Below are 144179 nucleotides of genomic sequence, written 5' to 3'. Positions count from 1 at the left end.
GGGCCTCAGACTGCCACTGTAAGAGAAGGCCCTTACACAGATTCTTTCTTGTATACCTCTATTACTGGCTAAATGATAAACACAAACCTACATTCTTAGAGTATAGGCCTCTGCAGACAGGCCTGACTATCTCTATCCTAACACTTAATATTTAAAAAGCAGGAGACGGGCCCTCAAAACTTGACATTGTCTTAAAAGTCAGGAGACTAAAATGTTGGGTTCTTTGAACTTACCTTCTGGTTTCTGAGATTAATTCTATACCAATAATTATCATCACGAATATGACAAAGAACATACTTCTCCAGTTTCCCCCCATTTTCTTCAAAGGCTGCCTTGGTTAACTTGGAATGGCTATAGACTTCAGATTAAATTCCTCTCTTACGGCTTTCTGAAGAAAAGGACAGTGTACTAGACCAGTGTTTTCAAACTGTGGGTCGCGACCCAATACTGTAAAGCACTGGGTCATCTTGCTCTAGTCAGCACCGCTGACTGGGACGTTAAAAGTCCCGTTGGCGGTGCTGCCCAGCTAAGGCAGGCTAGTACCTACCTTTTCTGACATTTCACTGCGCCCTGGAAGCAGCCAGCAGTGGGTCTGGGTTCAAGGCAGGGGAGTCATGGGGTCTGTGGGCATGAGTCACACAAAGCCGCATTTGTGCCTCCACCTAGGAGCCGGACCTGCTGATGGCCGCTTCCGGGGCACAGTGCAGTCCGTGGTGCCAGGACAGGCGGGAAGCCTGCCTCTGCACCCAGGCTGCACCGCTGACCGGGAGCCGCCGGAGGTAAGTCTGCGCCCCAAGCCTCTGCCCCAACCCTGAGCCCCACCCCAAAACCTGGAACCCCTTCCTGTACCCCAAACCCCTCATCCCTGGCCCCACCCCAGAGCCTGCATCCTTAGCCCAGATCCCTGACCCCCTCCCGCACCCCAGCCCCTCATCCCCAGCTCCGTTGGGTCGCGGGCATCAACAATTTTCTTCAACTGGATCCCCAGAAAAAAAGTTTGAAAACCACTCTACTAGTCAAGTCTTTTGCATTTTTAATGCACCCATCACCATACTATCTAGGCAATATAAGAAAATCACACCCTTAGAATCTTACCCATGGAAAGAGCAGATAATGGTCTTTTAACATATGCCATACAGTAGCCTCACATATGCTTCTTATTTGTATTATGGTAGTACCTATGTGCCCTAGTCATGACCAGGGCCCCATTGGCAAGGCACTATACAAACACAGATTTGAGACAGTCCCTGACCCCAAAGAGCTTACAATCAAAGTGTAAGATGACAGATGGATACAGACAGACCAACAGGAGGGCAAACGGAAACAATGAGACAGAATTGGTCAGCATGCCAGACAGTGGTCTCAGAACCTTCTGCCCCTTTCTCTACCTGCTAATATATATATGCAGTTTAATATTCATCCCCTGGTTTCTTCATTTCCTCCAACTGTTTGTTATAAAGTTGTACTATGGATTTGGGAAAATATTACATACACCTCTAAAAAGTACAACTATACAATATGCACTTAAAGAGAAAATGAATATTACTGAATAGAAACACCAAGGTGAAAATTGATATTAATGATATAATTGATTATATAAAGGAGTTATGTTTTCCATATATTCAATATGTAGATATCAGTTTTCAAGATATTTATCAGATTCATATCTAATACGAGCAGTTTCTCAATAGACAGGCTCTTCCATGATTTAGTAAACCCTTTATTAATAGGAATGTTTTTCAGAGATTTCCCTTTAGTAGCTATAATCATTCTGGCAGCTAATAATAAATCTTGTAAAAGGAAGCAGAGGATCCATTAGCAGAATCTTCTTAACCTAAAAATGCTAAGCCTGGTATTAATTAATTAGGGTCATAGAATATTGAACAAATGAAATGATCTGGTTTCTCACACATGAATAGTTTGGTATTAGCTGACAAGATACTTGAGAGATCATAAAAAGATATATTTTGTTCTTGTTCTAATTAATAAAAAGAATCCATTTGCTCTTACAATTGGAGAGTTTGAATGCAATTTACCTGGAAAGTTGACATTTTGGAAACATTTTTATCATTGAGATTTACTAAAATACATACACCCACCACATAAATGTTTTGCATATATCCAGTAGTCCCTGGATTTCATTTATTTTAGAATATGGGGAAGATTCTGATCTCAGTTACATTGGCATAAGTAGGAATCCAGAGTAACTTCATATATCAGAACCTGGTTTAGCGTTCTGTGATGGATTGGTGTTGGACTTAACCAGTTTCCATTTAAACATGTTGTGAACATGTCACAATATTAAGTTTCTTTGTGAAAAGGTTATATCTATTGTACAGTACACGAGATCTAGTGAGATTCCAGCTCACCTACCACTTGTTTGTTAGACTAGACGTGGGACTACAGGATGGTCAGTTATAAAAAATAAAATTGTCTTCTACTGGGACTCCTCACCCTTGTTTGCTCTGATATTGACATCAATGCATAAACAACAAATAATGGGCTAATGTACATGATAATATGGGAAGTAAATACTGGACAGAAGCTGCAGAAAAATCACTCATCACCTGGGAACCTACTAACCAAGCCATGATGTATATAAATTTCAAAACCAGATTCCTAGAATGTAAATCATACAGTGCTATGCTCCAACAGAGGAACATAGTGACAAGGATAAAGATGAATTCTATAATTGCCTCCAAAATGTCACTGACAGAATACAAAACATGATTTACTCCTTGTGATGGGCAATTTTAGCTCTAAAGTCGGATGTGACAACCAAGAAATGGAAAGAGAAATAGGGAAACATGGGTTGAGAATCATCAACCAAAATGGTAAGACATTCGTCAAATGGTCCTTGATATCTAGGTCTTGCAAGCACCTTGTCCCCCAAAACATGGAATTTGCCAAATGGCAAAATGAAAAAACAGACTGACCACATCTACATTACCTCAAGATTCTGTCCAAGATGCAAGGGCACATCAAGCAGCAGATGTCAGCAGCGACCATAATATTTGCATTGCTAAACTGAAATTAAAATTAAGAAAGATCATCTTTAAATAGAAATCAGTAAAGAAAATCAACAAGTGCAAAACTAAAAACAAGAGAGCATTGTGAGAAATTCCAACTCAAACTAAAGAACATATCTGAAGTACTGCCAGAAGCACAGGAAGGTGAGAGAGAGAAGAAAAAATAAGTAGTGCTCAGAAACAAAGTGATTGTATCTTTAGCAGCCCTAGTTGGATATCAAGAAAGAGAGCAATAATTGGATAAACCAAGAGTCTTGAGGAAGGAAAGTACTAAAAGGAAACTCCTGAATGCAAAGACCAATGAAATATTGGAAAAAGCAAAGGAGTACAAGAAAGCAGCTAAAGCAGTAAAAAGTAACACAGAAAAGATAAATGGAGATATGCTGAAGACCTAGCACATGAAGCTGCTGCTATGATAGACAATCACAGATCCATTTACCAAATAACTAAACCCCGAGTGGAAATTTCAGAATAGGAAATGAGTCAGTAAAAAGCAAAGATGGAAATATGCTTACAAATGAGGTAGACCACAAAAATGGATGGGCTTCGCATGGGGGTGGGGAACCTTTTTTGTATCAGGGGCCATTGACCCACCAAAAAAAATCAGTGGCAAGCCACGCACATTCAACTCACCTGCCCGGGCAAGTGCAGAGGTTCGGGCTTCCTGCCCACAGTGGGGCGAGCCGGCGCTCATAGCTCTAGCTCTATGGGGGCAGCTGAGATTCGGGGTTTCCCCCCACAGGGCTGGATCTACGAGCGCCGGCTTGCCCCACCGTGGGGAGGAAGACCCAAGTCTCTGTGCCGCCCCCCCGGTGGGTGAGTTGAATGTGTGTGGCCCGCAGGCTGGATGAAAATGAGCAAGGGGCCAGATCTGGCCCAAGGGGCATCGGTTCCCCACCCCCAGCTTAGCGTTTCATAGACATCCTCAATAGACCAATTCAGCACCAGACTTAATGAAGTAGGTGAACCTGATCAACATTCGTCTAAAAGAGATGTCAAAAGTACAGGCCGTAATCAAGAAGCTGAAAAATAACAAAGCTGCAGGAGATGATCATATAACAGCAGAAATGCTAAAAGCATTTGATACCGTCATCCTAACGAAACTGACAGAACTGTTTGATAATGTTTGGGGAAAGAGACCCCTCAGGACCAGTGGAAACATGGAATCATTGTCAGAATACCCAAAAAGGGTGAGCTTACTGACTAAGTAGTAGTGAGGAGTTACACTACTCTCTGTTGATGATGACAGAAGGCTTTCCCTACATCATCAAGGCCACATACAGTGATCTGTAACAGTGAACAACCAGACAAAGTGGTACAGTGTGCACATTGGCATAAAACAGGACTGCATTTTATCTCTGTTGTTTGACATTTCCATAGGCTGGATAATAGAGAATTGTATTAGTGGTATAGCATGCTTAGATGACGAATGCCTTGAAGAGCCAGACTTTGCTGATGAGATTGTGCGACTGTGCTGTGCAACACCTCAAAAAGTTACAAAGACAGATAACCTGGCAGCATCATACTGGCCAACAGAGACCTCAAAAAATAAGTGCAACAATAGGAAAGACATCCGCAGCATGTACTAAACTTAGTAAATGTATAGAAATCAAAGATACATTGCATCCTAACAAAACTGAGAATTTTCAATTCAAACAATTTTCTGTGCAAACAAATCTGCAAAGCTGGACAGAAAACTAGATGCCTTCAAAAGTAAGTGCTACTTAAGATTCTGGAAAGTGGCTGGAAAGACTTCACTACCAACAAAGAGCTCTAAGAAATCACCAACCAGCAGCTTGTTTCCGTCAGAATCAGAAGGAAATGCTGGATACATTTGGGGCATGTACTCCATGTGCCAACACATAGACTCCCACATGATGCTGTCGGGGGAAACCAACTGGTGTGAGGAAACAAAGGCACTCAAGAGAAACCTTAAGAAGAGCCCTTATCGGGGAGGGCAGAACAATCAATCTCAACACCATACAGCAGATGGAAGCAGCAGCTAATGACAGAGAGGAATGGAAATAGGATAGTTTGCATCCTGTGCACAAACATTGGCTCAGAACGTAATAATGAAAATACTGTGAAATATTCCACAGGTATTGATTACCATTTCTGAATGAATAGTCATTGTGTTTGATTTTGCTTTCTGCAAATATTTCTGAGATTGAATTTTACCGATATGAATGTTCATGGCAAGTGGATTTTCAACTTTTCACATTAAAACACTCAGTAAAAGCGAGCTGCAAATATTCTTTCCATGAACTTCTCCTCCAGAAACTCGATTGTAAGAAGGTTATATCCACTCAGAGAAAACAATACTATGTGATTCATGTGATTGCAGAGCCATTGGCCATTATCTCAGAAAACTCATGGCGATTGGGGAGGTCCCGGATGATTGGAAAAATGCAAATATAGTGCCCATATTTAAAAAAGAGAAGAAGAAGAATCCAGGGAACTACAGACCAGTCAGCCTCAACTCAGTCCCTGGAAAAATCATGGACCAGATCCTCAAGGTATCCATTTTGAAGCACTTGGATTCATCAAGGGCAAGTCACGCCTGACCAACCTGATTGCTTTCTATGATGTGATAACTGGCCCTGTGGATATAGGGAAGCGGTAGACATGATATGTCTTGACTTTAGCAAAGCTTTTGATATGGTCTCCCACAGTATTCTTGCCAGCAAGTTAAAGTAGTATGGATTGAATGAATGGACTATAAGGTGGCTAGAAAGCTGGCTAGATCGTCGGGCTCAATGGGTAGTAATCAATGGCTCAATGTCTAGTTGGCAGCCAGGATCAAGCGGAATGCCCCAGGGTCAGTTTTGTTCAAGATCTTCATTAATGATCTGGATGATGGGATGGATGGCACTCTCATCAAGTTCGCAGATAACACCAAGCTGGGGGGGAAAGGCAGATAAGCTGGAGGATAGGGATAGGGTCTAGAGTGATCTAGTCAAATTGGAGGATTGGGTCAAAAGAAATCTGATGAGGTTCAACAAGGACAAGTGCAGAGTCCTGCACTTAGGACAAAAGAATCTACAGGTTGGGGACCGACTGGCTAAGCAGCAGTTCTGCAGAAAAGGACCTGGGGATTACAGTGGACGAGAAACTGGATGTGGACGAGAAACAGTGTGCAAGGGGTTGGACTAGATGACCACCTGAGGTCTGTTCCAACCCAACCTTCTATTATTCTATGTGACCAAGCATAACTAAGTAACAGCTTGAATTTGGATTTTGAAGAGCAAGTGAATAAAATGTGTAATAAATGTCATTGAATTTCAAATAAAATATAGATAAGAAAATCATGATCTGTGCATGGACATTTTGGGCCTAATTCCAAAATGTTTTTCTACGCAAGGCATTCTTATGAGAAAGATAACCCATGTAAAGGAAATGCATTACAAATATTTGTCTGCCTTAAATAAATATACCTTTTAAGATTGTGATGATAGGATGATATACATGAAGAGATTCATGGTCCCAATTCAGAAATTATGGCTAACATACCTTGTTAGGCCTCCTTGAACTTATTTAGACCCCCTAGCACTAGAATTATTAGAATTAGAACTTATTTAGACCCCCTAGATGTGTTTACACCTGTTCTAGCCATGTGTATGGGAGGATAATTTGATCCAACTTCCGGCTCTTTGGCATCCAAGTTACTCCGTCTGTGACTCCTTTAGACATGCATGGTGGTGGAAGGTGTGTTAAATATCCCAATATGCTTTATTACTGCATTTGGTCTATTATGCTATATGGGAAACGAAACCTCCAAGTTCCTGGAGTTGGGCAGGCCATGCAGCCTTCATGGCTCCATGAAGTTCAGAACTTGCTGTTGCATTATAGTTTTAAATGTTTTACAAACAATCTAGAAATGAAAGTTAAATATTTGTTATGGTGGCACTTTCAAAAGTAATGATCAAAATCACTGTCACACCCAGGGCAGTACAGAAATTTTCCATTTAAACAGTTTTGTTTTGTTTTTTTAAAAATATGGAAAATTTGTTTTTTCCAACTCAAGAAGTTTTTTCATGAAACATGTCAGCTTTCCAGGGAGAAATTTCCATTTGGATAAAAAATGGAATGTCCTCAATTCAAAATATTTCATCCAAAACCTGAAATATTTCAATTCTCAAATGTTGCCATGGTGCCTCCTGGGAGTTGTAGTTCAAGTGCCTCATGCTCCCACTCTCCTCTGTGGGTCAGGTTTCCCAATGGACTTCATCTCCCATGACAACTGCATGGCTGCAGTGCGTCATGATGTACTGCCACACATCACCAAGAGGTTGTGGTGTGTGATGGGAGATGTACACTCACCATGATGAGCCCATGAGGCACCCCAGCCACATTTCAGAAGAGAAGTATTTCATTTTGGGGCTGAAATATTTTGAGGTTCCATTTTTCTCCAAAAACTCAATTTTCCAAAGGAAAAAAACCCTATTATCTTACCATAGATATATCACAGGGTTTGTTCTGGATCAGATCTTCCCCAGAATTTAAGAAGCAAGTTTGGATGCAGGTTCAGGACTTTTGGTTCAGGACTGTCTCTATATTTAATACGTATCATGCAAAATACAAAGCAAGTAACAATAATAGTGGGGCAGATTGCACACATTTAAAATGGTGTTCAAAATGCCAGAATTTTACATGGTATGGAGGGTTCCATTGCAGCTTCCATTTAGTTTCACTGTCTTCCTTTGCACTCCATTGGTTTTATTAAAAATACCTTTAAAAGATGTTTAACCAAAATCCCCTCTGGCACCCCATACTATTAGAGGGTTCATATATCTCCTACTACCTACCCACCTCCATTGTGGATTTAGAATTGCCTGTGAGCTAGTTGACACATTTTTCTATTCCTCAGATGAATCATCTGGGATTTTTTTACAGGTCTAAGATAGACTTTAGCTTCTGCTCTGTAATTACCAGAGTCTTTTATGATCTTTTTGTTCAGAGTTGAGTATTCAAAGTAGTAAGACTAAGTAATTATTCATTGTGAAAAGTATTCCTTGCAAGTTCATCTATTTTTTCTGATTTCTGCACATGTATTTGTTCATCACAACTATTTGCTGGGTAGTTGGCATCACAGTTACAAGCTGAGCTGCACTTTAGACCCTATTTAGTCTCTCAAGGGAGGACAGGTTTCACTACCTTCACCAACACTGCGTGGAGCCATATGGCCCTATCACTTTTAGAAAGGAGGGCTACAGCCTAGAAATATGGTTTCTCAACCATGTTAACATAGCAGGCCCAACTACATTTGGTACCTGTTAAGCCCTGTCTTTCCAGAGACTCATGACAGCAGCTGATAAAAGCAACTCAAAAACAGAATCTTCAAAACAAATAATTACTTATTCACCACCATCACCCCCAAAGGCACAAAGCAAAGAGCAAAAACCATAAGAGGCCTATACAGATGGGTTTTACTATTACCTTAATCTTTCTTTCTTAATCAGCTTTCGTAAATTCCCCTAAGCCCAGCTAACCCCTGTCTCTGGCTGGGTGAAAAAGAATGTCCTGCTTGCAGCATGCACCTCCTATTTCTGTGACTCAGTCAGTCTGGATGTCAGCTTCAGTCTACTACAAGTCTCTCACCTCTCCTGCTTCCCCAAGCCAGTGTTTTTAAGGTTTAGAATCCCCTTTGATCCTAGGCTGTCAGCCCTGGGTACAGTAACCTATGCCAGCCTGCATAGAGCCATTGCCAATGGATGGTTCAGCCATTGTTATCTTAACTCCTTCAAAGCTAAAACGAGGAGTCCTTGTGGCACCTTAGAGACTAACAAATTTATTTGGTCATAAGCTTTCGTGGGCTAGAACCCACTTCATCAGATGCATGAACACGGCTACCACTCTGAATCCTTCAAAGCTGTTTACCCCAGGTGTCTTGTCTTTGTCACTGTTTCATTTCCTGTTGGTTTCTCCCTTAACAGCCTCTTTGATTTTATTCCTGGCAGTCAGGCATGTTAATATCAAACAGATATGCCCCTCAGGTTACAATACTGATTTAAAAAAAAAACTGACCCACAACTCCCTCATACTCCACAGTTGGGACGAACGGTGTTCAGACTATGGACCATTCACACAGAATTTCATTCAATTATTGGAGAATTCTCTCTCTGAAAAAGATACATGGTATAACAAGTTCAGGCAATAGACAGTTGTGTGAGTGTGGCGGAGTGGGGCACGGTCGGGGGGTGGGGTGAGGGGGGAAGGAGTGGACAAAGATGGTTTCCAGGAAAGAAGAAGCTTTTAAGGAGGGATTTAAAGGAAGAACTCTGCACTTGTATTTATGTCTCTGAAGAATACCAGTTTATGGTCCCAAGACTCACTAGGACTACATTTCACTGTACAAATAAGTCATTGAAATATCTTCAAAAGTAGGTTTCCTTTTTTAATATTCCTAGACATGAATATGATGCTACAAACCTTGTATAACTGGACATGATTTAAGCCTCAGGCTCCTGCTACTGTATTCTCAGAATAGACAAAAATGTTACAGACTAGAATCATAGCATATTACAGTTGCACATTATTTTCAAGCCATGCTCAAGAAAAGGTAAAGAATTGCCAAAATACTGCACATGGTATTTCAAAGATTGCTGTATATCGCAGCATGGAAAATTATAGCAATTTATTACATCCCATATTGTACTGCCCTTAAAACATTTGCAATGCTATCATATGATGCACTGTTGTGTGACTGTTTACACAGACATTCCTCAGTATCTCAGAAGCAGTACCATACACTTTAATTGAAGTGGAGGCTGATTATTGATTGTTTACCAACTAACAGATGAAGAGGACAGAAAACCAACATTCAATCAGACAAACTCATGCTGCTGCCTAGTGTGGTACACTCTGCTTTTTTTAGGTTCTCCTTAATATTGCTTTAACTGAATATCTGTCTGACTTTGCCCCCTTGTGGCAGTGTGTACTCTTCACCTTGGATTTGTTGTTCTGAGAAGGATATGCGGGGGGGGAGGAAATACAGTCAGGAACAACCTCATACACATATAAAATTAGCTCAGGGAGGGGTTAGTGAAATAATAGAGGAAAGGCAATTATGCAGTATTATGCAATATGCAGATTTATGTTGGCTGAGTTACAGTTTAATAGAACACATGCATGTAAAAAGCTCTTTCAATCTTTTAAAAAAACAGCAGCAATGTAGCAATAAATATCCTTTTGTCTTGTGATGCTTCTGTGTAATCTATACAAAGCTGTAAGTATCAAGCAGAAATGGAATAGGAATGGGTAAAATAAACAGAATTATATCTATGATTGTTTAAAAAGGATGTAGGTTTTTGCACAAAATCTGTATTTTTCTACAGTTGAGAGAATGAGTTTATTCTCCTTTATGTCTAAAATAATCTGTTTCTGTAAAGATGAGAACATGTGCTACACCTTAGTAATTTATAGGGTAGTTTATACCTGAAGGATTGGGTCAGACGCCTTCCAAATATCTTCTAGGCAAGCTAATTTGTGTCATCCATTTGATTGCTGCTTCCTACAAAATGATTTCTTGTGCATCACCAAACCATCCAGGCCCTGAGTTTCATTAGTCTGCCTCTATCTTTTAGAATCGTCCTTTGACATAGCTCTAGCATGAGCTCTTACTCTCTCTTCAGTCTTTAAATCATTCAGGCCCCACCCAGCATCCCTGTGAACTCAACATTACTCCCAACACAGCCACCAGAAATGGATCACGTTCCTTTATATTAAGCCCAAGCTGCTGCAAATTTGAGTATCATTCTCTGGAGCATGCAATACACTCTGCTCTTGTCTACACCAGTGACTTCCAGCAAAAAAGTCTGCCCTCCTTCCCTCCCTCCCAGTGCTGCCACTGGCTAGAGCCCCCAAATCCTCTGGATGCTGCTAGAGACTTGGTTGCAAGAGAGCTCACACCAGTGCAGCTGAACTGATGGTAGAATCAAGGGGGATTTTTTTCCTGCATGGCCTAGGTGCAGTCCAAATGTATAAAATATTGGAATTAAGATGCATTGGAGCCTAGGAGAAAGACTGAAGGGAGTGGGACCTGTCACTGTTGGGAGGATTCATGCTGCACGTAATCTAGTACCTTTGTTGATTGCAGCTGCTGCAATTTGGTGCAAGGAAAGAAGCAAACTCTCAATCTGGACCCAAACCAACACCTTCAATTCTACTGGAAATTCACTAGAAGCCAGTGCAGTTTCCAGAGCACTGGTATTAGGTACTGTCAGCATAAGACGCTGCTCAGCCAGTAACTGAAGTTCCTGAAGAATGTGACAGCCTTTCAAGCAGTCTCAAGATGTAGCCTCAGCCACCTATTATCAAAATGACAATGGCACATGTAAGAGTAGCAAGGCCAGCATAACAGGATGTCTTTGCTGGGCTGGAGATCCTGGGGCCAAGCCAACCCTGATTACAGCATGAGCCCACCTAAGAGGAATCAGGCAATTTCCTATAAGGGGCAGCAGGTGGCCACAGTAAGGGGAAAGTTCAGGAGGCTGTAGTGAGATGGAAGAGAATGAGAGGGACTCCTGCAGGGAGGGCCCTGAGACTAGGGGAACTGCCCCAGCAAGGAAGGGCTGGGAGTAGCGTACTAAAACAGGAAGGACTCTGCCCAAACCAGGGGAGCTTGGGTGTACCCAGCTGAAGGATGGAGGGAAGGCTTTTGAACTTTAATTAATAAATCAGACCCACGCTAAGGAGCACAGTTGGGGTTGAAGTGGAAAAACCCTGTATGGGGATCCAAGTGGGTAAGGGGCTGCCTGCAGGGCTGTCCTGAGGCAGCAACTCTTCTATAGTCAACGTAAGAAATAAAAGGTTTCTCACCAAGCACTGATGCAAAAAGAGTTCTTTTGATCCCAGCTACCACCTGAAAGCTAGCTACAGCCTCAGCTCCATCCTGACCCACAAATTATGTGTCTGTTACCATTGACAGCCGCCCTGCCTTCTATCTGTGGTGCCATTATTATCTCTACCAGTTCTTCTGGTTGCTTTGTCTAACCTATCAGCTTATGCCACATTGAACTCTATCCACCTAGCTCTCTTCTAGTCCCTACTTTACACTGGATCATCCCCTCTTGGTGCCATGAATGATCTTTGCATTAAGTCAAATAGATGTTCATAAATCCTCCTACCCTTCATTTATTACAGCAGATAAAAAGAATTGCTTTTGAATTAGTATGTAAAAAAATGAATAGCACTAACTAAACAGAGTGCCCAATTCTGATCTCACTTAACTGTATAAATCAGGAGTAATGTCATAGAAGTAAATTACATAGTTGCGAAATGGTAAAACGGATATCAGAATCAGACCCAGAGCATTTATGGTGCCTATACCCTGTGGCCCAGACCATCAGCTGCTGTAATTCAACATAACTCCATCCACTTCAATTAAGCTGTGCCAATATACACCAGCTGGAGGATCTACCCATGTGCGATTGCTCTGGGCATAGAAATAGAAGAAGGCATTACCCATCTTATTACAATTGTGTAACAACTCACCACACTGTGAATTTACAAGTAACAGAGATGGAATGGCCCAGCAAGTGTGTGTGTGTGTTTTGTAAAATGTTGTAAAACACACAAATGTTGTAAAAACTCCTTTGGATAAACAGTACATAGTGAAGAAATGTCTAATTTTAAATGATAATGAACACCATAAGAGAAGTAGTTTGCACCAGAAATTGATGGTTTCTAGTAGCTGCCAATTAAAAAACACAAACAAAGAAAAGTTAGAGAGCAGCTTTAAGTCTCCATCTGAATCTGAAGAGGAACCAACCAACCTATTCCCCACATGTCAAAGCAATGACTGGCAATCAAGACTGATTCTTTCACAGGCATGTGAGAACTGGATAGATCTATAGACTGCTGAGTGGGGGATTAAAAAAAAACTTGTGTGTGATAAAATCTTAATCCTATACAATCTAAATAAAGAAATAAGAGCCTGATTCTATCACTGTCATTGAGAGATTCTGGTGTACCGCCACTGACTTCATTGGAGTATCCCCCAATTTATCTCAGGGTAAATGAAGTGAGAATCAGTCCCTAAATAATTAAAATGAGGACCTGATTCTGAAGCCTTTATTCACGCTGAGTAGTATCAGATGAATTAACTTTTAAAAAAATGGGTAGAAGGAGCGGTATAAATCATTCCTACATTGTTGTGGATTATCAGAAACTCCCAGAGATCTCTTGGGGCCTGAACCAACACTCATGGACGTTAGTGAGTGTTCCCATGTCCCTGACACAGATAGCTCAGAACACTTCATACACCCAGTGTGGGATTTATGTTAAGACAGAGGGAGGAAGAGAAAGGAAATGTGAGAAAGTACACACATATTGGAGTACCAAGAGATTGGCAACAGGACAGATCTGGAGACTTGCCTTTGGCATAGGTATGTCACTAGTTTACATCCATGTCAGGTCAGTAAATCAATAGAAGTAAGGAGCCTAAATACCTTTGTGGATCTTGGTCTAGTTATCTAAAGTTTCCATCATCTAATAGCTGTTGACAGTCTAAGCCTAGCTCCTTGTGGGCAGCTCTGCACATCACATAAGCCGTCATTGTCACATTTGGCCCCAACGAGCACCTTTTCGGATGTCTCAGCAAATACACAAACGATTGGCCACAGATATTAAATTACCTCTCATCCTTAAAGATACTGGGTAAGGTTCTGTGTTAGCACAGCACTCAGAGCCCGGGATAAGGGGAATACTGTGGCTTTATCCACCTTTGAATCTTCCAGATCCTGGATTGGTCAGGGAGCTGGAGCAGTCCCCATGCACACTCTGTGCAGCTCTGAGGGCCTGTCTGAGTTATGGCAACCTTCATGGAACTGCACTATAGACCACAGCAGTGCTATAGTCCTACACCAGCCAACCCCCAGACACCAGAACTTATAAAGGGGTCCTCAGAGGACAGCCTAATCACTAAGAGCCAGAGGAATCCTTCCCTAGTGACACCTGGGGCTTTTACAGCCTCTTTACACCACTCTGCCCCTTCCACCCAGTACAAAGAATTTGGAATGAGGGCAGGGATCTCACCTGGTCTTGTTCCTATCAGCTCCCAGGCACAGCAGTGGGATGGTGTGAGGAAAGTTGCACAGCCACCACCAATTCTGTAGTAAAATAGAGGACTGCAGTTTCCAGAATTCTCAGTCCAGCTTCATTCTTAAAAAAACAAACAAAAAACCCCTCTCATAGAAAGTAAGCACAACATCTGTTTAATGCTAAGGTGGGAGTGATGATCACACTGTTTCTTGGTGCTCGTGTTACTAATATGGAATGTTGACACACCCACATTTAAATTATGCCACTGGCTAAGAGCTAAATTTCAGTGTGTTCCATTTCATGCCACTCCCTTTACATGGCATATCCCAGGGCTGGCCCCATAGACATCCAGCTTAAAGATGTGCTTTAATGAAAGCAGTGCTGAAGGAAGGTGGTGTTTCATACATCTTCTAACAGTGATACGCAGACCCATGGCTCTTTAATGTGTCTCCTGCGGCTCTTTGCAGTACATGATGGTAAAACACTGTGATTTAATTATTAACCAATCAGGGTGCTTTTAATATGTTATTAACCAATTGTAGTTGATAAAATAATAATATTTGGTTAGCCATTTTGCTGTGAAAATAATAATATATATAAACTAAATTTTTCCCCTAAATATTTCCCCCTAGTTAAATATGAATAGGAAATGAAACAATGAGTTTACACTACTGTGGCTCTTAGGTATTTTTAATCACTAATTTGCCTCCTGAACCACTGAGGTCTGAGTATCACTGTTCTAGAAGGTGGGAAGGCTCCTGTATAAGGTATAGGTCTCTATATAGCCTTGGACAGCCTGACATACCCACAGAGAAATGTACAAGTTGGCATTCCCCATGGTCAATCATAAGCACAGGGAGCTGGTATTTAGGAGTGTTTGGGATACATATCCCATTATAACACCACTAGGGTGTTTCTGTTCTTATACTTGTCTTGAACACAGTCAGTACCAGTTATTGGAACCCCAAAAAAAGATTTGAATGATGTTTACACTGAAGAAACAAAGAATGTATGCCATAAGCCTGAAGGACATATTGCTTTTCATAGTAGTATTACATGCAGCAGAGCAGGAAATAAGCATAAATAATCAGTGTTATACAGATAGTATAGTAAACATGAAAAAAATCCCCATATTTGTAACAACTTTCAGCCAAAATATTTTAAAAATTCATGGGCACTCACATTCTGGAAAGCTATATCATGCATGACACAGTAAGAAAAACTCACTTTGTGCTGCACAATCCAGATTTAAAATATTTGTTTTCTCCATTAATAGAAGCACACTTGAAGTGAGCTGTAGCTCACAAAAGCTTATGCTCAAATAAATTGGTTAGTCCCTAAAGTGCCACAAGTACTCCTTTTCTTTTTGCAGATACAGACTAACACAGCTGCTACTCTGGAACACTAACTAACTGAGTATCACATTGCCTTTGAAAAAGGAAACAATGAGAATGGAGCCTAAGAGGGCTGTTTGAGCTCAGCTCACTGACCAGAAATTAATAATTAAAGAACCTGCCTCAATTGCAGCATGTGACATTTGTCTGTTTATTATGTGTTTAGTAGTTTGGATTTTCCTCCCCTAGACATTCCTCTCATTCCATTTCCCCAGCCTACTGCCATGAACTAGTGGTCTCTGGCAGGGATTGTGTGCATTTATTGTTCCCCAAGGCCTAAGTAACCATGTTTGCTTCCTTTTTGTTTTCCAACGATCTAAAATGTAAACCTATGTCATAAAAAAGGCAAAAGAAAAATATCAGTTATTACTAATCACAGAATGACAGATTCTAGCCCACTTTCCCCCACTGCCGCCTGCCGAGTTTTTCGCTACTGCTGCTTCCTTTTAGAAGCTAGAAAGAGCTTTGTGTTGCTCTGTCAGAGGGTTAAAAAAGAACCAGCTGATCAGTGTTGTGAGGTTCTCCATCCCAGTTATCTTATGGTTTGTTTGTTTTTGAGGGTGTGGGAGTTGTTTCCCCCAGCTGTTTGGAGAGGGTGGAAAGCAAGGCTCTTCAGCCTCATGATCCAAGTTCCCTGGGCTCTACAAGTGCTTGGGCTACTTCCTATTCGGGCGGGAAGGGTGTAAATAAGGGCAGGGAAGAATAAATGGATCATGAGACTGAAGAGCCTTGCTTTCCACCCTCTCCAAACATTTACAATAGATACACTGAGGCCAAGTACTAGGATAGTATTTGCTTTGAAAAAAACAGTGGGGGGGGGGAAGGCATAGTACTCAAAATTAGCCCAGTCAATAGCACACCCGCAAGATCACCAGATATAAGCAAATCTTATCAGACAAAAAATGACTATAATTAGGGTGTCTAAAGGAAAAATAACTAGCAAATACCTAGCAATGCAGAACTTCACTCCTCATATACTATATATGTGCTAGATGCATAGCTGGAGGATACAGAGTATTCAGTCTAGTTGTGCAGGGTTCACCACAGACTGCACCATGCTGCTAACTGTAAAGTGTCTATTCCATTAGTAGATAAAAGAGGTGCAACACTCTGCACGCTGATATGAAGCTGATCTGACAAGATTTTCACAGATTTGGAATCTGTATCACTGGCTTGTAAACACTTCTTTTTATACATTTTACAGGGTATGCTATGTAGTTATTGCACAACTGCTTTAACATATCCCCTTCTGCAGTTTTTGGCCACTTATTAAAAAAACAAAAAACACTGAAGGGCATCATGGTCTCTATGAGAGAGTGAGATAAGCAGGACTTTAGAAATGAGAGTCTAAGAGACAGGAAGCTGAGAGAGAGAGAGAAAGCGAAAGTTTAAAAAGAAATCTCAGGACAAAGGGCATTATCAAGGGATCCAACTAAGTGAAATTCATCCAGATGAGAGCTCTCTAAGCATGATGGCTGTATTGATTATTTTGTTGTTGTTGGATGATTCCAGACAGTTCTTGTTAGAATGTGCTGAATTCCCTCCCCCCATAACTCCCCCCCCACACACACACACACTTTCCTCTTTTTCCAAGATAGCTTCATTTTAGTAATAGGTGAAATAATCTATGATTCCCCACAGTCAAGAAAGCATCCCATCCAATCAGCAAAGAAAAATATAAAAAAAGATGAAGAAACACCATAGATTATTTCACCTATTACTAAAATGAAGCTACCTTGGAAAAAGAGGAAAGTGTGTGTGTGTGTTGTTCATCTGTTATTCCAACAGATACTTACAGTACAACAAAATGAAGCTTGTTATATAATAAACCCCTTATTCTGAAAGATCTGTGCGTAAGAAACAAGCCCACTTATCTTCCATTAGTTGTTCAGGGCAATCTGGGTTCAGGTTGGGGAAGACAGCCAGAAACTCAGACTTCTGGAAAATGTTCATGTAAGGATAAAGTCTTTGTCTTACACATCTGGGCCCTGATCTGCAAATATTTTCATAGATTTGAAGGCCACAAAACAGGACATAGAATTTCATCCAGTTAATCAGTACGAAGCCAAATAACTTGTGTTTGTCTAAAGCATATCTTCTAGGTAGGCCTCCAGTCTTGATCTGAAGACTTCAAAAGATGGAGAGTCCACCACTTTTCATTGATAGTTTGTTCCAATGGTTGAACACTCTCATTGTTAAGAGCATGCCTTAAACACTTAGAACATGCATAGCTTTACCCATATGAGTAGTCCCCTAGACCACAATGGATTACGTATAAGTAAACCTACACACGTTTTAAGTATTTGCTGGACCAAGACTCAGATTTTTACAGTCTGAGGTTAAAGAAAGAAGGTGGTACTGAATGGGCAGAGAGTCCAGAATCCATCCTGCCCCTTCAGCACTGTGAAACATCGGTGAGCTTGTTTTTCCAGGTCTGATTGTTTTCCCATCTGATGAGCACTGCAAATATTCTCCTGCCCCTGCTGCTGAGTGGGTGCATTAGGAGAGAAGGCTGTCTGTGCCTCCTCTCTTCATTAGATTCACCCAATTTACACCATCTGGGGATGTGGCCCTTCATTCTTTCCCTTGGAGTAGACTCAGGGATGGTGTGGGGAAGAAATCATCATGAGTTATAAACTACTGGCTAGAAAAAGATTTAGAAGTCACCCTGTTATTATTAGTTACCTTTTACACTGCAGTAGCAGTCAGAGGCCCTGCATTAGGAATATGAGCTCCATTGTACTAGACTGTCTACACATGAAATATAAAAGCATGTTACTGGGCAAACAAGTTTACAATCCAAGTGTGTGTTAAGAGACAACAGATGGAGAAAACCCTAGAGTATTAAAACCACACACCAGAAGGGATCCTTTTTCCACAAATGAATTATATTGTACACTGTTGCTACTTGTACTGAATGTCCTTGGACTAATACCACTTTATGCAGGAATGGAGGTGGAATTAGATTTTCTTTCAAACTCTCCAGATTGAGCGCTGCCTCCCATGCATTTTGTTATCCTGCTGTCAAAGGTCATTCCGACTTGCATTGTCATTTTTATTTTGAAGATGTTTTCAGATGGCAGGGGCTGCAATGGAAAGAAACACCGACACAAATTTTGCACGTTTTTCTGTAAGCAATAGAGAAGGAAAGGGGTTTCTTTCCATCACAATCAGTGCATCCAGCTGGTCAGAACGTTGTGCAGTTCTGATATGAACGCAGCATTGAACATAGCTGCAGTGAAAGCTGTCATTTATCTTTGTCTGCACCCCTTTTTGTGGCCAGATACTGGGGATAAAATTAACTATTTAGTGAATTCTCCTATGTAGAGGTAGAGTTTGTGAGTTCAGCACATTGCTAAAGCCAGCCAGTTATTGAACCAAGTCCCAAGTGGTTTGTTAACAGTACCTCTAACAACTTGCTTTCCCTCTGACCAAGCCAATTTAAGCTCTAAGCTTGTTTCTACTGTCTCTTGCATATCTTAATTCAAACACTATATTTTTCATTTTTGAGTGACTTTGTTTCTTTCTGGTGTCTAACATATTTGAACTGCCTTAGAAGTACCAATCAAATAAAAAACTCTTCCTTACATACCAAAGATAGATGAACATCCACTAGTAAATCTTTATTTTTATAAAATATAGGACATGACACTTGTGGACCCAGCTGTGCTTCCATTGACATTACTAGGAGTTTTCCCCATGGATTTTAATGGAAACAGGAACAGGCCATATGGTACTAATGCTAACATATACAGCACCATTGATCCCCAAATATCACAAAGCACTTTGCAAATATATCCTGTACAGAAAGAAAGAATTTCACTGAGCACTGAAATGCAAACACCTTACGGGTGAAAAATGGCAGCTGTTTAACAGCACACAACAATATTACCAAAATGACTTAGAACCAGCAGTGAAGAATACCATCAATCAGACAAAGTGCACTTGGAATCTAGGTTGACACAATATAGTTACCAAAAACTGAGGTTATCTTGCACAATTTGACACTCTGTGAAGCAACAATTCTTTAGGGCTAAATTCTGCTTATAAATGCATACACACAGCTCCTACTAAGTGACAGGTGGGGAGGGGTTACCCACAATGACAGAATGTGACTATTAGTAGTGCAGATTTATTAACATATTGTGACCTTTTATGTATCAACTTATTGGGCTTGTTTCTTCAAAACAGTGCCTTCTTAGGTTAGCTTCTCATTGCTTTTTGAATGACCCAACTTCTTTTTTCCCCCACCTCTGAACCTGTTTTGAGATGCCTCATGTGGATGTATTTATATTATGATTTATGTATACCACGAAGTCCAATCCAAATACTGCTCAGCAAATTAAATTAATCTTTAAGCTGACAAAATGTAATTGAATTTATACTTTTGTATTTGTAGAGTACACAATTTTCCAGGAAACTATTAATAGAACTTAAAAGGAAAGAACAAAAGGTTAATCATCCCCATGATACTGTACATTCATATCAATGGATTTGGGATGGGATTTTCAAAGGAGCACTGAATTGGAGTTGGTCACCTAACACCTTTGGCTCCTTTGAAAATGCCAGCTGGTGGCCCACCATTTTGTCTGTCTTTTTCTAACAGCGGGGACCCTCCAGTGCCAGGCACCATAGCTTGTGTGTACTACATCACACTATTGACCATATTGATCTTAGCAGCATTTCTTAAACCTAGCTTTTGGTGGTCTCCTTCTTCACAGAAAAGTGGACTATGTAGCCTCCTCTAATAACTCTAATCACTGTTACTGACACTCACTTTTCTGATGCCTTATTAACTGACCAGTAGGTCCTGCCCTCACTGGAGATCACTGGAGATCAAGTGCAGCGATTTACAACTGACACGTTACACCCCATATTCTTCACAGAAATATATGAATATGGCATAACTAAGATATACTTTATGCAAGATGGCTCATGTAAGATATCATTGGAAAGGTTATGATTTACTGAATGTGATTATCCAATTTATATGCATGTATCATTTCTGTATCTAAAGTTAGGAATATGGACTATGTAACAATTACAACTGTGTGTGTACTTGGGGGGAACGCCCACAAGACAGTAGGCAATCCTCCTGAATGACCCATTTAAGAAGGACAATAGAACTCTGAAGATGCTAATCTCCCACCTTCCTGGGGTGCTTCCTGGGATGCTGCATTGACACTATAAAGTCAGGTGATAATGTCACCTGATGAAAATACCCCCTTGGACACTGCTGGTACTTTTCCTCTGTAGGGGGATGGGGATCAAACAAAGGATTCCTGCCTTAGGTAAATCCTTTTTAAGGGCCGGGGAGGGGATTGATAGGGATCTCCTCCATCGCCTACCCAAGAAGACTGCTGAAAGTACCTGAGGGGAAAGGCAGGGGTCCAGTCTGTAAGAAGAGATAACTAGAACTCTAAGCCACAGAAATTCTTTATCCTGCCAAATTCAACATTTAGGGTGAGAAATTACATTTTGCAACCTGTTTCTTTAGTGAATCAAGCTTAGTTTGTATGTTTTGTTTTATTTGCTTAGTAATCTGCTTTGTTCTGTTTGCTATCCCTTATAATCACTTAAAATCTGTCTTTTGTAGTTAATAAACTTATTTCTTGTTTATAACATAACCCAGTTTGTGCAATCCATATTTGGGGGGCAAGAAGCTGTGCATATCTCTCTTCACATTGAGGGAAACGGCGAATTTTTATGAGCTTGCACTGTGCAGATTTTTCTATACAGAGCAAGACAATATACCTTTGGGTCTGCACTGCAAGGGAGATGGGCACCTGAGTGCTGGGGCAAGTCCCTTGAGCAGACGCTTCCCAGAGATGATCTCTGTGTCTGTGACTTTCTGCAGCTGGGTGTGGCCCTGCCTCTGTGTGTGCGTGCTAGAGGAGGCTTAAGAGCCTGTCTCAGCAAGACAGAGTAAAGGGGCCTAGGCTGGTGGAACAGACAGGGTCAGTGTCATCCCACTACATCAGGTGGCACCTTAAAGTGGGACAACCTGTCACAACAACATGCCTGATCTTTGGGAGCCTGGAGTGCAGCCTTATCATCCTGGCAGCTCTACTGTTATTAACCCCTGTATGGGTAAATACTTCATGGCCTTTCCCCCTTGAAATCAGTTACTGATTAGGAATAAATGTTTTTTTAAAGCTATTCAAATGCTTAAAAACTAATAGCAAAAAGAAACAGTATAATATTTCTGTCCGCTCCAAAGCAGTAACTGCAAAGTCTGCACAGTATGAATACTGCTGCTTTCCTGGCTTGAAAATTATAGGGTAGAAAAAGAGGTACAGATAACATGAATAGAAATTAATATTTCTGGGGAAAGCAGCAAATAAACATGCTGAGCCACCATGTCATGTGCCTAATTAGTATTCTAAGAGAGATCCTTCATCTGTTTATAACACCATTTCTCCACAATTATGAGGCCCTTTGTCATGGACATGTTTTGTTCACATGCCTGATTGTAGTGCTTGTAATCAGGGATGCAGGCTATCATGAATGCAGTATACTCAGCCTCAGGAGCGATTTTGTTCTTTATTTCTTTTTAATAAGAATCATACACTCTAAAAGGATGTGAAAGGACTATTATTAAAATACCTTTAAATATGCTTAATGGTGCCACCTGCTGACTCAAAAATCCCTTTCCTCCAAGCCTGTACAAAGGATTTTGGCTAATTGTAAGTGCCCTCCTCACTGTGCCTATAAATGTACCACGTCAGTCATTCTTTTCAGAAAGAGTGGATAAAGACTCATTTCTAATAAGAAGCCTTAAGACAAAACTCAAATATTTCTTCTCAGAAGAGCAAGCTTAATATCTAATAATAATAGCACGAACTGTATTTTAGATCTTCAAAGTGCTAAAAAGATATTAATTAATCTGTGCCTCCATTGGAAAGGTCTGAATTTAACTTTGTGTTGGATGATGGGAAATGAATATCAATAGATAGCCGGTTTCCCTCTTTCAGTTAAAGTATTTTCCTCCCTACCTTATCATGTATAACACAAATTAAATTGTGGCAAAACCTCTCTGTTTCTTTGGAAATTCCAAAGGGCTATATGGAATTCCATATGACTGTCTTTTTGTAGTGTGTGAGATACAGTAACAAGGGGCTGGTGAATTTTCAGTTTTTCTGGTCTTTTTTCCTCTCATCCCCTATCAGTTTTCCTCTCTAGAGGTTGCCAGCCTAAAATCTATTCTCCCATCAAAGCAGAGAGGAGTTCATCAGATAACAGTCATCAATGCTTACTTATTTAAGGTAAATTATAACACTATCTTGAATAGGGGGTAGGGCAGAAATATGGTGCCCCAGATGGAGCTCAGGGATGGTTCAACACACGTCATTCCTCCCCCTCCCTGCCAGTACTTCCAGCCCACTCCATGGGCTGGTGTGTAGGGGGTGGAGCCATTAGCCCTGACTCCTCTGCACTTGACAACCAGGCACACATAGAGGGAGCAGTCCATGCATTCTCCTAAGTGACTCGTCCCTTGTGTACCCAGCACAAGGGGGTGCAGGTCCCTCTAACACCTCCTCATGCCTCTCACACTTCCTCCCAGCACACCTATGGAAAGGCCAAGGAAAATCCAGCCCAAAATTTGTATCCAGCACAATTACAACAACATAGCCCCCTCTATTTTATTTTATTTCTCCAGCTTTCCTTCAGAGATCATCAGCTAGAGCTAAAGTTAGTTTTAAATTAGCAGGTACAAATAACTCGCATCCAAGAGTTTTAAAAAGCTGGCTGAAGAGTTCACTGAATCCTTAATGTTGATTTTCAATAAGTCTTGGAGTACATGGGACGTTCCGGAAGACTGGAAGAAAGCTAATGTGTCAATTGTTAAACTGATTAAATTTGCAGATGACACAAAAATTGGGGGAGTGGTAAACAAGAGGACAGGTCACTGATTCAGAGTGATCTGGATCACTCGGTGAACAAGACACATGTAAACAGTATAGTTTTTAATAAGGCAAAATGTAAATGTACATATCTAGGAACAAAAAATCTAGACCATACTTACGCAATAGGGGATTCTATCCTGGGGAGCTGTGACACTTCTTCAGAGTTCAAGATTGTGGGGTGGACAATATCAGGGTTGGAAGGGAGCTCAGGAGGTCATCTAGTCCAACCCCCTGCTCAAAGCAGGACCAATCCCCAACTAAATCATCCTAGCCAGGGCTTTGTCAAGCCTGACCTTAAAAACCTCTAAGGATGTAGATTCCACCACCTTCCAGTGCTTCACCACCCTCCTTGTGAAAAAGTTTTTCCTAACATCCAACCTAAACCTCCCCCACTGCAACTTGAGACCATTACTCCTTGTTCTGTCACCTGGGACCACTGAGAACAGTCTATATCCATCCTCTTTGGAACCCCTCTTCAGGTACTTGAAAGGAACTATCAAATCCCCCCTCATTCTTCTCTTCTGCAGACTAAACAATCCCAGTTCCCTCAGCCTCTCCTCATAAATCATGTGCTCCAGCCCCCTAATCATTTTTGTTGCCCTCTGCCAGACTCCTTCCATTTTTTCCACATCCTTCTTGTAGTGTGGGGCCCAAAACTGGACACAGTACTCCAGATGAGGCCTCACCAATGTCGAATAGAGGGGAATGATTACATCTCTCGATCTGCTGGCAATGCCCCTACTTATACAGCGCAAATGCTGTTAGCCTTCTTGGCAACAAGGGCACACTGTTGACTCATATCCAGCTTCTCGTCCACTGTAACCCCTAGGTCCTTTTCTGCAGAACTGCTGCTGAGCCATTTGGTCCCTAGTCTGTAGTAGTACATGGGATTCTTCCGTCCTAAGTGCAGGACTCTGCACTTGTCCTTGTTGAACCTCATCAGATTTATTTTCCCCAATTCTCTAATTTGTCTAGGTCCCTCTGTATCCTATCCCTACCTCCCCAGCGTATCTACCACTCCTCCCAGTTTAGTGTCATCTACAAACTTGCTGAGGGTGCAATCCACACCATCCTCCAGATCATTAATGAAGATATTGAACAAAACTGGCCCAAGGACCAACCCTTGGGGCACTGCGCTTGATACCAGCTGCCAACTAGACATGGAGCCATTGATCACTACCCTTTGAGCCCAATGATCTAGCCAGCTTTCTGTCCACCTTATAGTCCATTCATCCAGCCCATACTTCTTTAACTTGGTGGTAAGAATACTGTGGGAGACCATATCAAAAACTTTGCTAAAGTCCAGGAATAACACATCCATTGCTTTCCCTTCATCCACAGAGCCAGTTATCTCATCACAGAAGGCAATTAGGTTCGTCAGGCATGGCTTGCCCTTAGTGAACCCATGCTGACTGTTCCTGATCACTTTCCTCTCCTCTAAGTGCTTCAGAATTGATTCCTTGAGGACCTGCTCCATGATTTTTCCAGGGACTGAGGTGAGGCTGACTGGTCTGTAGTTCCCCGGATCCTCCTCCTTTTTTAAAGACAGGCACTACATTAGCCTTTTTCCAGTCTTCCGGGACCTCCCCCGGCTGCCATGAGTTTTCAGAAATAATGGCCAATGGCTCTGCAGTCACATCCACCAACTCCTTTAGCACTCTCGGATGCAGCGCATCCGGCCCCCTGGACTTGTGTTCGTCCATCTTTTCTAAATAGTCCCGAACCACTTTTTTCTCCACAGAGGGCTGGTCACCTCCTCCTCATGCTGTGCTGCCCAGTGCAGCAGTCTGGGACAGTCTTGTTCGTGAAGACAGAGGCAAAAAAAACATTGAGTACGTTACCTTTTTTCCACATCCTCTGTCACTAGGTTGCCTCCCTCATTCAGTAAGGGGCCCACACTTCCCTTGGCTTTCTTCTTGTTGCTAACATACCTGAAGAAACCCTTCTTGTTACTCTTAACATCTCTTGCTAGCTGCAACTCCAAGTGTGATTTGGCCTTCCTGATTTCACTCCTGCATGCCTGAGCAATATTTTTATACTCCTCCCTGGTCATTTGTCCAGTCTTCCACTTCCTGTAAGCTTCTTTTTTGTGTTTAAGATCAGCAAGGATTTCTACTGTTAAGCCAAGCTGGTCGCCTCCCATATTTACTATTCTTTCTACAAATCGGGATGGTTGTTCCTGCAACCTCAATAAGGATTCTTTAAAATAGAGCCAGCTCTCCTGGACTCCTTTCCCACTCATGTTATTCTCCCAGGGGATCCTGACCATCAGTTACCTGAGGGCATCAAAATCTGCTTTTCTGAAGTCCAGGGTCCATATTTTGCTGCTCTCCTTTCTTCCTTGTGTCAGTATCTTGAACTCAACCATCTCATGGTCACTGCCTCCCAGGTTCCTATCCACTTTTGCTTCCCCTACTAATTCTTCTAGGTCTATGAGAAGACGGTCAAGAAGAGCTCTGCCCCTAGTTGGTTCCTCCAGCACTTGCACCAGGAAATTGTCCCCTACACTTTCCAAAAACTTCCTGGATTGTCTGTGCACTGCTCTATTGCTCTCCCAGCAGATACCGGGGTGACTGAAGTCTCCCATGAGAACCAGGGCCTGTGATCTAATAATTTCTGATAGTTGCCGGAAGAAAGCCTTGTCCACTTTATCCCCCTGGTCTGGTGGTCTATAGCAGACTCCCACCATGACATCACCCTTGTTGTTCACACTTCTAAACTTAATCCAGAGACTCTCAGGTTTTTCTGCAGTTTCATACCAGAGCTCTGAGCAGCCATACTGCTCTCTTGCATACAATGCAACTCCCCCATCTTTTCTGCCCTGCCTGTCCTTCCTGAACAGTTTATATCCATTCATGACAGTACTCCAGTGTTGTGAGTTATCCCACCAAGTCTCTGTTATTCCAATCACATCATAATTCCTTGACTGTGCCAGGACTTCCCGTTCTCCCTGCTTGTTTCCCAGGCTTCTTGCATTTGTGTATAGGCACTTAAGATAACTCACTGATCTTCCTGCTTTCTCAGTATGAGGCAAGAGTCCTCCCCTCTTGCACTCTCCTGCTTGTGCTTCCTCCCGGTATCCCACTTCCCCACTTACCTCAGGGCTTTGGTCTCCTTCCCCAGTGAACCTAGTTTAAAACCCTCCTCACTAGGTTTGTCAGCCTGCTTGCAAAGATGCTCTTCCCTCTCTTCGTTAGGTAGAGCCCGTCTCTGTCTAGCACTCCTCCTTCTTGGAACACCATCCCACGGTCAAAGAATCCAAAGCCTTCTCTCCGACACCACCTGCGTAGCCATTCGTTGACTTCCATGATTCGACGGTCTCTACCCAGGCCTTTTCCTTCCACAGGGAGGATGGATGAAAACACCACTTGCACCTCAAACTTCTTTATCCTTCTCCCCAGAGCCACATAGTCTGCAGTGATCCGCTCAAGGTCATTCTTGGCAGTATCATTGGTGCCCACGTGGAGAAGCAGGAAGGGGTAGTGATCCAAGGGCTTGATGAGTCTCTGCAGTCTCTCCTGAGTCTGTCAAAATCTGAATTCTAACCCTATCCTCCAAAGTACTTTCAACCTCTCCCCGCTTGGTATTGTCTGCAATTGTCTCTGTGCCATTATCCAAATCATTTATAAAGATATTGAATATAACTGGATCCATTACACATCCCTGCAAGACCCCACTCAATTCTCCCTTCCAGCTTGACTGTGAACCATTGATAACTGCTCTCAGAGTATGGTTTTCCAACCAGCTGTGCTCCCACCTTAAGTAAGTTCATCTAGGCTATGTTTCCCTAGTTTGCTTATGAGAAAGCCATATGAGACAGTATCAGAAGCCTCCCTAAAGTAGAGAGATATCACATCTAGTTCTTCTTCCCATCCACAAGGCTTGTTACCCTGTCAAAGAAAGATTAGGTTGATTTGACATGATTTGTTCTTGACATGTCCAAGTCAAGTGTTACATATCACCTTATCTTCTAGGTGCTTACAATATTATTATTTGCTCCATTATCTTTCAGGGCACTGAAGATAAGATAACAGGTCTATAATACCCTGCATTGTCCTTATTCCCATATTTATAGATAGGTACTACATTTGCCCTTTCCCAATCCTCTAGGATCTCTCCCATCCTCCACGAGTTCTCAAAGATAATCACTAATGGCTCAGAGAGCTTGTCAGCCAATTCCTTAAGTATTCTAGGATGTATTTTGTCAGGTCCTGCTGACTTGAAGACATCTAACTTGTCTAAGTAATTCGTTACTTATTCTCGCTCTATTTTAGCCTCAGATCTTACCCCATTTTCACTGACAGTCACTATGTTTGTCATCTAATTGGTTGGTGAAAACTGAAACAAAAAAGGCATTTAACACTTTAGTCATTGCTGCATTTTCTGTTATTTGTCTTTCCTGCCTTATTAATGGGCCTTCTTGTCCTTTGTCTTTCTATTGTTTCTAATGTGTTTGTAAAGGGTAACAAGCAAACATTTTATGTCCCAAGATAATTTAATCTCATTTTTTGCCTAGGCCTTTCTAATTTTGTCCCTACATTTTTGTTTCTTTTTAAATTTTCATCCTTCATAATTTCACCTAGTTTCCACTTTTTATGACACTTTTTTTTGAGTTTCAGGTTCTTGATCTCCTAGTTAAGCGACAGTGGTCTCTACCATACTTTCTCTCTCTCCTACGCATTAGGATAGTTTGCTCTTGTGCCCTTAAATAATGTCTCTGAACAACTGCCAATTCTTGGAGACCACCATTTTTCTCCATCACCCGCATACCCCTTGTAGATGGCCAGGAACAGAGTTGAGGCAAACTGCTTTATCCAAGGCAAATGTCATTTCTGCTCCAGAGATTGGGTGGCAGCTGGAGCTTGTGTAGCAAGAGTCTGTCACTACAGCAATGTGCTTGAATTATGATGGCTAGAATAATTTGACATTCCCTGGGGCACTTGAACTTGGGTCTCCTGCACCACCACCACTGCTCTGAAGCCACTATGTTGGCATATTGAAATATTCCTTTCAATTCACAGTAGCTTTAGTTTTTGGAAGTTTACAGCTGCCTAAACTATTCTTTTTCCTGTGGTTTCTAATTATGTCAAGGAGGATGGGGATTTTGCTAAGCTAGACAGTGTTAATTTAGCAGTCTCCATTGGCAGGAAAATATTAAATGTTTAAGTGTATGATAGAAATTATTTCCTGGATAGTCTGAGGATAAATGACCATGAGCTTACAGGGGGAAATTATGCAAATGGATATTAAATACAATCATTGGAACAGCTTGACTTTTAGAATTTATCCAGAAGTTGAAAATTAAGAAGCAGGAGTAGAATATTGCTGTGTGTATCACATCACCTGCTCCCACAGAGAAACTACAGAAGAGGACTTGAGAGGAAGAAAAAGTCCATTATGTTTATCAGATGGAGATCCTTGGGAATTATGCTCTTTAAGGAAGTCTTGGGGTGGAGCACAGAGTTTGCAGGGCTGCTTCCAAACAAACGCAATAGATCCTGGGAATCCACAGGCAAGGGGGTGTCCTCATTAGCAGATATGAGCAATCCTGTGCTGACAACCGGCCATCCAGATGGTCTCCCTGCCTACATTCCCTGCCCCTAGCAGCATGGGTCTGGCAAAAGCCCCACTGCTCTTGGTTAAGTCCCCTGTGTCTGCTTGGGTACAGTAGCAAGGTGACTTAACAGGAGTTAACACAGCACCAAACCGTGTTACCTCCCAACTGTATTTGCACATAGAATCTAGTGGGTCTAGAGAGACTGGTGCTAGTACAGTGGCCATCTGCCTTCAGCATCCACCCCAGGTGAGCAGCACCCCCTAGGGCTCAAGTAAAAGGACACAAGCAGTGGCATTGCAACCGCAGTGGCACTTCCTCCCTGTCACATGATCAAAGGGAGTGCTCAGCTTCTTAAGCACACAGTTATCTAAAAAACAGCTATTCCTTCCGTTATGCTCTTTCCTTAACGGGCTAGCACCGGTGTGGGGTTTGTAAGCCCCATCACATTTGGTATCATCTTCTGGGTTCTGCTCCTGTGGCCACCAGGTTTATAATAGAAGTAACGATAAAGGTTTCAGCAGAACTGCTTCCATTGACATCACATAGGAAAGATTTTTCAGTGGTTGCTGCTTCTGAGCTAATAGATTGTGTAGGCCATTAAAGGTCTCTTTATGTGTAAGGAAAAAAATCATTGCTTTCCTTTCTCCTCCCAAGGGTCACAAGTGATTGCTACAAGAGCAGCTTCCAGGAGCAGGTGGTGAGGTGGGAGGGTCCAAACTTGTCCCATAGCAGAGGTGAGGGCTGAACCCCTGGTTCTTTTATTTGCTATTTAACGTGGAGATTTACATAGGTTTCTAACACATTCTATGCTGCCACCATCTGGCCCTTGGTATAATCTTAAATTTTCTAGTTTTCAATTACCTACAGCCCTATCAGTTTTTTCCATGGGCTGGAAAATAGCAATACTTTTCCTGAGGTGATTTTAGAAGACTTTAAAGCCTTGCCCTTGACCAAGAAGCCCAGGAGCATTTACACTAATATTTGTATCACAGATATGTACCTCAAAATCTGTCAGCATAGGAGAGGCTGGCACCCATCAACATGAATAACTCTATCTGTGGCACTCACTGCAAAAGTGCAGACATTCTGACATGCTGTCCCTCACTTCTTTTCCTGAGTGAGGTGCTTAAATGTCCCTTACCACCAGGATATAGGCCAGGTCTACACTACACACTTACTTCGGTATAACTACATTGCTTGGGGTGTCACCCAAAATAATATAGTTATAACAATCTTAAACGCCCCCCGTAGATAGCACTATGTCGGTGGGAGAACTTCTTCTGCCAGCATAGCTACCACCTCTCATGGAGGTGGAGTTAAGCCGACAGGAGAGCCATCTTCACCAAACGCACTACAGCTGCGCAATGCAAGTTTGTAGTGTAGCCCTGCCCATAGTAAGCTAGATCTATTTTCTGCAGCCAATGCCTTGGAAATTCTGCAACAGCTTTATTTGAATTAAATACTAGAAATAAGACAATGACTAGAACAGTCAGTGCAATAATCAGCATGCTGTTTACTTGGATATTAAATTCAAATTACAGTGTCCCTACATTTTCAGTTTTCAAGGTGGGCAGGGGGTTTTCAGCACTGAGGGAAATGATTTGACACTCTGCAATAACATAAATGTTTCTGCCAATATGATCAGCAATGAAATAGTTAATCGTATTGATATTTAAATTATTACACTTCCAAGTTAACATCCCTTTGCGTGAAGGGCAGCAGCTCAGAGCACTCCGAGCTATTGTTTCAAGCTGTCTGCAGCCTCGGGGAGACATTGCTACATCAAGTTACACTCTTGTAATATTTTCAGTGTTTTCTTCACGGCTAAAAAGACCAGAAACATTTTAAAATGAAAGCTTGGATCTGGAGCAGTATTCTGCAGCTACATAATGAAACAAATTTCCCTAGATATGCTCTGTGCTACCCAACATCCTGACTGTGGGGTGTCTACACAAACTGGGAGAGAGGTTGTGAGGGACCAGGGGTGACTATACTATGGTCACATGCATGTGTACACACATATAGTTAGCCTGTCGTGATCCCTCCATCTCCGTATGCATCTACTCCATGGGAATTATTTACATCTTCTTAATAGAGAGAGAAAGGGAGCAGACTTTGTAGAAGGCCACTTGAGTTCATGTACGAGAGACACATGGTACCTCACACATCCCTTTCAGTTCCAGTGACAGATGAAATGTCAGATCCCTCTGTGCTCCTTCCACATCCAGTATATTCTTAGAACTGGTCACGCTAGTGACTGATCTAGAAAATAAGATATGTATTCAGTGTACTAATTAGAGGAGCAGATGTTTTCAATATCCCTGGGTTGAAAACAACTGCTTCTCCAGTTAGTATAGTGGATGCTTATTTTCTTGTTGAAAGTGTCAAACTGTCATTACAACACATACAGAAGACACTTTCAACAAGAAAGAAAGGAGGTATTTCAATCTATACTAAATAGCAGCTTCCCTTTAATTGTTTTTAAAATATAGACTATTTTGATTATTTCAGTAATAGTACATATTATGATGCTATTACTCACTACTTCTGCTGATATGCCAAATTATGTAAAAATAATTTGAAAGTTAAAAAAAATGAAATTTTTCAAGATGAAGTGTTTCCATTTATTTTATTAATTGAAATAATATAATTTCATGATAAAATATTCAATTCCAATTAAACAGCTTTTTCCGACAAACAGTTTTGATGAAAAATTTCCTACCAACTCTACTTAGGGGTTCAAAATCTGGATCTGAATTTTGCAATCTGTGACCACCTGCATTTTAAAAACATTTGTCAGTGTCAGTTTTGTTATTTCTATGTTATGGTTATTTTGCACACACAGAGAATAGTCAAGTACTTTCTGTAAAGATAACCTTTGATATTAGTATAAAGAAGAGAACAAAAAGAAGAAATGTCTCCATGTCCATGAGACAACACACAGTGTATGTCCATCCGTTTTCTGAAAAGATCATTGAACTGAATACAAAATGGCTGCCTTCCTCTAGTCCACAGCGATTTAGAATGAGATTTTCAAAACTGCCTAAAGGAGTTGGACTCCCCAGTTCCCATTAAAGTTAATAGAAATCCCACAGCCAAAATGCCTCAGTTTTAGAGATACTATACAAAGAAAGCAAATGCTTGACAATTATATAACTAAATTCACTAGAAAACAAAGTTTTCGCTTCTAAAATGGGATCATTACAGAATGGTTTTGTATCTGAGATATAAGACCAAGAACTGTTGGATTTTTCAGTTAGTTGGCAATTTTTAAAGAAAAAAATCATTCCGGATTGAACGAAATGTTTTGTTCAACCCACAAAGTGTTTCATTTTGGTTTTGAGCATTTAATATTTAATTTTAAAAAATTAAGGGACGTTTCTAAATGCAGCCATTTCAAAAATTTTAAAAATGAAACATTTCATTTTGAAAATATCAAAATGAAATCTCTTTAAAAAATTTTTGGTTTTTTATTTTCACCAAATTATGTCAGCAAAAATTAACACAATTTTATGAAATGTTTCGGTGTCACCAAATCTGTATTCTTCCACCAAAAAAAGTTTAGTTCAAAAAATATCACCCAGCTCTAGTTGTAAACCTTTGAAAATAGGTGTTTGCATCAAAAATATGGACAAACCTCAGAATTATAAGTACTAGTTTAGTATAGTTGATGCTTGCTCATATATCCAGTTTCTCTGGCCCCAGATTTTCCTTAACCATATTTTGGTGGGAGGGGTGAGGAGAAGATGTGACACTATAGGAACTGGAGGGCCAGATGTTTCCTCACTTATGGGGATGAACAAAATAAAGAACGCTTCATTTCATTTTTAAAGCAGGCTCTGAGTGATTTTGGGAGTACACTGATGCCCTGTGATATCTGCAGAACAGAGCACTGGGACTGTAAACTCTGTATTCCTCCTTACTTTTGTAATAAAAGAATAATGAGCTCAGTGGTGCAGAAGCAACACACCACACTCAGAAAGATACCTCAAAGCCCATTCTGCCGCTTCATTGGTGTGTATTAAAATTAATGAGTTTCTGCTAGAGAAGGAAGGAGGTGTCCCTACATGCAAATGAAATCTCTAATTTTTACATTGTAGCACTACTGCGGAGCAAAGCAGCAATCTGCGCAGCTTAGTCTCAAAAGAGTTGACTGCTTTTTTTCAGGGGCAAAGTGGGGACACAGCGAAGATGCTGCAGGAGGAAACAAAGCTTTTCATTTGCATGTTAACATTAGTGAAATCTGGATTGCCAGGAACCGTTGTGTTTTCCTAATTTCATTTATATAACAGAGTAAAAAAAACTGACCATGCTGAAAGCCAGCCAACACCTGAGGCTGCTAGCTCAGCCAATATAACCCTAACAGGTAATGGATCTCAATTATCGATTCTTTATTTTTGTTCACAAGAACAGATATCTGGAAATGAATGCATTTGAGTTACACATTTTGATTAACATGTCTTTCACAGTGGTTTTGAGCCATTAATGAAGCATAACTGTGAAGCACCTATTGCATTGTTACTTTATCCAATTATAAAAAGGTGGTTTCATTAAAACTCTTCAGTTTCATCCCAAATTCTTCAAGTTTCCATGTCATTTCAAAGATGAATCAGTAAGACATTGCTGCATCAACATCTTTTTCAAGTTTTTTTCCTGCTTCTGAGGTCCAGTGGTGGATCTGAAAAGCTATTCACCATCCTGAGGAAGAAGTCAGGAAAGTTTGACAGATGGAAAATCATTAATTTCACCAGCAGTTTCAGGACTGATGTCTGGTGGTGGGCTATGTTACCTGGAGATCTGTGCAGCATCAGTGTGCTTTCTGCATATTTTCTTGAGGTTCAAGCCATGTCAGTTAGTACCCACCGGCCTCAGTTTTCAAAAGGGGCTGATAAGTTTGGGTATCTAACTTGACAAACTTTGGAGGATTTGGATTCTCAGCAAGTGGAGACTAGCACTTCTTTGAAAGCTGGGTCCCTTCCAAGGTTCTTCAAGTTGAGAAACTGAGCCACCCCAAATCACCAGTAATTTTTGAAAATGTAAGCCCTAAAGTTGAATGGTGGGCCTAATCCTGTGAGCTGTGCCATACCGGCCTCATGGGATGCAGAGAGAGGCCAGCTTAGTGTATAAAGGAGAAAAAAAATACCATCACATGGGACAAGGGCAAAACAGTGCCACTCCCTGGAGCTGCACAGCCTGCAGAAACTGTTCCAAGCCCAGTGCTGTAAAAAACCCTGCAGGGATCAGGGAAATGGATGGGTCCCAGAGAGTGTGTTAACAGAAAATACACATGTGCTTAGTGGGATGGAGGCCTCTCCTTCCCATGAGCTCTGCATAGGAGCCGATAATGGTAGAGTAACCTGCTCCATCATTACTGAAGAAGGGGTTCTGCACTATGATTTTTTGGTGCACCTTTCCTGGAGGTACTACAATACCAAGTCGATGTGTGGAATGGATGGAGCAAGCTCCTATTCCATCTCCCTGTTCTAAAAATCCATTTAATATATAGTCCTCAGATAGAAGACGTATCAGATATTAAACAGATAAGAACAGATACTACAGATCTTAGCTGCAGGGTCCTCCCCCCTCCAAATGGAGATTGGTGGAGAGCTCAAGGCAGTCTCCCTGGCTGTGCTCCCTACCAGGGTTGTTCACTCAGGAAGGATTCAGGCTATTAGTCTTCGTATAGACAGATTTTAGGCCAGTAGTTGTCCAAGCACCTTCCACTAGGGATCAAAACTCACAGAAGCATTAGAGTGATTTTTTCAAAGCATGAACAGAACCTCTGGCTAGACAGCACCATCACACGAGAACTCTGATGCATACCTCGCTTCCCAAAGCCCTCTACCCTGGGATGGGAGGAAGCACAACTTAAAGAAGATCAGTCTTTTTTTATAGATATCTAGTGGGCTGAAAACAAGACTTATAATGGAAAGCTAGCTTCAGTCTTAACTATGGAGTTACCAATGCTGAACTGTAATAAAAATCAGTGCCCAAAGACCACCTAAAACTAACCTAGATCCTCCTATAGACACCAAGTCTGTCTGTTTAATTGAGCTTACAGCCATTTGATCCCAAATTCAATTTGAATTTCATGTGCTCTGGGGATTTCACAGAGAAACCTATTCAAGCTTTTATGGGCAAAACTCTGGAGAAGCATCACCAGCTCAGTCCACGAACGTGGGCAGCTTCCCAAATTTGTTTAGTACTTTGTGGCTCTAATTTATAGCTGAAAATCTTTCCCATGCCATTGATCTAGGTCTCCATGCTTCCACAATATAGCCGCAATCTGCTTCCTGTTCTAATTTCATCAGGTTCTGCCTTTTAATAGAATTCTATAAAGGGCAACTATTCTATTTATCTCATGAAAATCTAACATTGTGCTACACTGCTGCAGAATTAAATGCCAGGCCATTTAGGGGCACTCCATTATGGCTGCATTAGTTCATCATTACTGCAATTTATTTTTTCAGTTTAATCTCAGAGTAAAAGTCTTCCCCAAAAGTGGTAGGAGTGCAAAAATGGGACATAAGAGAATTACCCACCTCCCCCTGCCTCCCTCAAGGTAGCAGAGAGGGAAGAGAGGATAGGGAAATGGGTTCTTGAAGCCAGCACAGAGAAGAATGTAGGTGGTACAGCAAAGCTGCGGTCCGGTCTGTCATTTCCTTGCTACTGGCTGGCAAATCTCCCTGTAGTTCTTTCTCCTCTCTTCTACTCTTTCTAGTAGAGCTGGGCCTGCAGCCAAATTCCAGATCAGAACATCTCCACGGAAGCCTGAGAAAGTTCAGATCCAGAAGTAGCAGCTCACTCATCTTCTCTAGATTAAGCCAAAGCAGAACCCCAGCTCTGAACATCCTCCCACACCTTTAGGCAACATTCAGCTTGGACTCAGCTCTGTTCTCTAACCCACCACCCTTCCCCACAGAGTGGAAGGCACAGCTGGAAGTGTTACAACAATGTAACTGTGAAGAAATGCTAGTGCTTTAATAATGGGCCTCTCAATTTGGAAGGGACAGGTCTCTCCTCTGCTAAGAGGACTGCACTGGTAAGATCCTTGCATTATGTGGAGATGCCCAAACTACTCTAGTAGGGAGCATGAGAGAGAAAATATTTCTATGGGCAGCAGATTAACCAGGGTTTCATGTTCACAGTCTGAGTCAGGGCATGCCTTATAAGGAGAACTGGTCACAGTTGCGAAAAATGTGGAACAAAACCAAATTTCAAAACCTTGACATCAGAATAAAAATGAGACTGAGTTTTTTGAAAGAAAAAAGAGAGAGACCCTGCCCTGACCCCACAATAGCCAGCTGCAATGTAGGGACCCCAGGTTCAATTCCCTGCTAGGCCTGATATGGAGTAGGGACTTGAGCATCACCTTCCCACATCCCAAGGGAGTGCCCTGATAACTGGGCTATTGCAGGGTGAGTCAGTCTTTCCTGTAGGAGCTGTTCCACTTTGTTTATATAATGAAATATTAATTGGACGAGAGAGAGAGGAGTGACTCTATAGGAACAACTGAATAGGGCACAGCAGGAATTTGAACCTCAGTCTCCTATGTCCCAGGCGAGTGCCCTAACCAGCAGGCTACTAGCTATGCTGGTATACAGACTCATGTTCTCTCACTGAGAGAATCCCATCGCTGACCTGAGCAACAGTTGCAACAAGTTGGCTTTTTCTGACAAAAAGACACATTCAATCACAAAGTCCCCAACCAGCTCTATAAACTTAGGTTCATTGAACTACAGGAAGGAGGTGGGGTTCTTTAACCTGGAGAATATTTAATGGGAAGAGATCATCTAAGAGAGAAATCTATTTAAGAGTGGAGATTAATTGAAAGCAGGCGGTTTAGTATCAACTCCTGATTCACACAATGGTAGGTGCCTGGAGTTGTGGTTTGGTACACGTGTATAGCAGTCTAGCTTTCCTTCACCTACGCTGAGGGCCTGACACTCATCTCACTTTTTAAGTGAAATCAGATCATTTTCTTGGGTTAAGTGTCTGAATACTCAGCATGCCAATGTCTGAGTCCTTAACCTGCCTGGGTTAGAAATACATCCACCTGGGCTTGTCTACATTAGCTAGATTGATGGGCAGCGATTGATCCAGCAGGGGGTCGATTTATCGTGTCCAGTCTAGACGCGATAAATGACCGCTGAGCACTCTCCCGTCGACTCCACCACGGCGAGAGGCGCAGGTGGAGTTGACGGGAGAGCATCAGCCGTCGACTTACTGCAGTGAAGACACCACGGTAAGTATATCTAAGTACATCGACTTCAGCTACGTTATTCACATAGCTGAAGTTGCATAACTTAGATTGATCCCTCCCCCCAACCCCAGTGTTAGAAACACAAACATTTAAGTCAACAACAGAGAAATGAGGCACAATCACAAACACACAACAATCATCTGTTTTCAGTACTCCTAAGGAAACCACCAGATATTAAGAGTTTTTTATTTGGAAATCTTATCTCCACACATACTTTAAAAATAGATGTCTAACATAACATAACATAGGTACCTAAATCTCACACACTCAATCAAAGCAGCACTCATGTTTCAGTTGGGTATTTGACTGTGTTTCTCATCACACTGTCCACTTATTGGAGGAGATCTGTATAACAGGACCGACACATGAAGTTGGTTCAGATTTGAACAACATAATCTATAGTATGAAACAATGTGCTGTATTATAATAAATTATAGAAAATTGTATTTAATTAGTATATTAATTTTAGAAAAGATCTAGTACTATGTCAAATATGATAATTAATGAGTGAAGTTGGACCAGTTCTTAGTTATTACAGACAAAGTTATCAAACCTGGGTACTTAAAGTTGAAATGTAGATTTACAGCCTAACATCTAAATGAAGTTTCCCAATTTTCAGAAGTTCAAAGCGCCGCATTGACTTCATTGGCATTTGTGGCAGCCATTCTTGGAAAATGTTAGCATTAAATACTTTGCTGCTGCCTCACATATCTGGCAAGTTGGATAAAATACAACACCATGTGCCAAGTACATCAATTGCCAATGTGCCAAGGCACTGTTACCACTCCCTTGCCAGGGCAGAACTCAGCAAGGAAGTCCTGTACACAGGGTGGTGGGTTGTTTCCAAATGCAAAGAGTGAATCGCCTTTGTTTGCACTAAATTGATTTTAATTACAGAGTCAATAAAACAGGAAAGGTCCAAAGTAATGTTACCATGAGAATGTGTGTTGCCTCGAACATTCAGCAGCAATCCTGAGAACAAAATGGCTGCCGTTTTTGCACACTTTAAGCAAACTTATAAAAGCAAATTTTACAGTTGGAGGATATGAGGAAAGGTCCTCTCATGTCTCAGGAACTGTTAAAAGACAGGAAACAAAGGGCAGGAATACATGGTCAGTTTTGAGAAACCAGAGAAATAAATAGCAGGATCCTCCCGGGATCTGTACTGGGACCAGTTCTGTTCAACAAACTCATAAGTGATCTGGAAAAGGGGGTAAACAGGAAGGTGGCAAAATCTGCAGATGATGAAAAAGTTACTCAAGAGAGTTAAGTCCAAAGCAGTCTCCAAAGAGATACAAAGGGAACTCTCAAAACTGAGAGATTGGGCAACAAAATAGCAGATGAAATTCAATGCTGATAAATGTAAAGTAATGCACACTGGAAAAAATAACCATAACTGAACACACAAAGTGATGGGGTCTAAATTAGCTGTTGCCACTCAAGAAAGATCTTGGAGTCATTGTGGATAGTCCTGTTTTGCAAGATTAAGTCTAAACAGATATTCTCGTAAAGACTTGAGACTTTCAAATTGCTCTTAAAGTAATTGTTTTGGTGCATTTGAAGCGCTAAATTTTAGACCTAGACTTTGATTTTCCTCTGATTACAGCAATCTTGAGGTACCATGTAATTGGCAGAGTTATCAGCTCTTTCGTTTTGCCTGTATTGCTGGTTGTATGTCTGATGCTTAAGCACTGTTAGTCACCCCATTTTTGCTGATTTAATGCAAGTTATTCAGCAGTTATCCCAGAAAGGCAGAACATGAGACACACAATTCCTATTTCCCCCTTGATTTCACAACATTCACTCCTTCCTCAAGTAGTCAGTCAATTACTCAGTCCACCCTCCCTATGTAGCTGGCATACATCCCCACACATATTTTTGTGTAAATCATTGCATTACCACAGAGCTCCCACAAGGGGGAACTTCACACTAGACCTAATTATTTATTTAAAATGTAACTACTCTTTTATCGAAGTCAAATCAACATCTATGGCTGGACAAATTAAGGACATTTGGTGAGACTTAACTCACATGTATCCTTTTTTAAAAGCAAATATACTAAAAATAAATAAATATTGCTTCTTATCTGATACAGAGATGTGAATTGTGTTGGAAAGCAGTTGGGCATACGTTTACTTGTAGTTAAAAAAATTTAACAAATAAACATGTTTTTATATATTATTCATTAATCAGTGTTTAATATAGTTTTAAAACTTCTCTCTGAAGGCAAACTGCTTGGGCTGTATTTACGTAGCAAGGATAATTTCATCAGGAGTTTTCTCTCTCTAAACTACACAGAGTGCACCTAACAGAAGGTTTGATTTTCCAAGTCATTAAGGCCTACTTATCTCAAATACGTGATCACTAGATTACCATGGGACTGGGAGTTAAAGGGAGGCTGGGTAGGTAGAATGGATTAATCCACTAACCTTCAACTCTGGTAATCTGAGGCCAAACCCTGATTTAGGTTAGAAGTGAAAAGGAGTTGTCTCTCTTACCTTAGTCTTCAAACTGTAGGCAGATATCAAAATAATTGAAGGCCAGATCCTGCCAGCCTTACTTACATTAAGTAAGCCTTAGCTCTAGGGATACTCCCACTGAAATCAGTAAGCCTACTCTTAGAGCAAGTCTCTTCTCAGTCAAAGTAAGGCTGGAGGAATTTGGCCCTAAATCACCACACAACTGGCCACTCTGATATTACAACATCAATTCCAGTGGAATACAGCTCAACATTCCAGTTGACCATTAAATTTTGCAGTATTGTATCACAAATGAAGACTGTCAGTTTGGACAGAACTGAAAAACTGCCTTATTATGGCAGTTTAGAGATAGCACCTTTGCAGATACCCTCAGCTCTAATTTTAGCAGTAGCAGTTTTCACCAAACACTCATATTTATTTCTCATCTCTCTCTCTCTCTCAGCAGGCCTGTGTGTGTGTGTGTGTGTGTGTGTGTATGTTTGCCTTGTTCCCAAAGGATCCATTTAGATGAGAGATTGATATACAGTGTGAATGCTGAGGGCTGTGTGTACTCTTTTGGCCAAATCCTTTGCCATTTGATCCATACATTCACTGCAACAGAGAGATAGATGGTATATTTTGAGCTGTCTAAGCATTACCCAGCTGGAAAGCCATACTTTGTCTCCTTTAAAACTTGCAGCAGCGTTTCCTTTCATTCTTCACTCGCTATAAATTGAGGTGTCGTAAAAGTCACCACACTGCAAAATTCACTGGTTGCCATGAAATTATTGATCTCAAAGCATTCTGGTATGAACCATAATGCATACTGATTCCTCTCCCTGAGGAAGGGGGCATGAAAGAGGCCTTTAGGAAAAATTATTCTGTCCCTTAAGTGATAGTACTGCTTTCCTAAAGAAGCTTTAGATGCTGTTCAGAAGTTAGTTGGTCATAGAAGTTAGTTTTTAGAGGGTTTTTCCCGTGGCATTTTACGCTATTATTGGTAATGTATTTAGCTCATTCATACTAACTCATGATAAGTGAAGTTTTACCTTTTTTGCTAGAAGTAACCCATAAAGCCTGCCATTTTCCACACTGACTCACAGGGGTTCAGATTTGGAGGCAGTCCTACAATTGTGTCATTTACACCTGCTGCATGAGACTTACAGCAGCTTAGCCTCATTTAGATTGAATTAGGCCTCCTCAGAATTTGGGTCAGTATGGCAGACCTATTCACATCTGAGGAAAACATATGTGCCTTTGCACCCACTGAGCGAGCCTAGAGTCAGACAGTTTTCTGGTCAGATGTGTTCTCAAGAAGTGGAAATGCTGTGGTAATTATTTAGCTTTGTTCCTACTCATTAATGAATAAATATCTATTTTCTGTTGCCCGGTGGGTCTGATTTTTAAGAGAGACTTTACTTAGCTTCCAATTTGTAGGTACTGTACTTGTGATATTTACCTCAAGTTTATCCAAACCCAGGATTTTAAATGACTCCTGTCTCATGACCCTCTACCATTCCTATGGAGTGTGCTTCACTGCCCCCAACAGAAGCTTGTAGCAGCACTGGTCTTTTTCCTCCTCGTCTCAAATTTGGTACCTATGTGGCTTCCCAGATACAGATGCCTCAGACTGTAGAGGACTTGTAAGCTCTAACTAGTCTGAGATTTCCAAGGTTGTTGTGCCTTTTAGGGTACCATTCTTAGGGAATACTCTAGACAGCAGCAGCAGATTGCCAGTATCCAATAAAGGCAAAGATGAAGGAATTTGAATAACTTTCCCCAATTTCAGTCCAGTTTAGATTTGGTTCTAGTTTAAGGTGGCTGAATCCCCACGGTGTTCACACACACCCCAACCCTTCTGTTGCTAACTTTTTTTTTTTTTCCTTAAAACCTTTAATCTTCTCTTCTGAATGAGAAATATTCACAATCACTGTTTTTCCTTAGGAATGTCATTTCCCACTCTCCATGGAGATTTTGTGGTCACAGTGGTGCTATATTCCATTTCAGTACACTTCTTTCATTTGATGGAACAGTGAAGTCAATACAAATTTGACTTGAGTAAGCACTGAAGGATTTGGGCCAGTTGGCCAACTCATACATCCCTTCTTATAGGCACAGATCAGGCCTTGTTACATAGGGAGCAGGACACAGAGCCCACACAGAGTTCATTCCTGCTGCACACTACAAAGCTGTGGATGAATCCTTCCATGTCACAGTATACAGACACAGATTCCCCCCGTCATTTCCCTGTGGAGAAAGATCAGAAGATACGGCATGTGAGGGACCCTGAAGTTGTAGTAGTGGCATTGAGCTACACTGACTGTCCACCCAACTGCTAATTTACCCAAGCAGTGTCCAGAACAAAGATTTGCCCCAATAAAGCCACACCAACACACATTACACAGCCCCAAGGTCCAGATCTATCAAGTTAAATATTTACTAATATTGCTGTGACTAGCAAATCTTTTACAGTAACAATATGAGAGTGGGGCTGGCATGTTTAAATCAATACATGATTTCCTAGAATATACCCTGCTAGTGTGGAGCTTTTAGCTCCCCTGAGGAAAGTGGTTTCTAAAAATGACTCAAGCTATCAGATTTAAATTTATTTATTTATTTGGTTTGGTAAACACTGGCCGATCATTCATGCAAGCATCTGAATAAAGGAGTCCAATAGAACAGCATCAGATGGAGTCTATCACTATTATCTCCCTCCCATGCAGTCTCTGACCCACATTAATTTATGATGTGGCAGTGATGACCATGACAGAGTGAGGCAGTCTCTTGATTTCATTTCTACAGAGTCATGGAACAGAAGGTAAGAGCCCAACTTAAAACTTACATAGCCTGAATGCTATTTTTGAGAAACTTGGCACACAAAATTCAGGTCATTTCCTGGCAAAGAGTTTTACACTCTGCAGTTAGCTTTTTCCTTGGAGTTATTTAAAAAAAAAGTTTTCTTGTTATATATTTACAGTGTTCTGCATTTGTGTTAGAGGGCATTTGTGTCAGACGAGAGGATAGGCCAGATCCCCCACTAGTTTAAATCAGCATAACTTCAGTACAGCTATATCAATTTACAACAGCTGAAGGATCTTGACACATATTCAAAGTTTGAGCTACAGAAGCCTTAATATACCTCAGTGCAATTGCAACAATTCTTTGGGAAGGAATTTAACTTCAGTTGTGTTGAATATGAGCGATGTAACCCTCTTTCTATAGGTTTCATAAGATCCTGTTTTATTATCTAATGACAGGAGGTTGCAGTAACACAAAATGGACTTAAACTGTAAACCAGAGGAGCCCTACACATCAGCAATCACAGCTTACTTTTGTGCTTTTGCACTAATTTGTACTAACTGAAATGGAACGGTCTGTTCTGAGGTAAGGAAGTCTGATTAGCTGCCTTTGGTTTAACAGGTATTCTATATAATATGGTCAAAAGGGGTGGAAAAAGTTATTCTGAGATGTGTCACCACAGTAAGACAAGTACAAACAAAGTAACCATTTGGCCATTAATGTGCATCTTATTGTTCAGTTGTTTAAAGTCCAATACAGGGTTGTCTTAAGAATTCCACACAATAGGGCTTTTATCACTTCTCTCGGGAAAAGATTCCACAATCTGAAATCTCACTCACAGGAAGTTCATTTTTATCTTCTAGGGTTCATTTCATTATTTCTAGTTATTCCATTATTTATTCCTCTCCACTGGCACTTCAAGTATTTGCAGGCTGCTTCCTTCAAGTATTTGCAGGCTTACTCACTTAGTTAAGCTAACTATTCATGTTTAGCTCTTTTAATTTTTCCTCCTAGGTCAAAACCTCCAGCTGTCTGATCATTTGTCACTCTTCTCTGAATTCTCTCTTATGCACCTACAACTTCTTGCAGTTGGTCTATAGAATCACCCTGGAGACATGGAATCCTTTAAAATACATGTTAGTTTTCTGATGCCTACATGTGATTCTCCCCTCATGGCTTGTTCTTTTTGCACATGTCCTCCTTTAATATTAAGGCCTCTAATTTTCATTTCAAAACAAACACTCAAAAAATAAATTAGACATGGTCACAGACATTACTGTGCTTTCAAATAATAAATCAGCAGTATCTGAACTAGAATCTGGATAAAAATTTACTGACCTCTTTCCATACTGTTTCCTCTATCTCAACATCGCATTTAATAATGAAGGATTAGCGTTCCTTTAATTTTAAACAAAAGCAAGAGCATAATATAAGCGATTTAATTTCAACATGTTTACTTAGAAGCATTATTAAAAGTTTTCCTGGTTAGTATCTGGGAATGTACAATCTCACTTGTTGCCATGATCTTGGCCCACAATAATCGTATCAGGTCATGAAGTTCAAGAATGAACGTGGTGACAAGAGGTTAGGTTGCATAAGGAATGGGGTAGTAAATATGACGAGTAATATTATAAAGCCTTTATGTAAATAAATGGTGGGGCCTCATCTGGAACACTGTGTACAGTACTGGTTATCCTAGCTCAAAAAGGATATTGAAGAACTATAGGGGGGGTCAGCAGACAAGGGCAAGGACAATGACCAAGCACCTGGAAGAACTCTCCTATGAGGATTGATTGGAAAAGATTGGATTTTTTTAAAAAGCCTTAGAAAGGAGACTAGAGAAGAGTCCATACATAATGAATGGTATAGAGAAGATAAATCAGGAGCTGTTCTCCCTGTCTCAAACACACAAGAACAAGCAGACATTCAAAGTGGAAAATTCAAAAAACAAAAAATATTTTCACATAATGTGTAGGCAGACTGCAGAACTCACTGGGCATTTATATGAATATCAAGAATATCCTGTTATAATTAATAACATTATTGTGGAAGAGAGATTAAACTTCATGCTTCAGGATTTATCTTGATTTCTAGTAGTTGGCGATTGGCATGAGAGCTCATGTGAGGGGGCAGATTATTCCTCATTTACCTACTGCAAAGTTCTTATACCTTCCTCTGAAACACCCAATACTGAACACTGAGAGACAGGATACTGGATTAGATGGGCATTGAGTTTGCTCCAGTATGGCTGTTACTAAGTTTAGTTACAGTCCGAGAGCTGTGAAAGGTTTCAGAGTAGCAGCCGTGTTAGTCTGTATTCACAAAAAGAAAAGGAGTACTAGTGGCACCTTAGAGACTAACCAATTTATTTGAGCATAAGCTTTCGTGAGCTACAGCTCACTTCATCGGATGCATCCAATGAAGTGAGCTGTAGCTCACGAAAGCTTATGCTCAGATAAATTGGTTAGTCTCTAAGGTGCTACTAGTACTCCTTTTCTTAGAGCTGTGAAAATGATGCATTTTGCCAGCAGTTCTGAAAAATTGGGGAAAAATTCATTTTGGCTTGAAGAAAATGTTCAGTTTCAATTTTGACCATTTTAAGGTTGATAAATAAAAATTAAAAAAAGACATTTTGAAAAAGAGTTGTTGCAAACTGGAAAAATCCAAATGTTCCATTTAAAAAAACATCAAAAAACTACACTTTTATTTTCACTAGGGTTGTTTTTTTAATATATTTTGTTCAAATGAAAACAATTTGGTGAAAGAGACAAAAATTTGTGAAATGTTTTGGTGTTGCTGAAACTGCATTTTTCATCAAAAAAGTTTGGGCCAAAATATTTTATTCTAGTTAGCAGTCCTATAAGAGTTGAGAGGTTACTAAATGATCAGGTATTATGGCAATGGATGTGGTCCAAAAACCTAGATGAATAAAATACAAGCTTCTGCTCTTACCAAAGTTGTTCCATTTTGTTTGCAGTCCTTGTCGACCCTCACTTGCCTAGAAATTGGAAATGTCGTACACTCAAACTTTTTATGCAGAACCCTGATTTGTCGACAGGGAAACAAGTACATCATCATCATTACAAACCCCACTCCAGATCTTTCGTGCTTCATATAAAATATCTTCCCAGCAATGTCACGGGAAACCCCACTCAGAAATCCAGGTTCTGGTGGAACATAAATTAATTCCAGAGCCCACAATCCCTCACCCAGAATGCCTTGTTGCCAGCAGAAAGGCGGTATTAGCTCTAGTACTTCGGATTTCAGCTATTGTGATCTCACACAAACAGAGGCAGTCGCCCAAGTAGCTGGGGCTCAAACCATTTTAAAAAGGGGTCTCAAACTGGGCACCCAGGAACTGAAGCAACGCAAGCACAATAACTTAACCTTCACCCAGCAAATCAACTGGTAGTCAGTGCCAATCACAGAGCAAGGGGGAGAGATTCTCCACTGTCAACAGAACATTACAGTGCATTTCATTTTGGCCAGCTACCTCTGACAGCATTACTGCCTTCCCCGGATCTTCAGAGGATTCAGTTTGCTGGTGACTGAAATAGCTCGAGTGCAGGAGAGATTCATTTTAAAGCATTTTTTCCCAGGGTCAGAGTACTGGCTGGATTGTGTCCCAGCGGGATACAGCATGACTACAAAGAGCAAAAGGCACACAGCAAATAGACACAGGCACAGCCTGGCACCATGTGTATCACCTCAGTGCTCTGGTCATGGACTTTATGATCACTTACAACGGGCTATGCAACTGATAGCAATGTTTATCTTGCACACAAGGCTACGTGAGTCCACGTGATTTCACTAACGGAATAATTTGGATGCAGCAGAAAAGGTTCATGCTGGTCTGGGTCTTGTTACAAAGTTCTGGAGAGGAGCTGTGGAGAGGACAAAAAGGCCAGGGTGTTGAAGGTGGTGGTCTAGAATGTATCAGAATAATATCGGGTAGTTGTGTGTGCAATTTGTGGCAATAATAGAGCATAATAATCAAGGCAGTAATCACAAGCCACCACTTGCCTAGCTGCTTTCAGATGGCAGTTCTCTGTAAATATCCCAGCAGAGGAGAACTTTAGCGAGGGATTTGTATAAGGACAAGGTGGTATTTCTAGATTGTTAATTTAGGACTCTAAGTAGATTCTTGTATTTTGCTTAAAGAGTCTTCAGCTTGAGTGATGTGGAGTCTCCAGATAAGAAAAAAATTCACAACCTAGTCTGGGACCAGGGCCAGATCCTCAGCTGGTATAAACATTCATAGCTCCACTGGCTATTAGTTTACACCAGCTGAGGGTCTATGCCATATATTTTTGGAGAAGAAGACAACATAGGCTTCCTCACCGCCTTAGAGAGTCAGTTTAATCTGTGCAGAGAGGATGTAAAGTACTACCCTTCTGATTTACCACTATCTCACAATGCTTTGCATTGGTGTAAGTGATGACAAAGTGCAGGGCAGCGAAGAACAAAGGCTGCAGCAAGCACTCTAAGGTTTAGTTATACCCACCCTTCTGTTATCTCACACTGACCCCTTCACACATTAACTTCATTGGCCTCCATTGGAGTTCATGGAGTTCTGCTCCCACCATTTCATCACAAACCCTGCTCACCTCAGCGTGAGTTAATTTATATGGATTACACGGGTCAAACAAGCAGCAAGATTCTAACGTGCCCGTGATCAGGCAGGAAGCGAGAAAGACCCTTGCTAAAAAGACAACCTAAATGAACACCAAAACTGTGAATCACAAACCAAAACGTTCCAATCATCGTGCCATAGGACCTGTTGGCCAAGAGTTAGTTCTGCAGCTAGATTAACTAAATTTGATGAACCTACCTGGGAAAAGGAGCTCTCAAATAGTATTGGAGGCAGAATAATTTTTAAAGAGTGAAGAGCAATGCAAAGAGTCAGAAGGATTTGGATTATTTTAGCTCCCTTATGCTACAATTAAATGCATAGAGTTTTGTTGTGCTGATAATCCAGTTCATTTTCCTTGGTGGACATACCAAGCACTGAATAAATAGATCAATATAGGTCTTTGGACAATTTAAATCACAGCAGAACAGGTGAATTTTGTTTCCTTGTTTGCTTTATAACTTTGAAATCATGTATGACCTGCAATAAAATCCCTGAAGGATGCATACGACAGCAGTTTTAGGTACGTTGTCACACAGTGCATGCTCCGAGGGATCACTGACACAGCAAGCATTTGACAGGCTTCTCAGTTAATGTTCTTATGAAAACAAATAGGTGAAGCAAGTGAGAGGTTCTTGAACTTCTCAGTATTTCTGCTGAGTGACCTGACACCAAGTGATTTATCAGTCACGGTCTCATGCCTCCAATATTCCTGCTAGCAACTATTTTCCGCATTTACACTGAGATTTAATACATTTAAATAAATTAACTTAAACTGCTGCATTGATAAATGCCACAGGAAAATTATAGTAAAACATGAATTTACTTTGAACTGAACAGCCCATTCATCAGATTTTTTCCTCCCCACAAGCTCAAACTATCTACCCTAAAGTGCCATTCAGTTCTACAGGTAAAGTCGCAGAATGCAGGAAATGCAAATCTTAAGATTTTTTCCAGTGATGTCAACTTAGTTGTGGGCCTGTTCTCATTTACACTATTTTTTTCACCTGTGAAACTACATCAATAGGTCCTGAGAGGAGGAGTAATTCTGCTGACACATTTCACAAGAACTGCGTCGTCCCCTGACTGCATGGGGGATAAAGTGACTGGCAATGCTGTTATAGTGACATAAAACTGCTGAGAGGAGGAGAGAGAGAGAGAGAGAGAGAGAGAGAGAGAGAGAGAGAAGAGCTAGCGCTGCAATATCACCTAGCCTCCATCCAAAACTGCAAAAGGCCCTTTTAAAAAAAAAAAAAAAGAGCACTGCATACATCGCCTCACACTCTGACTGTGCCCGTCATTTTTGATGGTGCTCACTTCTAGAGCTGCGTCAGCCAGCTCATAGGAGAGCTGGGGATGCCTTTGCAAGTCTACAGCTCCACTCTGAGATAAGCATTTAACCACCAGAGACCTGGGCTTCAGTTTCCGTTGGTGGCTACTGCTGGAACCTGGGAGTGAACCCATCTGTTTTACATATCTCTAGATGAGCAGGAGGAGGTAGACCAAACCAGTATCCATGCACAGGGTTACATTTCCTCCTGCATTGCCTGATCTTTGCCAAATCTCCCTTTTGGAAATAAGGCCACCTCCCCTACATTTATATATATATATATATATATACACACACATACACACACACCTCCTCTGTGTATATAAATCTCCCCACTGTATTTTCCACTGCATGCATCCGATGAAGTGAGCTGTAGCTCACGAAAGCTTATGCTCAAATAAATTTGTTAGTCTCTAAGGTGCCACAAGTACTCCTTTTCTTTTTGCGGATACAGACTAACATGGCTGCTATTCTGAAACCTCCCCTAAGAAGAAAGTCTACAGGAGCAGAAAGGGAGAACAATCTTCTCAACTTAGTGAGATGCTTACAATGCTCATTTCTATGCAAATTTCCAGAATGCTATACCAGCTCACAGCTATTTCAGACAAGTGCCCAAGGCATAAGAACAAAGCCCATTCTACTTGGGTATTCACAATAAGCTGCCTTTGTGCTTTGTCTGTAGCCCCTGCGCAATTACGTACTTTCCCTACAATTGGCAGAAGCACAAGAACAGGCTGATGCTTCCTTCAGTGAGAAGTTTCCATTAGGCTGGGAACAGATAGAATTGGCACTGCTGGCTGGAGAAACAGTGAATCAGAAAATACATCATCTGTTACTTAAGAGCATGAAGTGGGAAACTAATGAGTGTCACTGTTAATCTTGAAGCATGGGTTTGCCCATCAATTAGAGTTCAGGTGTGAAGGCTGCTTGGTAGCAAGTTCTGTATTTGCAGCTAAATATTTGTGTAGCCCCTGGATGTGACGCCAGGCATTTGACTTGCATTTGTAACTTGTGGGGATTTGTTCTACTGAAGTCACCTAAAGGAGCTTGCTAAACCAGTGAGATCAGACTGGAAATCTAATTTAAGGATTGTGAAGTATGCAGCAGCAAAACCACCCATTCTTTAGAGAAACAGGCAGCCACAGAGAAAATGCCATGGCCATTAGCAAAGATCTGGGGTTGGATTATGCCTTGGCCCTTATGTGGGTACACAGACATGTGCAAAAAACAGCTTCTACTATATGTCCTGCTTCTTAGTGGGAAGCCCCGTCCCTGCACTCAAGGGAGCACAGGTTTTTCACCCTTGAGGTACAACCCATGCCAAAGGTGGAGCTGAAACCAGATCCTTCTCCACTTGTCCCACCCTGAGGAACAGACCAGGTGAAGAAAGGGGAGCACTGAGCCACATCCTGACCTACCCCTGGGAGTGCTGGGAAGCTCCTTGTGGGGTGGTGCTGCTCCTCACTTAACCCTCATACAGGATTGTGTACAGAATACCCTGTTTCGCCGTTTCACTGGTTGCTCTACTTACTGCTGGATGGCACTGCCTCTTGGCGGTTCTGGGGATTAGCTCAGTCAGGCTGATGCCCCTTCCAGTGGTTACACCCTCCCAGTTTCTCCTCTGTAGCTCCTCTCTCGCTCTCAGGGGCCACAGTTGTCCTCTTCATGGCTCCACTCAGGTCACGGTTGTGATTTCCCCTCCTGGAGGGCAAAGGGGAGCATATTAAGGTTCCTGCTCTCCAGCAGTCCCAGGCAGTTTTCTACTTCACAGTGCCACTCCCACAGTGGCTGGCAGGGGAACCCAGGCCCACCCGCTACTCTAGGTTCTGGCTCAGGGACCCTCTACACAGCCGCTAAGGTCCATTCCCTGCACCTTTCTGCCTTTCCCTGTATCACTTCCATACCTCCTGGCATTCCCCATTCCTCTGGGTTTGCCAGTCTCTTCTATCCCTTCTCCCAGGAAGTAACTTTAAGCAACTTCCAAGCACTTCTCCATCTTCCCAGGAAGAGGCTGCTTCTCTCTAATTAGCTGCATCCAGCCTAAACCTCCTCCATTTGCAGCCTAATTAGCTGATTGGGTCCACCTAGCCCAATTCAGCTCTTGCAGGGCCAGTGTGTGGAGCACACCCCATCTCCAGCCAGTAATGACAGAAAAACCTACACAGTATTTTTGGCATTAGGAGTCCTTTAAATGCAGTAACAGAGATGGAATAGCACCAGTAAAATAACCTCCACCCTAAACATCCTGTCTTCTCATTAAACTACAGTATAGTGACTGTTCAATCAGAATGCTAAAGTGTTTTCATATGATTTATATTTTACTGACTGATGAGACGAGAACACTATCACATATATCCATAGCAAATCAGACTTAGAGAGAGGGACAGGGGTGACTCATACTGAATAATAAAGGAGCTGAGCTGCAATGCAATAATTTAAAGAATAGCTTTCAACATGGATCCTCCCAGAGGGCTTTGTTGAGTCCTCAGTGCTAAGACTATATGGGCCAAATTCAGCTATATTATAACTCCAACTTCAGTAGTTACACCAAGGATGAATTTAGTCCAGCTGGCTTCTGTCACTCCTGCCTCACTATTATATTCCAAGTAGTAACTTAAAAGTCTCAAGAGGTACTAAGCCAATCAGGTTTCCATCTCCCCTAACATACTGTATGCAAATAAGAGAGTTCCCCAGCAGATTCAGAATGGCCATGCTGATTTGTGTCTTGGCTATCATTTACTCACATGCTGCTGCTGGAGAGCAAAGATTTATCCTTTCCGAACAAATCCTCTCCAATTGTCCTTACAGCTGGAGAGTAACTTAAACAGTGCAGTGAAACTTACCAGCAAATGAATGCACTGTCAGGAGGTTTGAACTGGGGGCCAAAATGAAATCTGCTACAGACCGAATCCTGCTATTGCTACCATTTGTTTTCATAAAGTCCTTGCACTAGTACTGTCCCTGAGTCTGACACAGGATCTGCATGTGAGGATCTTTGCACCTGGCAAGAACTCCAGGATCACCTCCACAGTCAGTGCACCGCACAGGAAGTGGATAGGTCTGCATAGTCTAAGAAGCAGTCAAACAACAAATCAAATGAAATAACCTGTTAACCATTGTACTGCTCATTATAACAGGACCCAGATAGGAGACGTCTCTCATTCCTCCTCACTTTTCAATATGGCCCCTTCACTGCAGCAAGTTGAAAACTAAACTCGATTAGTTGCTAGAGAGGGCCATTTATACTTTAGTTTAGAATTAAACAGTTCTATGACAATTCTGGTTTTGGTCATGCAAAGCTGTAAGTGTAGATAGGGCCAGTAATCAGCACCTACGAGTGGGATACACACACACACAAAAAGATGTAGCTTTCAAAATATGTAGCTCACTCCAAGGCACCTCATTCCTCACCATGATCCCACAGTGTGCATAGAGGGGACCTTCCTATCTAAAGTGGGAATTCAGCTGGAAGTAAAAAGTGATATTTCCCACACCTTTCAAGATCTTAGGTGCAGGAAAGATTTGGATTCTCTATTCTGACTAGTATAACTTCACCATAGCTATCAAAGCAACAGGCTGTGGTATTTGATTTTCTTTACAAACACCATTCTAGAGGTACCTGACTAGATGTTTGGCTTTATAAAACTAACCCACATGAAAGAAAATTATTTTAGAAAGCTAATCCCCAAGGGCCTACAAATGGAATAAAACCTGCCTTTGTTTCTCCCTCTCAAAGTTACCCTATGCAATCTAGCTTCCTAGTCCACTTTTGAGCGTTATAATAACAACTGTTACCTTGTGGCTAGTCCCCTATGCATAGAATAACTACTAAGATGTTTTTTTCAAAGCTTCATCCCCGGTGATGCTATAAAGAAGAGAAATTATGCTGCAGTCAGAACCTTCTTAATGAGACTGCTCTCACCAAATAATTAAAGCTATAGTTTTCCCCCACCAAGTGAGAGCTAGCTCAGTGTTGTAATCAATGGATTAAAGTACTTTTGAACCTAACATTTCAGACCTGGGATTAACACCACTTCTAGTTGTTTTTTCACAGAGAACCCAAGTCTCCACATATTTATGCTTATGTAAATCTGAAGTAACTCTGTTGAAGTCTATGGAGTTAAGTTACTTTTGAAGTGGTGTCAAGGAGAGAAGAATCAGGCTCACTATATTTAATCTTTGCCAAGTTGCTCTCAGCTGATTCATTTGATAATACTATTTCCCCAACAACATAGCCTGGAAAGGCAAAAATTAATATATAGGGTTTCCATATGTTACTGGTGTACAACTGATATCTATCCATCCATGGAGGTACTCAGATAGCACCCCTAACCATAGTATCTGAGTGCTGTACACATTAGCAAAATAGGTTTCATCTCCATCATGAAAATGTGTTTTAGGAATGGTAGGAATAACTGCTGGCAGCTGTCGTTGTGAGCAGTCACCATTTCAGGATCTCAGAAGAGGGGTATCACCTATTACTACTGTAATTTTCAGTGTCTCTGTTAGCGGTAGGCTTTGTATCAGCTGGGGATTGTGCCCTTGTGTTGTTTTCAAGCCACGCTGCAGCCCATGTGATGCTCCATCTTTACATGGCATGACAACAATCCAGCTTTCTTCATGGACAGCACTGGAGCTTACCATGATGTGATATATGATAAACATAGAATCTACCCATCTGCCACAGAGAGCAAGTCTGCAAGACTCGGCAGGTTCAGCTCGGCAGTACTGCCAGCCTCTGTGATTTTTGTTTGGAAATGCTGCCTCTGACTCCTGCTGAATTGGCAATGCTAACTGTGCTGTCAGTCATCCCTTTCCTTCTCTCCCTTCTGCTACAAACAATGGTTTGTCACTCTGCCAGTCCTCTGCTATTATTCCACCTGATGCCACAGTGGCTCCTGCTTATTGCTTGTCCTGTAACTCAATTTATTTGTCAGAATGGGGAGATCAGCTGAGCAAGCTGGCCTGCCTTATTCTCAGGGTATGAGCAGGAACTGTTGATCAGAAAGCTTTCTACGTCTGACATGCCACATCTGTTTTTGCTCAGCACAGTGACCAGACTGCAGAATGTGAGCATTGCTTTACAAGCAGGCTGCTTCCTCCAATACCCATCGATTCTTTCCAAACAGCCCATGTGACCTCTGGTTCTCATGGTTCAAGAAGGATCTTGATAATTGGAGAGGATTCAGAGAAGAGCCATGAGAACGATTAAAGGGTTAAAAAACATGCCTTATAGTGCTATACTCAAGGACCTCAATCTATTTAGCTTAACAAAGTGAAGATTAAGGAGTGACTTGATTCCCATCTATAAGTACCTACATGAGGAACAAATATTTAATAATGGGCTCTTCAGTCTAGCCGATAAAGGTAGAACATGATCCAGTGGCTGAAAGTAGAACCTAGACAAATTCAGACTGGAAATAAGGAATAATTTTTTAACAGTGAGAATAATTAAACTTTGGAACAATTTACCAAGGATTATGGTGGATTCTCCATCAGTGGTAACTTTTTAACCAAGACTGGATGTTTTTCTAAAAGATATGCTGGAAGTTCTATGGCCTGTGTAATACAGGGTGGTCAGACTAGATGATCACAATGGTCGCTTTTGGTTTTGGAATCTATGAATGATCACATCCCGAGAGCCCCACTTCTTTGAGTGATAAAAACTCTAAGATCTGTTCCATACACAGCCATGCCCTGTCCAAATGTAGTGTATTATTTGAACATTTCAGGAAGTATTTATTGCTTTGAATCAGGGAGCCCGAGTTAAAAGCAGATCAGTGGCCAAAGAAGTGCTACTGAAAGTCAGAGGAACGCAACCAACAAATAGGAAGCAGACTGGTTGCTTTTTTGGTTTCATTTTATCCTTTGTTATTTTTCTGGCTCTGCACTATCCATTCTGGGCTAATTTCCCACCCTCCACCCCCAAGCAGCAGCCATCTGTCAATACCACCAGCCCTGCCATGTCTCCCATAATGATATACTTGCCCTTTGATGGACTCACCTGCCAATTCCCTACAGTCACCAACCCATCTGCCTGCTTTTGAAATAGCTTCAGGCAGGCCTTACATTGTGTTTGTCCAGGGTCTTGACTGAGAGTCTCTCCCGCTGTTGCCCCCATTACATTGGATAAGTTCTACAGCATCCTGTCAGGCCAGGTCTGCAGTGGGGAAATGTGTTTAATATATTTTCTAACATGACATTAAACAACTTAGCAGCCAATCTTATATGGCTGCGGTTAAACTTAGGAGGCGGCCCAGGGTTAATCAGCTAACATGTTTTTAAATATGACAGTCCTCGATCACACTAAGCCCAAACCTATGGTGTGTTAGAACATGTGTTCATGCACTTTAACTAACACACTGCACTTTCCCCAGTGTAGATAAGGCATCCTCTTTTTCTGGAAAGGCAAAGCCTGTTAGAAAGTGAGGAGCAGATTGGATCACAAACCCAATGGCTGGAAGGCATTGGGGCAAGGCTTCCATGAAGGTCCATTTTATCTTCTAAGTTCCTCAGGGCAGGGACTATTGCCTGTGTTTGTAGGACCCTAGCACAATGGGATCCCAATCCTCATCAGGGCCTGTAGGTTTATAAAGAACCTGTGATATCTCTGCAGACCACAGCTGCCTGGAGGAAAAGAGAAGTTATTTATATGGTAGATGTGTGAGAGAAATATCTGATTTTTCTGGGACGTAAGTAGAAAGATACACATTTTCCCAGCGTGCACAGAAAGCAGGTGACTAGAACTGAGTAACATGTTGCTATCGCGTCTCCTAGATACTGTGGTGACTTGTGCTCTATAAATACCTTAGATATAATCTGTCTTTGTGCAGTGCCAGTTACTGAGCCAGACGCAATTATATGTCTGAGAATCTCTATGCATTGGCATGCCAAATGCTCTTCAGAATCCAACACGCAGTTACCCAAGTCTTTGAAAATAAAGCAACCTGCACTTGGTTGTTTGCAAAAATGTACGGTTATTACACACTGAGGCAAATTTTCAGAAGTCTGACGCCCACTCTCCAAGCAGATTTTCCAAAGCGTTCACATCTCACTTAGGTGCCAGATTTTCTAAAGGAGCTCAGCACGTTGGGGGTTGAACTATTTAGAAAAGTCAGGCCATTAAGTGACACAATGGGAACTGAACTTCTGGAAAAATCTTCCCCCAGTTGTGAATACTGAGCACTTGAAAAATCTGGCCCCTCATTCCCACATGATGACTTTTGAAAAAGGTAGCTGTGTGTGCTACCACAGCTATACAAAGTCAAAAAGATTTTGCTGTGCAGTGCAGAGATCTTGCAGTAGGCAGTCACTTAATTCCAAAGGTTGTCGTTCTGCTGAATGAGTGTATCCACATCATTCTTTTCTCCCCGTTATCATCCATCATCATCTCATCAATCTGACCCTTGGAGACAACAGGGTTGCCTTAAGCCCTGCTAGTTATATTTCCCCCTGCATATCAAAATGGTGGCCTTTGCACAAGCTCAGGATTTCTCCTGCAGCTAAGGCAGCCCATGTCTGAACCTCCATCCTCCCAGGGTGAAAAACACCCCTCCTTGCCAATTCCAACTTCCGACATCTGTGAATTCCTAACATCAGTCTGGGGGCTGATTTAGGAGAGCACTAAGATGTGATTTGAACTGTGGCTCTTCAGGCAGACAGTCAGCCTATTGTACTTGAGCAGCCTCAGTGTGCAGAGAATTGAGGAGCCAGCCAAGCCGCACTGACTCAGACATTTTTCTGAGACACTAAATCACATGACAGGCTCTTCCTTTGGCAGAGTGACAGGTGCAGGTTGCACTTATTAAATGAAGCTACTACTAAAAAAGGATGGTGAGATCATGAAAGGATTAGCATATGCACGTCTGTTCAAGGGCAAATCACATTTGCTGATGACAGCTTTGGTTTATGTGGCTGCGGCTGTGAATGAGCCATCCTCTCAGTCAAGGATTCTTCCCAAGCAATTCATTAAAAATAATAAGTTATGGATTCCAACAGAGCAGAGAGGTATACTGCATTGGAAATAGAGTAATACCAGGAAGGGAAGAAGTGTTTTGGAGTCAGAATGTTATTTAAAAAGCTAGAGAATATGTTAAAAGCTTAGATTTATCACTGCCAATCACAAGGTAGGGTTTTATCCTGAAAGGTACTAAGCACTATTGGCTTGATACAGTAAAATATTTAGGTGTGTGCTTAACTTTAAGCACGTGCTTCAGTCCCATTGGCTTCAGTGGGAGTTAAAACACCTCTTTAAGTACTCTTTTGGATTGGGGTGAGAAACAGTAGCAGAATTATTGAAGTCACAATAATTTCTGAGATCAGCTACTTCAGTGGAATAATTTTAGCAACAATCAATAATTAGCTCTTTACTGTCAGTTGTTACTGGTATTCTGCATGAATGCTAGTAAGGAAGAACTGCTGCAATCAGTCTTCTTGAAAGTACATCTTTTTTCCCAACAGACAAACTGTAGTTTCAGTTGGAGTCAGTGTTCTTTCCTGGCCTAAATTGCCATACAGTGAACCGTTAAATAGCGGCTATATTCCTCCCCAAGGGTGGAAGCCATTACTCTGATGAATGAAGTGATTTCTATATAGGTATAGAAAGCATTTTGGAATCTCAGGATGAAAGGCCCAATAAAAGAAAAAGAGGATTCAGTGGATCTATCGTACATATAGAATATCAGAGCCTCTCACAATCTTTTATGTATTTGTCCTCAACACCTTTGCAAGGTAGAGAAGTATTGGCCTGCCCATTTTACAGATGGGGAAACTGAGCCCCAGAGTGAATAAGTGACTTAACCAGGCTCAGACTCGAAGTCTGTAGTGGAGCAGCACTGATTTTTCCACTGGTGCAACTCCATTGATTTCCATAAACTTATTCCCAATTTACATTCACAGTAAGAGTGAGAGGAGAATCAGGACCTATACTTTTAGTTTAATACTAAGAAGGACAGAACTTCTTTTCCCAAATTCAGACCCCACTTGAAAGCCCTTGGCTCTAGATTTAAAAGAGAACTCAAGATGTACAAGGTTCCAAGCATTAGACTATAAGCAATTTGGAGCAGTAACCATCTTCCTGTTAAATGTTTGTGCACGGACATGTACACAGGGAGCCTGACTGAGATCTTAACTGCTACGAAAATAAATGCAATTAACCACCAAGAATACCATTTGCCTCTGTCATATAGCAAGTTTTAGCCTGTATATTTTTAAATTTATTTTCCTGATTATGCTAGAAGTCAGGCAAAAATTAGTTTTAAACATAATTTTCAATGTTTATATAGCACAGGCCATGTTCTTAGAAATACATTAGGGAGAAGGTTAAAATTAAAATTTGCTCCTGGGAAATAATGGTTTCAATTATGAAGAAAACTATTTCATGAACTGAGAAATTTCACTTTTTTTTTTTTTTTAAGTGAAGCATCAGTGGTGTCACAAAACCCAAGATACCATCCAACTTCCCAGTCCCTAGTAACTATGAATAATTAAGACTGAATGCTTTCATTTATCTACAATTCATAATCCCCAACTAATACTAATCTCCTGTAAAGAAGTAGCTGAAGAGATCATTGTATTCAGTGGATACATTGTTCTGATATGGCTAGTCTTAATTAAACTTAGTTTTTAAATGAGCCATTTTTTTATTTGCAGTATTGCTCATGCCTGATGTTTCTTCAGAGGAAGGCAAGGAAAATGCCTTATTAGAACCAAAAATTGATATTTGAGAACTCTCTGGGAAAATTAGGAGTTGCCACAACTTAAAAATTGCACTAGAGAAACTGGGAACAGAGAGCCTTAGAGATGGCTGAAGATGACAAAATGTCATTCAAGTGTCATGGCTTCATGAGAATATACTTATGTGAGTGAGTAGTTTGCATTTGTTTCATATTCACATTTTCAGCTCCCCAGCTGTAAGTTCAGAATAGCAGTAGCTCTGAAAATCATGTTGGGTACTGAGACACCAGAATGAGGTGTCCCTTCATGCAGAAATGTTGTCCATCATCCAAAAGGCTAAGGTCAAGGTCAGTCAGAAATAGGAGAGAGGCAACATCAATTGTTTTTCCCTCCACAAAATCAAGTTTTCATGCAATTGCACCATACTTGTAAATATATCTTTAAGCTGCTCCACTGAGGGAAGGAATGGAAAAAGATGTGTGCTGGGAACTAGAGGAGCTAAAAGCAAAGGTCACCTGAGATAAGGTAGAAGAGATGGAAATACAGGAACAAGGGAAAAGAGTAATGAAAGATAGTAAGAATTGGAGCTTTAGAAAGAGAGGACAATAGGGATTGAGATCCTGCAAATAAAGAGGAATCTGGCTCTGGAAGTAAAGGAAGTCTAAGTCTGAAACTAGAAAATATATACTTTAATATGATAATTTCTTTATTCAGCTACTAGGTATCTGTATGCCTTAGAGTTTCACAGTGTGTGTGGTCCCTAGTAAACCCTGGGGACAAAGTTGGCACTCCAGTTCTGTAGAAGCCTGTTTGTGCCTGTAATTTCCTATAATCAGGACCCTCTGCATTCTGCAGGATTTACCACAGAATTCACCCCCATAGCAAAGAATTGTGCTCCAGAATCTGACCTTAAAATTAAAAAAAAAAAAAAAAAAAAAAAGTTTCTTGCCCTTATGGTTTCAAAGAAAACCTCAAACACTAACATATTCAGTTTCATCAGCAGAGAGCCTGAAACAACAGCTTTGCCAAGTGCCATGTGCCCCATTAATCTGAAAGTAGTGTGGATTTAATAATTCCGCAACTCTGTAAATTGGCATTTCCCCCCACACACGACAACGTGCAAAGCAATTCAGAGTTTTTGCCACAAATTCATCATTTTGCTTCAGCCAGCCATGCACCCACCCAACCAATAAACTAATAAATGGCCCCTGTGCAAGACAGCGATATCAGAGCCCGTGACACTCCAAGGAATGGTTAAGAGGGTGAGATTTGGAGGGGAAGAGAGAGTAACTATTAGTCTCACCGAAAGAGAGAGAACCAAGGCCAAGACTTTAGGTTTGGTTTTAATACCACAGAATCATAGAATCATAGAATATCAGGGTTGGAAGGGACCCCAGAAGGTCATCTAGTCCAACCCCCTGCTCGAAGCAGGACCAATTCCCAGTTAAATCATCCCAGCCAGGGCTTTGTCAAGCCTGACCTTAAAAACCTCTAAGGAAGGAGATTCTACCACCTCCTTAGGTAACGCATTCCAGTGTTTCACCACCCTCTTAGTGAAAAAGTTTTTCCTAATATCCAATCTAAACCTCCCCCATTGCAACTTGAGACCATTACTCCTCGTTCTGTCATCTGCTACCATTGAGAACAGTCTAGAGCCATCCTCTTTGGAACCCCCTTTCAGGTAGTTGAAAGCAGCTATCAAATCCCCCCTCATTCTTCTCTTCTGCAGACTAAACAATCCCAGCTCCCTCAGCCTCTCCTCATAAGTCATGTGCTCTAGACCCCTAATCATTTTTGTTGCCCTTCGCTGGACTCTCTCCAATTTATCCACATCCTTCTTGTAGTGTGGGGCCCAAAACTGGACACAGTACTCCAGATGAGGCCTCACCAGTGTCGAATAGAGGGGAACGATCACGTCCCTCGATCTGCTCGCTATGCCCCTACTTATACATCCCAAAATGCCATTGGCCTTCTTGGCAACAAGGGCACACTGCTGACTCATATCCAGCTTCTCATCCACTGTCACCCCTAGGTCCTTTTCCGCAGAACTGCTGCCTAGCCATTCGGTCCCTAGTCTGTAGCGGTGCATTGGATTCTTCCATCCTAAGTGTAGGACCCTGCACTTATCCTTATTGAACCTCATCAGATTTCTTTTGGCCCAAACCTCCAATTTGTCTAGGTCCTTCTGTATCCTATCCCTCCCCTCCAGCATATCTACCACTCCTCCCAGTTTAGTATCATCCGCAAATTTGCTGAGAGTGCAATCCACACCATCCTCCAGATCATTTATGAAGATATTGAACAAAACCGGCCCCGGGACCGACCCCTGGGGCACTCCACTTGACACCGGCTGCCAACTAGACATGGAGCCATTGATCACTACCTGTTGAGCCCGACAATCTAGCCAGCTTTCTACCCACCTTATAGTGCATTCATCCAGCCCATACTTCCTTAACTTGCTGACAAGAATGCTGTGGGAGACCGTGTCAAAAGCTTTGCTAAAGTCAAGAAACAATACATCCACTGCTTTCCCTTCATCCACAGAACCAGTAATCTCATCATAAAAGGCGATTAGATTAGTCAGGCATGACCTTCCCTTGGTGAATCCATGCTGACTGTTCCTGATCACTTTCCTCTCATGTAAGTGCTTCAGGATTGATTCTTTGAGGACCTGCTCCATGATTTTTCCAGGGACTGAGGTGAGGCTGACTGGCCTGTAGTTCCCAGGATCCTCCTTCTTCCCTTTTTTAAAGATTGGCACTACATTAGCCTTTTTCCAGTCATCCGGGACTTCCCCCGTTCGCCACGAGTTTTCAAAGATAATGGCCAAGGGCTCTGCAATCACAGCCGCCAATTCCTTCAGCACTCTCGGATGCAACTCGTCCGGCCCCATGGACTTGTGCACGTCCAGAAGTCCAGCAGGAGAGTAACATAGTCAGCTAGAAAGCCACATGGTAATTTGTGTAGTTGCAGTGCATAGAAAGATAGATGGATGTGCAGACTGTTTCCCCCACTAGTATCCTTAGCCATATTTCATTCTGCTGCTGGACTTTGAATTCTAACCATGATCACCCTTAGTGCTGGAGGAAGATTAATTTCAGTTTTTGCTGAACTCTAAAGCATTGTCAGTTTGCAAGAAGAAGTTGTGATATATAATCAATGAAAAAAGGCCTTTCCCATCATGATGAAGATAAGTTGTATGTCATCAATATACTTGTTTACTCTTGCAACATAACGCAACAAAGAAAAACTTTTGGAGATGCTAGTAATTTTCCACCAATGACTTATTAATCCTAAAGTACATGCGACTTTAGTTGAGAAATCTAACATCAGGGAAGCCTTTGCCAATTGTGTTAAATGTTTTCGGGGTTGTTTGCTATTAATCAATTTCTATTTGTAAAAAACAAAAGAAAGCACACACTACTGCCAAATAGATTTCATAGTACAAAAGTCCTCTTATAATTTGAGAAACATAATAGTTTTCCTACTGACATGAAGCATTTTGGATGTTGTTCAGCTATATTAGCTCCAACCAAAGTATTTAATTTTGGGAACTATAATAATGAGACAGCTACTGTCTTTTACGTTATTCCTTCTATGTCAAGAAACTTGATTTTTTTTTTTAAAAGACTCACTTTCTTAGATCTGGAACAGGCATATTCCTAGCAGTTTTTCATTTCTGAATTGCACAGGGAGCAATTGTAAAAACTCTGTCCCTCTATCGTCATAACTGGCAAAAAGAAGACTAGAAACAATCTCTTCAGTTAAGAATCTTCCTGGTGTTCTAGGAACCCAAAGGAGACCCAAAAGTTTGTGGTTTATCTGTCCTTTCACATTCCTTATATTGACAATGTACAGTGTAACAGAACCTAGCAGCATACACATCCGTGCACACACACACAGACATACACGTGCACAACCCTTGTTAGACAAATCTAATGGTTTTATAATTAAGCAGATTGGAGACAGATGCCATCAAAGATTTTGTCTGTAAACTTCTGTGGATGGAGAGAGATTAAACTAGGCTGATTACTAATTTATCCTACAGATAAAAGGTAATGCATGACACACAACTCCCATTCTGTTTACAATGCCATCCCTCATCCACTAATTCAAAGGAAGAATTGGCACCTGGATTAAGAGTCCTTATAAACCTTTTTCCTTTATGCGGGAAGATCCAATTATTCAGGATGATTGAATGCCAACATAATTGAATATAATCAAAGCTATACAAACCTGAGAATTAAAACAATTCTCATTCCACTTTCATATCTGAAGCTCTGGATAACTAGGGACCAGGTGCATGAGTTGCAGAGAATTAGTCATTGTCTCACAATAGGAATTTCATTATAAACCAGACCAAAGTTTATTGGCTAGTCATTCAGAACATGGATCAGGTAAATTAAAGGCAAAGGTAACTTTCAGATAAAACGGATAAATTAATCTAGACATGATATTGTAGGATCTAATGGGGGTGGTGTGAGGAGAAAGCAAATAAAAAACAACGGTTAAAACTACAAAAGCAACTCAGATGTATCTATCTTCTGCACCAAATGGTTTTCATAACTGCATTACAAACAAATTTTACCTGCAACAATTAAACAATCAACTAAATTACTACTTAAAACAGCAAGTTAAAAGGAGAAATTTTGAGTTAAGAGGGCCTTAAAAAATCTTTATGAAGTCAAAGTGTTTTTTTTTTTAAATCACATTACTGAATTGCAATTCCTCTTTTAAGGCTCAGTGTAACACAAACCAAATCCTAATATCCTTGCTTATGTGAGTAATCTATTGATTGCTAGTAGTCTATCCCTCATTCATTGCTCATGGCATTTTCAAAGCTGGCATTTTACTGCACCCACACTGACAAAAAGCCCAGTGGCTGGAACTCACCAAGAAGGTGGCTTGGAAGCATGGTCTGGTGTACAGATGCCCACAGAGGATTTTCAGAAGGGCCCAGGACAGCTCCAAGGCTGTTCTAATCGCTCAAAAATTAGTTGCAGTCTAGATACAATTAAGCCAGGAGACACAGGCTATAGTGTCCAAACAGCAGCCCAACACACACACACGAACTTGAAAGACACAGAAAGGGGCAGACAGGTTTTATAGGATTAGTATGGGGAAGAAGGAAGGGCTAGGAGTGGTGAGGAAGTAGAAGAGACTCAGAGAAGAGACACTGTGGGTTAGGGGAACAGTATCAGGAAGAGTCTGTAGAGCAGCATGTGATCATGCTGGGACTGGTACATCATGAGACAATTTAGACAGGAGCCAGTAGGCCAGGGGTCATCAATAGGCAGACCACAGGCCAAATCCAGACCAACAGATGCTTTTGAACAGACCCCCAAAATTTTTTATTTACTTATTATTATCAGTATTGTTGTTATTTTCTCTGGAGTCTGGACTATATCTTGGCCAAAAAATTTGGACCTTGACAAAAAATAATTGACTGTATCACTGAAGTGGAAGCAGGACTCAGAGGAGGAGGTGCATTTACCATCCTAACAGGATCTATGAGCCTTGAAGGACTTTCATCATCCTAAGGCACAGGTCACACAGGGATATAGGCTATTCTACCCTGTTCTATTCAGGTTCTTATACCACACTCAATATAGTGGCATTTGTATGCCTAGACTCACTGATGAAGTCATCCAGCATCTCTGTACTGAGCTGAAGGGGAAGCTATGGGGGAAGCCATGCCACCTCTGTAATAGTCAGGGTCACCGTAGCATCCAGTAATTCTTGCCACTTGTCCTTTCAACGGGTCCTCTCTGTACCTAGAGGATGGCTTAAAGGCTACAATCCACAGGGGTTTAAGCTTCCCTGTGGATCAATAGATCCAACACCAAAGTATATAGTTATTCTTTGCCGTGGATCTCTTCCCATCTGTACTGGGCATGGCACAAACAAGTTCTGAAGGGACCAAGTGGAGACAATACAGCCAATACATAGACCACATACCTATTCCATGGATAGATGGACAGTTATGGTGGCTATCTACCCAAGAGCATGTCACAAGTTTTATACCCTGCCATAGACACACACAGCATTTATCCAGGGCATAGCCTGAAGGCACAGACTCTACATATTGTCAGCACAGAAGGTTCGTAAATATTTGCCGAGGAGCTCATCCTTGAGAAGGAGTATTTCTGTCATTCTGGTGTAAATTTCTTAATCTCCTTAGATAAGCTTCCTTTTGTCTGTCCCCATCCTCTCATCACCTGTCCCTGCCTGTAGCAACTCTCCAAAGATGCCTAAAATAGCATATGATTACCCTGCTCACCACTGGTATCCAGGTCTCAGACATGATGTGCTAATTTACAACTGGCAGGTTCCTGTTCAACTCCCACTCCTCAGGTAATTGGCATGGGTGCAAGCACCAGGTGCTCGGGCAATTTGGGTGTAGCCAAACACAAGCTTTGAAAATTCCCTGGGTGCTCAACTTCCACTTTAGCCCCTAGATCGAGATCCACATTGTTATTTGTGCTTCTCCAAACTTTTTAAGAGGGTGAGCCACAGTGTGTAGAAACTGCTCCTTGTCCGCTTCACATTCCACTTCCACTACATTTGAGCAATGTGTGAAAAGTTGTCTTCACTTTTGAAAACTGACCAATTCTCCCTGTTTATTTGGTGCTATTTCTGAAGCTCCATGAATTTAGAGGCTGGTGAGGCCATTTTACTGTCCCAGCAGGCTACAGGTGCCCCATGAGAGAACTGCTGAGGTGACTTGAATGAGTGACCTTAGAGCAGCAGGGAGAGATCATGCATTTAGAAATAGGAGAGCACAACATCATCTAGCAGTGAAGATGTGACAATCCCTGTGCCTGGGTACCCAGCAGAACTGAATACATAGATGAAATGGGCTCCCAGAGTGGTTAGATTTACAGAAAGCACCATCTCATTCTACTTTGAAAATTCCTTGTTTGAGTTTCCAGAACTCCTTGCTCACATCCTCTGCAGAGTGTCCAAAGGGGGCCATTTGAAAAATCCCCTGGATGTCTCTTAGATGAAACACAGAACCTCAAGCTTAGAAGCTAGTTAATTTTGCCAATGGATCTCTTGGCCTCCTGCTGTCTATTGCCACATGAGAATGAGAGTTATGTTGTGTTCTGTACACTCTCTGCATCTTTATTGCAGGAAAGAAGATTGTATCTCACTCGTAGGTTAGGATGCAGTCCTCCAATAGGAAATTTTAGCTGTTAAATTGAAAAACATCTTAGCCAAGGCTGTCCAATTGTTCTCATTCCTGTCTCCTCAAAACTGTCTGAATTGCATTAAAAATTGACCCATGTCCTCACTGTGATCAAATAATTCTGAAGGGATACAAACAGATTCCAAACTGATGTGATCAAAAATACCAACTATACAATTTGCTTAGAATGCTTTTAATCTAAAATATAGCTATAAACCAAACAAGCTATTTGCAAATGGGAACATTTCTGTAGTCTTTATTTGAGCAGAATTCTCATTTGAATCTGGGTCTTGGAATGTGTGGACTTTATGGAATTTAGTGACTTTGATGCTGTTAAGGAGTCTGACTGGATATCCCACACAGGGCTTTTTGGAGCCAATTCTGCTAATGGGCCCTGATCCAGCAAATCATGTAAGCATGTGCCTAACTTTAAGCATCCAAGTACTCCTATTGAAGACAAATGGGACTATTTGCTTTTCAGGGTCTATATGAGGGCAGAATTTGCAGATAATGAAAAACCTTGTAGAGAAAGAGTCCTGTATCACATGCAGAGAATACCACACCTCACTCTTATACAATGTTTTTGTTCTATAGATCTCAAAGCACTTTACAAAAGGAAGTAAATTTTATCATCCCTGTTTTACAGATGAAAATATGAGAGAGACAGAAAGATTAAGTGACTTACCCATAGGCACCCAGAAAGCCAGTGTCAGGCCCAGGAATAGAACCCAAGTTTTATATTGATAGGGGACAGAATAAGAGTTTTAGGAGGTTTGGGGACTTAAGAGTAATTTAATTTTACTTAATCAGGCTTGTGTATTGCAATTAATATCCAGGAAGGAGCCTGTAATCCTGGTCAGGCAATACTGTACTGAGATCTATAAGGAATTTTAAAATAAACTGTGGAAGATGATTTCAGGAGTCTGCCTGATGATTAACAGGCATTAGTTCTCAAGATCTGCACCAGCCGTGAAATAAATTCCATACAATTACATTGGTTAAAAAATAATCAGCTTATAACAACAATGACCTTGATGTGGGGCATTTCCTTGGGATTAGTGGACACATGAGGCTCCTTGGCTGTGTTTTAAGCCATCTAGTCCTTCCAGCTGGCCATTAAGCCCTACAAAATGCCCTCCACCTCTTGCATCATTGTCTAAATTGATGCTATTAAAAAGTCACACTTTAGCTTTGTTATTCCAGTTTAAATTTAGGGTTAGGGTTAGGACCCGCCGAGTCCTTGCTCAGATTTACCCTAGGAGCCAGCCTCTTTAAATCTACCTACACTGCAAACTTTTAAAAATAAAAATATATAAATAGAAAGTATGCTTCACTGCATCAGGACCTGAGCTAGCTAAATTAAAGCTAGCTTGGGTTTGTCTACACAAACTGCAGTCACTCCCTGTGACTTCAGTGTGGACATATCCTGAATCTTATCCTGATCGTCCTCATGTATCAAGCTTCCACAATGCTGTAGGGAAGGTGAATGTAACCAGTGGACACCTTACCCAGAGGTAAAAATATATATATATATATCCTTCTTGATCCACAGCAAGCCTGAAAAAACAGCTCTGACAGCTGCACCAATATGGTAGGGACAGGGCAGCTTTCAGCAGTAAGAATGGCTACTGTGTGTGTCCAGGAACGCTTAGACATACAGGGAAGGTGGGTCTGATGGAGCCAGTCAGCTCCCTCAGACAATGGGTGGTTAGAGGAGGTGGTGTTTTACTCTATTTTTTCTGGTCCATGGATACCCAGGTGTGTTCTGGAGCAGTGAACTACCTGAAGGGTGTCCATTCCCCTGGTAGGCCAGACACCACCCAAGTCTTAGCAGGAGTTAGAGGCATTTGGACAGGAAACCAGGTGATAGGGGCTCTAGAATTCACTAGCAAAACCTAGTTTGGTTTCCCTGCTGATACTTCACATTTTTATTCTCTGACATATGCTACTCCTGGGGGAATTCTGCACCGAATTTATGCGTGTCCCCTCCCCCCGATTTTTTTGCTTCCCTGCACAAAAATTACTTTCTGATGGGGAAGCAAAGTCACATGAGAGTGAACATGCGACTCTCCTCAGCAGCAGGATATGTTTTAGGTACCCAGCGCAGCCAGCAGAGAGGTAAATCACTGTGGGGCAGGGGACCAGACTGGGGAAGACCTGGCTGATGGCTCCTACCCTCCACTGGGCTCAGCTGCTAGTCCCAGCTGGGCTGGGGAGGATGGGACTTCTTCTTCCCCTGCATGGCATCCAAGGCTGGGTCAGACCCACCCCCAGATTTCTCCCCCAACTGCAGGAAGCTCTGCAAAATCACACACACACACACGCTTCCTGCGCCCATCATTCCTCAGCTGCAAGGGGAGGGATCCCTGCACAGGGAGCTGCTCCCCCATCTGCCCAACCCACATGCATCCAGAACCCCTCAGACCCAGACCCTCCCACTGAGCTTCACCCCCCTCATCCCCCGCACTCAGAACTCCCCCAATGAGCCCCACTCCCCCTGCACCTGGACCACCCCAATGAGCCGCCTGCACCCCCATCCCACTGATCCCCAACCAGCTGCACCTGGATCCCCACCCCCCTAAACCCCACTTGCTCAGCAACTGGGCCTCCCACACCCAGATCCCCCTACCAAGCTCTGTCCCCCCGATACCCAGACCTCCCCCCCCCACTGAGCCCCAACCACCTTCACCTGGACCCCCCTGCAGAATCCCATCACTGTGGTACCCAGAACCTCCCCCTCCCAAACAAGCCCCTGTGCATCCAGATCCCCCCTGTACCCAGATCCCCCACTGAGCCACCCGCACCCAGATTGCCCCACACAGGACCCCTCTCAACCCACACCTGGATCCCCCCCCACAGAGCCCCTCCATACTTGGATCCTGCCTTGCTAAGCCTGTCTGCCCACATTTGGTGCACTGGGCATGAAGGGCCAGGACCGTGGGGTGTTTCTGGGACAAGCCTGGTCCTTGTGCTGTATCAGGGTTGGGTGCAGCCTCACCACTGAGTCCGTGTCCCAGGGCGGAGCTGCACAGTGATCTCCCACCTCTGTGCAGCCAGTGGCCTGTGCTCCCCAATGCCATGCTGGAGCCTCCACATTTATTTGACAAATAAAATTTGCAGAATTTTTCAGCATTTTAAAATATTGTGCATATACATTTTTTTGGTGCAGAATGCCCTCAGGAGTAATATACTGGGCCTTATTCTTTAAGGGACTGGTGTACAGCCAGTATAGCTCCATTGACTTCAGTGGGGTGTCTCCTGATTTCAGCCAATGAAAATGAGAGGAATATGAATATCTGGTGCTTAGCTGTAGTTACCAAACATAGTAATCAAAGTAATTAATAGTACTCAGTCTGTGATATTAATGATAAAAGTCATAAATGGACAATACTAGACAACTGCATTAAACTGTGTATTCCTTGCCTCTGTATAGTTCTCACTATTTTGTCATATTTGGTGGATACTTACCAATACTGAATACATTAGCCAAAAAAAGAGCCAGGATTGGTTTGCAGAGTATGTTACTTGCTACAAATAATTTGTTCTGCTCCACTGACAATCTTATGCATTAGCTCCTGCCATTTCTTTTTCTTCTTTAGTACTATAAAAAGCTTAAGCAAAGTGACTCCCGTGTTAGCTGATTTTCTGACCACCCACACTCTACAGGATAGAGTAGAACTGAGAGCATGGCAGGGATTGACAGATGTCTGAAGTCACCATTCTTTCTAGCAGTTTTAAATTTCAAGGAAACAGCTGGGTGCGTAAAGGAAGTAAACCGTAGCTAGACAACTGTTACACCGCTGACCAAAGCTCCAAAAGTACAATATGTTTTGAAGCTAGGGGAAGGTTTAAGCAACGCACTATTGGGAAAGTTTCCATACATTGTAATACAAGTGCAGATAATCCAAAGACATTATTTCATATGTAGCTACATGAGTTACATATTTGCAGTCCAAACAACTGCATGGATGTTTTCAGTAAGTTTAAGCATTCCAAAATCAGTGTTACATCTAAAAGGACTGGGGCTGGAGAGAAAGAGAATGGACACTCACCTCCACTGAGCTTTATAGTTTACTTAAGGTCCCAATCATTCTCTTGCTAAGACAAAACTCCTATTGGAATCGGTGGGAATTTTGCCCAAGACAGATATTAGGACTGAGTCCTAACTTTTGTACAGAAATCCTGACCTGCCTTACACATCTGCGGAAGACTTAAAACCGATTAGCCATGAAATGGAGGCCATAACCAGCAGAGTTCCCAGACAGAGGGACTCTGCACATCCCTGAGCATTGTGGTGATCTCAGTAATGGATCTCTGCAGCCCCTTACTGTGCACCCACACACTACTGATCTACCAGGTCAACACCCCGTATGGAAGGGGAACAGCAGGCTGCATCTGCTTTCCCCCTAATGCTCTGTTTGAATAGCTGCAACCCAGCTGCGTAGGCAGCCTGGCCGATTGGAGCAGAGGTGCTCAGCCTTGAGCCCTCTAATGTGTGTGTGCACGTCCAGCATAGTGCTTTTATGTGAGCTTTGTTCCATTCCCCAGGGTTTGACCTCGCTTACAGTGTGTTAGATTTAGGTTAAAATGAAATGACTCCACTACAACTAAGGCTTGAGTCTCACAGCGCGCTGCTAAATATTCCCAGCACAGTTGGCATTGTGGAGTTTTAAGTCCTGCGCTATTCTTAGATGGAGCTGTAGCAGTTAGAAAATGCTTGGTTGCAATCAACACATCCCACAACATGCTCAAGGGCTGCTATCTTAAAGAATCCTGCCGGCTCTCCTGGCTTTATTTATTACAGTTTATATAAAAAGCGCTTGTCCCTGCTCTAGGCACTTGAACAATTTCTATTAAAAAAAACAACAACCAATATTCATATCAAAACAGCAACTTGTTTTAAACTAAAGTTTCAGCTGAAGTGGGACATTTAAATACAAAATAGAAACCATTTCTTAGTTTCTTTGGATGACTTTCCATTTTCAGAAATGTAAAAATGCTTTTCCAGGTATTTATGGTCCACGAATTTCTATATTATCAAGGATATATAGTAAACCATGGAAATGATTCAAAAAAATTGAATATATTTGGTCAGTTTATTGAATAATCCCAAAAAAATGGACAAGATACAGGTACTACAATCGCTTTTTGAGGTTGATTAATCTGTGTAATAGCAGGTGTGTTGGATATAGATCGAACACAGATATCTACACAGTAGACACTCTCCACGGTGTGCTATGCTAAGCAAATATTCCTAGGACAATTATACAGAGAAGTTAATCTGCAATGTAACATTTATATATCATCTTTTATCAACTGTGACAAAACATTTTACTATAAAATATGATCAAGATAATCAAAGTTTTAAAATAATCAAAAAAGGCAATGGCAAACAACTGTTTCTTTAGTTTGGTTTAAAAGCTATAACAGATTGGGGGTTATGAATAGAAACAGGAAGGGAGTTCCACCAACAGAAACAATCACTCAGAGCTCTTCCTCCCAAAGATTCAGGGTGTGGGCTTGCTTGGGCAAGCAAGGAAAGCAGGATTTTTTCAAGGGCGCTCAACATGCTGGGTACCAAGTACTTGAAAGTCTGGACCTGAGCTCTGGAACAGGCTGACACCAAGGGTGAAATCCTAACCCCATTGTCATCAATATGAGTTTTTCCGTTGACTTCAGTGGAGCCAGGACTTCACCCTTATTACCTAAGAAGCAGCTAGAGAGAGAGAGAGATTTAAATTACTATGTAAATTGATGGAAAGCCAATCTAAAGTAATATGTTACATCTACTGGGTACCTTTGAGAATACAGACTACTGTAGTGTCATTGTAAAATATAATAGGGAACATCTGCAAACAAGTTAACAGTAGCTAAAGGGAGTCAGAGTAAATCTCCCAGCCTGATGATACCATGGGTATGGTTGGAAAACATTCCATTTTCAAAATATGTAATATTACAAGTCAGTAGTAAAGTTCATAAACTCTTTAATCACCACCAGTAACTACCCATGTTCTAAGGGTGATATTTAAAAAGCCATGTGTTCCCAGTTCTTCTAATGGTTTTAAAGCTCGCTCATATTTGGGACCATTTCTTATTATGGAATCCTTTCATGAGCCATTGCCCCTCCCAATCCTGCTCACAGTTTGTAGTCCTTGTGGATACAAGTGTTTTCCAAAGGCAGTATCAAGATCCAATGAAAATAAACTCCCTTTAATGTGCTGGGTGTTGCTTGTTGGTAACTTCCTCCAATTTTGTATTGTCCCTGTGTTATTTGTTTCCATTCCCTGCATTTAAGATTTTAGGTTTCTGCGACTGAATCTTCTCTCATTGCCTAAGTCTGCCAGTGCACCAAATCTCCAATTCATTTGCAAGTTGTTCTGGCCAACTTGTGAAACATCTGTTCCATGGTGTGCTTGTTGGTCAGAAAGAGCCTCTATAACCCACAAAAAAATGTTCTAGATGGGGTAAAATGAGCAGGGCATATCTCTGGATGAAAACTGACCCATGCCACAACATTCTGAAAGCCAGGGCTGGCTCCAGACACCAGCTTTCCAAGCAGGTGCTTGGGGTGGGATTCAGAATGGGGCGACAGTCCGTGTCCCGCAGCGGCAATTTGGCGGGAGCTCCGCCGCTGTGGCAATTCGGCGGCAACTGCTTGGGGCGGCAAAATTGGTAGAGCCTCCCCTGCTGAAAGCACAGCTGGATGAAGCAGCTCAAAGTGCATTTCAGAATACCAGTGAAATTGGTCCTTGACCTTGAAAGACATTCTGGGTAGCCTAAGGGTGTAGCTGCTGGATTTCATTCCTCAATGTTGTGAAAGAATACACATAGCTGATGGGCAATCTCCCCTAGCTTGTTTAGATAAGTGCCCATAAGTTTTTTATGCTTATCTAAGCTTCTTTTGTTTATCATAAATTCACCATGACTTCCAACATTGACAGGGAAAAAAAAACAAACAATCTCTCATGAGAATGGTCTTACTTGTTGTATTAGTTATCTTTAAAGAACTAAATTGCATGCAAGATACCACCTCCTCCTCAATGGTATTACGGCATTCAAGTTCAGCTGAGCCACTCCAGCCAGCAGCCTTCTGGTTTAATTAACAAAAGATTATGGCAAGGCATTCTTAGTGAAAGAGGCCCACAACTCTAGAATTTATTCCCGCCCCCCTCCCCTCCCCCACTCTGACAAAAAGACAAACTTAAAGCTACATATAGACAAACTCATGGTGAAGGCAAGTTTACTCTCTTAAAAACAATAATAGCACTTCGCAGGAAAGAGAGACTAGACCCTCAGCTGGTGTAAATTGGACTCTCTCCATTGGCTTTTAAAAAAAAATAGATGTTAATGGGAGCTTGCCAATTTACACCCACTGCGAATCTGGTCCTATAACTGTAGTCAAACTTCTATTCCCTAACAAACAAAGGGGTTATTACCTGTTGACTAAGAGGAATTGCTTATAACCTCAATAATACAGAATTCTCTTTTGATTTAGTTTAGTGTTTCCCTTCAGATTGAAACTGCAATTTCAGTTTTCAGGGCCCATTTCTATTTTCAGTTATGCTGGATTACACAGTTTAACACTATTTTTTACAATTACCATTAAAAGCCATAAGCAAGGATATGGAAAAGTGGGTGAAGGGACAGCTGGTGCAGTTCTGATGTGGCATGATTTTTCTGTGCTGCTCTTTAGAATTTGCTTTCAGGAGCACAAATCTCAGAAACAAGATCCATATTCATTTCCAGCTGTGAATGTGTGTCTTCAGGCCCACTTGTGAACTTTTATCACAATGTTCTATTCCCCTAAATTCCCACCCACTTCATTACATGACTATATAATGCAATTGTTTCACCATTTGGATACACATTAGGCAATCTGACTCCTACATTAGGAATCCATGGCAAAATGGAAACAAATGAATAAAGGGGATGAACACAAAAGAATGTGGTTTCCATGACAGATCAAATGGCACAACCATCCTTTTCCAAGTAACTCAAAATATCAGTCCATCCAAAGTAGAAATATACATTACATTACCACCCACCATAAAAAAGATAAGTTAAATACACTTTTCCACTTGAAGATTTTTTTTCCTTAATCTTTATGGACTAGGTAAGATATTTCCAAAGGAAACTATTTTAGCTGTCAGCTTTCAGAAATCTTGCAGACTGAAAGCACAGCTGTTTGGATCCACTGATTTGACAATATGTAATGTCTTGGTTACTGCACTGTCATTGGTGAAACAGGCTTAACGGCAGACAAAGTGACAGCTGGCCCATTTCTTCTTTTGCCATGTAAATCCAGTTTAGAATAGGATTAACATAACTGGAAAATAACCTAGTGGCTGAACCAAAAATTCTACCTAGCAACAGGTTAATTGAGAAACACACTTTAAATACTTTCATAATAATGGGCACTTACAGAGCCCAGTAGCATTACTCATACTTGCCTTTCCTTTTTAGAGTAACCATGAACTCTGCAACATAGATGAGGGAAAGAAAACATTAACTCTTAGCTAGTACATCTCCTTATGGCCACTTAACTGGTAATAAAGTACTCTTTAATAAATCCCACCTGTAGACTAAGTGATTTAGGAACTTACTTCCTGTTGAAAGTCATTTGGACTTAGGCACTTTAAGAAATGTTACCATACATCGATAGCATCTACTATAGTTGAAGTTTGAATGATACTGGTAGACACCAAAGGAAGTCTCATCTAGCTCCTTTCAGCTGGAGGTGTGGTAGATAGAGAACACCTGATTCTGTTCCCACACACCTTGGGCAGTCATTTACATCAGTGCTAAGTATAAAATGCTCCCAAATCCAAGTGGCAGGATTTTACACCCACTATGCAAAGGACAGTCAACATGGATTCATCAAGGGCAAGTTATGCCTGACCAACCTAGTTGCCTTCTATGATGAGATAACTGGCTCTGTGGATATGGGGAAAGCGGTGGATGTGATATATCTTGACTTTAGCAAAGCTTTTGATATGGTCTCCCACAGTATTCTTGCCAGCAAGTTGAAAAAGTATGGATTGGATGAATGGACTATAAGGTGGATAGAAAGCTGGCTAGATTGTCGGGCTCAATGGGTAGTGATCAACAGCTCAATGTCTAGTTGGCAGCTGGTATCAAACAGAGTGCCCAGGGGTCAGTCCTGCCAGTTTTGTTCAACATCTTTATTAATAATCTGGCTGATGGGATTAACTGCACCCTCAGCAAGTTCACAGGTGACAGCTGGGGGGAGAAGTAGATGCGCTGGAGGGTAGGGATAGGTTCCAGAGTGACCTAGACAAATTGGAGGATTGGGCCGAAAGAAATCTGATGGAGGTTCAACAAGGACAAGTGCAGAGTCCTGCACTTAGAAAGAAAGAATCCCATGCACCGCTACAGGCTGGGGACCGACTGGCTAAGCAGCAGTTCTGCAGAAAAGGACCTGGGGATTACAGTGGACGAGAAGCTGGATATGAGTCAGCAATGTGCCCTCATTGCCAAGAAGGCCAATGTCATATTGGGCTGTATTAGTAGGGGCATTGCCAGCAGATTGAGAGAAGTGATTATTCCCCTCTATTCGGCACTGGTGAGGCCACACCTGGAGTATTGCATCCAGTTTTGGGGCGCCAACTACAGAAAGGATGTGGACAAATTGGAGAGAGTCCAGCGGATGGCAACAAAAATAATTAGAGGGTTGGGGCACATGACTTACAAGGAGAGGCTGAGGGAACTGGGCTTATTTAGTCTGCAGAAGAGAAGAGTGAGGGGGGATTTGAGAGCAGCCTTCAACTACCTGAAGGAGGGTTCCAAAGAGGATGGAGCTAGGCTGTTCTCATTGGTGGCAGATGACAGAACGAGAAGCAATGGTCTCAAGTTGCAGTGGAGGAGGTCTAGGTTGGATATTAGGAAACACTATTTCACTAGGAGTGTGGTGAAGCACTGGAATGGGTTACCTAGGGAGGTGGTGGAATATCCATCCTTAGAAGTTTTTAAGGCCTGGCTTGACAAAGCCTTTGTTGGGATGATTTAGCTGGTGTTGGTCCTGCCTTGAGCAGGGGATTGGACTAGATGACCTCCTGAGGTCTCTTCCAACCCTAATATTCAATGACTTCACAAAGGTGCAGATTAAGGGTGAATCAGGGCTAATAACTTGGATAGAATGGGGGCTTCTCAGAGCTACTCCTTCTCGAGAAAAAGCTTGCTTATAGATTTAGAAACATTAAAATCTTTGTCTTGAGCTGAATCACTATACACATCTAGCTGAATCACTGCACACAAGTTGTCTGCCCAGATGTAATTACTATTTTGGGGCTTGGTCTGAAAAGCATCACATCAATAGCTCCACTGGGCCTAGTTCTCCAATGCCTTGCACCTTGTGTAGTCATTTACACCTCTCCAGAGTGAGTGTTACCAAACCAGTTCAGAATGGTAGCATTTTGTACACTCTTTCCATAGGTGTGAATGATTACAATAGGTGCAAGATAATTGAATTCAAGGGGCTATTTGGACTCAAGTTTGAACCCATACTGGTTTTACATCCATGGAATTCCACCGATGACAGGGAGCAGAATTTGGCCCCAAACCTGCTTCTTTATTTTGGTCATTAGCATTCATCTCCTTTAGGAATGGGTTAGGTTCTAAAGCTCAAGTAAGTATCCAAAACTTAAGACAATTCCTATAGATTCATTAGGCCAGAAGGGATCTCTGATCATTTATAGATTTTAATAAGGATGAAACAAGTAGCAATCTATGAAAAAGTAATAGGTTCTATAGAAGTATATCATGTTACAGAAAATAATTGTCTCACTATAGGACTCTATAACAGGGATATTATTAAATTCTATGGGTATAGTTAAAAAGTTGTTTTCTTTTAAATCCATAAGGGAATGTTTATCTGGACATATCCAAACTTCCATGGGCTACCACACTTGCACAATCAGGCTCTTGTGATAGCTCGGTACTTCAGGCTTTGAACAGCAAACTTCACCTTTCTTGTGGTATTTTTAATTTTAGGTGCTGACCCAAACCAGGAAGAGCACAACATGTTAATAGTGAAACAAATTAGTTCTCTCATCACACAATGAGCATGGGTTAATTTCAAGTTTTGAACAAGAGTTCAAGGTGGATCTTGAAGACATTAATGCATCCCTAATCTCTGCCTGAAGGAAGCGTACTGCTTAGATGCATGGGCAAATGATGGCATGGCATAAATATGGGATATGCCATTAAGTATTGAATCATAGCAGGATCTGTCGAGGGAAGATTCACTCACTGGATAGATCACTTGTAAGTTGTCAATTCTGTTACATCTCAGCATTTGTGAGGAGCTGGTCTATACCCATTATGGTGATGTACTGCTAGTTATGTCGGTGGACCCAGCTTTTATTCCCCAGCTTTTGGACCCAGCCAGGGGAATAAAAAGTGTTAACTCAGGAGCCTGAGACAAAGGGGGTAGGATTGGAAGCGGCTTGGATCTTGCATGTGATTCAGGAGCAAGGTACTGGTGGTGCTGACTCAGAATGGAACATGGAGGGAGGGAAAGATAGTGAAATACCAAGGTACTTGCTGGACGTTTTTACATCTGTAAAGAGAGAGGATCAGTGGCATTGAGGCAGGTTTGGTGCTCTGCCTTGCCTATGGCTATCAACCCTGGCACAGGGGGGCATAAAAACATACACACCTACCATTCACAGCATGAGAGGTTAGAGCAACAGGCAAATAGCCTCATCCGTCTCTCCTCAGCATTGGTGAAAGTCATTTCCTTGCACTAACTCATTACATGTGAAGTAATCCCATGATTTGAATCACAGTCTATTTAGTGTCTGTGCATTAAGTGTAAAAAGAGTGGAGACACCGACAGATCCCTGCATACACCGTATTTGCAGAGATTACAGTTACACTGCTGAAGTCTGAAGCGCTTCCAGACTCAAGTTCCATCTTATTTATACCCAGCTTCAGCTTTTACACATGTGCTGGGATTTTTTCAGTGAGTGGATTTTATTTGAGGCAGTTCCACCCATTCTGCAGGTTTCCTTGTGTGATTTTAGAAGGCTCGCTCCCACTCATGTAACCAGAAAGGTGAAAATGTACGCCATCCCTTAAGCAGCATAATACCAAGTTCCAAAGCACATGACAGATATACACATCTCATTCCAGTCAGCTGAATAGCCACCCACTATGAGAGCTCTGTTAGAACACAAGCACTAGAATTGCAAAAGGCACACTAGTAATGTTCAAGTAGAGAGCCTGACCCTGTAGTCCTTATCCAGGTTGTTGAAGCCTCTGAGAATCTGACTCCTTTACTATGTTCAATTATTGGTGCTCTCAAGTCTGCAGCATATTGCTTTAAACTTTTTTCATTAAAGACATACATATGAGGAAAAGTGGCGTGTGTCTGAGTGCATTTGTGCAATGTTCCTGGAAATTGCGCGTTGGGCATGAAATAGTTAAAGAAACTATGGCCAGCTAACTGTGCACATTAAAACAAAGAGTTGGCAGCTTCTGAAGGAAAAGGGCTTGTGCTCCACTGTTCAAACTTGTCTGTCAGCTCATGCCAGCACTCTCCACGGCTGCCTCCCCACCGCACCCTCATTACATATGGTCTGCCTCGGCTGATCTGCTCATCTGTTCAGAGACTCGTGGGATAAGTCAGGCATTCTCCCTTCTCTCTGCTGTGGAATTGGATCACAAACCACCCCGCTTTTCTTGAAACCCTCACAGGTGGCTCTTTGCCTGTGGTATCTTCACCGCTTGTCTGTTTTTAATTTCCAGAATGGAAGAAGCTGAACTGCTGAAGGAAAGATTCCAGGCCATAACAGTAAGTGCTTACAGTTATAACTCATGAGGGTAGTCTTCGAAAAAGCAATGTATTAATGCAGTACTGTATGTTTTCTGAAGAATCATTTGTTCCATAAAGGAACAAGAAAAAGCATCTATTTCTGCTTGAAATGGTTACTTTTCCTTTATTTTTCTTTGTAGGTTATACGCTGTGATACAGTACATTTTATTATGGTTTAATAGGTTTGAAAACTAAAGGCAGTGCACTGAAGTCATTATTATACCTCATATCATACATACGTAATGCTATCTTCATATCAGAGTGTGTGTGTGTTTGAAGGACGCCAGGTCAAAAAGCAGGTCTTCTTGAGCTAGAAGCTCTGCAACTGATAAATTACCATATTTTACAGGCAAAAAGTAATGCTGCAGGATTTCTAATTTCTGCAAATGTTAAAGCTTAAGTTATAAAAGTCAGAAGGAAGAGCATGGGCTGACTGAATTCTAAGCTATCAGCTTTCTGTAGAACAACAGATTGAGGGATATTTATAAAGAATGTAATGTATGCCAAAGACTGTAGAAGACACCTTCATTCCTGCTCTAAACAGAATTCTGCTTTGGAAGTCTGAACGTTTATGTGGGGGGTGGGGGGGGACTTTTTGATCTCTTTAAAACAAGGAGCATAGATGGCAGAAGTTGATGTAACAAAAAAAAAGTCACTCAAATCTACAGGACCCTGATTTAACCCCCAACAAAATCAATTAGATTAGAGAAGGGTTAAATTGGGGCAGACTTCAGCTCTGGGTGAGAAAAAAGAAAACAAAATCTGTAGTAGGATAGTTCAGGTTTGATTAATTACAGGCAACCTTTAAGCCAGTGCCTTTATTTTCAAGCTCCCCCACACACACACGCTCTCACTCTCTCCATATGGTGGGTTAGCATTACACGATCTTGCAATTAGCTGACAAAGATTATATAGCCTGGATAAATAGCCAATGGCATTAAAAAACCCGACCAGCACTAAGCACATCATGGATAAACATGAAAGATCCTCGATGGAAATACTGATAAAAGAGTTGAACTGAAGTTTGTTTTTACTTGTTGCATCTTAAAACACCACCCATCTACTAGACACTAGGTGGAAGCACAGCGAACAGCATATTCATTTAAGGCCTGATCAATTCCCCCCTAAGATCTTTGGATGCGTTTTCATTAATTTTAATGGGGTCTAGACCAGGCTCAAGCTGCAACCTGGTTTTCAGTGCACAGCCTCAAAGCTGAGAAGTTTTTTAGAGGGCTATCAGATGGAATAGCTGGAAGGGGTTGCACTTTTCTCTCTCCACAGAAACACTTGAGAAGCAGTTTTTAAAGACTTGTGACCACTTCCTATATCCTCTGCTGCCTATTATAAGACATGGGGAGTCAGGCTTGGGGTTTTAGCCAGGTTCTTATATATTGCACTTGCTGCCTGAAGCAAATACTTGCCCCTAACTGTAGAATCTGTAATATTTGCCATAGCAAACTCAAACTGAGACAAAAACCAGGGCTAAGTCCTCCCTTCCATGGGAAAAGCAGTAGTGGAAGTACTTGGGAACAGTTCTAGATCACGGTGTTTCCTTGGCCTCATCCCATTAGGGTGACATTTCCCTCCCTGCAGAAGAGATGAGGGTGTGTCCTTAAAAGGCTATTGTCTACTTGGATGAACAACAAGCACTCCCAGGAATCCTTGTAAAAGCAAAGGTGCACAGGCTGGCTGGTTTGCTGTTCTGATAGCTCTAACAATATGGACCCTCTGCTGGGGGACCTCACAGACAGGAGAAGAAGATGGAACTGCTGGGAATGAAAGACTATGGGTGCATTAGGACTTATGTGTCAGATAATGTTGATAGGGTCTGTATTTTCTTATGAAGTACACTTCTCCAGCTCTGGTGGTGGAGGAGAGTGGCTAAATGTTGGCTCCACACTACCAAAGATACACATTCACAAGCAGTGGAACCACAAAACCATATACAGTTAGCCTGGATTAGAAATTAGAAGATCCATGATGTGAGACTGCTGTCTCTTCCCTTCCCCTCCCACAGGGTTTGCACAGGATTCTTCCCCTCCGCACATGAATTTTGAAGGGCTTAAGGTGACCCTGAGTATTTAGATAGGCAAGACTCCCATAGACTACAATGGGAGTCAAAAATTAAGGCACTGGGCCATGTCCCACTTTGGTATATGGATGAGAGAAAGGGGCGTAGGTGCCTCTTCACCCTCACACAAGCAGGGTAGCTCTCTCTCCCCATTATGAAGAGTGCTAAGAGGAGTCTTGCCTGTAAGCCTCATCTTCAAGGAGTGTCCATACCCAGCTGACTAATACTTAACATTCATTCAAAAAAAAAAAAAAAAAAGAAAAGAAAAGAAAAGGAGTACTTGTGGCACCTTAGAGACTAACTCATTTATTAGAGCATAAGCTTTCGTGAGCTACAGCTCACTTCATCGGATGCATGCGGTGGGAAAATTTCCCACTGTATACATTCGATGAAGTGAGCTGTAGCTCACGAAAGCTTATACTCTAATAAATGTGTTAGTCTTTAAGGTGCCACAAGTACTCCTTTTCTTTTTACGGATACAGACTAACATGGCTGCTACTCTGAAACCTAACATTCATTCAGTTATTTAAAATGTTCAAACCGCTGTGCAGACCCTGTACAGACAGCAGTAAGATCTAGACAATGCACAGCAAAGTGCAGCTTAGGGAATGTCCCAACCTGCCTTAAATCCTTTCATGACTAGAAGGCTGCACACGTACTCAGCCTGTGTGTGGAATTTGGCCCACTGTGTTCAACAATCAATTTCAGATGAACTGGTGTCCACACAGCACCAAAAATCTATTTTACTTTACTTAGTTAATTGGTAGTTACTTAGGGAGGTGTTAGCAATAGCCACAGATATTATGAAGGATGCAAGTACAAAACCTGAAGATGAAGCAGAGCATAGGAGGAAACATGGGGGTAAAGTAAAATAAATGTGCGAGGAGTTCGCTAAAAAAAAAAAAAAAAAAGATTCCTTCTTTTAATGTTGTACATTGATCTCATTTTCACTTGAATTTTTTTTTGTTTCTTTATTCTACTTTTATCCCTTTAGGATTGCCTTTTTGTATAGTATTCTTATACACTACTCATCTGTGTTAGTTTGGATACAGTACAGAAAAATGGTCAAGAGGAAATGATTGTTATTGCAGGATTTTTGTCATTTTGAAAGTGTATTTGCTGCCTGATTGTTTACTTTGACCTCTTAATGCTAAAATAAGATTTTTTTTTTAAGTGAGTATGTGGACTCCCAGGGCATCTTTCATAATTTACTATTTGTACCAAAGTTAGCACTGGTATATTTTAGCATAAACTTAAGCTGGGTGCATTCTCTGGCTTAAAGTGTGACTATCAAGAAAACACATTCCTTAGAAAGTGGACCAGTCTGAAAATGTGTGTTGTCAGTTCAATGATGACGTTTTCAGGCTCTCTCTTTTTGTGGATTCTAGAGTGACTCTGAAGTCCAAAGCATGACGCGCATGCTCATGAGCAGATTGGGCAGACAAAGTCATCGGTGAGCGTCTTGGTAACTATAGCAGTAGTAACAGGTTTCAGAGTAGCAGCCGTGTTAGTCTGTATTGGCAAAAAGAAAAGGAGTACTTGTGGCACCTTAGAGACTAACCAATTTATCTGAGCATAAGCTTTCGTGAGCTACAGCTCTGTAGCTCACGAAAGCTTATGCTCAGATAAATTGGTTAGTCTCTAAGGTGCCACAAGTACTCCTTTTCTTATAGCAGTAGTGTGATGCTTTTACCTTGCAGCTAATAATCTATTATTTATGTCCTCTTCAAAGGCTTGGAAAGCTCTGAGTGTTGTGTGCTGATCTCTATTTAATGAAGCCTTCTCAAGATCATCCAGTTTTATTGCACCAAAGTTTATGCTGTTTTTGATGCTGTCCTTGTAGTACTTTCTGGGGCAGCCTTGAGTCCAGTGTCCTTGTGCCAATTCTCCATAGAAAATTTTTCTGGGGAGTCGATATTCAGGCATCCTAATGAGGTGTCCAACCCAGCGTAGTTGGGCTTTTCTCAGCATGGCCTAGATGCTTATGGCATTTGACTTTTGGAGAACCTCCAGGTTGGTAATTCTGTCCTGCCAGCAGATCCCCATAATGGTGAGCAGAGATTGCATATTGAAGTCCTCTAGGTGTTTGATATGCCATTTGTATGGTGTCCAGGTCTCACAGCCATAGAGGAGAGATGTGAGCACAAAAGAATTATAAAGTTTTATTTTTGTTGAGAGGGTTATGTTGTGAGATTTCAGGACTGTGTTACGTAACTTTCCTAATGACTGAGAAGCTTTCTGTATCCTATTCTGTAAATGCAGGCTGACTTAATGACCTGTTCATCTAATGATTGGATTAATTCAGGAACACTTATACAGTGATATTAGGAAAGTTCTGTATTAAAGAAAGCTGTGAAGTTCAGAGATGGCATATTCTTGAAATCAGAATAAACGGAAAAGTAAAAAATCTATGATAGCAGATCTTAGCCAAAGCATATTTTATAATAGATGCTGCTGACAAACAACACCCACAAATATCTTAAATCCATTGGTAGTTAGGCAAATGAGTTACAGAAGAACAAAGAATCTTTGATGGATAAGTCTTATAGGGTCCGTGTCAAGCTATATTCCAAATCTAAACTCACCTTTAAAAGTTGTATCTTGTATCGCAGAGGTAGGTCAGTAGCACCTTTCAGGGAGATGGAAAACAGAAGTTATGTCCACTTGTCATTTGACACTTTTCAGAAGAGAAAGTGTGTCAATGCCAATTCACTTACTACATTCCAACATGAGGCAATCATACTCTGCCAAGCTACATTCCTCCCCGTGTACTTCCAATTGATTAGGTGTTTATCACTTGCTGTCTCCTCCAGACAGGTACTGTTCCTACCAGTAGTCACACAGTTGACAGCCTTCACACGAGAAGTGGCTGACTTTCAATAGCAAATGAAGGGCTTCTCTGATAGCACACTAGCAATCCCTGTGTCTTGAGGCTACATCTCCATTAAGGCAGGTCCAACATCAATCAAACACACACGTTCCATCTCAATCATAAGGGGGAAAATAAACCATCACTGCAGGGCAGTTTCCTTAGTCGTGGCCCCTAACTGTAATGCCAAAACAGGGCAGCCTCTCCCCACCCCTACCCCAAAATGTTCATAAATGATCAAAATATAAATAGGATTGCCTTGCACCAAGGAAGGCTTCTCTTCCCCTATTTACTCCTTTTCTTGTTTGGATCAGGCACTTCCAGGCAAGACAGTGGAGTAAAGACCAGCTCCTCTCCCTTCCAAAGAGAGACTGAGCAATCCTTTGGGAGATGCCACTTCCCTTTTCTCCACAGCTGTCACTTCCTCCTCCTAACAGCTAGGCTCATCCTGGCTGCTCTTTCCACCAGGTTTGGCAGCTCAGGTGGTCTTTGAGAACCAAACGTCTTCCTCTTTGCCCAGTAGAGGGGCATAGCCTTTTCCTAAGTGACATGGGAGGCCCATACACCCCTGTCAGAGATCACTATATGCAGTCTTTATAACCTCTAGTCATTACGTCAGTTTTTACTATGGTGCATCAGTTACTGTATAGAACAGCAGGTGAGACATGAGTTAGTTATTGCCCTACCACACATTAATGTAAATGAATAGGTGCCAAAGTTGTTCTATCTAATAGCAGTACTTTGTGGAAGCAATGATTGGCAGCAGAGTGGCCCGTTAGGGGTGCTTGTAATGGTACACGTTACTCTGTGCTTGATTCAATGCCCACTGAAGTCAATAGGAGTCTTTCTTTTTACTTCAAAGGGAGTTGGATTAAGTCATCTATCACCATTGTATGTTCTCCCCTGATTCTGGAGGCCACTGAAAGTGGTACTGGAACAATTTTTATAGTGGGGATACTGAGAGCCATTGAACCAAACTGTATATGATGGAAACCACTTCAAGCCAGGGGGTGCAGGAGCACCCCCAGCATCTATGCCACTGGGCGCCAAATCAGTAGTCTCCTGGTGACAGGTAGAGCAGCCACAAGTTTATTTTATATTATGGCAGCTATCTGTGGCTCCAAGAGGTCATCTCAGCAGGTGAGAATTGCCTGGGTGTAGGGACACTCCAGGCATAACCCTTTCCCTTAGCCATGACCTCTGTGCTGTAAATAGGAAGGAAGATGGTGCTGTGGTGGTGCTATATCACTTGAGAATTCCCCTCGGAGGTCCAAGTTAAAGCACCAAAGCAGTGACACGTCATTTTTAAAATTAATTTGTGGGTTTTTTTAAATTTCCAGGACAAGAGAAAGCTTCAGGAAGAAATCACACAGAAGCGTCTTAAAGTAGAAGAAGAAAAATTAAAATACCAGCATTTGAAGGTATTATTTTGTCAATATCAGCAGCTTGTTATTCAACATTTCAAAATATCTATAAGAGTCAAATAATAAAACACAAGGAAAGTCCTAGCCCTGCTATTAGCATTAGGCACGACTGCTATAATTAAGTGTTGCTTCAGCCTTCAATCTAAGCGTCCTTACATTTATGGGTTTAAAACATGCCTTTACTGTTACATTTGCAGAACAGTTTTGAGTTTTACCAGAAGGACTCCAATGGACTTTAACCCCTTTGTGTGAAGCTTTTGCACGATGCCTATTAATGTTGTTTGATAATTTTTGTATCTTAAAGTGAGATCAGAACCAAAAATAATTCCCAGCTTAAAACTGGGCTTCACATGTCAGACTGAGTGTGTTCACATCATAATTTCAGCACAAAATGCAATATAATCATGAGATGCAACCAAATGGCAAATAACAGCTTCTTGCTAACATCATTGAGTAGCAGATTATTTTTATCTGGCAAAACATCTATCAATTTATTTAATGCATCTCCTAAGTGAAATAATGTTGTGACCCTGTATGGGAAGCATATAGGAGAAGCGTCTGCAAATTTTGCACTGATGTCAGACTTGGCAAGTTCACATTAGTATGGTGTTCAAAACACTGATGTGACCGGACAGCCTGGAAGGGCCACACTGAGAATGCTACACTCAGGGCAGACTCCAAGGATTAGGGCAGATAATACCTCAAACTGGGGGTTTATTCTGTAATTAGATTCACCAAGCCAGTAATAAAATAACTTCTCTAATACCACGTTGGTTAACAAGAAACCAAATACAGCCCCCTTAAAGCATTCCCATCTTGACTCCAATCTAGACAGCCAAGTCTAGTATAGTGAGGGGTTATTGAAAACCTGATTCACCATAGGTGAGGTTCACCAATCCCAAAGGACGGGACACTTATCCCCAGGTCAATATGAGTCTCAGATCTTACCCAATAATCACGCTTACAGCCAATCGTTAATAGCTAAATCTAAGATTTGAATAATAAAAGGAAAAAAAGAGTTGCAAATGGTTAAAAGATCAATGTACATACAAATGTGTGTAAAGTCCTTGGGTCAGTTTCATAGCAGAGATGGTGTGGCTGCTGATTTGTAAAAGTCTTTCTGGAATCAATTTAGGCAGTCCAGATATAGAGTCTGTCCCAGTCTTTCCACGCATCTTCCAGGTTATTCCTGTCTGTTTTACAACTTGTACTTTCTCTGTTCAAAGTTTAAGCAGACTAGGGATGAAAAAGATTAGGCCCAGGGCTTCCTTCTAGTTCTTCTAGCAGGCCGACAAGCTTCCTCACAGATATTGTCACAGCAGGGCCTTCTCCGGAGGAAGAATACACAATGTATTCAAAGCAAGGTCTTTGCTTTGAAGCTAATCTTCTATTTCTTATGCATACACTGGTAAACTAGTTACACTCATTCACATAAGGCAATTAACCAGTCATGCATTGTAACTGAGATATTTAAACCAAAGACAATGTGGATAATATTATTAGTTTCCTGCAGTATCTTATATCTTTGATCTTAAGGTTAACTGGACACAGTTGCATACATAATTAAGGCAAATAAGACATGAAAGGGAATTAGCATCGACAAGATAATCCGGTTACATTGTTAAACTTCTAACAAGATATAGGTAAACACAGACCAATACACTTAGCGGCTACTCTTGATTCCTATTATTACAAATGAATGAGTTGATTGCTAGTCTAGTACAGCTCTTTGAAATTCACATACAAGTAGATTGTCTTGATTACCATTGTAATGCCTTCTGTTACATCGTTATGGGTCATACACAGGTTGGCTGGTCTGTCCGGTATCACAACTGATGACTCAAATGCTCCACCTCTTCAATCATATTATTTAAAAAATGGGATGACTATTTTCTCAGGCGTCCCTTCTGCCTAGGACAGATTGGCATTTCAAGTAATTTAAATAGGACATAATGCTTGCTTCTTAAAAGTATGTAGAACTGATATTCTGCTATCATAAAGATCCTAAGCATATCTTGGCCCATATTAATTGCGTGTCTGGAAGGAGGCATCCAGCAAAGGGGTATTGATTTCAAAACCAGGGGTTTGGCTTGCTTTCCTGAACAAGTTACACAGAATCGCCTCTCCCACGACACAGAAGTGTGTCTAAAACTGAAACATCTTCAAATTAAGCACAGGTAGCCGGTCCCATTCATCTTCCTCTTTCACCCACACAAGAACATAGGAAGCTGTGTTTGCCATGCTAGATCATTACATCCTTCAGTGCCATGTCCTACTCCTTTAGAAGAAGGCAGGAAAAACTGCAATGAACCTGACCCGTTGTGCAGTGCTATATGTGGAAAAAGAAACCCTCTCCTCCATAAAACCTGCAACTAACAGACTGCAGGCAAATCATTTGCTTGTCCCGGTTTTAGCACATATACATATGAAGTAGTAATTTCAAGGGGATAATACCCTATTTTTATACACTTCAAATATTGACAGCACCAGAGGGCTCTGTTCTTGACTATTACCTCTAGGCCATTGGTAGGCAACCTGCAGCCCACCAGGGTAATCCGCTGGCAGGCCACGAGACAGTTTGTTTACATTGACCGTCCACAGGCACAGCCACCTGCAGCTCCCAGTGACCGTGGTTTACCGTTCCCGGCCAATGGGAGCCGTGGGAAGCGGTGGCCAGCATGTCCCTGTGGCCCGCACCACTTCCTGCAGCTCCCATTGGCCAGGAACGGCGAATCGTGGCAACTGGGAGCTGTGGGGGGCCATGCCTGCGGACAGTCAATGTCCGCAAAATGTCTCATGGCCTGCAATCAGCTAACCCTGATGGGCTGCATGCGGCCCGCAGGTTGCCCGCCACTGCTCTAGGCCCTACCTTGACTCAAATAGTGGATTTAAAAGATTTGTCTCTCTCTGTCCCCAAGCACTTGCAGTAAGTGAAATATCTTCCTATACTTAAGGAAAGGGAGGCCACGTGATCTTGCAATCACTGCAGCACTGCAAATGGGGCCCAATGTCACTGGTGGCCAGTGATGCTCAATCCCATTTTAAGTCCCCTCTAGCTCTTCTTTCATAATAATGGTTTTTGCAGCCTCCCATCATATTTAAGCCTGGCAATATCTCCAGATATCTTATTTGCCATTTTCTGGGCTATTGAAACTCAAATATCTCTTTCCACATGCTTCCCAAAACAGAATACAGTATTACAAACACGAGTGTGCCGCTATTTAAGATAGCATCATTGTAGTATGTTCAATACTATTTATTTTCTGTCCTTATATGAACAAACTCAGGCATCCCTTTTGTTCTTTTTAATGCTAGGGCATGCTGAAGGGCAACTCCCCGCCCCCCGGCCACCTTTCAAGGACATGAAATTGCCTCAGTTTTAGTAGAAGTTAAGAACTGGGGGACATAGTGACTATGACTATCAGTACTTTGTCCAGTCTATCTTTCAATGACCCACAATGGAACAAAGTTGTTCCTGATACTCAGACTGGATTTTTCCTTTCCTAATTTTGTCCTATGATTCCTGTGTGTATTCCCTGGTACCAGCCTAAGTACATTATTCTCTTTCATTAGTGTTTACTCTCTTTGGGTATTGTTGGCTATCCTATCCCACTTTAGTAGTTTCAGCTAAGCGACTAAAAGAGCTAATTATCTATCTTTCCCCATTAATCAAATCCTCTGTTCCCCAAATAACTTTGCTTGCTCTTCTCTGAACTACCTCTAATTTGTCAGTGTCTTTCTGGTAATGAAAGGTTTCAGAGTAACAGCAGTGTTAGTCTGTATTCGCAAAAAGAAAAGGAGTACTTGTGGCACCTTAGAGACTAACCAATTTATTTGAGCATAAGCTTTCGTGAGCTTATGCTCAAATAAATTGGTTAGTCTCTAAGGTGCCACAAGTACTCCTTTTCTTTCTGGTAATGAAGTGTCAGAATAGAATTTAATATCCCCATGTGTGGCCACAGCAGAGCCATATGGAGAGGGATTACCATCCCCTTTTCCATGACTGGTTGTATTAGCACACAATATACAAACCAAGATTATGTTGGCCTGTTTTGCTTGCATATTACACAGCAAGCTGACCTCTCATTAACCATCCACTATCACCCCTAGATCTAGTTCAACGTTATGGCTTTCCAGGTTTGTCCCTTTCACTGAATTGCTTTGTGTTGCATCACTTTTCTCCATCCCATAACTATGGGCTACTTGCTCCTCTCCAGTATGGTGGCAGAGGGAAACAAAACTGGGCAGGTAAGCCCCCAACCTGAATGAGGCTTTCATGGATTAGCCCCCTTACAACAGTCTCACTCCCGATCAGTTAGGTTAGAGCTCTGTGGGTCAGGAAAGGATGTTCCCCAGGGCCAAGGGTAGCATGCCTCCCCTATACAGAGGGCACATTAAATCTGCATGGGAGTGATTACCGGTGCAGCCAGCAGTAACTCCCCTCTGCACCTACAGTCATTCCCATTGAGAGGATGGGGAAAGGTATAGGGACCAGAGCTGTGCTGCTGGAGGTGGTGTGCAGAGAGGATGGGACGCTCATAGTTCTGGGTAGACTTTCCAGCAGATTTTATGGATCCTTTCATTTTACCTGCTGAACCTGTCTATCCCCACCCCCTTCAATGTGTCTTTGACTCTCCGAGAGCTATCTTGTGGAGGTCACGTGTTACCATCCCAGGGGTTTATTCTGTGAGAATAGTAAGTGACCCTATTTTTAAAAGCTGTTAAAAATGTGAAAAAACTCAGACCTCTTTCTAGATACAGTGTGTGGGTTTGCATTTTGCACATTGGGAAAATAGAATATGCATCTTATGACCAGCCACAAAATTGACATCAGTCTGTGGAACACCTATGCAGGGGACAAAATTATGACATCCTGCTACATTACTCCAGACTTGTTCTGTGGTCTATGACCAGCTATACCCCACCCACCCCCCGAGCATGCTCAGGAGTTTGTTCACAGCAGTGTAATCTATTGTCAGTACCACTAGCATGATGGAATATGAACCACACGGGGCAATGATAGCATTCCAGCCATTCTGAGAGTCTTAGTTGATCATATTGTATTCACATCCTTTTCCTCTACACAATGTGCAGAAGCCAACATGATATCATGCACTGAGAGGTACAAACATACTGTAGCATGCATAGCTTTGTACTGTACTAGAACCACTTTTATTGTTTGTAATGAAGGAAGAGCAACATGGCTCTGCACAAAGTTTCTGAGTCCCTAAAGGCAGCTGTTATTGCTATACCTCAATGAATTATACTGGTTTCAGTGGAGCCATGCAGGATTCTTCTCTAGCCAGAGCTTCTCCCTTTATACAACAAACATTTCCAAATTATACAGCATGTAAGCCATTCATAAAAGTGTGACTAATTAAATAAAATGTGCAAGAAAGCTATTATAGGAAATTTACCCACATTTCTTATTTTTTAGATTATTGTACTAAAATGGATGGCGTTCTGTTTTCATAGGGATTATCCTTATAGTCCTTGTACACAAAACTTCCATTGATTCTAATAGACAGTATGCATGTCTGAAAACTACAGGATCAGATCCTATGTCATATCTGGAAATTATAATCTCCTTTCACCAAAAGCAGTGCTAGGTCAATTCAAAGCAGAGCAATACCTGGAAAGTCATTACCCTGAAAGCCCTACCTATCATACACATTTAAATAAAAGATTCCTTACCTTAAATAAAAGATACCTAATCAGACTAGATTATTGTAGGAATTGTCCTGATCTGGCAAGGGGAAGACACTCTTTGAGTGCCCAATATTATAGATTCATCGATATTAAGGTCAAAAGGAACCATTACGATCATCTAGTCTGACCTCCTGCACAATGCAGACCACAGAATCTCACCCATCCACTCATATTCTGGCATAATCCCAATCATCTCCTTCCTGGTCACAATCACACATCTGATCATGCCAAGACCAAGACACATTCATTGACAGGGCTTGGTGAAACAGTTACAGAAAGAGGATTGTGCTTGCCTTGTCAGATGTACATTGTCCTCTCTCTTGTTTTAAGTCTCTACCCCCCTTGCAGTAAAATGATGATGTTCTGTTACTCAAAGTTATCAAATGCAAGTCCAATGGGGGCTGCATAAATATTTAGAGCTGAACAAATAATTGGGGGGTTTTGGGGCCAGTGGCCAAATTTAACCCTCCCCCACCAAAAAAACCCCAAAATTGGTTTCTTTGAACCAAACTTTTTTTTTTTTCAGTTTTTCCCCTCAACAAACCAAATATTAAAAAGTGTTTGGGGGTGAAACAAAAATTTTGAATGGCAATTTAAGAGTGACATTTTGCACTGAAATAGTTTGTTTCGAATATGCTGAAATCAACAGTTTCAACCAAAAATAAGGCAAGGATTTTGGGGGAGGGGTTTGGCTGAAATGATTTGCCAAATTCATAAGGTTTCGGTCACTCCAACGGTGCCTCTTTGAATATTAAATTTGTTAATGTAAAGAAATCCACCCAGCTCTAGTAACATTTTCTTTGCCCCCTCTGCACTGGCCCCCCTTCTTAAAGGTAGGGTCCCAGAGGTGATTGCTAGCTGGGGAGTCTTTGGCAGCACTACTGTGATGGAGTTGTACTGCCTCAGAGTTGAAAAAAGGACCAGGAGGCTCCAGAGCTAGTTTGGAGGCACAGGGCTTCAGATTCTGCAGGTCCACAGATCCACAGCTTATGGAGGCAAAAAGAGCTGGCCATTCTGCCACGGGGAGGGGTGAACCCCATCCTTGTGCTCCACAAAGGAACCATCTCAGGAAAATACTGCAAGGAGAATCTCACAGATCCTCGATCCACATTTCCCCTCCAGTGGGTACTTCCATGGAAGAAAGTGAGGGATCCAGGTGTGTGTTAGCAGCCAACGTCCACCTTTGTCACATGCGTACATGGAACAAGTTTGAAATGGATCTTTTGTTTGCACTCTGTCCCCAATATACCCTCCGTCTTCAACTGCCCTCCATCAATAACCCTATGTCTAGTGCAATGTGACTGAAAGAGTTTCAGAATCAGCCCAGTCCAAAAACATGGGTTGTGTGCCTTTCTTCTTTGCACAAGCACAGACCTAGCTTCTTGTGGTGGCTTAGTGGTGAACGAAACGAATCCACTTCCTGTTCAAACAGTTGTCATTAGGAAGCTGATGCTGTGCTGCCAAAATGAAGGAAGCATTTGTCAAGTTACAGATTGCTCGCAGAACACAGCAAGGGGTGAACAGACTAGGGGTCAGCCAAGGGCTTCAGTACCCACCAACATCCCAGGGGTGGCCTCCAATCTTAGGCTGAAATATTATGTTAACATAAAAGTCAGTCAAAATGCCAGTTTAACATCTCTTCCTAGTTGTTTTCACTAGGCATTTCAATATTGTCCTGCAAGGCAAGAGGCATTATCCATCTATGGCCCATACGATCTGAGCACTTAATCTTTGCATTTCTCCTCATACCACCACAGTGAGGTAGGGGAAAGCTGTTCTCTGCATTTTTCAGATGGCAAACTAAAACACAAAGTGACTTGCCCAAGGTCACACAGGAGGTCTGTGGAACAGCAGGAATTTAATTCAGGTTTCCCAAGTCCTAACCATAGGACCATGCATCCTCTGCCACATCTGCATCGATCAGCAGCAGGTTGGAAAGATACAGGGAGTGCAGTTCCTAGGGAGGGAAAGGCTGCTCTTGGTTGTCTTCCTCAGGGTTACTCTTCCAGGCCTTCGAAGTACAAGCACATTGAATTTGGCTTGGGGAAAGTTTCAAATGCTGATCAGCTCCTCACAGCTCAAGCCTATTTCTATTTGAAAGTGAATCTACTCAGTGAAGGAAAATGTATATATGGGTGAAAATACACTTGTAGCTTCTTAGATGCACTTTGACAAATTAACACATTTCCTCTTATTTATTTTAGATTTCAGTATTGAGTGCCTACACTTTGCATTCTAGATGTCTTTCATTTACAAAGTCTGGGCAAGACTCTCTACACACACTTATGGGGATTTGCACTCCTCTGGTGTGCAAAGGAGCCATAGCTTTCACAAACTCCCCATAGAGAATTCACCTGTTGGAAGGGAGCTCCCTGCTGGCATAAACATGCCAGATCTGGGCCCTGTACCCAACGCATCCTTCTCCTCTCTCCCCACTCCCTCAGTCTTCCCAGCACAGGAACGCATCAGGGTAGGAAGGGGCATGCTGAAACATATCTCTAACAACCCTACACCAGAGGTGCAATTTAGAGGAGCCCAGCAGCTGCTCTAAGTTGTGTTGAGACTAGAGCAGCTCCTGTTCTTGCTCCAAGCACAACTCTGGCATAGGAGAGACTATAGCCATCTGCCCCAAAACAAGTTCTCAGACAATGGGAGTAATAACTGAGTGTGCTTTATAATCCTGTGCAAAGTGGATCAGCAGCCACTTCATGCAGTTGACAAATATATAAATGAATAAGTGACTTAGAGCACCTTCTGTGTGATCAATTCACCAGCTCAAAAAAAATAGAAACCACAGATGAAAGACAGGCTTATGTTTTAATTAAGTAATGCTCATTAACAGGTGCAAAAGTCCAAACACCTACTACAAATGCATGGTTCCACTCCTTAACCAGCCATGAGTGCCACTTCATTCCACTGGGACTGGGATGTTTCCATCTGTACTGCTGTGGTTTTATCTTTGAGGGGTTTAAGGTTTAGCCTTACGTTCAGGAGGCTATGATGGGGCACCACCCGCAAGCATGCCCCTTCACAGCCCATTACCCTTTTACTGTCTTGCAGTGATTTACTCCTGCACCAGAGTACTCAAGGCTAGGATTCCTGCTTTCTGGGACTTATGTATTCATTCTCATACAGAGTCCAAACTCTCTAGCCCCTCAGCACCCAGAAGAAGGGCAGACCTAATTCAGGCAGGCCTCCTCTTCTAAATTCAGGAATCCTACCTCCTCCCCCTAGGTCTGTGTAATAACTCAGGTAGGCTTACACTGTTGGTATTGAAGAGTCCCACATGTCTTATCTTGGGGTCTGCTTTAATAATTCAGTCCTTCCAGTCCTGCACTGGGAAAGCTGAGCAGGCAACAATTCTCCTACTATTTTTAGGAGCTCCTCTAAATAACCCTTGCAGCAGGAATTTTGCACACACAACAGAAGACTGACACAATGAGAAAAGGGCAAGGCAACCTGGGACTCTAGGCATGCCCTGATACAGGCCACTCCCCTACATCATGGCTCCACCTCTGCAGCCCCACTGTTGTACCACATTCAACCTCCAAGTGACACCTCTCAGAGCTATTGTTTCAGGCTGTCTGCAGATTCAGGCAGTCATCACTTTGTTGACCGCTTCAAAGTTTTCCTTATAATGATCCTGGCTGGAAACGGTCATTTAAAAATAAAGAGATATATATACACAGATGTAATCGCATGACTTCAGGAGCTGGGGCTCTAGGCATGAGCCTATAGTACCTATGCTTTAATGCAGCACAGAGTAAAACAAAAAATTTCAAACACTGGGTCAGTTTACAAATGTTAACCATCACAGCTAATAAGTGACATGTGGTCTGCTCGCCTATTAATTCAGCCCATCTGTAAAGGCAGAATGATTGATAATGAAAATGTTTTGCTGTTACGCTATTGTTAAACAAATCACTAAACAACAACAGTTTATTCCTGTTCATTTATATTTCTATTATGGGAGTCCAGATGCCCCCCATCAGGTCTCGTTGTGCTAGGTGTTGTACAAACACATACAAAGACATAGTCCTTGTCCCAAAGAGCTTACAGTCTAGGAAGCAGATAGGGAAAGTTACTGATTAGCATTTTTTAAACACACTTGTCTTTATCTTTCCTGAAATTAGAAAAAGGCCCTTCGGGAGAAATGGCTCTTGGATGGTCTGAGTGCTCTCACTCCAAAAGAGCAAGAAAATATGCAAAAGCACAATAAGAAAGACCAAGAACGGACCAACGAGCTGGAACAAAGCATCCTCAGGTACAGCACAAAATTTGTTGTGGCCCTCTGTAGTCATTAAAATGGTTCATTCTTAAAAGCATGAAGAAAAGGAGAGGTCCCATCCTCCATTGTTACAGGTAAAATGAAGTATCAGCTAAGGCTAATAATTTGCAGTGTTTTATTAAATTCCAAGGGTGCAAGACAGTCTTTAATATATTCTAAGGGCTCCTACAACTATCAGAAGTATAGCATGTGGGTTTCAAAGTCATTATTCCTCAAATCTATACAATACCCCTAAAGGATTTGTTTTTCTGACTCCAAATTCACCATTCCCTGTACTCTACAGAGGCAAGCACCAGCATGTGGTTTTTGCTCAGAGATGCCAGCAGTTGAATGAATATTTTAGTAAGTCAGATAATGCACACTTAAAATTAAGATAACCAATAAGTTCTTAATTTTAGCTAAAGAACATGTAGCCTTCAAAACTTGACCCCTTGCAAAGCATTCCACATCACAGTATAGTACCTCTAAGTCATGTAATCATTCGTGTCCTGTGATTATCTCCAGTCATAACCTATAGTGTTAAGCACGTCCTAAATTTAATCCTCAGAACCCTCCCGCAGAGTCCTTCCTTTACCCTTTTGCTACCTCGTCATACCAGTGTTTCTACAAATCTCACAGCTTGGCTCTCCACCACATATAGCTATTTTAAAGCTGCATAAGCAGATTCAGACATGGTGGACCTACTGGATCACAGGCATGTTCTTAAGGATTGTTAGCTGCATTCACTACTCCTTGATGGCTGTGGGGTTTGTACTGTACACATGTTGTTGCTCCTCTGTGGCTAGCAGTACCGACATTTGCCCAGTGAGGACTACAGCAAAGATGAAGAGCTGTTTCTTTAGATCCACAAAATTGCCTTGTCCCTGGAGCCTTGATGAAGCTTCTTCCTACCTTATTTTAATTTAACAGCATCTTCATCTGAAGAGTCCTCTTCCTCAGCTCTCCTCCTCCGCCAACTCCTTTGGCTAAATTGTCGTCAAGATTATCTCCTATCCACCTCCTCTCTACTTCTTGTCTTATTGGTACAAGTGATATTTATTTGCTGATGGGCTGCACTGCTGTGCCAGCTTGTGTCCCATAATTAGACTGATTCCTTCCGTGAAGCACTTTTCTCAAGGGGAAATCACTTTTTGAGTACATCAGTGGAATGCTTTGTTATGGTGACAAGGGTATAGCTGCCTCGCTGGTTGCAATTATGAAGACCCAGGTAAAATGCATCAGTGTATTCCACTGACAATGTGACTTTCAAATATTGCTCACACACACAAACACACACACAGGGAAGGATAGGCTCAGGACCAAGCAGAGGACACACAGCATGCTATGAGCTGCTCTCCTACTGTTAAAGCCCCAAGGAATCCTGTTTCTCTGATATACCAGGAGGAGATTTTTTCCAAGGCTCGCTGACTTTCAGGAGGAGTGGGGCATCTAACTCCACTTTGAGCCTTTGGGAAAAGAAGAAAAAAAAACAAAAACAAACCCCAACCTAGCCTCCCCAGCAATTTTTTAAAATGCTATTTTTAAAGCCATAGAATCAGGTCAAGACTGTTCGTGTTTTTCCTTTCTCCTCCCTGCAGCAGTCCTCTACACTGTTTCAAATTCATTCAGTGGCACCTAAATAAAGAACAGTGCCCTTATCCTGCAGCTCTGTGAATACTAGTAGAGCTAAATTGAGAGTTATTGAACTCCTGACAGATTAAATGCCTTGGAAACCCAGGCACCCCAGCGGGAAAGTACTGTAACTCCAAAGTATAAATCCAATTTGTCACCTGATGAAGGTACCTTAAGTGTTTTCAGTGCCTGAGTCATAGTATCTGGCAGGTCTCATAGCAACAGTTGCTGCAGGTCTCCTGCATCCTATCAATAGAGAGGACTTAGAATGAGCATCAAAATAACTCCTACAGTATTAGCTCAAAGCTTACAGCAAGTTTTTAAATCCTTATAATAAATGGTCAGACTTGCATTTAAAAAAAAAGACACTACATTCTTAAAACTGACTTAACCAGGTTTCTAATAAGGTTAAATCCTATTAGAATCACCTGTGTAGTGATGATATTTTTGTATCTCTTACGATGCTTAATTCCTAAGGACTGTTAAAGATGTTGCAGGATCTCATTACAGAGTACATACTGTCCTTTGATGCTGCCTTTATTCAAAATATAGCCATTATTTCCTCCTGGACAGGAGGTTGTATACACTGATCGTACACTTTCTTTTGCACCATATGGAACCTTTCGATTTCATCTCACTTATCACTGTTCTTACTATAAAGTCAACATACTATAAAGGAGAGAACCACCCCCTTCCAAAAAAAAAAAAAAAAAAACACAACCCAAAACAGAACTAAATACTTTGTATTTCAGGGAGGTGGATTAGAATCAGAGCCCCTACTTTTCATTCCAGGTTGAATACAAAAGTAGACAAGGGGTAAAAATTTCAGAAGTGCCTAAGTGACTTAGGCTCCAAAGTCCCATTTTCAAAAAAGTTACTTAGATACATAGATGCAGGTAGGCTCTTAATGAGATTTTCAGAAGTACCTAGGCATCTAATTCCTATTTACTTCAATAGGAGTTAAGCACCTAGATACTTCTGAAAATCCCACTAAGTGCCTATCTGCATCTTTAAATGCCTATAATTTAAAAATATGGCCATTAAGCTCCAAGGTCACTTAGGCACTTTTTTGCATTCTAGATCATATTTTTACCAAAGCCTAGTTTGTGATTCTGGTTCAGATGTAGCCAAAGCTTTACAGCAACAATAATTCTCATGAGGTTTGGCCCAGAGATGTTGAAAAAAAAAAATCTCACTGCTGGCAAGCTTTCTACCATTTGGAAATAAAACTGCATAAAACCAGCTCATAGATATAAGTGTCATCTAATCCATAATCTAGATGTAATTCACCTTGAACCTGAGCCCAAGCATAACCCTCCAACACCGATCCAAAGACTTCCTTGTCCCTAGCCCATCTCTGATAGTTTTCCATTTGTTTTACATGCAGAAAACAATCAAATAGCTTAGTTACAGTGGAATTTTAGCCTGAGAGTTTTTAATTATTTCCACTCTATCTTCACTGAAGATCTATTTGAAAATCCCTTCCCCAAACACACAGTGTTTTCCTGTATACCGGGAAGCCAATTTTTTAAAAGCTAACTTCTATTTCTGTGCCTGTACATTTCAGGTTCGAGCAATTGTAAAAGCAAATTTGAGCCTTCAGTTGTTTACAGGCATGATTAACATGCCGTGGGTGTCTAAGCACCTGACTGTGACCACAAATCAGTTATTTAGATTGCAAAATTATTTCAATTGCTCTCACAGTCATTTACAGATGCAAAATCAGAAGCTTAGTTAAACTCAGAATGAAAATTTCATCTAAAATGTCCACTGCCCCGCAACATTACAAGCTTCCTCTCTTCATATTAGTCTACTTCATTTTGCTATTCATGAATAGTGGAACCCAGAACTGTTGCTGATTTTGTATGCACCCTTGTGGCAGGTGACCTTTTGCAGCGTGATATGGACATTTTCACAGCTCTGTGCTATTATTATTGGCGTCATCTACTTAATTTTGTTGCCCAGCTAACTTCTCCTTCCCTTTGACCTTTCTTTGCAAGCACTCTTAGATCATTTTCTCCTCCAGATGATTTCCACTTCTTGATGCACATACAAAATATCCTAGCTTTAATTGAAGTGCAAAGAGAGCCTGACACAAATGGCATGAGTATAAAACTGCCAAGGGAAATGCAACACAGAGACAGTCACTGTACTCTTCTTAAAGTGAGAAGATCTAGTTATGATGTAATGCTACTTAAATAGAATGAGTGTCAGTAAATATCACTTAGTTTTGTTTTGAATGTGCTGTGTTTGAACGAATGTAGAAAGGAATCAGTGCTATTACTCAGCAAAAATATCTCCCAGAAGATATGAGCGAACTCAAGTGTAGAAGAAATCACACACACAGCTCTTTCACATAACTCACATTCTTTAAGCTAACACATTTGGCAGCCAAAGAACTACATTTGGAACCACTGTAAAATACTGCGGGGGATGCCCAGAGCTCTGAGCCATTGTGTTCTCTCTCTGCCTCAGGAGGAGTGGGTTTTGCTCGAGAATAGAGTGTGTGTCAGCTCCCACCCTGCCCCCATAATGTGTCTTCCTCACTAGCCATCTCGACACTCTTCCAATCTTCACATGCCTAGCAGGCAAAAGTTAGTGAACTCCAGCTCCAGAGCTCCTCAGAGATGTCATTCTTCAATACACAGCCCCATCACTGCACATTCACTGAAAATACTACATTTGTTGCTCCTTTAAACCGTCATTACATTTCAGCTCATTAATGTAGCTGGTATTTGACACTCTTATTTCAGTCACAGCACTGAACTGGTTTATAGTAAAGGTGAAACAAGATTCCACAAAAAGCCATAGCTTTAAGTGATACCAAGTACTAGGAGTAAAGGTAAAAAGGTTTACAAACAAACAAAGGTGTACAAACAAACAATGGTAAGAATACATTTTCTAAAGGGCACAGACTTAATTTAGCAAGCTGTAGTCTTCATTCAAGGTAGCTTCCCCACTAATATTCCTTTTCCAGCAATAGCTGATTAGCTCATAACCAGGCCCTGGCTTTCCTTGTCTCCTCAAGTGAATGATAATTTAGTCTTTGTGTGTGTCCTTATATCTCAAAGTCTGCCTTTCTTTCCAGGGTCAAATTGATCCCCTGGGGTTCAGTCTGCTGTCTCCTCCAGGAGACCAACTGCATCTTGATTAAGGTGTCCCCTGGTGTATTCCAATGCGATGGGTCCTGCTGCCATTTTACAATGCAACTGTCCCTATAGCAATTCCCCATGCCAAATGACTGGGAATTGTCCTTCCTTTTGTTTACCACATACGTAAATTGCAATCCCATCATCATTGATCAACCCTGCTTTGTTTGTATTTAACTCCTGGGCAGACATGTTTTCTACTTTGTTCAAATACAGACTTTACAACCCAATATCAGAAGCCATCCACACTCAGCCTTGGCACATACATTTCACAATGATATCATTGACCAGTCTGTTGTAACTTGCCAAATGATACCTCACAAGGCATATTTTGTATAAATATTTATTGCAATAGCGTGTAGGGTGTGAATACAAGGGTACCTAGAGTCACACCCAGGTCTGACATAATGCAATTTAATTCCCAGAGAACTTAAAAGACAAGAAACAGGAATCAAGCTGAAATGAGTAACACTCCAGGAAGTACAAAGGTATAATGAGATGGTGTTAGCTGTTGAAAGCATGATCTGAATATCATCAAATTCTAAACCACAAAATAGTTGGGGTTTGATCAAACTGTAACAAGCTAAAACTCCATGCAGAGCAAAACATAGCATAAAAGCATTAAAATCTTTGAAAGTGAAAGCCTCACCATCTTAGTGCTGATCTATAGATGGCCTTGTGTGGGTGTGCCAAAGAGGAGAGAAAGTGTAAGAAACTCCCATCATTTCACCACACCTGCTAGGTGTAGTTCAGCTGTCTGCGCACAGGAGCACAAAATATAGTGACCTCCTAGCACTAACCAGGCCAGAATGGGTGTGGCTATGGTCCAACCTTCCTGCACACTGGTAAGTGCTTGCAGGTGAGCACAGTTATACCTTTTTAAAAGATATAGCAAGACCTACTCCTGATCAGACTTCCCAGGCCCTCTGTTCTGTATTATACAGGTGTAATAGCTCTGTCTACCATTGACGGAGATCTAGATATGCTTTAAAGGTTTTCAGGACCTTAATATACAAGAAACACCTAACTATTTACATGAGCACCTCACAATCATTAATGGATTTTATCCGCAATACCTGTGAGAGGTAGGGAGCCATTATCCCCATTTTACAGATGGAGAATTGAAGCATGGGGTAGATTAAGGCCCAGACCGCAAAAAGATGTAGGCACCTTACTCCTATTGAAATCAATGGGAGTTAGGCCTCTAAAACCTTTAAGGATCTGGGCCTAAGTGCCTTGCCCAAGATCACACAGGAAGTCAGCGTGTGAGCAGGGAGTTGAACCTAAGTCTTACAAATCTTAGTGTAATGTCCGTTCCAGTAGCCCACCTTCCTACCACTGTGCTCTAACTGCCTATCCAACAGCTCTGAAAGAGAAGACAGATACACTGCTCATGTGCACACTTGCCACTGAGTAACACTATATTATTGAAAATCCCAGAGAAAGTATTTTACTGTTCATCTGAATGTCAAACTGGAGAGTGGCTGGCACATGTACTACCAAGGGGTGAGTTATTCTGTGCTTCTTTCTTTCTCACTCTTTTTAAAGAAAAACATGTAAATTCCTTTAAGGAATATTACAGCATTTCTTTAGCTCCTGGTTTCTTTCTGAAGTTGCAGGCAGATTTCATAGTGAATGCATGTATCTTTCCCTCTCATCCCCCTAAGGGGCCTCCAGTTTGAAGCATTTCTTTTTTGGAGTGCCCAGTAGGTCCCTTCCAGGGTTAATTTGTACCTGTTGATCATCCAGTACACAAGCAGGATTTCTGCTTTTTTAGATAAAGGAGAGAGTTCCGTTCTTTGTATCAATACTGAACAATTAACAGTGACCTGAGCCAAAACTGCAGGCGAGTAGTTCAACACTCAGGTTACAAGCCGGAATAGCATTCACAGTATCTATCCCATAATACTCTGTTTACATGGTAGAGGTTACAGGGCATAAAGCCACACATTCTCAGCTGAGGGTGCAAACTGGCTGCAGAATCAGGTAGACATATTTTGTCACTTAACTGGACAGCTTGGTTGCAAAAAACGTTCATTCTCGGTAGAATTAGTTGCTAGACAACTTATTTAAAGAAGATTACAAACAACATGTTACCAAGCACCATCCAGGCAGTTGGGAATATCCAGTATACTCCCAGTTATCCAAATAGCAATGGGAACATGGATTTTATTCAGATACTCAGGAATTTGGATCATTGAGAGGGCAGGAGCCATTCAGCAGCTGAGTGGCCTCCCCTGCAGCCTGGGGCTTGTCCTCTGCCTCTTCCTCACCGTCCTGACCAGGGGTTTCTGCTCTTCCCACCAGGACTGCAGTCTTCTCTGCACCTTGCACCTGCAAGGATTGGGTGTCCCCAGCCCGGTGGCAGCCAGGAAGCCCACTGCAACTCTGCTGTAATGGCCCCACTTACTCATTCCTGTGACAGTGGTCTGCCACAGGAGCCACTGAGCAGCAGTGTGGCTCCCCTGCCACAGAGTCTAGTCCTCCTCTTTGCAGTCCTGGCCCAGGGTCTCTGATTAATTATTTGAACCTCTGCATTATCCAAATCCGTCCCTTGTCCCCAAGCATGAGATACCTGCCTTCTGCAGCATGCATCTCATGCTGCAGGGACGAGGAAGGGGCTCAGATAAGGGGAGGTTCGGATAATAGGGTTTTGGAAAAATAGAAGCTGTAATTTATGAAGGGAAATTATGGCTAGATGGAGCCCAGAGCTGCTAAAATGTCGGCCCTCCCCGAACTGACTTTTCCTCTCTTTCTGGTATCCTCCAGCCAGACTCTTGTCTTTCTTCCACTCCTGGGTCCTTGATCTTTCTTCCAGGTGAGGCAGAGCTGCCTCTCCCTGCAACCAGCAGCAATCAGCTGTGTGCTGTACTGTTTCCTGAGTCAGTCACTGCTCTGATTGGGCACCCTCTGACTTGAAGTCCCAGTTCCAAAGATCCTGCCTTAATCTACTGTTAGAAATGGGAAACTGCCTTGAGCCCTGAATGTTACTCAAGGGCAGATGGACAAATACCCACACCAGGTATTTAATATCAGTAGATATGCCCAGCTTCCCTACACCTGAAACCTGTACAAAGCAGTGAAAACCTCCAAAGATAAGTACCCCATAGCAGCCAAATTCCTCTCACAGCATATGTATTTTTAAAAAAATAAACACTAAGAATGGGAAATAGTTAAATATCAGAACTTTTTTCCCCCAAATAGAACATTTAAACATTTCTAAATCAGATTAAAAAAATAAATTACAAAATGCTATTCTGGCACAATTTTCAGCCTCTCCCGCTATGCACGTGACTCTTTGAACACATGCAGCACAGGGCTTTTGCAAGAATGCATCCCTACAAGCTTCAATGTGCAAATGTATAAGATTCTTTGCAAGCTGACCCTAAAAGTTTTATACATAAACATGAAATGGCAAAAACAAGTGCAAAAGCAATTATTTTAGATCCAGATCCAATGCTCACTGAAGTCAAGGGGAATCTTTCAATGAATCCAGTGGAAATGTACCTATGGATTTAGCTTAGGACCATAATTATTGTTCTCTGCTGTGGGCTTGAGTAACATATAGCAGGGCTGGTGAGAAAACAAGCCTTCCTTTTCACAGAAAATTACAAAGTTTCAAAACCTTCATGACAATGTTTTCCTCAACTCCAATCCCTTTCTGTGAAACATTTCAGTTTTGACAAAACAGCATTTTTGATGGTAAAAAGCATTGTGCTGAAGCATTTTTGACCAGCTGTAACATACAGTTCTGCATAACAACAAAGAGAGAGGGAGGGAGAAAAGAATTGTGATTCACTATAGATATACAGGATGTAGAGAGAGGCCACACACAACTAGTAAGAAGACAGGGTGAAATCCAGAATAGACTAAGAGATGAATTCTTTCAGCTGGGTATCAATGTGCCTCTTCTGTAACAATAAAGGCTTTAAAAGCTCTCAGACAGCCAACATGTCTGACAGGGAGGCTATTTTGGGTTAGTACTATTGAAATCTGGAAGGGAGATAGTAGGAGCTCCAGTAATGGATACACTGTCTTATTAATACCCAAATTTAGTTTACTAAATATTCGTGGAATATCTGTACTCTTTGCAAAACATAGTGGTATTTTAGGTTTATGCTTGCATTGTATCTAATCTGCTTACAGAGGCCTTTGGTTACAGCCAGGCATGACCCAAGACACTTTCCTTTAATAAACGGGTCCCTTAAAATTACCTTCTTGTTATAGAACACCTAACCCAAGTGAGAAGAAGGTTCAGAAAGGGGATGTCATTAATATCCCGCTGACAGATATCCTGCTTATTGAAGCTGACAGGCTTCTCTTGCAAACTGACTGGCTGCAATTATGAGGACATTACCTTGTACACTTGAGGCCCTGCCTCAGCAAGCACAATAAATGTTGCTCAGCTTTCCGTGCTGCCTGTCCTTGGTGCATTGAATCAGCATTTCTGGGCGTATTACAGTTCTTCTGAAAAAGAGAGACTTCCAGAGATGTGGAGCCAGCACTTCTTCCACAGAGCAGGATGTATAGAAATGTTGAGTTATAATGGTAAAGGGCATATGGCAGGAAGGAGAATTTTAGAGACCATTGATAGCTGGGACATGGCTTTATGACTCCATCTATTTAAAACTGGTCAATGTTGTAAAGTTGTAGAAGGTACACATCCAGTTCTCTACTTGGACTAAGGTGTGCCACATCTAAAACCCCATCATCACAGTACTTTGCATTTATGCATCATCCTTCCTTTCACAATTAATCAAGCCTCATGCAGTAACATGCCTGGGAGTCAGGTATTGTTACACCCTGTTCATGGATTGTAAAGTGAGAGACAGAGATGGGGGGAGGGTAAATGTTCATATATATGTGCACCTGTGGACACACATACAGAGGAGCAAGTGTTAGACCATTCATCCCCCAAACCCCTTGTCACTGAGTATCTGTAAATCAGTTGTACTTGGTCCCAAACAAATGAAAGTGAAAGAAGTAAAGCTTTAATCCCAGACTTTGTAGAAGTTTTTTGTACGTGGGTGGCTTTGTTTTTGCCAGATACACAATTAACACTGGTTGAAAGGATTTGTGCTAGTATAATACTATCATCAACACAATTATGATTTGTAACAACAATTGTTTTCTAAATTGAAATAATTACACTGAAGAAAGATAATGAGATAACTTTATTGGTTTACTTTAGTCCTACAAAGTGAACTTTAGGTATTTGTAGCTGTGATTTAAAACTCAAACAAGTGCTCATAATCCCAGTTCCACTGTGTGCCAGCTACAAGGAACAAATGCAATTTTATCTCCAAGGGCAGCAGTTTAGCTCTCTGTATCTTCCTCCACTCTTTTGGAGCTCACTTCTGCCACACTTACTCACACAGAGTAGTACCTGACTCCACAAAAAGTCCAACTGAAATCATTGCCGCTATTTATGTAGTAAGGGACTAATCCACATTATGTAAAAATTGTCAGAATCTGGCCCCTTAATTATAATCTTGTAAATTGTTTATAACTTTCCTACCCACCAAGCAATCGAATTGCTCTGCTTGTTCTAGAACATGGGAGAATGGTGATCCAGAACAAAGAAGTGAGCAAATAAACACATTCACCCCAGTCTGTGAACTGGCCTAATATGTTAAGTCATTGTTATATGGGGAGGTGAACACCATTTTAGTTGTGATAATGCTTGATAATGAGAGAGTTTAGTTGAAGGTGAAGAAATCCTTTAGGGGCCTGACCCCTCCCCCACCTCTTCTAAACAAGTTAATAAAGAAACTTTACCAGAGTGCCTTAATCTGCTTATTTTCAAAGTATCCTCTGAAGAGATCTGTGACAAACAGGCATATCCTGATTTCATACCTTCCTAAATCAAGAGCAAATCAGTTTCATCAGTGTAAAAATGGTGTAAGTGTGAGAGGAATCAGGCCCATCGATATCTCTATAGGAAATATACTGAAAGCATAATTGCATTTTAATACCTATTCTTTAAATATTATTATATAAAATATGTTATACTTGCAGACTTGAGAAAGAAATTGAAGCTCTGGAAAAAGAAGAGATGAAAATCTCAGTTAATGAACAGGCAATTTTAAAGAAGCTTAAATCAGTTGAGAGAACAGCAGAAGATATCTTAAAGGTTGGTGTTACAACACTTCGGAAAACAGGACTCTTTACTAAAATCTATTTGTTATAATAATGAATTAAAGAGGAATTGAATGGATCATGAGACTGATAATGAGATATGGGGTATTTCACCTCATTAGTTCAAATCTAACACAGAAGAGTGACCAAAAGATTATAGTATCCAATGGCTACATGATCTATATGTAAAGAGTTTGGTGGTTTCAGCCCATTACTCTATGGAAAAAATATCTACAGCATATCACGAAATCACACACTGCAATTGTCAGCTTTGCAGGCAATCTCAGCAGAGAGGGCAAGGAATGAATAAGGAGCATGGACACTGAGCTACCTAAACCCTTGAGGTGGTCACTCCAAGCAACTATATTGTGACAACTAGTTTGTCTCTCTAGTATCCTGGGACTGACAGGGCTACAACTACACTATATTGTTCACCTGTCATAGATCCTAAGTGCACTTACAATAAAAATTGTATGGTACCATTAATCATTAGTAAGCTACGCTGACAAAATGTCAACAGCATTTTTTAAAACCCTCTTATCTCCCTCTTGAAATAAAAGAGAAGCCTTAACCCATAACTTCAGGAAAACCCTAGCTAAACAGATTTTCAGCAATATGCCTGAAAGTCAACAAACTTGGGGCCAGAGTGCACAACACTTGCTCATGCAAATAGACTCACTGACTTCAATGAGATTACTCACAGCCACAATTGCCCGGTGGCTTTGTCAGCTCCAGGGGGAAAAGTAATTCCTGAAGTGAGGGCCCTCCACTAAGAACACCCGGTCCTCTACACTCCAGAAGTACAAATCTATGGGTTGTTCTCTAGTGCCACGTGAAACTGTGAGAGAGAGGCCATCAGGAGCCAGACTCTAAGGGGATAGATAAAGCATGCTGGCAGAGTGGAGTGGGAAAGCTTGCCCCACCACTACAACTGTCCTGTTGAGAGGCTGTTTCCATTTCCAGATATCTTCCAGTTCAAACTGAGCAACACAGAAAGTTAAAGAGTTGTGCAGTAGAAAAGTCTCTGTGTTTTGAGTTAATTTCTTAAAACTGAAATAATCACATATCACATTTTGTTGTTCTTTCTTCATAGTCTGTGAAGGTAGCTAAAGCAGAAATTCAAGAAGGTATGTTCAACAGAAGCATTTTATATTAAAAAAAATTTTTTTAATGTTTGTTGCATGAAGCCAATGAAAAGTACTGTGGATCTCCTATTTATTTATTTTTAACAGAGCCAGTGGACTACATATATACCAATATACCCGACCTTCCAAAATCCTTCAGACCTTCTGCACTGAAAAGGGCAGGACAGGCAGGAACTGAGGATGATGAGGAAAACAGAAGAGGTACAGATTGGTAGTAACTTTAGAAAGAGTGCAGATTTGTAATGGTTCATAAGCCTCTTAAAAAATTAAAGCTAACTTATTTAGGGAAAGGATCGAGAGACTACAGATAATAGGCATAATTCTCTTCTTACTTACACACAGTAACTCCATTGTAGTCAGTTGAGTGGCACTGCTGTATAACTGATGTACCATTGAGAATGAGGCCCCATGTTTTCTAGCACTTTCATCCAGCACTGACTTACTGTACTTGATGTAACCCTATCTGGTTCTGATAGTAGTCCACATAATGCATTTTCCATGAGCAATTATGCCTGCTGAGTAACCCAAATCTAACCACCCCCTGACCTCCGCAAAGCTTCCTGTCTCCCACTGTCTAAGACCAAGACTCTACTCCTGCGTAGCATTACACTCCCTCGATTCCCATTGACTCCCACTGCTTGGCACCTTGTAGGAGCTGGCCTCAAGTTTAACCTGGCTTTCTCATTTGGTGTTGCATATTAGAGCCTCAAACAGCTGATTTTCTATCAGAGATGAGTCCCAACCAAAATATTATTTCTTAATATCTTCAAACTTTGAGGAGGACAGCAGGGGATAAAGTGGGGGTTCAATCTCAGAACCCAGATCTGGATTCAAATGACAAGGTTGACCATTTTTGCTATTCTATGCTGAACCAAAAGCTTAGATCTTAGTGCATGCCTCATTCTTTGGTGCCTTAGACTCAGGATCCAAATTCTGTGGCACAGGACAACAATCTCTGCTGACAATTGGACTACGAGATTTGACAGTTTATCCAAACCACCTATCATAAGGATAGGATCTAAATATTTGTTGCAGCTACTATGTTATCAATGTTAAGTTCTTATTTCTCTTAACAGCATTGTTTGCCATGGAAATTAAAGTTGAGAAAGACATGAAGACTGGAGAAAGCACAGTTTTGTCTACCATACCTCTTCCGTCTGATGAGTTTAAAAGTACAGGAGTAAAAGTCTATGACGATGGTAGGAAGTCAGTCTATGCAACGTGGTCCAACGGCAGCATAACACACAATGGCATAGATGAGCTTGCACCTGTTGAGGTGGAAGATCTTTTAAGAAAAGCAACTGAAAAAAATGCTAAATCTCCTACAGAGTATCATGAGCCTGTGTATGCAAACCAGTTTTATAGGCCAACAACTCCCCAGAAAGACAAATTAGTTCCTGGACCAAATTTGGAAGACACTGTTAAAAAAGAGACTAATGAACTTGGCAATCATCAAAATGAATCTTTCTATAACAAAGGCAACAGGCAACATAATGAAGAAAATGGTTTTGATCTTCCCAAAGTAATACTGCCAAAGTCTCCCTCTCCGGGGTCTCAGCAAAAAGAGGGAAAGGTACACATTAATCCAAAAAACAGGATAATACATAATGACAAAAGAGGAGCTCTACAAAAGGATTTGGAACCCTATCAGAAGATAAGAGAGAATCATTGTGAGGCAATGTTTATGAACTCAGAGAATACCAGTGAAAAGTCTCCTGTAACTCAGGATGCTGATGAAGACATTAGGTACAGCATTGTTCAAGCTGTGCCATGTTATGTGGATGATACAGAACCTGTTACAATGATTTTCATGGGTTATCAGCATGTAGATGATTATGAAGAAGCAGCAGCAAACAAAAACTTGTCCAGATATGATGGAATTATCCGTGCGGAACTGGTTGTCATTGATGACGATGATGAAGATGACAGCAACTCTGAGAGACCATCGTATCATCCTGTAGGCCATTACAGTCAAGTTTACCAGCCACCCAGCAAGCAAATAGCAGAAGTTCCACAGAGGATCCCGGAGGACAACCTAGGTGGAAACATGAATAAATCATCCCACAAAAATTCCATATCACTGGAAGAACAAGAACAAAGTTTGAGCTCTATGTACCATACTCATCTTGATGGCCAGCTATCTGGAGACGGTACAGAGGATCCCTCGTTAACAGGTAATAAAAAAGGAAAATCATGTCACTGCTGTTCACTCATGTAACAACTGATTGCATCACTCTTTTTTCCAACTAACAATCCTTTTCACTTTCCCATTCTTCTGCTGTCTTATGGACAATTACACAATTATTGGTCAATGTCTTTACTCTTTTTATTTGTTAACGTATGCTAATCTGAATTTTTAGTACTTTGGAATGCTTTTTTCACCTTCAGCAATGCTCTAGTTGGCATATTTTGAAATAATGATCATTTTGAAAATTAATTTCCAAAAACCTATTTCCACAATGTTCAAAGATTAAAAAAATGAAACAGAAATTTAACACTCTTGATTCTTCTAGAAATGCCAATTTAAAATACTTCTTTTGACATATGATGTATAAGAATACATTCACTTTGCTTCCGGTGACTAATAGCATTGCTTCTTACACTATGTATCTCCTTTTTGGGACATATCTGTGCCTGTGTTCTAACTACTTCCTGTATAATCTAATTTATGCCTTAAATTAGAAAGACTGTTTAGCAAGCAGCTTTACATTCTTCTTGGATCAATTTTGCCTACCTTGCCTTGACTATGTTTATGCAAATTAATGTTTTTTCTAGCCTGATTTATTTAGATATTTTTATAGTTTTTAAAATATGACAAAATGCCATTTTCCTGTCTGTATATTAACTTCAGTCTGTCTGTATTGTCTATCTGTCTTTATTTATTAAAATACCTTACTTTTTTCTAATCTGTTAACATCTACAGTCTTGCACTCTTTCTTGCTGTACAATTTTATAAAAATGTTAAAAAGAAATCCTCAAATAGCAATAGTTGTCTATCAAAGTAAGCGAATATGTTTTATATTTATACTATAATTTAGCTATCAGTGAAATATATCTAAAGAATAAGAGGAGCATGTTTCACTCAACTGGTAAAGGTTATATTACATTTAAAAGAAAAAGATATCATCATAATATAACTCAAATGTATTCAATTGCATCCTGATCCTGTACCCCTCCCACCCTCCAAAATTCCCAGTAGTTTTGATTGCAGAAGACATGCAAGATTGGACCTTAGCTAACAATCCACTGGTGATCTAGCAATAGTTAGAATGTTAGGAAAGGAGTAGCAATTTAAATGTAAATATCTCCACAGGACATGGATACTTCATTGTAGCAAGCTAGCAATTTCAAGTAATATTGCCTGAGTATCACTGTACTTGGAGAAGCTTCTGCATAGCTATTGTGAAAGGATGCATTCACTTATTTCATGTTCGCATGGTGCAGTCATGCACCATGCAGCCAGAAATTTTAAAGTTTACTTTTCTTTCACTTTCAGAAGCTGAATTTCTTTTGGCAGATAGAAATACACTCACAGGCTGGTCCTGCATCATTTTAACAGTAAACTAACAATTATTTCAGTGGGAATAAAGCAAGCCTTAAATGTAGTTCTTTTAAACCATTCTTATCTTTGCCTAATTCCACTGATTTAAAATTTGTATAAGAGAGAGGAGAAACAGATCATTGGATGTAATCCTAGCCCCATAGACATCAATAGAAGTTTTGTCATGGACTTCAATGGGGACAGAATTTCACCCCCTATGTGCAATACTATCTCTAACAGCGTATTTTAAAATTCCCAGTGGAACATGGAACAGGGCCACATCCCTCTCCTTCCCCCATCTTTTTGTCACCACCCCTTGCCCTATTAGATGGTGGAAAAAGCCAGGAAATGACTAATTGTTCCATACAGCCTTGTAGTCATACTGGTAGTTCTAAAAAGGAAACAAAACCAGGAAAACCTCTTATATCCAAAGTAACAATGTATTACAAAGGGCTACTGCTTAGAGAAAGAAAAAAAACTGTTTACAAATCAATAATTCGCTCAAATCCAACTACCAAGTTCATCCTGGTAACTCCACTGAAATCCGTGGAGTTACCCCAGGGATGAATCTGGCACATTACCGTTAATTGTTATCGCATTGCAAGCATGAAATATATGGCAGAATGCAGATTAAAACAGAGCCGGAGACATACAATTCTCCCCCTAAGGAGTTCAGTCACAAATTTAATTAATGGATTTTTTATTTATTTTATTTTAAAAACGAGCATCATCAGCATGGAAGCATGTCCTCTGGAATGGCGGCCAAAGCACAAAGGGGTATACGAATGTTTAGCATATCTGGCACATAAATACCTGGCAATGTCAGCTACAAAAGTCCCATGTGAACACCTGTTCTCACTGTCTAGTGACATTGTAAATAAGAAGTTGGCAGCAGCAGCATCTCCCATAAATGTAAACAAACTTGTTTCTCTTAGTGATTGGCTGAACAAGAACTAGGACTGAGTGGACTTGTAGGCGCTAAAGTTTTTCATTGTTTTGTTTGAATGCAGTTATGTAACAGCAAAAGAAAAACCCAGAACCCACATTTGTAAGTTGCACTTTCACAATAAAGAGGTTGCACTACACACTTGTATGAGGTAAATTGAAAATCATCTTTTATCATTTTACAGTACAAATATTTGTAATAAAAAATATAAAGTGAGCAGTGTACACTTTGTATTATGTGTTGTAATTGAACTCAATATATTTGAAAATGTAGAAAAACATCCAAAATTTTAATAAATTTCAATTGGTATTCTACTGTTTAACAGTGCAATTAATCGCAATTAATTTTTTGGAGTTAATAGTGAGTTACCTGCAATTAATCAACAGCCCTAGTTTAAACTAAACCACTAAGTGAAGGCTATAAACAAAGAGTTTAGTTTAATTACTCACATTTGCTTTTAAACTTGTCACCTATCCCAATCAAGAACCATACAGCTGTTTGCTCTGCATTAAATTAACATTAAAGAAAAAAAATTAATAAGCTTTGAAATTTAGCCCAGCTATCTTCTAAAAGTGTTAATGGATTCATTCTCTGTACTTTGTCTATGCTGTGAAATTACCAGCACTAATCCTTTCTACTAATTTCTTTCTATAATACTAAAATAATGCTTAGTCTGTTGGATCTAACCATTCGGGGTAAGTGCATTCTTCCTTATTCTAAACAAGGAGATTTTGATTCAGAAGCAGAAAGCTAATCATACTATTCACTGAGGTTTTCTGTTCTCTTTTCTATCCACAGCTCTGAGGATGAGAATGGCAAAGCTGGGGAAAAAGGTGATTTAACAGCTGGAATGACATGGAACTCACATTTAGGCTTTATTAATCAAAAGAGAATAAAAGTTAAGACTTCCTTTATGCCTGTTTTTCTGGACTTTGTGTTTTGCTTATTCTAAAATATAAGTGTGTATTACATATATGCAGCCCTGTCCCTCTGCAGAAACCCAGTGACTTCACTAGGATTCCTCCCAGACATAAGGGGGCATCTGCATGGATAAACAGTGCAAATCAAATCCTGCAGTCCTTACACCTAAATAAAACTACTACTGATGTCAATAGGAAATTTTCCTACATAAGAACTGTCAACTTTGGCCCTATATGAGCATACTGATATATACCTACACCCACATGCTCTCTCTCTCACACACACACACACAAATAGTTGCCATGAATACAGCACGGATAAGCAATTAAACACCCCTTGAGGAAATTCCAGTCTTCAATTTTCACACACATGCACACACTCGAAAGTGAACCAACCCAATTGAAGATGCTGTTGCAATGTATTTCTAGTGAAAGTTTATTAAGTTAATGTAAAAAAGAAAAAAGCAGCAATTTAAGGTAGAAATATGATGGAATGTAAATATGCAGATAGATTCCCATAGCATAAATAGATGTCGCACCACTGGACTCTGATGGATTGGTAGCAACGGACAACAGCTGAGGACTTGGCTCAAAAATGTTTTAGTCAATAATTACAGTTCAGGTTGTAGCATACTATCAGGAGGCTCTTTCAAGTCAGCCGCACCCCCGCAGGGACGTAAAAGCAAATCCAAGTTCTCCCTCATTAGGTGGTAACGGTCTGTCACCATGCTGGCTGTGGGTGGGCGTTCTATAACTGTACTCCTACACATGGGAAGTGAGCAGGCAATAGCTAGTGCTAAATCTGATGCTAGACTTAGGTGCAACTCACACAAAGCACCCCATTGTGCTTGGCAAGCCCAGCTCTGTTTATTTAGCTCCCCTGCTGCCCCACATGCAGTGAGCCATCATCATACCTGACACAAACACCTTCTGAGATATACACATGGGTGCTTAAAATGTAGGGCTGCAAAATCTCAAATGTTAGAACTTGGCCAAATGCAAGAAAATGAACAAATAAAACTGAATAAGGTTTAAGCTGGCGGGTGGCAGTTCTTTTCCACTTGCATTGTTTTCTCTCTCCTTCCATCTTTAGTAATCTTACATTCTCCTATTTTTTTGCTTTTCCCTTTTGTCTGTTTTCTCCTTCTAATCTGACCACCCCTGCTCTCCTAGTACCACACTCTCTCTCTCAGGCATTTTCATCCTAAGAAGATGGAGTCCCTTCCTTTCTCCTCCTGTGCTGGGGGACTCCTTGGTTCCTTATCACCTCACATTCACCATCCCCAAAAAGTTCTGGGATAAGGAAGTTGGAAGTCAGAGGCATGGGGGTGTAGGAGAAGGGGATGGGATTGGCTTCACTTTAAATCTGGAGAAGTTTAACTCAGTGTTACAGCTGGGATAAGTTTGCTTACTAAGACAACTCCATCCATGCAGGACCAGTCCAAATGCTAGTTGGGGTGCTGAGTATACCCATGGTTAAGCAGGGGTAGAATCCTCAACAGGCTGACATGCAATGAGAGAGAGGTTCTATGACTGACTACAGGACCCCTCCAGTCCTCATGCATCCCCTCTCAAAAGGATAAGAGTGGGGGAAAAAGGACCAGCAGCAGTAGATTTCACCCCTACCCACAAGCAAACAGACAGCCTTCACAGAGCTCACTGTGGCCGAGGACCACAGACTCAGCAAGGCCTGAATTCTAGTAGGGCCTAAAGATCCTAAAGATCCTAGATAAAGGGCCAGAAGATTAGGTCTTCTGGAAGGAAAAGAAATATTCTCTTTGCAGCGAGAGAAAGGATGGAGCTTTTCCTAAAGTAATGCCGCCCGTGCATATTTAGCAAATTAGGAGGCTAGGAGCCATTTGATGATGTACCTGACTCTGTATATTAAGTACTGTAATTTAAGTATTTTTCCACAATGTAAGGAAAATGCTCAAGTATTAATGCCCAATTTAAATATACTTCAGACAATCCAAATCAGTCAACAGAACATAAACATTGCTTGAATTCATGAGAAATGCGTGGTACAGTGCCCCAGGAACAGGCTGCCTGTGTTGCCACAGCTGGGAGAAATATGCTGCCCCCACACCCTCAATACCTGTGGCCAGACTCTCCTTAGCAAAACAATCACCGGCATTAGTTTTTCAGTGGTAGCATCGTTTCTACAGTGACTTATCTCCTCCCCATCTCAGCGCACACAAGAGCTCAGTGCATCACAAAACTGAAGGGCAGCAGGGTGGGGGGCATTAAAAGACGACTGGGATTTTCCTTGCTATGGGGGGGAGATGAGAGAGGAGAATCATACACAGGATCATGTACATAAGCTTCCCCAGCACCATTAAATAAAGACTTTTGGAACTTAACCCTAGTGAAGTTGTACAGGTGAAAATAGAAGCTCTGTCAACCTATCGCAGTCAGTTCAACCATGACCTCTTAAGTAAATACCAGTTTCACTACATGTATCTGTGAAATACATTCAGTTTATTCACTCGCTTATCTAATATTCTGATATAGTTCTAATAAGCTCCTTTAGGATAAGTTTCTTTTTATTGACCCGCTTTAGTACATATCTCCCATACCTAGGCCCCCACATCTACAGTTCTAAAAATTGGGGAGGGGAAAAAAAAACCCCACACCTAACAACCTGTACAAGCTCCCGCTGTATACAATATTAAATTAAAGTTCTGTTGAACAGTTTTCATAGTCAAGAGAATTGACAGTCTCCAGCACCTTTACAGCATCACTTGTGTGTATTTTCACCACTTCATTTTTCCTCTAAAGTAGACCAGGGTGAAACACTGCTTCAGCAATAGGACTTTTGCATTAAGGAGCAAACTGTGGCCCTATTGACTTTATTGGCCCAGGAGTGTGTTTACACTGCGCCTCGGAATGCTTCGTTTCCTCTTTGGGAATATTGGAGGGTGACAGAACTTCAGCATAACAGAAGAAATGACTAGTAACCAAAGCACCGATCCTTAAACCCTAACTCATGGGAGCAGTTCTGTTAACATCAATGACACAATGTAAGTGGAGCCAGAATATGGCTTTAAAGGAGAAATGCACTGCCACAATGGAACTATTCATGTGATAAATTACATCTTGTGTCACAAAGAGTTGGAAGGAAGGGGTCCTGCTCACCTTCTCATTGGAGTAGTCCCACTGAAATCTATCAGGTTTCACACAGGAGTAAGGAAGCAGGATTTGATGCTGGTAGTAAAGTAATGTAGTTCATGTTTGATGTAATGACTGGCATGGAGGAAGTAAAAAATCAGTATGCCTAATTCTATGCTCCCTTACACAGGCAAAATTCCCCTGGACTTCAGCTGGGAGTTTTGACTGTGCCATGATCAATCAGTCCCACAGAGTTAGTTATAATTTTGATTGAATGTAATTTAATAGCAAGATATAACCGTAGAAAGAGACAGCCTAACAATAATTCACCCACCTTTATTTAAAGCTAGATTACCAAATGATTGGAAAGGAATACTAATAGCACTCAAGGGCTCTGGAAATAAACCTGCTGCCAGGGCCATCTGTTCTGCTGCTGCCATGGGATGGTCCATTAGTCTTTAAACAGAGCTATAACACACCCGAGCAGTGTTTTGTACTCCTCCCTGTGCTGAGCCTGGTCCAACACCCATTGTCATTAATTCAGAAACTACTATCTTCACTGGGTGTTATTTAAAGTCTCTGCACAATGGGCCTAACCAAGGAGCACCAAGTGATAAATGTTAGCAGAATGATCCAGTGATTTTTTTTCCCCCTTTTGAGATGAGGTGGTTAGTCTCACTATCATCTGGGAAGGTGACATGAGCAGCAATCCCTGGAAACCTTTTTGGGGAAGGCCAGTAGTGCAAGAGATTATTAAAAAAAGAAACAGACCTTTAAGGTTTAAAAGTTGAATAGGTTTTCTTTTGTAGGAAGGAATCGTACACAATATTTTTAATTTAGAAAATAAAATTCATAATTGTACAAAAATGGTGTCAGAGAGAAAAGCAGCAGCAGATCAAAGGAGAATTTTCTAAATTAAGCTATTCTCTTGCTTTTATTTTGAAGTGTCTTTATCCCACTAAAAAGACAACAGACAAACTTTGAAATTAAAGTACTTATATTAATGTTTAAAAAAAAAAAATCAAGAATGTGTTCACATTTCCATGACATAATGGACAATGTTTGAGGTATCAGAGTACACAGCACATACAGCTATCAGTGTAAAAGCCATGCAAAAGAACTCAACACTGATAATTAAACAAGAATAAAAACCCAGTGAAACATCTGGTTTCACAGCTTTTTCGTCTGTAAGGAAATACATTTATATGCAGAGTCCCTAGTGACTTTAGAGCTGATCTGGTCATATGACAGTAGGGTAGCAGTGGTTCCCAGGCTCCTAAGACTGGAAATCCCCATATTCCATTGCAATCTAGTCCCATATTCACATACCAGTATAGTTCCTGATATTTCTTTCCTTCTGTATCCACACCTAGGGTTTTTGGCAAGTACTTATTTTTTTTGCTTGGTGGGGTTTTTTTGGGTTGCCCCACTCCCTCCTTTCTGCTGCTGGTGGTTCTTCTTTCCCATTCCTACACCCACTTGAAGACCACCATTGCTACCCATGAGGTTACCAATAGCAGGTTGGGGCTGAAACACATGCTTGTGCGGCTGATAGCTCTGGAGGAGCCAAGAAGAAAATAAGCTTGAACCAACAGCTTGAGCCTGTAGTCCTCCACTGAGCAGCTCCTTTAACCAACTACATTAGTGGGTACCGGATGGAGGGAGTACAGATAGGTTATACAGGAGACAATAGATAGCCACCACTTAATTCCCACCTGTGACAAATTCCACAGCTACATCATGCTTGTTAAGAGAGCGGAGGGTGGACAGGTCTGGATTCATATACCTTTCTTCATCCCCAATCTCACCTCTCACAGCTAGTCAGGTATTCCCTGGTTGGCAAAATATTCTGTTATAACATACCTAAATCTTTGCGCTTTGAAAGTAAGCCGTTCAGGGTTCGCAGGGGGTATTATTGCAGTGATCACTAGTAAAACACTGGCAACTATATAGTCAAAGCTTTCTAGAAGCAGAGCTACTGCCACCCCTAGAGAAACCCACAAAACAAACAAACAATTTAAAACAAGTGGAGAGAGAGAGTTGTTTTTATCTAGCCAATATTGCTTATGGGAATCCCTTACTGCTCAAACTGGGGAGAGGCACATTTCCCCCGGGGAGGGGCACCCCCATACACCCGGTCTCTCTAGTATTCCCATGCACATGAAGCAAAAGGTCATTATGTTGGATAGACATGCTAATTTCAAAAAAAAGAGCTGTGGGGGAAAGCAACTTCTATCAGGTTAACCAAGAGGTCAAGGAAACTCTTCGTTTCTATCTAACAGTACCATGTTTAATCACAAAGTGATGGAGCAGATATTTTGACTTAAGTGGCCAGAAGACACTGACTATCTAGAGACACTGTGGCACAGTTTTGCTAAAAGTTTCCCATAATGAGTTTTGCAGTGTGTCTTCTCTTTATATTCAAAAGATTTTTTTTTTTTAAAATCTTGTGATTGATGCAAGCAATGACAAAGTTACAGGACTGAAGCTCAACCCACTGTGTGTGTTATATGGAACTGCTCTTAGAGCAGAAAGTAGTTTTTGCATTTAACTGCAGAGAAATATGCCAATGTAGTCCTTGATGAATCAACTTGTGTTTGTAAAAATCATTCTAAGATTTTTGGAGTGCACAATACTAACATCACATACTTTAAATAAGAACCATTAGGCAGTACATTATTCATTAAGCAATATGGTAAACTGAACTATGTGACAAGCAGATTTAGGACTGGTCTATTCAGTATTCCAAATAATGTATGTGTAGGTTAAGAGAATGACAACAAAAGATCAAAACAGTGATTTCCACCCCTACCAACCAGTAGTTATCATCATACCCGCTCAGCCTACACACTTCAAAACAAAAAGTTAAATTACTGGATTAAGAGAGTTATTGCAGTCCTTACTCAGGGAAAGACTCCCATAAAAAAAAAATATCAAAGATTGATGTTGCAGTCCTGCCCAAACTGTCTTTAGACTCTAAACATACATTCTCTCTGTTGATGATCATGAGAGCACAGACTGATGAAGTCTTCACACACACACAATTATTCTTCAAGTGTAACTTCAGGAAAGTATTGCGGCAACACTGGAATCTGTAATAATTCCTTGAGTGGTGCTTCACTCTTGATTTCACTGCAAATGTTCAACATCTAATGTCCTTGCCAGAAATTCATAGTTGGTGGATTGCTGCCAGGAAGGTAATAAGGAATGCTGTATTTCCACAGATGTAGATGGTTAACACAATCTCTTTAAACGTATGACCCTGCAAGAGAAAATACACGTTTTACAATTACAGTGTTGTAAAGAAAAGCACACACCGTGAAATACTTTCCAAGGTAGCAACTTGCCTCTGCCTCTGCCGACGTAAGCGACTGCAGAATTTGTATTCTATCTTCATCAATCACTTCAACTGCAAAACCAAAACAAACAGGTGGTTAGCCCTGTACTTGATAAGAAGAGATGCAATGTTTCATACACATACTTCTTTCTGGCTAATGGTTGATTTAGTCAATGGAGGGCATGGTATTAAGACTGATGAACAGGCCTCTCTACAGCCAGTTCAGAAACACCACTGAAAAAGCCTCAAGCAATGCATCCTCTCATGGCCTACACTTCAGTGTTCACAGTTAAGTAGAAATAAGGATAGAAGGTTAATGAAAATTTGGAAGAGCTTGCCAGAAGCATAGAGGACACTCTCAGAGTTTTGTCTTTTAAATGCTAAAGAACAGTGGTTCTCAACCAGGGATAGGCAGAGGTCTTCAGGGAATACAGCAACTCATCTAGACATTTGCCTAGGGTTTACAAGAGACTATATAAAAAGCACTACGAAATCAATATAAACTAAAATTTCATAGAGACTGACTTGTTTATACTGATCTATGTACTATATGCTGAAATGTAAGTACATTATTTTATATTCCGGTAGATTTATTTTATAATTATATGGTAAAAATGAGAAAGTATACAATTTTCAGTAATAGTATGCTGTGACACTTGCATTTTTATGTCTGATTTTGTAAGCAAGTAGTTAAGTGAGGTGAAACTTGGGGTACACAAGACAGACTCCTGAAAGGGGTTAGTCGTCTGGAAAGTTTGAAAGCCATTGCTAAAGAGGACAATTCAGTTAGGATTTCTACATCGGCTCCTGGATTTCTCATGGTCAGCTGGAATTTAACTCCTCTTTCCTCCAAAAATCCTCAGTTCTCCCCCGCCCTCATTTTGTGCCATTTGATGCTGCTTTCCTCTGGTTATTCAAGCCAGAAACCAGAGTCATGCAATTCTTCTCCCCTCATGTATAGGCAGCATCTAACTCCTCCCACTTCTCCACATAATAGCTAAATTGGTCACTTCTCTGCATTCTATTTTATTAGTAACTATCACCCTTCCTGTCTACTGTAACCAGGGGTGAAAGTAGGAGTGTACCATGTACCGATAAGAAGCCGGTACCAGCCTATACACAGCCGATGTTAAAGCGCGGCCATGGCAGCGCTTTAATGTCACTACCGGCAGGGCGGCCGACGTGGGGGCGGTGGGGCGGGCAAGAGGGGAAGCTGCCCCAGAGCCAGTGATTTAAAAGGGCCAGAGCCCCGGGCCCTTTTAAATCTCTGCCAGAGCCCGGGCAGCGCGGGCCAGGCAGCACAGATGGGGCTGGCTGGGGGAGGCTGACCCCCCAGCCCCACCCCTTCTACCCAAGGTCCTGTACTGCTAAGTATTTAATATTACTTTCACCCCAACTGTAACAACTGCTCTTCATCCTTCTCAGCAACTATGCAGTGGTTTATTTACTTGTGTATATAATCTTGACTCTTGGTGAGATACTGACCAAAGTTCAAATAAGAATTTGGGATGAAATTCTGGGCCTTACTGAAATTAACTTCAAAACTCCCATAGACTTCAATAGGGTCGGGGGCCCTGGTATTTAGCAGCTAATGAGTTACTCATTTTTGCTCAAATAGCATTTGGGCTTAAGATCCCCTGCTGTTGACCAGTCTGTTCCTAGGTAGGCAGCTACAGCTAGTTACAGTAATGGTTTATTGCAGAGAATCCCAAGCGACAGTACCTACTTTCCTGTCCAGATTCAAAGGATTGAGTTCACTCCCACACTAAGCTTGACTTTCCCCATAATATCACAATGGCCAGTGTTGAGCTAGCAACACAAACAGATGATTTTTGGAGTAAGTTTTAGAGAACTGAGAGACCCTCTGGCACTAAGTTTTGGGATTTCATGACACGCAGTCCAATTGAAAAATGCACCAGCACTTATAGCCAGGAAATTCTAACCAAAAAAAAAAAAAAAAAAAAAAAAAGTGTTAAAACAATTCACCTATTGTTTTCAAGAGTGGTCAAATTTACATACAAGTAGTAATCCATGCATCTATTTCACATATCCAAAATCACCTAAACGAGCTGATATTTGCAAACACAACATTAGAGGCTGGTTTAAGCCTCTTAACTGAGTGAGCTAAATTATCCAAGTTTTTGCATTTCACCTGGGAAGTCCTATTTTGCACTACCTGGCAAGCAAGGCAGTGACACTAGCCATATTGTTTGGTTTGTACCTTTGCGAATGAGACAGTAGCTATGTATCTCCAGGAGAATATCAATACCGACGTGCCAAGCTACAAATCCAATCATTGTATACGTGTCCCATGGGTCTGGAAGGTTGAGTGCTGGTAGGTCCATTCCCAGGAACATAGTCACCACTGTTGTTAAAACAAAGTCATAGTTTAAAGATGTGAAAACAAACACTGAAAAGTACTGTCCAAGACAAAGCGACACAAGCTTATGGCTTAGTGGGTGAATGGTTATCAAGAGTTAAATATGCTTCTGGAGGCTTAAGAGTGAAAAACCACATCCAGCTATCTCTAACTGTATGGCTCAGGATAACCATGATCCTTGTTATACATTGATCCTATGAAATAACGTCATAGGATCATAAATTAGCTATGGTCCAGAGCTAATTTACCATATAGATTGTAAACATACTAATCTAAAAAGAGGTTTAGAAGGACAATGATATGTTACACAGCCACCACGGTAACAAACTCCTCCAAATAAATGGAGGACCCCAACCGATTTGGAAACTCTGGTGATTATATATAATTTAAAAAACAAACCAAAAAAACCCAAAACAAATGGTTTCCCCAAAAACTACAAGATGAGGAGAGAGGTGCCTTGTGCCCACTTAGGCCCTGAAGGAGATGGGCCAGAGTCCCCAAAGACAAGAAAGGCACAATAGGGGTCCCAGTACTCCATATGGATAGGTGGAGACTTAGGGAAAGGAGAGGAGCTTTGAATACACAAGCAAGCTTGTACAAATTTGTCTGGTTGTTGCTTACCCTTGCTATTGTACAGGATTAGCCCACACAGACAAAACCCTAGTTCTAAGACCACTTTGGTGATTAACGAGATTGAAGTGATCATCTACATTAAGATCCATGTTTGTGTAACTAGAGTTCAACCACCACTCCATTTCTGCAATACCAACATCTCAAGATGCCTAAGCAAATTACAAATGGGCTATAAACAATGAGGTACACTAGATATGCCTAGACAGGATTACAATTACTCACCAGCTAGTATTCTAGCTGTTGTGCCAGCACTCCAGTGAACCCAGTTAAATACTTGCCTTCTACAAGGTGAAGAAATAATCAGTGTTATATCAAGTAATTTAGTTGCCAACCTGAAATCTTTCAAAGGATGGAAAAAGATCCTAAATATGCCATGTTACCTTGAAAAATATGAAGTTTGTATCTGTATGAAACATGTTTAAAACTTGTTTTGTATACTATCAGTGTAACCTCTTGGAGAAGTACATTATGACATTTTAAAGAGTGTAAATATCAGAGTACCTTGGTGCATGAGGAGGTGGTCTGAAACCAGCTATCAGAGGTTGAAAGATTGCCAGAGCCATCACGGTACAGCCAAGATATGGGTGAAAGCCTGCCCACTGAACAAAGGATTTCTTTTTATTAATACTGTGACATTCATGCTAAACAATGCAAGCATTATTCAGACCAAAGAACAGGTCAGGAACAACTGTACACAATTGCAAAGCCTTATTTTAATACAGTTTCTTTCAGGTACATTCCAAGCCCCTCTCCTCAGCTACTAGTGTTCCCACCTCACATGCTTTTTGCTCCAAGTCTTGGCTATGAGTAGAAGCACTTTTTCTCCCGGTGTATGTTTTTAAATTAAATTTAAAACTGAATTGTTATTTATAGCGTACAAGGCAGCTTGAGAAAGAACAGAACTAGTGGAACATGGGGACAAAGCTAAGAGCAAAGGACATAATTAGGAAAAGGAAGATTCAGACTGAGCGCTGGGATGAACTTGATGTCAAGTACTATCATCACACACAGAACAATTTTCTTAAGAGAAGTGCTTTGCATTCCATCATTTAAAATTAGGCCAGATAAAGCACTAGAAAATTATACCACACAGAAGAGTTCTGTATTAGCTGGATGAGGGGAGGGGAAGAAGCAGCAGATTGACTCAGGACCTAATAGATCTTTTTCATCTCTAGTTTCTGTGGTGAAACTAGAAAAAAAGTGGGCTCAAAGCAGGTAGAATAATACTAAACAAGGGCTTTCACACATAGGGGAAAAACCAGAAAGATAAATGCCTGACTTATACTTGTTTGTCATCAGGAGATCAAGCACAGCAATGAAGTAACAGCTTTCATCGTAATTTCTTTGGAATTAAATAACTACCTAGGACATTGACATTAAAAAAACCCCAAATCTACTGTTCATACGTCAAATGACATTTATCTGGGTACCAATACACAGACTTAAAATCTCAGAGGCAGCACAAAATTTTTACTCACTTCACTCCAGCCTCCTCTGTATATAAAAGGAAGAACAAAAGCGATGCTCGTAAGAAGCACTGTGGTCAGCATCAGCATACGATGTACCTATGAACATTTAAATAGGTTTAAAAAGAAGGGGTGGCGGTGTATTTTGGAGTTTTATTAGATGAAACTGTTAGAGTTTGCATTACATTGGCAGGCAAGCAGAGATTACTAGTAAAGGCAAAGTCCATTGTAAATATGAGACAGTACCTAACTGAGCTCATTGTACTTCACAAATCCAAACGAAAGTTATGGCCTGTTGTGGCACCCCAGGTCAAGAAATAAAAGAAGATTTAGTTTAAGGAGCATGACAGTCTCTTGTGTTTTATTCTATTTGTAATAAGACTAATACACACAACTAAACTTTTATGTATAGTTTTTTGCCCACCTGGAACCAAATCTCCTTTCCAAACAACGAATGAGGCCAAACTGGTTTGAAGAATCTGGCAACAATAACACCAATACTAACTGTAGTCATCCATGCAACAAACATTAATGAAGCTGAAGGAGAAAAATAGTCACATGTGAAAATTTGGTTATAACACTGGATATGAACACAATTGACCAAATATTGCAGGGGATAAACTTCAAAACGTAGCATTAGAAGAACATAAAAGAGTAGAGGGTCAAATCCTGCTGGTACTTGGTTCAAAAATGCCTCACACAAAGAGGTGCATAGGCACATTGGTGTACTCTTGCTATGTTATATCTCTATTTTTTTGAGCTGAGATCAGCCAATAACAGGACTAATCTGTATGGATAGCACTGTAGAGAGATCTGTGCCAGGTCAGAGAAGCCACATGCACAAAGATATAGATTTCACTTCCAAACCAGAGGGCAGTCTATTGCTGCCTCCATGAGCCCGTTCACTGTGCAATAGCACAAGTCAAAACAGAGGCAGTAATGAGCAGCCCATGCGTTATCTGCTGACCACAGGTTTTCTGGTGAGCACCTACACAGTGAATTTTTGAGTTAGATTTTAGTAGCAAAAGTTTAAAGTTAATTCAAAACAGGTCTTCTTTCTTTGACAGAAAGTAGAATTTTCATTCAGCTCTTTAAGGACCTGGTTCAAAGCCAATTAATGTGAATGGAAAGAATCCCATTAACTTCAATGGGCTTTGGCTCAGGCTCCAAACCACCACCCAATGAGTGTCTCATGGTTAAGGCTGCGTGTCTGTCACAGAGGTCACGGAACTCATGGATTCTGGGACTTTCCGTGACCTCCATGACTTCTGCAGTGGCCGGTGCTGGCTCAGGGGCTGCCTGAGCCGGGCAGCCCCTGGGCCAGCAGCAGTTTGGGTGTGTGGGATGCAGGGTGGCGCTTACCTGGGGGGGCTCCCTGGCTCCCACTGGCATGTCCCTGCAGTTCCTAGGTGGAGGAGCCAGAGGGCTCCATGCGCTGCTCGCACCCACAGGTGCTGTCCCTGCAGCTCCCATTAGATGCCGTTCCCAGCAGGAGAAGTGCATGGAGCCCCCCTGGCTGCCCCTCCCCCAGGAGCTGTGGGGACATGCCGGTTGGAGCCAGGTAGGGAGCCTGCCAGCTCTGCCAACCCTCCCCCCACAGCAGGGGTCCCGGGCCATGCGCCGCACCAGCAGAGGTCCTGGACCATTTCTCCACATCCCCCCCCGCAGCACCTACGGCCTCCCAGCCCAAAGTTTTAATTAAGGGTATATAGTAAAAGTCATGGACTGGTCACAGGCCATAAGTTTTTGTTTACTGCCTGTGACCTGTCCATGAGTTTTACTAAAAATACCTATGACTAAAATGTAGCCTTACTCGTGGTACATGCATTTATTTTACATTATATTGGAAAAAGGGAACTTCAAAATAGAAATGCAATTCTAAATTTAGACTGCCAAGTCATAAAAATAAGAAAACAAAATTCCTTTAAAAACAAGAGAGCTAGTAATATGCTTAACAAATGAGTAAAACAAGTTCCTCTCTCTGGATGAGTAGAATCCTGCAAAGCCACGTTACAGTTTATCAGGTTTTTTAAACTTAAGCAAAAAAAAAAAAAGAAAAAAAAAGTGTTCCTACTTTTCCCCCCTAATTTTCCAAACCAGCTCTTATATCAGGAGAAGCAGATACCCCAGTGGACTGACACACCACAGGAAATAGCTACTTTACAAAATTTTCATCCTTCTTTCTGCAATCAACAGTAGCCTCTTCAGCACTCGGCAAATCTAGTATTTGAAGTTAGAACTGTAACTTGCCATGGAGTTTAAGAAGAAGTGGAGAGCGGGATCCCCCTACATCTTTTGGAGAGTCTGTGACATTGTACATTCCATTGGTGATCAGAGGCTGATGATGATGTTTGTGAATTAGACCTCCTATGCAAAGATACAGAGTAGTTTATACATCGTTAATTAAAGTCGCTGTGCTTGTACCGCTTCCCCTCCCATCCTTTGTTTACAATTCAGTGAGCATCATGTGTTGTAGGGGGATGGCGATTGTGTTTGTAAATTTCACCTCTGCAGATTCTGACTGGAATCTTTTGGATTCAGCTCCACCCGTCCCCCATAAGAGTTTTTCAAAATATTATAAATATGTATAATCTACCTTAAAAAAAAAAAGATAGCATTCTATTAGATCTATAGGGGTTTGAAGATTATCTTGTATACAATGCTATTTAGTTTCCATACTCCTTTTAGTTTAATCCCTATTAAAAATTGTATACGATTCTCTCTCAAGAATACTACTCCAAGGACCAGATGGTTATGGAACACATTTATATTAAGAACAAACCAGATGTTTGTTACATTTCCAGAGATGAGCCAGAGCTCATCACATTAAGGTCATTTTCACTGGTTACATGTGAAACTTGAGACAGAAGTCAGATTACTTCTCATGTTTATTTTTAATATACCTTACAGGGAATAGTCCTTGTTTAGCATGTTTGAGAAATGTGAATATTTAACCATATCTTCAATCAGACTTACCTTCACTTGCCCCCCCATCTGCCAGAAATATGTAATAATTAGCATCTAGATTAAACCTCCCTTTATAAGCAGGAAGACGAAGGTTTCTTCTGAAAGAGCACTGAACAAGACCATCAGCCACTCTCCATGAGATATCTTCAAGGCCATTCTATGAAACATACAATTAACATTTAATACTCTTTTCAAGTTTGAAAGACCCCACACAAATTTACTGTGCTCCTTCCTCAAGGCCAGTGATTTTGGCCAGGCTCTGCTTGACCAATGTTGGATAATGAGCCAATGTTCGCTGTCTCTTAACAGCCTACATCATAAAAAGAGAGAGTTAGCTGCATCAGTATAGTCCATGATGCCAGCAAGAATCTGAGAGTTCTGCTGGTGTGGTAGGTTTCTAGGCAACAGCTGCAGGCACATGCTTTCACACATTACATTTTAGGGCTCTGTCTTCAAAATGGTGACTAACAAAGTTGAGTCTTACACGGGTGCATTTACAGAAAACTATTTTAAAAAGACAATAGCTGCACAGGAGCACTGTGAGGTTAAATTACTTGCTCAAGGTCACACACACAGAGAGCATAAGGCAAAGACAGAGTGCTTCCCTGAATAACAGAATCAGGAAATTTGCATCGTATTACCCATTTGTCTGCCACCTCAGCATGACCTTGGGGAAGTCACTTCCCCGCTATCATTTTTACTCTCAGTTAACCTTTTGTAGAGTTACTGCAGGGCTCTCAAAGATCACTTGCCCTGTGGAGCTCCATCAGCATTAGCAACAGTAGGCGATTTTTAGAAAGTTTCCCTAGCATAGACGGGGCAAAAAAGGACAAGTTCCTCAGACCACAAGGAAACTACCCCACAAGCTGTTCAAATAGAAGTCATAAAGAAGCCAGCAACAGATCTGGGTCTCGACATATCTTATGCATCAGAAATAAGCACCTTCTATGTGAGGTGGGTCAGTAAGGCCAGAGAGGGAAAAATCTTGGGGTCTTGATCATAAGATGGCTGATTATAGAGCTACTGCCTTATTAGCTCCATTCAGAGCTACTGGGTTAAAAAAAAGACAAATTTAGGACCCAGCTGTGTGCAAAGTGACTTAACTGTCACATACCATACCTCTGAGTCCAACACAGGAGGAGTTCGCCCACTAAGATAGGCCGTGTTTACATTAATACGGTGATCTTCATTAATACACAGATAAGCATCATCGTCACCCTGAAAATAAAAGCATTTCCCCCCAATTTAGATAGAAGTTATAGACAAAGCCATATGCAGATGAATGGTTTATTCCAAGCTCTCCTCTCCATCTGTGCTATACTCGGAGTAACTCCATTGCCATTACAGCAAGTTTACAATGGAGCAACTAAAACGGAGAGTCTGGCCTGAAGTATTGTAAAAGTTGAAAGTTTGAACTTACAAAATCAAATGGAACTACTACTTTTTTGGATGACATTAGCTAGAAATCTATAAGGTATTAAAAGTTATTTAATTGCACACCATATGCCAATACGAATCTTTGCATTGTCAAGTTGAAGAAGATAATGTTAGAATTTAAAAAGTTTACTCCAACACAGCAAGCCATAGTGCCTGAAATTATAAAGGCTTACCACAAGGGGGTCAGTGGTACATGTACTTTTTAAAGTATTTATGCAGTCAGCACCAGGATAGTCTGTAACACGGTTTGATCATGGTATCCAACAGCCCACCGACACAGTGTTTCTGGGATGCTAAAAGTGTTTTTATTTAGACTTTTTGAACATCAGTGCCAAAAAGGGGTGGGATTTTAACTCAAATGAATAACTTATTTATAAATAAAATTACTCCATACTTTTTCTACAAAGTATCCCCATCCACATTGCCAGAGCCACTTAAATACCTCCCCCCGCTCTCCTGCTGGTAATAGCTCATCTTAAGTGATCACTCTCCTTACACTGTGTATGGTAACACCCATTGTTTCACGTTCTCTGTGTATATAAATCTCCCCACTGTATTTTCCACTGAATGCATCCGATGAAGTGAGCTGTAGCTCACGAAAGCTTATGCTCAAATAAATTGGTTAGTCTCTAAGGTGCCACAAGTACTCCTTTTCTTTTTGCAAACACAGACTAACACGGCTGCTACTCTGAAATCTTAAATACCTGTGATTATTTAAGCTAAGTAGATCAATTTACATTATCAAATTCTGTGATTAAAACTGGAATTAGCTGTTGAGGTCAACAAAGAAGAGAACATTATTTCTTCCTATATTTGTAGAGTGAAGAACTACTTTTTCCTGTGACAACAGACATGTAGAAATGCTTTAAGAATGTTACTCTGTTCAGCAAGGAAGTTAGATATACCGATTAGTGCAGAATACTCTTTCACATTGTAACTCTCTTCAGCCATGAGAGAGTCTCCAAAGGGCTTTCAGGAATGAATATGTCCACCTCTGAACTGCATACTTATTTTGGACAGAAACCACAGTGAACATACAGCAGATTCCTTTTAGGACAGGCAGTGGAGAATATCACATCTAACTGCAACTACCCAAGAATTTAGTTATGCTATAATGTAACTGTCTGGAATTTGATCAAAGGCAAGTTCTCCTTATTCTTTCAGAGAGTGCCAGAGGATCTTTAATGCAAGTGTTAAGACTACATTTTTCTATCCACACTTGTAAGAGGCTACCTCCATCCAGCAGCGCTCTCGAGCACCACATGGGAGTAATTATTAGTTGGGGAAGTGCCACTATCACCTTTTCCAGCAGCATTTCAGGTTTCTCTTGAAGGGTTCTCATCTGACTACTACTCAGGCTCAGGTCTATTTAATTTAGAAAATCTGACGGAGCTGAGAATGGTGGGGCTACACCAGTCTTCATCCTCAATTTCTTGACTAAGAATAAATTATGTATTTTGTTGTGCTACTTGGATGGCATAGGAAATACTGTAAAAAGGATACTCACCATCCACTGGTCATGAGATAATGCAAAGGCTATATATCCTTCACTAGGACCACTCATTTCAATAAGTACTGAGTGGTTATTTTGTTTGAAGGACAGAAAGAAACAATAGGCAGCCCCAGGATCACATTTTGGAGGATTCCTTATGCAGAACTTTGTACTTCCACAGCCGGAGGCATTAAACTGGACAGACAAGTAGAAAATTAAGTTAACAAAAGAAGCTGGTCATTCTCCACCCCACCCCAAGTACAACTACAATTACTGTATCCCAACTAATGTAGAAGTGAAGATTTACACAGAAAATGCATAAAGAAACCCCTCCTCTTCTCCCCCACCCCACCCAGCCAATAATTACTAACCAGGATTAGAATTCACTGTCATGGTAGTTATTAAATTGTGAGCTTTGAATTCACCAATCAGTTCAAATGAAAGAGTTTGACATCATAATGGTAACAAGGGTATAATTTGGAAATGTAATACAATCCCCTCCTGTCCATTTCTTCTGTTTAATAAAATAAGTTATAATTAACTTAAGTAAAAGGTTTCTATATACTTTTTCAGACTTCCTGGTGTCTCACTTTTCCTAGACTATTCTAAGTCATTAACAACCCCATAGTGCTTAAGTTATTAGAAAGATGCTACTGTGGACTCTTACCAACTCAAAATAGCACATACTAGGGGAGAAAAAGTGTCTATTTTTTCCCTGAATAGTTAGTTAAAAACCCACCAAGAAAAGATAAGCTGCACAGAAGCCCGATACATAGCACTGAACTTGGAGAGTACTTTAAATACAACAAATTCAGAACAAGCATGTTCAATATAGCAGTAAGTGGAAAAAGATGTCATATTGCTAAACCTGGTCATGTTAAATGAGAATACTATTGCCCAACTAATGTTGCAACTTTAATTAGAACTTCAAGAACCAGTAATGGAAGTCCACACAAAGATAAATCCATGTGAACAAGCAGTTATAAATTAAGCCTACCCACTAATGTATAGAAATAATCTACTCTGTTCCTGCCAACCCACACCCTCATTTTATTAAACCCGAGTTTTATTTATACAGAACCACAGGTCAGCATGGCTCTTTATACATAAAGCATGACATCACTGCCCAGATGAGCTTAGGTATTTGTCTTTTCACCTTCTTACTAAATGGTGCTTGAACTGAGTTTCCTTCCCCCACGCCTTTTCTCTCAACACCTCAATAGTTAATAATCTGAGACACACATGATGGGTGAGGCAATATCTTGTATTGGACCAACTTCTGTTGGTAAGAAAGACAAGTTGAGACAAAAAGAGAGAAGTTGGTCCAATAAAAGATATTACCTCACCGACCTTGTCTCTCTAATATCCTGGGACTAACCTGGCTACAACAACAACACTGCAAACAATAATCTGATAGATCATTTCCTATCTTCCACCTTCTGCCAACACAGTGGCAAAGAAAACTGTAACCGCAGCCCTACTTAGGAAAAAACTCCTGTTGAAACCAGGCATAAGAACAGAATAAAGGTTGCAGAATTTAGCTCATAATAGAGAAGTGATACCAACTGATTTTGTTAGATGGTAAACTGGCTGTGAAGTTGGTAGAGTCTCTGGTGTAATACTTGTAGGTGTCGTCAACGGTGGTGCATTAGGTTGGGAAACGATGGGACCAGGAATCTTCACCCAAAAGATTTCATATTTCTCTACAACTGTGGCTCTGAGGGGAGGGGAGAAAACCATACAAATATTCAGCACTGTGAGGGGTGTGTAAGTACTAAATGAATGACTAAATAATGCTTTACGAAAAAGGAGGGAGAAACTCCTTTATTTAGCTGGCCAAAAACAAACACACTTGTCATATTGTGTCATACAATTAATCTCTCCAAACTTGGCATCTACACAGGTACCTGATGGGGTGGGTTGGTGGTGGTTGTTTTTGTTTTTGTTTTTTTTTTTTGGGGGGGGGGTGGAAAAGAGAGTGAAACCCTCCAGCTAAAAGGATCTACCACATAGCAGATCAAGCTTCAGAAATGGATTCAAGGCAGTCACTTCCCAACTGCCCGCTGCATAACTTGCAGCATCACAGAAGGGTGGCATTTAATTTCTATTTCAAAAACATGAGTGTCACTGTTCATACCATACATCCTGGGTCCAAACTGTAAAGCCATATAACGGTAGCTAGTTTTGCTTAGGAATTAAACTAAAATTCACACATCACAAAAATATTTCCATCGCTACATTTGTAAATCACCCCTTGCCAAGAGACAGGAAAAATCCTAAGTAGTAGGCCAGCGTCAGCTGGTAACATGCCTTGTAACTTCCCCCACTTCCAAAAGAGGAGAGAGTTTTGATGATTTTCCATAAGCAGCAGAGCCAGTTCTTGAGCAGCAGTTGGTGTGGGCAGAAAAGGGAGGAAACGAACAGTTTCCTCCGGAGACGTTTCCTGGGTGCTAGTCAATATTTATGACAGAGATAACACTATATATTCACCTAGTTTGCATTTCTAATAAAGTAGCTCCAATAGTGTTTACTTACAGAAATTGTACATGTTCCGGTGCATCTGTGGGAGCAACCCAATAAGCCTCTACATGTTTCTTTTTTGATTTACTAGTGTGACTGACAGCAGAATTCTGAAACAGACATATCCAGAATCAGAGAGAACTTGCATATAGGAGTATATATTACAAACTATGTACATATAACAGCACTCCTATAGTTATTTTACAAGGCAACACAATGGTGCACCAGAGATGCAGTTCAACTTGGTCCTGAACAAGCCCAGACCCACCCCACCTTCCACTGGGGTCCTATGAAAGGGAATCAGTTACAACTGGGCTGTGGAAATGACCAATGTCTGCAATATATGCCGTATGTAGTGCTGTGTGTTCTACTTAATACTGACACACTAAGAGGTATAGTCTACTTGCTGTGTGCAGAGCCAGTTGGCGCTAACCATTGCACATTAGTGGAAGCTAGAGGCTCTGGCCAGAGCTAACTGCAGAGAGCCACACCTCCATCTGCAAGTCACTGCCCAACTGTGTTGAGCTGCTGCCTAAACAGAACGAGAAGGGCTAAGAAGCTTAGGGCATGTCTACACTGGGGATTTTAGCTATTGGTGTAGCTACACCAATGCATCTTAGTCCCCGTTTGAAACACATACCATACCTTTACAAGTCCACATGTCAGGAGCTGAGAAATCCTCTCTTCAGCTAGCATAAAAGAGCCAACTGCAGGGCCAGCCAAGTTCTCCGCATTCCGGGCTTGTATGAAAAATCCTTCAAAAACGGGACCAGATAAATTAACTAAAATAAGGAGGGGAAAAAAGTTAAGATGTTAAGATGTTTCCAATGTAATCTGTAAAGGTGGAAGTGAACAAATATGCTTCCCCTGCCCCCCAAACCCCGTGCCTTAGCAATGACCACTGTTTAAACACTATTTTAGAGGTTAACTGTACTGACTTGGATGAACATTCATGAGCATCATCAGGACATTTCAACTTTCTCAGGATGGGGCTGTCTATGGTTCCTTAAACCAGGTAACCACAAGGAATCTACAGAAGAGGAGTGTGAGGCAAGACAAAGCACTTTCTTTGACCACCGTACTTTACCACAGCTGCAATGCTGGACACAATACCTTTTATATGGTCCCCTGGTCTAAATTCAGTCTCATTCACTGATATAGTGTGCTTAGGCGATGGCTGTGGAGAATGTCCATGGCAAGGCATCATACTACTGCAGGCCTCTCTTACTTTTCCATTTGGATAACCAGCCGCAGGAACAGAAAGAAAGGCAAATATCCAAAGACTGAAAGCCAGTCCAGGAGGCTCCATCTGAATAAGTTAAAGTCACACATTATTAACTAACACTGTAAATGCTATGCTGTTTACAGAGTAGGAAGACTAATGATTAAATTAAAAAAAAAAAAGATGTTTGCAAACATCTTCACAAGCGAAGGCACCAGGTTCAAGAATCATAGCAAACTGGAGTATCCAGACAATTGCCAGGCATTCATGAGATTGTTAAATGTTTGGTGTCTATAAACAAATTTTAGCATGAATGATTATTTGTTCAAGAACTCCTGTGGTTGTGGAGGATCACCCAGTCATGTGGTACTGTTTGTCCTCTCTGGCCAGATTTGTGTTGTGGACAGGCTACCATTTAAAGCAAGGTGTAAGTTTATTTTCTCCTTTTAAAACAGCCCTTTCAGAAGAGTTTTTTCTGCCTTTCTGCTGATATTTATGGGTCCTCTCAACAGTGAAGAGAAGATAGGACCATGAGCAATAGCCCCCAAACATGTGTGGGCTCACCCTTTGCTTCTTCTATGCTCAGATACTTGGCCCTTATTACACAGTATAAAAGACACTCCTCACTTTCCTTTTAGATTTTCAGAATGCTTCACAAAACACTAACATTCTCACATATGTAAATATCACCCCTGTTTTACAGATGGAGAAACAGAGGGAGAGAGATTATCTGACATGATCAAGGCTGCAAAGAATCTTTGTCCTGGGAGTATAACTCAGTAGTTCCTGCTTCCCAGTCTCGTGCTCAGCCCATGCTACAATCTTCAGTAGCATTCTGCGGTCAGTCCTAGAAAAGATAAGTCAGCCCCAAGCAGAGACCTGACTCAAAACCCTCCCTACATGGCATTACACCCTTCCTCATCTGACCAGTCCAGTCAGATGAAGCCCACCAGTTACATGGGACATATGCAGCTTCAAAATCATAGAATATCAGGGTTGGAACGGACCTCAGGAGGTCATCTAGTCCAACCCCCTGCTCAAAGCAGGACCAATCCCCAATTTTTGCCCCAGATCCCTAAATGGCCCCCCCTCAAGGACTGAACTCACAACCCTGGGTTTAGCAGGCCAATGCTCAAACCACCGAGCTATCCCTCTAAATGCAAAGGATCATAGCATTAAGGAACAACAAAAGCCTATGACAAGTCCAGACGTTTATTAATCAGAATGACAAAGTAGTCCAAATCATGCAGTACTGATGGTGAACTAGTCATATATTTATTCCTTTTTACATGACTAAAGATTCCCCAGTGATTACAATGGCCAAGTAGTGAAAAACATTTCTTTAAAGTCAGATGAAACAAACGATTTTTAGAATGTTGTCACAGTAATAAAGCTACTGTTTCAAAGTACAAAGTTACTGGCTAGAACTAAACTCTGATCTTATGCACTAGAAAAATATTTGTCTGTTTATTAGTTTGTGGGGAAAAAAAACCTGTATTTCCATTAGCTACAAACAGGTTTTCCCAAAGCACTCCCCCATGGAATCACCTTTTTGGATTTGAACAGAGTAGTCCTGGACTTTTTTTCTCCTTTCATTATGAGAAACAAATATTGATGCAAAGAACCATGATCTATTAGGACTGAAGATCATGATGGAGGGCAATGTAGATCTGACACGAGAGGTTTAAAAGAAAGAAAATTTAATTTGTTCTGCCACAATGGGGAGTATGGCAGAAAGGTAGGTCTGGGTTTTTAATGTTACTTTTATGTATAGTCGGATCTTTTATGGGGATGGGGTTGGTATTCTGCATGTTAAGCAGAACATTGTAAATAAAGTTTTCAATTATTATATATGAGGAAATTGTTCAAAACAAGAATACATTTTATACTGATTTTGCCTCATCCTCGTGTTTTCTTGCATTATGGTACTGTTATATGAACAGTATTTGTATGCACAATAGTTCTGTACTTACAGGAATACACAATATGTTCTGTACTTACAGGTATAAGATAGCCATTTGATATTATGCACAATATTGTTCCAAGACAGATGCTCTGGGTGGCAGCATTATTTCAGGGCATACTCATTAAATGCTATCTGGGGTTTTGACATGTACCTGGTGTACCTTTACCATATGATGAAAATAACTTGTTTCTACTATGGTCAAACAAAATGGTAAGAAAGACTCTTCACCCTCACTGAGACATCTCAAGGTTGAAAGCAGATTACCAGAGAGAGTAGAGTTCCCCCATTCAACTGTGTAGGAGAGACATACCCAAGTCAGAAATATACTTATGTGAGGTCCAAAGATCTTCTTTCTGGGAAAGTAGTCTATTTTACACAAATAGATCAGAAAAAAATGAGTTCGGAAGCTTCCTAAGCACATATGGATGTAAAGATAACCCAGGCACAGCACCATTTCTCAGATGAGCTGAGCCCTGCCCTGTGATAAAAGAGAAACCAGAAAGGCTACAAGGCCAGAGTAACCATTTATTCACTCTAGAACAGGGATTCTCAAACTTCATTGCACTGTGACCCCCTTCTGACAACAAAAGTTATTACATGAGCCCAGGAGTGGGGACTGAAGCCTGAGCCAGGGTTGGGGCAAAGACGAAGCCCAGGGCTGAAACCAAAGCCTGAGTCCTGCCACCTGGGTCAAAGCCCAAGGGCATCAGCTCCCAGGTGGTGGGGCTTGGGCTTCACCGCTCGGCCCCAGCAAGTCTAACACCAGCCCTGGCGACCCCATTAAAACAGGGTCATGACCCACTTTGGGGTCCTGACCCACAGTTTGAGAACCACTACTCTAGAAGCATGTAACATTAGCTCTTTTCCCAGAGTGCTGGATGCAATTGTACAAAACAATGCAGGATTTGTGCTTCTACATAAAGTCAGCAAACAGCTCTTACGTTCACTAAATTTGAGAAAAATCCATGTCTTCAGAATGATTATACTTCAGGGACTACTAGCACAACCACCACCACCCCTAAAAACAAAACTATTGTTTTTCTTAAGAATACTGAGACACAAGACAGGCTAGTATACAAACTCACTGTGTCATCAGTTACTTCTAGAGAGCTGGTTTCCAAGCTTATTGCAGATGACAAATTAGAATGAATTTGGTGAGCTCCTCCTAGTCCCCATTCAAGCACATCTCAAAAATCCGTCACAATTCTCAATCACCACCAGGGTTCTGTGCTGGATGTGCAGAGGAGCAGATAGAGGATATAGTTTGCAAGAACTGAGTTGCATTAGATTTTTGGTGTAAAGAAAGCTTGCATAGTCCTTGTTGAGATCATAGTATGCTGGCTCAAGTCACTGCAACTTTTCCCTCCCTGTCATGAACTCTTAGTAACAGAAGGTATAACAAGCTTCAACATGTTTCAGAGTAGCAGCTGTGTTCCTCTGTATTTGCAAAAAGAAAAGGAGGACTTGTGGCACCTTAGAGACTAACAAATTTATTTGAGCATAAAGCTTTCATGAGCTACAGCTCACTTCATCGGATGCATTCAGTGGAAAATACTCCATGTCCCCAGCCAGCTTCAACATGTTGACAGTTACCAAGAGATAAGACGTGTATGTGATAAGGCGATAACAAAACAATGTTTAGGGTTCCAGTTTAAATAGTAGATGATGTGGTACAGATTTTTTTTTTTTTTTTTTTTAAAAGAGAAGCCAAGGTTATTCTTCTGCAAACTGAATTGGTAACAATGCTACTTTTTTCCATAAAGATAAAAATGGCTTTGCACAGGGGAGAGAAGAGGGAGATGTGAAATAATGGTTATGCTGAACAGTCATTTAAAATGGGAGATGGGGTGGGGAGACATTTACAGGGATAAGTGAGTTTCTGCTCCGTACCCCAACTTTCCTACTAAAATTTATTCCTCCTTAAAAAAAAGCGCAGCCGAGTTTCCTAAGAAAGTCCCTTACTTTCTTTGAGTGAAGATTCTTTTACAGCATAACATTTTTCTCAGGGTTCTTCTCCCAGTAACAGGAAGTTATTCTTGAAATGCAGCTCCTTCTAGTACATGTATATATAGCAGTATTTTGAGTCTTTTGGAGATTCACTTTCTGTGGAACGTCAGAGAGAAGAGGAATTTGGCACTGAACAGAAGCCAATTTTTGTAAGGGGTGAATCCAACCAAATACTGTATTTCAGATTCAAAGTTGCCCAAATTCTCTGAAAGCAGTTCAGTGTTTGAAATCCAATCCAAAGCAGAATGTCATGCCAGATACCATTCCACATAGTGGTAAAGCCCCAAACCTAAACACCTTGAAGTTTGGGAATTAAAGCGTAGCGCCAAAGATCATTCTCACCTCCAATCTATTGCATATCTTACCCTTCCTTAAGGGAAGAGAAAAACTAGACCAGGAGAAAATGTCAAGGAGCTGACTTACAATAAAGCCTCCGTATAGATACATTTTAAGACTTGTGGCTTGTTTGCCCTTAAGTCCATAACAGTAATAACTGTGAGACAGAACACTTCACAGCTTTGTGAATATGACACCATCAACCACACATTAACTAAAAGCCATGAAGGAAAAATTGAATTGCTTGGAAAATTGAATATATATATTATCGATAGGTCAGGATGGTGCGATATTCAGAGTTTTAAAGGGAATTAGCTAATTAACTTACTGAACCAGTAATAATTGCTTCAGAAAAGTCACCATAAACAATGATGAAAGTACCATAAGATCTCAGTAATTCAAATAATGTGTTGAAATCAAGAGTGGTAAGATAACAAACCTGGTAAATCTATGTCAATCATTAGTAAAATTACAGAACATTTGTATTCACTCAATACAGCTGTTCTCCTTGAAAGGTTCAGAAGAGTCAGTCCAGGGTCAGACAAACTCTCCGAACCCTTTCTCATATAACATCTTAATGGAATCTAGAATAGCTACCCTTCCCTCCATAAAATTACAGGGCTACTTTTTCTGATAATTACAGTTCTCCAGTCAGTAGCATAGATTTGCTTTATCATCATAGGCAATTTCCAAAACATGAAGTCATTCATGTTATTTGCTAAAAATGAGCAACCATCACAGAAGATAAGAAAAATAAAACTCTTAACCAACACATTAAGATTATTGCTACACTTGCCTAATAGGTAAACAAATTCAAATGTTATAGTCTGTCCAAAAGCTATTAAAGTTGCAATAAGTGTATAAACAATATAGCGTAGAGCTTAAGAGATGTATTTTTCCAGGGCAACATTGAAACAAGAAGTTAAGGAGGAAAATTAGAAAAAAAAAAAGTTCCTAATCACGGTGCTCTGAAAACACACTAGAAACATCAGACTTCACGTGCACCCCATTTTTTGATCAGGCTCTTCTGGGGTAAAAATGCACATAGATCACATTGGAGTTATTCTGTTTGAATACCACATTTTGTTGTTTACGTTTGTAATTCACCATGAAAAGGAAGAGGACTTTCAAAAAACTTTTAAACACGCCTCCTTCCCCCAACCTGTATTGAATAATTTGGAAGTGATCGCAGCTATAAATGTCTTATAATAATGAAAAATAAGATTTAGTTAGATTTTTTTCTCCTCCAAAGGTATGGCTTATTAAATTACCGTATTTCCAGCTCAAAAGCAGTGAATTGATTTTTGTCAGCTGATCTAAGGAAAGCTCAATCAGAAGGTCACATTAAATCCAAGACTCTAGAAAAATTCCACTAAATCATAAATGGAAAAAGACTAGCCCTTAAGCCACACTACAAATAAAACTGAAGGCTACCCACAGATGACTGGTTTTATACCCAATGTGAAGCAGAACGCAGTTAGCTTATATTGGTGCCATACATGAAGATCCATAGTGACCTTATAACAGGAACACACCCATTAGAAGACAGCAGTTCTTGTAGTATGGGATAACTAATATTCTCTAGTGTTTATATTAACTTTAGAGCCATCTAGATACAATTTGAAATGGAAAATCTTCATGGAGTTTAAGGTTTTGTTCACAAGTTAACCAAACTGCACCATTCAACAACAAACTGCAGTAAATCACGAGAAGAAAGTCAAGCTGTTTTACCCTAGCTTTTTTACAGTCCAGAAGTATTTTCAAAGTATTTTTTTTAAAATGACCTTATGACATGGTTGTCCTGTATGGTGTGAGAGCTGGCAGACCTTAATGTCAGCAGATTGTTAGTTACAGTTAATCATATTATAACTATGTATTCTAGCACAGTAGATTATCAAACTGTTACAGGATTTATACCTTTGTTTTACAGCGGTGACTTGGGAAATGCTTTAGAACTTACCAGCTAGAGGGGGGCTTTTGTGTGTTCATTATGTACTTTGTAACTCATTTCTATGCAATACACTACTCCTTTTCTGCTCTCTCATTACAGAGAATTGGCAATCCACTAGCTTCAAAATATACTGATCTGAATAAACCCCCACTTGCAGAAGTGTCATACAACAATGCTTCAAACACTGAGCTATAAAAAGTACTGAATCTGGAACTTTCCACAGAGTCCTACAGCCCTCTAATTATGCAATGTTCAGTAGATCATGATATTTGACAGCGTCTGCTTCTGGTCTCTGCTGCCAATCCTAATTCAGGAGAGACTGACTCTCTGGAAATGAATATATAGTTTAGTTTCCACGTCCATTTCATCCTTAGCTTCTCCGTGATCAGACTAACCTGATTAACAGTTAATGCCAGCTCTGGTGCTAGTATTTAGTTGGAACAGGGCCATGACTGTAAAACAAGTTTTACAGAGGTCACCTAAACAGCCAACAGCTGATAGGTAACTTGTAATCAATACTGGCCTGAGCTGGAGTTGAACTGGAATCTTCAATCTATTCCCTGAGCCATTGTTACCCAATGCCTTCCATTTTAAGAAGTCTCTCACAGGATAGGCAAGCTACTCAGGGCTCAAGCAGGAGCCTTCTGTGCTGGAGGCACCCTGCCCTGACTCCTGCACTGGGGACAACCCATGCAAATAGGGTAAACATGTTGGCAGGCCAGCAGGGATTTCCTAAAAACCCAAATATTGTTCCCAGGAAGCTAGTGATTTCAGAAGCGAGGAACAGATATTTTGGTTTTAAACAGGATCTGGATTTCCAGTCAGGTCTTCTGAGTACCTGCAAGAGACACTCCTGAAGTCCCTCCCTCCTCAGCTTATCTGAACTAAGGGAAAACAGCTGTGCTTATTTAGATATGCAATAGACCAGAGCAAGACCACCAACTGATGGAGTTTACAGAGGTCATTTTGACCTCAGAAGAGAGACAGGAGGGTCTGTCCACAAAAACTGTTATGATCGAGAAGCCAGATTGTTCATAACAGGACCTGCCAACTCAGAGGTTTATCCCCGTTTGAAGTATTCAAGTATCTAACACTGGCTAAGTTCTTTGGAGGGACAGATTGGAAAATAAGAGGTTGTACTTTCATGGACTACAATGACCTTTGGATCTGGCCCTTAGCAGATGTGGGACAGTGAGGACTGAAAGATGCTGAATTTGACTTCAGCTATTGTTAAGACAATGTATAGTATAGAATTGTTAGCTTTGGATTTTGTGCAGATCAAAAGTTGTAAAAACAAACCCCATAAATGTCTGTTTTTAAAATTGAAAATGTATTCCTCCTGAATGTGCCCAGCTGTGCCAACTTTCCCTCTCCATCCTGCCACACCCAACTATCATATTGCATTTTTAGAGGGACAATATTCAACATTAATGGGCTAAAAAGATGCACAACCCTCACACACATTTTTCTAGAGAACTAAAAGCTGTACGAAGATTAGAATCCCACGGCCTAATCATTCCTTTTCCCACCTGACACGTGTGTGCACACAACCCCTTCCTCTCCCCCCCCCCCCCCCCCCCCCCCCCCGATGAGAGGTCCACACTAGGTAGTCAGGTGCCTCTGTAGCACCAGCACCATCCCACCTCCCAGGACATCATGGGGGGTTCTCTCAAAGATCAACAATCTCCAGTTAAAGGGAAAACATCAGCTGAACCCATGGAGAATTTGCAGAAAAAGCAGCGAAGCCTCAGCCGGTGCTATCTCCCATGCTAAACCCCCTACATGTGGGCAATGTTCCTAAAAGGGGGTCCTGAGGCAACTGCCAAGGAAGCTCTAGGAGCTTGGCCTCATTCAAGCCATACTGCCAGGGATGCAGAGAGAGAACAGAGTGCCAGTGCATAACCACTAGGCCTCTATACCGAAGGCCCTGGCATCCAGCAGGTCCCCCGAGCTCCATGAGGTTTTTGGGGGTGGGAAAACAACAGCTAGTTCCACTGGGGTGATAGCAGAGCTCACCCCTTCCCCAAATGGAACAGTCTAGGTTCCCACACTCCATCCTCTTCTGAAGAAATTCCTCAGGGGAGACGGAGCATCTGAATTAGAAACTAGGTGAGCCACTGTTCAGATTCTGCATGCACTTCTGTGCGAGTGATACCTGTGCATATCACACTATGCCATGTTTTCACTATTCTCACAAGGCAACAGGGGACAGAGAGCCCTGCTGTCTGAGCTCCACTTCCCTGAGCAATACAAAAAGGAGGGTTGTGGTCACTTCTGATCCCCTGCCAGCTCTAAAGAACAGAGTAGTCACAGAGAGCAGGACAGCTCTGTTTGCATATTCAGTTTAGCAATAAACTCAGCACCCTGTACTAGTAAGTCATTTAGAAGTTGGGACTTTAAGACTGAGCTATTAGGAAGTCTGATAGATATTTCACCATCTGGGTGAAAAAAAAGTTGCATTTCAAAAATTTCTTTTAGAATAGAGGAAGAAGGTTGTATTTTAGTCCTGTCATCCTGAGCAGTATAGTATCCCTTTTTAAATTGGGAGCTCTCTGTATTCTGTACACATTCTTTGTTAACTCGCAAAAGACAAAAATATACAGTTCAGTGCAAGAGCAGGAATAATCACAGACCAATTCAAGTCTGAGCAAAGGAAAAATTGGGTCTCATTGGCTGTTTGTAGTGTGGGACATATTACAATGTTTTCTATTTCAGTTAACATTAAAGCTGCATACATGGAAGATTAAATGTGTCTTCTTAGGGCAGGTCTACACTACGAGATTAAGTCAACTTAAGTTATGCAACTCCAGCTACATGAATAATGTAGCTGGAGTCGACATAGCTTACGTCAACTTATCGCGGCGTCTTCACCGCGCTGGGTCGACAGGAGAAACTCTCCTGTCGACTTATCTTATGCTTCTCATTCCAGTGGAGTCAACAGGAGAGCGATCTGCGGTCAATTTAGCGGGTCTTCACTAGATCCGCTAAATCAACTCCTGGTGGATCGATCACCACAGCATCAATCCACGGTAAGCGTAGACATACACTTAGAGATATAAAAGCCACACAAAAGAGCAAAGTGCATTTGCTTTAAAATAAAGAAGCCTGACACTGTCATTTTTAAAGTAGACTCCCAACTTTAACCCACAAACATTTCACACATACATGTATGTAGAACAAGAAATTGTACACAGGTGAACAAGGAGCTAATCTTGCGACTTGTTGCACATTGGCACACTGCTGTGCTAGTACAGGATCAGGGCCATTTTTTTTTTTTTTAAGCACACATGTTTTGCTGGTACAAATCAGGAAGCTTCTTTGACAACTTTTCCTGAAAATGCATTTTTGCTCTGTCATTTTATACAATAATTTCTGGTTATAATACACACTTGCTTTGTGCCAGGTACAATTCATATTTTTTTTAAAAAAGAAAGGGATAATAGCAACTTAAAAAATAAATATAAACCACACTTCTTTCAGCATATTCCACTGAACAAGTATAAAAGTGGAAGAATAGAGAAGAAAGTTTTCTCTTTTTTCTTATCCAGTTTACTTTGGTCACTTAATAACACTGTACAAGATTGGGGCTTCCAGCTAACATTTATGCACATGCTTAAAGTTAATCACATGTTTAGAATATGTGCAAGAGTGGAGTCAGCTTTCCCACCTTTGGCTCCAATCCTTCATCCAATTAATAGGGTTCACTTATGCAGGTTGAATTATAAGATCAGGACCGGTGGATAGTTTTATTCCCCCTCGCAGGAATAGAGAAGAGAGTTTTCTTTTAAAACAATACAAAGATACAATTGTAAAACACAAAGAGGCAAATGTATTTTTTTAAAAGTCAAAATTGTTTCTAGATAAAGAAATTTAGTTTAACAGTATCTCTGTTAATATCTCAAACTTACAGCAATGAACATGCTTACTAAATAACTAGATCTCTTCAAAGTCTTCCGTGAAAGGCATTGTATAAGCATTATTATTATAAAACACTAAATGCAAAGCATTTTCATTTGCTTTATAACTGTTAGAAACATAGCTTTCTCTTTGCACAGGTTGTCTTAAGAAATTTAGGCTTTAGTATAATATAAAAACAATCCTGGAAGTGTATGGCATTAAAATAGTTAATTTGTGTTCATTCAAAAGCTTCTGGACTTCCAGAAAAAATTATATTATATATAAAGCTTAAAATAAAAGTTATATTCTCTGCATATACCAAATTATAAAAATTGAATTTTGCTGTACATACCTACATTTCTGTATAGTACAGGGAATACAGAAAACTGAGTTTCTCCCCCATCAACATACTTTTTTTAAAATTCCATTTACAATTATTACTTTCTAATCACAGGAAAGCAATCATTAACCTTATGCCCGACCTACACTATCACAACAGACACTCTTGAACCAGACTGTAGGACACCTGTTCTTTACTTGCTACATACACCTTGCTCAGGATAAAGCAGTCACTTCACCTAGTACCACAAACACTCGTAAAACTAGTATTTTAGTACACGGTTTTCAAAGCCTTTTGGTTACCACGAGAATCTTAACATCATGCTTACCTTATCAAATCATGCAGCGTGCTCTAGCCAGACTTCCTGCTTTCTGACAAGTTGTATCATACTTCAGCAGAGGGGTGGAGCCAACCAGTATTTTAATCAGAAGGGAAAACGCCCTAGGAACAGCTTGTTAAAGCAAGTGTGAGGCTAGGGACAAAGGAAAAAAATAGTAACACTTTAAATTAACTTTTAGAAATACCTGTCTCAATACATTGTCTTACACATTTACCACACCACATTTAAAGTCTACTTTACTTCCCTTTACACTGATGTGTAACTAATGAAAAATACATGATATTTTACTCACTGGGGGGGAACACTCTTCTTAGACAAATAGGCAAGAAGAATTTTGCCAGGCTGTAACAATTAATGCATATAATTATGTACACACTTAACTTCACTACTGAATGTAGCCCATTGATTTCAATGGGACCATTCCGAGGAGTAAAGTTAAACAAATGCATGTTTGCAGAATTGAGAACTAAGGCCTAGATCCTCACAGGTATTAATTAGTACCTAACTTCCATTGAAATCAATCTGAGGATCTGAAAGCTAAAGTCCTAATCATGTAATGAGCTCTAGGCAAGCAGACCTATTTCCATGGACAGCTGTATTAATTTCTGAGGGGCTTTATGTGTGCACAAGCCTCTGCCTGCATGTTCATTTTGGGATTGATTCCAAAAAAATCAAATTCATTTTTCATTAATTTGTATTTTTCATTTTAATTTTCATTAATAATAAGATGTGTTATAGCAAATTGCAGGGAAATCTTAAAAAGTTATAAAAGCAGGAGAGCTATATTTGCCTCCAAATGAAAACATTTGAGGATATTTTAGAATAATTTATTGGTGGGGGCACTATTTCTAATAATTGTTAA

The 144179-nt window shown here is 41.1% G+C and overlaps 2 protein-coding genes, 1 long non-coding RNA gene and 1 other non-coding gene across 12 annotated transcripts in view; 1 reads left to right on the top strand and 3 right to left on the bottom strand.

The window, feature by feature from the left end:
* Nucleotides 1–14303, bottom strand: part of LOC122461404 — a 15746-nt gene extending 1443 nt beyond the window's left edge. Inside the window, exons 1-2 of one of the 3 annotated variants that reach the window (XR_006283268.1) lie at nucleotides 13664–14303; nucleotides 234–388 (exon numbers count right to left, since the gene is read on the bottom strand). This is a non-coding gene — a long non-coding RNA (uncharacterized LOC122461404). Of the gene's footprint in view, nucleotides 1–233; nucleotides 389–10463; nucleotides 10837–13663 lie in introns of those variants that run through there. The other 2 variants (XR_006283267.1, XR_006283269.1) reach the window with 2 other exon arrangements.
* Nucleotides 14304–34325: 20022 nt separating this feature from the next.
* Nucleotides 34326–34524, bottom strand: LOC114020135. Its single transcript, XR_003565028.2, has one exon. It is a non-coding gene; the product is annotated as a U2 spliceosomal RNA (small nuclear RNA).
* A 43252-nt stretch (nucleotides 34525–77776) lies between these two features.
* PALMD (palmdelphin) lies at nucleotides 77777–111920 on the top strand. 2 transcript variants are annotated; one of them, XM_007062602.4, is made up of 8 exons: nucleotides 77777–78086; nucleotides 84388–84468; nucleotides 94314–94444; nucleotides 105247–105361; nucleotides 106460–106493; nucleotides 106599–106712; nucleotides 107588–108685; nucleotides 111797–111920. In XM_007062602.4, exons 1-8 carry the CDS (start codon nucleotides 78042–78044, stop codon nucleotides 111838–111840), a joined length of 1662 nt encoding a protein of 553 aa, XP_007062664.1. In that variant the 5' UTR covers nucleotides 77777–78041; the 3' UTR covers nucleotides 111841–111920. The 2 variants fall into 2 exon arrangements, with proteins under 2 accessions (XP_007062664.1, XP_043408586.1); XM_043552651.1 differs by lacking the exons at nucleotides 77777–78086; nucleotides 84388–84468; nucleotides 94314–94444 and adding an exon at nucleotides 100411–100734.
* Nucleotides 111921–116005: 4085 nt separating this feature from the next.
* Nucleotides 116006–143770, bottom strand: FRRS1 (ferric chelate reductase 1). 6 transcript variants are annotated; one of them, XM_027825029.3, is made up of 18 exons: nucleotides 143610–143770; nucleotides 143306–143449; nucleotides 142368–142521; nucleotides 132372–132567; nucleotides 131904–132040; nucleotides 131274–131368; nucleotides 130305–130455; nucleotides 128754–128933; nucleotides 126929–127027; nucleotides 125819–125966; nucleotides 125093–125209; nucleotides 123267–123379; nucleotides 122855–122941; nucleotides 121878–121975; nucleotides 121599–121657; nucleotides 120585–120728; nucleotides 118374–118435; nucleotides 116006–118288 (listed from the first exon to the last, which is right to left on the bottom strand). In XM_027825029.3, exons 4-18 carry the CDS (start codon nucleotides 132565–132567, stop codon nucleotides 118196–118198), a joined length of 1779 nt encoding a protein of 592 aa, XP_027680830.2. In that variant the 5' UTR covers nucleotides 142368–142521; nucleotides 143306–143449; nucleotides 143610–143770; the 3' UTR covers nucleotides 116006–118195. The 6 variants fall into 6 exon arrangements, with proteins under 6 accessions (XP_027680830.2, XP_037763783.1, XP_027680829.2 ...); XM_037907855.2 differs by lacking the exon at nucleotides 143610–143770 and having other exon boundaries at nucleotides 142408–142521; nucleotides 143306–143435; XM_027825028.3 differs by lacking the exons at nucleotides 143306–143449; nucleotides 143610–143770 and adding an exon at nucleotides 142990–143243.
* Between the last annotated feature and the right edge of the window lie 409 nt (nucleotides 143771–144179).

This window comes from Chelonia mydas, chromosome 8, assembly GCF_015237465.2.
Source record: "Chelonia mydas isolate rCheMyd1 chromosome 8, rCheMyd1.pri.v2, whole genome shotgun sequence".
NCBI classification, from domain to species: domain Eukaryota; kingdom Metazoa; phylum Chordata; order Testudines; family Cheloniidae; genus Chelonia; species Chelonia mydas.
The sequence above is the reverse complement of the archived record's forward strand: the minus strand, read 5'-3'. Positions and strand labels throughout refer to the sequence as shown.

Excerpts from the sequence above, each read along its gene's own strand:
- FRRS1 (XM_027825029.3), bottom strand. The coding sequence starts at position 132,567 with ATGGAGCCTCCTGGACTGGCTTTCAGTCTTTGGATATTTGCCTTTCTT. Across the intron at positions 128,934-130,304 it reads TTTACCATCTAACAAAATCA|TTTAATGCCTCCGGCTGTGG; the intron begins GTTGGTATCACT and ends TTGTCTGTCCAG. Across the intron at positions 122,942-123,266 it reads GAAAGGAGATTTGGTTCCAG|GTACATCGTATGCTGATGCT; the intron begins GTGGGCAAAAAA and ends AAATGTTCATAG.
- PALMD (XM_007062602.4), top strand. The coding sequence starts at position 78,042 with ATGGAAGAAGCTGAACTGCTGAAGGAAAGATTCCAGGCCATAACA. Across the intron at positions 78,087-84,387 it reads AAAGATTCCAGGCCATAACA|GACAAGAGAAAGCTTCAGGA; the intron begins GTAAGTGCTTAC and ends TTAAATTTCCAG. Across the intron at positions 94,445-105,246 it reads CTGGAACAAAGCATCCTCAG|ACTTGAGAAAGAAATTGAAG; the intron begins GTACAGCACAAA and ends TTATACTTGCAG.